Source organism: Cinclus cinclus, chromosome 2 (assembly GCF_963662255.1).
Source record: "Cinclus cinclus chromosome 2, bCinCin1.1, whole genome shotgun sequence".
Lineage (NCBI taxonomy): Eukaryota > Metazoa > Chordata > Aves > Passeriformes > Cinclidae > Cinclus > Cinclus cinclus.
In genome coordinates, this window is record NC_085047.1 from 102098919 (window position 1) to 102243097 (window position 144179).

The window sequence follows — 144179 nt, forward strand, 5'->3', positions numbered from 1 at the left end:
GTTCAAAATTTCTCTCATTTTACTCATTTGGCAATAGGAAGGAAAATCTCCCCCTTTGTACTTCTGGCAAGATGCTCTTCAAGGAGAGATCTCTTGCCTCAAGAAGCCTCTGCATTGAATAACTCTCAGTAGTATGGCCTTGTTTTTCAGTATTTACCTAAAACTGTAGTATTTAGGTAATTACATCAAAATTGTCAAAATCTTGGTTGCCTTGATTTAGCTCCTTAGATTTTTCTAGCATGCAGGAGAGCTGGATGCCACATTCCAGCTGGGGAAAGACCATATTTTATAGGAGCATGGAAAAATCTAAAGCTGTAGAAGTGTTGCAAGGAGGAAATGCTGTACCATGTTTTAGATCTTTTAGAATTGATTTCAATTGGTGTTGGACCTGCCATTGAACGCAATTATCTTTGAAAATACACACGTAAAAAATATTTGCATTACACTTGTTTTTAAAGTTTAACCAAATGTGGATAGTTTTAGTGAATCTGATATATAATCCATGGTTAGTTTATGTTAAAGTTTTTTTTTTTAACATTTTAGATTGGAATTTTATGGAAGCTGAAACTGGGTATTGTTTCAATACCTTTCATCTGACTTTTAAATGAAAATTACAATAAGCCTGTTAATGTTGTAGCTGATGTGCCCTGGCTTAGTTTTCAAAACTTGGTGTTGAAACAAAGAAATTCCAGATCCTTTTTAATGTTCTCATAGATCTTATCAGTTTAGTTGAATAATAATGGGGAAAAGGATAGACTTGGAGATTTTAGTACTGAAATGCATACTCTAGCTGTATGTTCCTAACAAAACTGTTGAGATTATACATTTCATAAGCCTTCTGTACCAGTGAAGCAGCTCCAGGGAAATGTAAAAAACTGTATGATCAGTATAGAGCCTCTTTATAAAACAGAGATTTGGGTTAGTTTGGTAGAAACTGTTATTGGAGCACTGATCTAAATTAACATTCCAGTATTTAAAGGGTGGCTACAAAGAAGATGGGGAATCCCTTTTGCAAGGAGTCCCATGGAAAAGATGGTGATGGGTACCAGTCATTCCTGGGGTTATTCCAATGGGACATGAGAGGAAAATTTTTCACAATGGGAGCAATCAGCTGAAGGAATAAATAATCTTCCCGGGAAACAGTTGGATTCCCCAACACTGGATACTTGTAAGACACAGCTGGAGAGGGTCCTGGGCTGTCTTGTCTAGATTTTGCTTTTTCCAGGAAAGGTTGGGCTAAATGATCCTCGAGGTCCCTTCCAACCTGGTATTCTATGAACTGTAGTCGCAGGGTGGCCTGACACTTGCAGTGGATACTTCTGTTTTTGTATGGAGCAAGACCATGTGAGAGTGGGAGGAGAGCTGAGACTGGAAGTACAAGGCAGAATAACAGAATAATTTCTGTAAGCAGAAAACACCCTCTCTATATATATTGAAAAATCAGTTCAGTGCTGCTATAAAAATAACTATTTATAATCCTGACTATATATGGAAACTCTTGAAAACTGTTCACACGTAAGCACTCGCTTTCACTCTCAAATGTATAAACAGCAGTAGAAATCTGGGCAGAAAAGATCCAACCAATAGTTTTTCCTAGGTGCTATTTAAGTTCTGACTAGGATATGAGTTCATATTCATAAAATCTTGTTTTGGTTATATGCTTATTGTGTACGAACTATGAACATAGCTCATGAAACAGTAACGAGAGAGAACTACCCTGGATGTGTGTTGAGATGGAGCATAAATGAAGTCATTGTGAGCTATGTGCTCATCATGTGAAAGGAACAAGAGTGCCCTATATTTGTCATAATTTCTATTTGAGAATTTTAAAGAATTTTAGTATTGTCCATGAGTTAAACCTATAAACTGCATTATTATCTTGATTTTTAATTCAGAACATCATCATTCTGATGTTATTTCTAACATGAGAATGATGAGTATTTGTAATATAATAAATAATAAAATTAATGTCCTGCTTCCAAATTCTATATTTTAACTGATACTTTAGTGTCTAGATTAAGATTTGTTTGTGAATGGTTATACCAGCTTTCTGCATCACATTAATTTTATAATATAAATTAAAACAGCCATTATAACAATACGTAAATTGAGGAAAACACTGTAACAAGATCAGCCCTGTTGCTGAGTCTGTGCTGTTTCATATTATTAAATGTGTATGAAGGAAAAATGTTACAGTTCTGAATGTTCACAGTATTAATGTATACAGCTTTTAACAATATTTTTAAAATTTGGAGCATGATAATATATTTCTTTGTCACTGTTAATGAAGATATTTTAGCATGGCAGAAATAGTTGTGTTAATATCTTGACTAAGTCACAATGAAAGAACAAAAGAGATGTAAAAGGTGCCAAATATCTTAAACTGTGTTGCTGTAGAAATATTGCATATATTTTTTTTCTCCCTTCTTTGCAGCAGCTGCGAGATGTTCATTGGAAATAGGTTAGTTTTCAGAGAAATTCCATGCATGTTATCTTTGGGCAAAGTAACTTTCAGAAATGAATGTATGGGCTCTCAAGTTAGTTGTGTTCCTTTTCTCAGTAGTGTGACATTTGAGATGTAAGTTAGGTTTAGCTGATGTGTAGTAAAAATAATCTATTGCTGTGTTTTAAAATGAGGAAAATGCATATGCATTACTTATAGTTATTATATGATGACTTTCTATAAAACTGAACTGTTAGATTCCCCAGAAGCTTTTAATTCTAGCTTTTGTGTAATTAAATTTATTTTTCTAATGTTACTTCAGCAGAGATGTTTGTGTATTCCAGCTTGGCTTTAAATTTGAATTCCTAATACAGCCTTTTATTGGTGGAATTGCCTAGTAGTAGTGTCTTGAAATTTAATCCTTCAGTTATTAATTTATAATAATAGCATAACTTAATTTAACACTGACACTTACTTGGAGAAAATAATATAACATGGTGATGTAGTTGGTGTTTACAAGAAATACTTGCCTGGCAATATTATTTAAAAAAAAAGGGGGGGAAGGGAGAAAAACCCCAAAATGTGAATCAATTTTTAACTGAATCTTCATCATGGCAGCCACATAGAGCTCCATTATGTTGGTAAACTGTATCACTGTCTCTGTTAATGTGTTCTTACAGATCACCTTAGTAGTACAGATGTTCATGGTAACACACTGCTGTGTTCAGAAGGAAGGAGAGGATGTGGCTGCAAGGTTCAGTAGAATAAAATATTTATTCAAATATTAAGTATGAAAAAGAATATTTCTTGGAGCTCAAATTTGAAATCAAAACTTTTTTCATTCTTTTCTCCTCTTCGTAATTAGGTGTCAGCGTTCAAAAGTCTTGTATTGTAGGAACTATACATTTCTTAGTGAGTTTGGAAAAACAGTTTGCACTCATTATAATTTCTGTGTAGAAGTATTTTTTGGCTGACTTCATAATCAAATTCATAGAAGTTGGGATCCTGAAATGGATTTCTTTAAAGTACTTACTCAGTTCATGGTTCTCTGGGATTGCTTTCTGGTGTAAAAACACCTGGAGTTTTTCATTTTAGTGTTTACTGTGTTTAGTTTACTTTGAGCTAGTGCTTATGAGGTGAGCAGCTCCTCAGCTGTAAAGTTCCACTTTTTATGCAAAGTAAGTGAATGTACATCACTGCGGGTTTTCAGTCTCATCACTTCTTGACTTTGAGAGGCTAGATCCTTCTCTTTGGCCTGCATGTGATATTCTGGGTGATATTTTAACTTGTTAAACCAATCTGATTTCATGGCTGCAAAATAACTGACAGCTTTTTAAGCTTTGTACGAGCAAGTGGGACTTTGTACTTCTATATATTTATCTTTAAAGCACAGAAACTTTTGAATTAAACTTGATAGAATAGTAAAGTTGTGTTTATAATCTTTATACTTGCTGCCATATTTTCTAATCTTAAGAAGGCCATATTTATGTGTTTTGGAGTTTTTTTAATTTTATTTTTCATGTAATTCACATCTCAAAAGCTCTCCATGTTTGCCATAGCATATATCAGCACTGTGCTGGTGTAGAGCAGAAGGTCCGGTGTGCCCTGAGTGTTGGGGGCTCATGATGCTTGGTGGTATATGCTGCTCTTTGAGCTGGTGAGAGTGGGTTTTTTTGTTTGTTTTGTTTCTGGGGTTGGTTGGTTTTGTGTTTGTTTTTGTTTGGTTTTGTTGGCTGTATTTTTGGCTGTTTCTTACCTGAAATACTAATAGCAAAACTGAGGTGCACGGAAGGTGGGGGCACATTGTAGTCAGCTGCTCCTAAAACTCTTCTTGCAGTTGTTCTGAATTTCTGTTAACCTGCTGTGTTCAATAAAACTTTCCAGTAGCTAAAAACAAATTGCAGGAAAAGTTTCTCTTTCTGTTTTTTTTATTTTGAACACTTGGCAGCATTTTGTTTATTCCCTGGAGTCACTTAAACCCTCTCTACAAATATTTGTGCACATGGTGAGTTCAGGATGTGTTTAACTTCAGTTGCATTGCTTATACAGAAGTGTATGCAGGATTAAGGCCCGTCTGACATTGTGATCCTTTTCCGTGGTGAAGAAATCTTTAAGTTGTCAAAACGTATAGCAGCTTTTGTAGTATATGTAACAGTTTGTAACACATCTTAATTGATATTTCATATTGGTGTTCAAAGTAGTTGGTAGGCCTGCTGGAAGCTCTTCAGTATTTTCTATGTTGTGTAAATATAAATGTAATCATGATGGACAGGAGATGGGCAAAGGTTTATAGTTCATTAAGACAAGTTTGCTTTTAATGTTACGTACCATTTGAGATGAAAAATGGCTTATTGTGCTTATGGGCTGGGCTATTTATATATTGCATTATTCATCCAAAAGTTAAAGTTGTTTGTAAGTCAAAAACTAGACAATTGTCATAGCAATGACAGTAGCTGTTACTAATTTTCAGTTGTGGACCTCAGAGCATACACTACTTTTAATCATAACCTTTTTATTGCAAGATGGGTGTTTACTGAAATGAGTCTGAATCTATTAATAAATATAGAATACTCCCTCTCCAACTTTTCTACTGTTGTTTTTACTAGGATTGCATAGGGTATTTTGAAGTGATAATTAACATCACTGGTGGAAAAGGGCCCTCAGGAGGTTTTCTAGGTAGATCTTCTGCTCTAAAGCAGTATTTTCCTAAAAGTATTTTTATTCCTAAAATGTCAGTAGGAAGAAGTTGTGTAAAATTAAATTATTCTTCTTTTTCCAGGGAACACACACTTGCCTGCTCAGCTGCTTTTAATGACACTGTTGCATTTTTTACTTTTGAGCACTTAAAAAGAGAATTCTAAGTAAAATGAAGCAGATGTCTTTGGTGCAATCAGGCTTATCCCCCCGCCTTTTCTCTTGGCTCTGATCTGCCTCTTTTTTTGATTCTACTCTTGATCTGCCACATTCACAATGTTGCCATCCAGTTGTTTGCTTAACCTTTGCAAAAATGCTTCCTTTTTTCCTTGCCTTGCATGTTCAACAAGGGTGGAGTATTCCCAAATCCACCACTCCAGACATGTACACACAGTATGTATGCTGTTAGGTACCTACATCTATAAGTTTTTCAAAAAAACCAAAGAAACCCCCAATTCCCTTCACCTTAACTAATCCTTTTATGAAAACACCTACAATGAATCTGTGCTGGCTTCATAAGTTTCATGCTTTAAAAACTTGAGTCTACCTTATGGACCTCTTCACACTTTCCTGATCCATCTGTTCATCTAGCACAGCTTCTTCTCAATCCCTTCACACAATCTTAGGCTGTTGAGATGCAAGACGCCTTTGCAGATCCTTTAATTGGTAGTAGTCTTTATTTTTACTTCTCTACTTCTTTTTGTATTTCTTGAAAAACAAAACAGATCCCCCCCAAAAGAAAAAAAAAAGAAAAAAAATTAACAACCTGGAAAAAAATCCCACCCCAAAAGCCCGTGCTTTCTTTCTCCTTTCCTTGCTGGCACTATTATTTCAAAGGATGTTTCAAATGACATGCCATTATAATGTTTTTATGCAACCATTCTTTTCCTCCTTAACTGTGAAATCTTGTTTGGTACAGCTTGTGTTTGAAGGCAGTTATTTATGGAGTGCAGTGGCTGCACATCGTGATGTACAGTCAGTAATGTGTTGATCCACTAAGTCTGCAGGCTAAAGCTACTACTTTATGCAGTACAGCCTAGTAGAAAACAGAAAACCTTGAAGTGGGGAGTGGCTAGTGCTGATGAAATGCTTTGTGGAACAGGTGGGACTTCAAAGTTTTATTTTAGTTTGAGGGAAGGTTGCTTATGCAACTGTTCCATCTGTCCATCCATCTGTCCATTAGCCTGTCCTCCCACCCTGCCAGTAACTTCTGAACTGCTTGCCCAATTCCTAGTCGACTTTGGCAGAGGGGCCTGTGCTCTCCAGCCCTGTTGCATGCATGTACAGGTCTGACAGAAACAGGCAGATGGTTAGAGAAGAGATTGGGCAAGAAACAGGGAACCCCAGTCTGTGTGACTGTGGCTGGTCTGTAGTAATAACCACCATGGCATTTGCTGCCTTTTGCCAGGCCAGCATGGATAGGGAAGGTCAGATGGAATGTGGGAGAGTCATGATGCTGCTGCAGTAGGTTACTGCATGTGCACCATGGGAGGGAAGTCACAGGGGTGATAATTTGGGGGTGTTATTCTAGGTAGGAAGCAAAGGTGTTCTCATGGATGGTCATGGGACCCAGAGTTACTGTGTGAGACCTGTTTGATGGTCTAACTTGTGTTTTTAAAGAATTTCTGGTCTTTAAGGGAGTTAGGGAAAGAGCTGCTCAGCTTAGATCCATCATCAAGAGCAAGAAGGAATAGGTGGCATAGAAAACATCATCTGATGTACGTGGGTAACAGGTTGTGCATATCCTATAAAGTCAGTGACAGAAATATGAACTTGATGAAGGAAGGAGGCTGTCAGCCAGCCAGGAGGAACTTCAAACACAGAACCTCATATATAGAAACAGAGGAGGATTAGAGAGAAAAGAGGTGCTGTAGCACATCAGATCGAGTTGAAAGAATTGAAATATTTCTCAAAAAAAATTGGAGGGCTCAAATGTTTTCTCATCTTAGGATTTAAAGAAATCTGCAGCTTCAGCACAACAAATGTGTTGCTTGACTCTCTTTAAAAACTTTACTACTCGTATAAATAAAAACAGATTTCAGTACGAAGGTGACAGTATGGGATGCCCACAATAATAGTAACAAAACAGTATTTTCAGAAGGTGAACCATGACTCTGCTTTTCCCAAGCAAATAGCTATTCCTGTCATTTGGAGATCATTAAATCTGTTTCAGTAAATTCCATACATATTGACGTTTTAGTTGCCTAAAGCTCTGTGAGTGAACAGCATATCTGAGAAAAAAAAAGGCCTGGCATTCCATTTATTAGCCTAGTTGTTTTTCATTGCTTCTGCTGACTCAATAATATTATGTGATGTAACTCACAGAAAAAAATCCATGTATATTTGTAATTAATGTATTTGAAACTTAAGATTGTTTAAACAGTAAGTTTGGATGCTTGGAGTTGTTTGGGTTTTTTTCCCTTCTGAGATAAGTCACTTTTGTTTATATAAATCACTGTGAAATACAGTGACTAAAATTGAATTGTAAATAATACGTATGGATGAGGGGAGATAGGAAGATACTTGTATTAAGGTCAGAGTCTGCTCGCCTTTGATCATACAAACTAGTGAACAGCCCTGGGAGGCTTGGAGGCCTATCCTGTATTTTTCCATACCAGTAAAATGGGTGACCTTTTGTTTGACTGTTCCAGTTATAGTCACTTAAAATAACGTTTGAGCTATTGTTGGCTATTTCACTGAGAATGGAAGGCAGATCAAGCTTGTTATCTTGCTGCTCTTCAAAGAAATTAACCAAGAGGAGGTATGCTGTCCTTAAAGAATTAGTCTACATAAAGCTTCAGTGCTAGTGAGAAGAGTTTGTTCACTTACTGAAAAAAATAAATGAACATTTTACACTAGGAAATTTGCTTTCCCACTTCAAAATCAGTGGGTATTTTAAAAAAACCCCTAGTTCTTACACCTTTTTAATAGCTCAGATTGCAAAATAACTTATTAGTAACAGTTGTAACTTTTACTTTGAGACTATCAAAGTATTTTGGATTTTTTCTTGCTTACTTTCTGATATTATGATGTTTTTTATCTCTTTGTAACTTTTGAGGTGCAGAAATAGTTACAACATATCAATTCCTGCCAAACTGCCAAATTCCCAAGTCCCATGTACTTCTAGCAATCCCAAAACCATTCAGATCCCCAGATTTGCAGAGTAACTTTCAGTATTGAATATACAAGGTTGATGGTGTAGGGCATGAAAGTAATATAATGCATGCATGAATGTAATGCATCAAAATAAGAATGTTTTTTTACACTGTTGAATCTCAAAGGTAAGGGCTGTACGGTGGGACACCCCCAGCTTCATTTGTGCTTCTGGAAGTTGTTGTATAAATGAATGACCTGACCACTTGCACTTCACCTGCTGTGAATATTACCTGTTGTAATATATAGCTACATATATATTTATATTTCCTACCCTTAAAGCTGGTTTTGCATACAATGCTGAGAATGAAATAGTGGAAACTGGATTGCAGTAGTGAAATGGAAGCAGGGATGAAAATTAGACCATTCTGTTAAGCATATTTACAGATTTTTCATGTGCTGTGGAGCCCTGACACTGAGAGAGCCATGTGTTGGGTGATCTGGAGGACTGTGTGCATCATTCTGGGCCATGTGGTCCAGAAGGGTCTGGTGCAAGACTGTGGTGAGAAGTTGCCCCTGTGGATAAAGCTCCCACTGGCCTGGGGTGTTTCTGCTTGAGGTGGAGCACCAGGTGAACATTATTCCACAGTACCATGCCACACTGCCCAAGTATGGCATTATACTGTGGATAGCAGTCCTTGTGCTATGTTGCTAACATTTGAGAGGATATATTATGCTAAAGATTTAAACTGGGGAGCTGCAGATTCAGTTTGATGTTTGAAGTGTGGGATTTGACAGCTCCATATGTAACATATATATTTGTGTAATGTTAATTTACATTTTTAAAATCATTTCGTGGCTCATTCATATCTCTTGGGATGAAAAGTCAGTCCATTTGTGAAGCTGAAATAATTGGATCTTACTTGAGGTGCAATGACAAATAAAGATTAAAATGGACCTTTAGGATCAATTATATTTGTGTAATGGATGGTAATTTTTTTTCCTAGCTTCCTTTTCCTTCTCTAATAGACTTTGCCATTTTATTGAGGAACTGCAGGACAGATTAAATTACATATGGCTGGTTGTGGTGGTGAAGTTCTCTGCTCTAAATCAGAAATAATTTTGAACGTGATGTGAATTGCTTAATGTCTGCAAATGCCTGGTAGTTACATGGAACAGATTTTTGGCATGGTACCACAGCAGAAGTGCCATCATAGTATGCTTTAACCTGAAGTTTGAATCTGGAAGGAAAATAATGAAAGCTGAGATAGTTTTCAACATTTGATAATCCTGCTTTTGTTGCAAGCAAAAGCACAAGGATGTTGCTGCAATGTAGTGTGTGCTCACATTTAGGTTCTGTAGGGCTACTGGTAGAACAGTAAATGGTGCTGGGAACCTAAGTATCTGTAAACTAGATAATTTCCTGTGATATGTGCTTTAATATTGACTTTATGAGTACAAAGAGCACCATTAATGCTCTACAGTTTTATTAGAAATCAAGCTATTAAATTGTTTGTTTCAAAAAATCAGATTATTTTAAATTACAGAATGCCTTAATGGAATAGTTGAGTAACAAATAACCATGCTAAAAGCTTACTTTCTCCTGATTGTTTTTGTTTGTTTGCTCGGTGGTGGTTGTTGTTTTTTAAATATCCTTTCAAAATACATGAGCTGAAGGGAAATTGTCCAAAATACTGGAACATGAAGTGTTTTTAAATAGTGTTCAAGAAAGTCATCTGGAATATGTACATACTGAAATACTTCAATTTGATAAGTCTTTTTGCATTTTCTCTGATTCAATGAAGACAACTAGACATTCTTTTCTAAATATTGTTCCCTAACAACAGAGAACAAAGTAAGGGATGTTGTGTTTATCACTTTAACTAAGATGCTTTCTAGTAATTCCATCTGAGGAAAACAATACTGCCATTTAATTGGAAGCAAAACCAAAAGAAGAGGAGAAACAGCTCAAACTAATCTTAAAAAAAAAATAAAAAAAGAAAAATATGAAAGCAGGGGTTGATCAAGTGCACTGCAGTACCTAAGAGAAATGTAATGCTTCTGAAGGAGAAACATATAAAATAAGTTTCCAAATTGATTTCTAGTTAAGATGTCAGTTGTGGGGGGGGGCAGAAAACTGTGCATGTGCCAATGCTAGGTATTTATGGTGCAGCTGTGACTGGAGTGCTAAAAATTGGTGGAATATAAGTCAAGGTAGCAACCCAACTAAATTCCAGGTGAGTAAATTCTGGGGTGCAGCCTTTGACTAAAGCTTTCTTTGGTTCATTACTATGCTCCTAAAATACTGTGAACCCAGCATACCTGAATTAAACTCTATAAACACTGTTAAACATACATCCTTATGACCCTTCTCTTTCCCATCAGAAGAATTACATGGAAATGTGAATTGGTCCTTTGGAAGTGAGAAACCGATTTAGTTAGTGTTGGGTAATTAAGAGTTATTTATCTGCATTTGTTCTGTGATGAAATCTGTGTATTTGATATCAGCACTTTTGAGAGTCCATGTTTCCAAACTAGTAGTCTGAGTTTTTTGTTTAAAAGTCTACTGGAATTGTTGGAATACACTGCCCCTGTGCCTTCAAGGAATAATAAAGGATAATACAGCATTGTCTACCATGGTATAAATGACTGACCAATTGTTCAAAGTTATTAAATGGAGTAAATAAAATATATTAAATTTGTAAAGAGTGGAAAAAAAATAAAAATCTGTGCTTTATAAGGAGCTGTGCTGAGCATGACTTGGAAATATTCTTTCCATGAATGAGCTTATTTAATTGCCTTGTTTTGCATGTTTTCCTTTAAGAGAATTGTGAAACAAGATGGAGAAATACAAACTGGAGTAAACCTTGAGAAAACAGTAATCTGTAGCATACTTATGCTTCTTGGTATAAACTGTGAACATTCTGGGTTGTTTTTGAAGTTGCTAAGTGGTTTTCACCTTTGTTGCTTGGCTCTGATCAGGGTGGCACCTTTATTCTTTTATTCCCCACTGTTCATATGCTGTTGCTTATACAATTTTAAGATAAAAAAAGTGGTCAGTATTTTCTTTGGCACTTATTTGTAATGATTCTTTTAGTGAAACAGTATAATAATCAAGTAGTCCTTTTGCAAAATAAACAACATAATTTTCTCCAATTATCTGGTAATGCTTTTAACTATCCCTCTATTGTAAGTATTTCTTGCAGCAGAAGCACAGCTTAATGGAATCAGAGCTGAAGGCTGTGAACAGCAATAGTTTTCATCTATTCTACTTGTACCAGAAGGTAGAGGTTAAGTGGAAATGAGTTGTGCTGGTGCTGAGAAGCACAGCAAAATTATACTGAGAAGACGTTTTAGATAGATTTTGCAGCTTTGTCAGTGACATGAGATGGGATGTTCTGAGCACTCCTCAGTGTCCCTGCTCCTATCTCTGTACACAGGAAGTTGTTTGGCGCTCCTTAATTTTCTCCTTTTTGATAGTGGAGTTCTTGGTTCAGCATTTAAGAATACTGAATAAAAACCAAACCTGAAAGATCTCCATAGGTTGTAGACTGCTTTTAAGATAGAATATTGAAGTATGATGAGCTCTTTTATTCAGTGATAATTGTCATTTCTCCCTAAAGTTCCAGTAATGTCCTTCACTGTTTTGTCCATTTGTATTAAAGAAATTAAAGCTGTTCAACTGCATAATGCATTTGTTCTTCTCATTGGGACACAAAACCCCACTATGATTTCAATAATATTTTTCTCTTGAAGACTAAAGGCCTCATATTAATTAAGCAATAATTACATAAACTTTACATTTGTAGCTTTGCAGTTCAGTTGTACTTACGTAAAAATAAAAGGCAAAGCAATAATTGATGAATGAGGTGATAGGATGTGGAAGTACCAAGAGAAGCATTGAAGCATTGCTTGTGAGACTGAGGGAGGAGGAGGAAGTGTGTTGCTGGAGTGCATCTATAAACACATTTTAAAATACTGTAATGCAGAAACAGGAGGCTAACTCCCTTTTTCAGCAGTGGGAAATACACCTTTAATGAGATCTGCTCTTCCTTTCTGTTTTGCAGACAGCCTAATCTCTGTAGTTCTTGGTTTTTCCAGAGTGGGTTATTCTGTTGGGTAGGCTTCTACAGTTCTGAAATTTTTGGAGGGAACTTCTGCAAATGTTGCAGGAGATTAGAGAGAGGAAGGAAAAAAAAAATGTGTTTAGGAAAAATACTGGTGAAATATCAAAATCTTCACTTCTATGTTTTTTTTTTTTTTACCACTTAAGAACTTCATGTGTATATGCCAGTTGTGTGCTGTATCAAATAGAAATAGAAAAAAGTCTCAGTCTGCACTTCATTTACATTCATTTTCACTAGAGGAAAAAAAGCGTAAACTCAATTCAGTCCATTTCTGTTCCTCTGAAGTTTCAAGCCCTGTGTAACCCTGAAGTGAAGCCTACCTCTTCTAATTTTTTTTCTTAAACAGCATTAGATTATTTTAAATAGTCTACTTGTATGATAGAGAAATACTGTGCGTATGGTTTATAAACATAATATGATCTTAAGAAAAATCTTTAGAATGTTACGTGGGGTTTTAAATTTTTGGTTTTTTTTTCTTTCTCTTCCTACTTCTGTTCCTCAAATAGGGTTTTGAAGCTCTTCAGTTGAAGTATTAAGAAAAAATCCTTTAAAAATTATACTGAACTATGTCTTATCAATTTAACGAAAGAAAAAAAGAAACTAATTAACTAATTGTCTTCTATTCCAGCTGATGTTCTAACAGTTACCTTTAGATACTTGCAATACACAGTCACGGTCAAAAGAATAAAAAAACTCTAGCCTTGATATTTTTGAAAGGTGTGTTTGTGATAGCTTATCCATAATGGTGACAATAATAAAATGAAATGCTGAACTAGAACTATTCCCTGAAGTCTTATGAAAGATGTCTATCCCAAATTAACTGATTTGAAGCTGATGCTCAAATTCTTGTTTCAGATAAGACAATAATGCATTGATCAGGTAATCTGAAAGAAGGGAACATGCAAGAAATCATTCATCTCCAGAAGACTGGTACCCGTATGTAAAATTGACACTATTTGCTATGCTCTGCTGGTGGGTAGGAGGTGTAGGAAGTTCTACTTCATTAGTCATCTTCTACAAATGGAAGCTCTGCTGTTATTCTGCTGCACTTCCCGGTGGCTAAAATCTTAATATATGGTGGAATTAATGAGGTTAGCATCAGCAGGTTTTTTAAAATTGATTTTTGTAAAGGTATATGTCATAGGCAGAAATCATACACATATGAACTCGTGCTTTCTATTTCTTGCCTGAGAATGAAAATGCATTTTTACTGCCTGTAGGGTTTATTTTACAGCGGATCATCATGGGACCATGTCTTCAATATTAGTCTTTTATCTATGTTTTCTACAACTGGGCCTGCATAATACTTTTTTCGTGCTGCATATTTATGGCAGATACAAGATGTAGTAAAGAAAATATATTATTTAGGATCAGTTCTTTTCATGAAGCATTGTGTTTGGTGATGAGTGTAGAATTCTGTTGTTAATCATGTTTGTATGCTAATCAATGGAAATAAATGGAAGGAGATCAGAAAATACTGAGAGTGGTAATTCCATATTGTTCTATGCTTTTGTATCAGGTAAAGGAATGCTTTCAAACCAGAAATAAATGTCTTTTCCTTCTCAGGAAGATATCCCTATTAAAACAATTTAATTGTAACCCTTAATGAGTGTTGAGATTAATGAATCAAGTAATCTGCACTTCTTAAACTACTGAAAACACCCTATTCAGTTTCCATTCTAGTTCGATTTAAGCTGATAAAATTACACTTAATAGCTATCAGATCAGTTTTACAGTAGTGTATTTCAAAAGACTAATGTCAAACAGTAGGATTTTTCCGATGCTGCAAATCTGAAAAAAAAAGAGAAAAAGGCAAATTAGTTATTTGAAGGCATAAGCAGATAGTGGATGTTCTGTTTCTGCTAGTAAACCTAAATGAGAATTTCACAGCATTAAAAGCTGCTCATTTTTGAAGCGATTGAAAGGAAGTGAGGGAATTATTAGAATCATAAGATGTCCTGAATTGGAAGGCGCCCACAATGATCAGAGTCCAGCTCCTGGCCCTGCACAGGACACCTCGAGAATCCCACCGTGTACCTGAGAGCATTGTCCAAACACTTCCCAGGCTCTGTCAGGCTTGATGCTGTGGCCACTTCCCTGGGGAGCTGTTCCAGTGCCCACCCACCCTCTGGGGTGAAGAACCTTTTCCTGATCTTTGATCTAAATGTCCCCAACGCAGCATTGCCCCATGCCAGGTGCAGCACCTGGCCCTTGCCCGTGTTGAACTTCATAGGGTTGGTGGCTGCCCAGCCCTCTGATTTGTGCAGATCTCTCTGCAGGGCCCCTCTGCCTTCAGAAGTCAACAGCTCCTCCCAGCTTTGTATGATGGGCAAACTCACTTTGTAGAAATATACAAGTGAATATAAACGAATATGAATGAGTATAAATGATATTGAATGTAAATGCACTAAGCAGTCTATTTTCCCTTCTCTCCCTGCCCTCCTCAGCTCCGACAGTTCAAGTTTGTCCTTATAGCTGCATTGTTACACTTTAACAGCACTCGGATAAAATGAGAACAATCACTCCTGACAAGATGAAGTCATAAGAACGCTGACAAGTTGCAACTACAGCTATTGCTTAATAATTGTTGAAATTTCTGGGTTTCTGTGTTCTTTCACATGGGTACCACTCAGCAGTGTTTTCAGTATTCAGTGAAAGCAGTCTGAAGACATGGAAGAATGGAATGCTGTAATTGTTCTGTGCTTCATGTGAACCATTGTGGGTGAAAAATGCTTTAGCCTTGTACTAGTTTCTCTGGCATCCTAACCTTTTCTGTTGACAAGTACCCACTTTAGGTTCTTCAAATAAGGTACATGATTTGTGGCCTTTCAGTAATGAATGTGACATTTTTAGTAAAAAATATTTTGAACATATGGCTGATTTATTGCTCAGTCATTTTCAATTAACTGTTGTGACTTTTGATTAGCTAAGGCAGTTTGCTTTTTAGCTTGTTCTGTTCTGTGGAGTGATATGCTTTTTACTGCTAGGTAAGGCTAATAGGTTTTAAGACCTTGAGTAGCTACTCAATGAACTGCCTTAGTCTGCCACAAATCAGTTTATGATTCATCCAGAAATTTGTGTATAAGAATGGTAACATCAAGTTTGAGCTAAACTAGGTTTTACTTGCAAATCTGTATTTGGTAAATTATTCTTGTATTAAATTACTCTTTTTGTTGCAACTGTCTTGTCAACATGGCACGATATTATGCTTCTTTTAGTTTCTGGGGTATTTTGTTTAATAAATATGGTTTTGTCAAAATGAACAAAATAGGGCTGCACTGAAATCTAGATCTGAGAAAGCAATTATCTCACTTGAAAACAGTGAAAACAATGCAATTTTTGGGGGCTGTGTCTGTATTGGGAGAGTCTTTGTAGAATATTAAGGGTTGTCCTTTCCTGCTTGTAGTGATATTATATTATACTTGTTATTACGTCCCGGCTGTTGATAGAAACCACATGCTAGATTTGGTAAACTTGTGGCCAGTGAAGTGCAACTTTTGTACTGTTCTTGAAAGATTGGATCTTAGTAAAGCTCAATTTTTTAGGCAGATGAAATACTTGATATAGACTATGTCAGTAGAGCCACAAATATTTGAAATACATATGCTCTGCAAGTCTTACTAGTGCTAATGATTTACTTTTGTCTTAAAGAAATAAGGAACATCTAAAGATATGTAGCCTCCACCCCTTTTTTTAAAGAAACAGATATTTTTATTTGATGTAATATTTGATGAAAAAGCTTTATTTGATGTAATGTTAAATGTTACAATAGGCACATGATACCTACAAATGGACATGTTTGTACTAGGGCTTTTTCCTCCCCTAGTGTCTATCTGTGAGGAAAAGCTGTTGAGCAGTTCTTTGATATGTAGACGTAATTAGGTAGCCTTTGAATTGTGCCTTGTCAGTCTAATTGTAAAAGGTAAGTAGTGCAGGCATCAGTTTTGAAACAGAGTTGAAAATCTTAAAATTAATTTTCTTAGGGCTGTGTTTGTTGCTGTGCCAAGGCTGACTGTCCCTGTATGCTGAAATGGGAGAGAGATATTAGAAGTAACCTTGTAAGCAAAGAGTTTTCCCTGGAGTCTCCTCTTACCCAGTGTGGTGAGTGGGAGAGATAACAGAATCCAGTTTTTCTTCCTTGATTACAAGAAACCATCCCTTCTAATTTGAACAACTGTTGTTTAGTATACTTGTATACTCCAGAAAAATCATAAGTATGGCTAGAGTTAAGCAAGCAATGAAAAGGCTAAAACCTGTTGTTCCTGTGGGAGTGGAAATACATAGTCTAGTTCTTTTCAGTAACTTCCCACTGAAACCTTTTCTTTGGTGTTCTAAGTGGTAAACTTTTCCCCATCCATTCTGCCTCTCCACAGCACATTAAGACTAAAATCCTATGCAGAACCTGAATCAGTGATGCATTTTTATGTTCAATTCTAAATGTGATGGTTTTCCTGTAGGTCTGAAATTTTGTTACGTTATATCACTGTATTCTCCTAGTTACACAGTGTTCTTTCTTGGCTTTTTAGACCTGACAGGGTATTTTTGTAATACGAAGTAGAGGATAAGCAGCTAATAAATAATTTGCTATACAAATGAAACGACAAAATGAGGAGTAATCCATTGGTGAGGCAAACACAGGTAACCTGGAATGTCCTGAGGAGTAATTTCAGGCTGTATACAATTTCTTCAAGGCAAGTTAAAGGTCATCTTGTATCTCTGTTCGTTTCACTGTCTCAAAGGAAGATGGCACAGCTCATATTGCTTTTTCCAATAAAGAAAGCTAACCTGGTAAAATAATTTAATTCCTGGGCCCTCTGATAGGGATTTTAAGTGAATAGCCTATTGCTTTAGTATTATTAGCATTTTGGTGATGGAAAGAAAAGTTGAAAAAATCAGTTGCTGAACTATCCCTTAAATTCTCAGACATTTTAAAATTTCTATTTGCTGAAGTAACTGGTACATGACATAAAAAATTAGTTAATTTAAGGTAGCAAGTGTGGGGAATAAAGAAGCAAAATTTTTTTCTTTATAATTTTTTTAATTAGAAAGCTATAAAGACATCTGAAAATTCAGGAAATGCTTCATGTTGCATTGAAAGAGGGAACACACAATTGACCTTTTGCAAAACAGGCATCTGAGCCAAGATTAGCAATACAAAGTTTAATAACTGTCTTAATTTAGGCATATTTGAAGGGATTATGTATGGGTAACATAATGTTTAGAAAACTGCTAGCTGCCTTGAAGTGTGGGCAGGAGCAAAGGCATATCTCAGGGCTAAAGAGGATTGTGGCAAATTAAAATGTAGGCATTAAACATGGACATTGTAGAACGAGCAAGGAATAATAAGATTTTGCACTCTTCTTTTGAATTTGGGCAGTTCTTGTTGTTGTGTAATACCCTCAGACACATCATCACTATAGTTTGAGATAACTCCAAAGGTGTCAAAGAATCACAGAGCAGTTGAGGCTGGAAGGCACCTCTGGAAAGCAGAACCCCCTCTCCAGCAGGGCCACACTGAGTGGATTGCCTGAGGACCGTGTTCTAATCATGTTTTGACTATTTCTGACATGAGACTGCAGCCTGCTGCAGTTCAGAGCCCTCCTCATCCCCCCAGTGTTTCCTTAGACAGACCTTCCTTTGTGCAGTTCATACCCTCTTCTGCTTGTCCTTTCAGGGACCCCTCCAAGAAGAATCTGGTTTATTTTTCACAGCCTGTGTCAGACACTTAAACAGTGAGAAGATTCCCTTCTGGTCGCCTGTCTGAAGTCCTTGACACCCTAGTGTAGGGTATTGGAAAGTGGCAGTACCTGCTGACTCATGAGACCACCCTGAACACTCGAGCATTCCTGGAGCTGCTGTTGCACCATCTCAAGCTGAGGCCTTGTGCAGTTGCAATTTGTACTGCCTCTCAGGTTTTTGATTCAAAAACTTTGACTATTTTGATTCTTAGAGCAATTTAAAAAAATCTTATTATTATGTTTTGGATCTTTACTAAGTAAAGGTATTTCTAAAAGTGAAAATTGAAGGTATTTGTGTATATGAATACTTCCCAAAATCCCATAACACTCTTCAAATAACCTTGAAAAGTAATCTGCATCTGTACATCACTGAACTGGTTGCTACACTTCATTTGGTTTTCAAATTTGAAGGAAAAGAAAATTTCTGTCTTACAACTTTAGATGAACCCTGCTAATTTTGCTTGGATTCTGCTAGTGTTTTGGATAACTGAGGGGAATTTAGAGTATTTTTTTTGCCCTCCAGCCTTGAGTGAAGTTCACAGATGTTGCTGGTGCAGTTACAAGCAATGTTGCTCAGCAGTTCCTGATCTGATCAAACACAGTACTTTATCCTGTTCAGTCTCATGAATGCATTGTTCAGCTTGCAGTTGGTTAATTATCTCTTAAGCAGTACCTCTCTAATTAATTGGTAATCTTCTGCTTGTTTTCCATTTCCGTGGGTTAATCTTCTGAATTAACAAAATGAAAAGAAGAGTATCAGAATCTTACTGATTTGGTCATGATGGTGAGAGTGAATGAGAATCCATCACAGCAAACTCTTTGTGCTGGCTTTTCATCTCAGACGCGTGAGTTGGTAAGGATTCTAGTCATGAACAAGCCATGTTATTTTTTTGGGAGATTGCCATGGTGATCAGGTGGGTTGTGAAGCCCACTGAAGAAATAAATACCTTTTCCCAGTTTAGGAGCTTAGAAGAAAAGGGAAATTTGGGAACTCCCATTATCTGATGCTATCAGGATTTGGCCTGTCTTGCCAGTACCATTCTGCTGTTGGTAAAACTGCAAGTAGCCCCAGTGTTATCCTTAGAGTGTGAAATTGGCTAACTCTTGGTTGCTCCTGTTTGAGCTTATGGAGTGTCCTTAGTTTGCAGATGCTGATAGAGCTTGTCTGAGTAACTAGGAAACCTCTGTAGCCTTCTGCCAGTGCCTTGATTTTTACCCAGGACTTTATAGCCATTGCTGGAGTTGTGGGGTTTCTCAATGACCATTTTTTTACCACTTGACCTTCTTGGGCATTTCTCCCGTACCTCTGAAGTGCACACAAACCAAGTAGCATGAAGGGAACGTGAGAAAAATTCTTTAGACCCCATTGAGCAACTTTTTATTATCTTCTATTGCTATAGCAATTGGTCCAAGATTTCTTGGATTATGCAAATTGAAATTTGCTTGTAATTACTGAGGCTGACATGCAAGGCGTAGTGTCTGTTTCTACCAAACTATGGTGTATTTAGGGTGATCATAATTAGTGTGGGATAGTATGATGATCTGCTGATCAGTTGTTGCTATTGGTACAGAAAGAAGTAATTCATATTATTCTGACTGCAGCATTAGTTTAATCTCCTTAGATGTCCATTTATTCATGCAATACTCTGCTGTTTAATCCCTAAACTAGAGTTTAGAGGTATGTGGAACTGCATCATATGGAAGGGGATTTAATACAGTAAAAATACTTACTATATATAGAATCAATGAATTAGACTTGAGAGGCTGTGCTAGAGTTGCTGTGGGAATAATATTACATCTATCATAAAGTAAATTGTTACTGCTGTGTGTAGAGAAGCTCAGCATATGTGGTAGAATTGTAAGCCTTTTAACTTTGATTTGCTTTCTTAAAGTAAATGCTATCCAAATTAACAAGACCTTACTGTCTTCCCTCTGAAGTTTATAGTTTGACCTATAGATTTAATAGTTACAGTACTGAAGTCATTGAGGTGATTGATTATTATTATTATTATGTGCTGGGTTTTAAAGGTATACGTCATGCCAGAAAGGGACAATTTGTAGTCAGTTTGAAGACAATAGGTGATTATTTGGATCCCTCAATTTTATTTTTTTTTCAGGATAAAGGTATGTAGAGAAAAATATGAATGCTGAAGAATCTTCTATAAAAACTAATACCAGGATGGAATGCAGCCTTAGTGGCAGTTTCCTTGTGTGCTCTGACACAAACTGATTTGCCTATCAAGTTGTAATAGCCCAGTGGGATAGGAACTCAAGAGAGTTCCAACCAAGAGAGATATCAGTGCAGTTCAGATTGAGATACAAATATAACTCAGGATTTTGCTGAAATCTGGATTAATGAAAAACAGCATTGCCAGTATTTAACTGGTGTAGATGATCTAATATCTTTTTCTTTTTTCCAAGGCTTTCATTTCAAGTTTAAATTTAACTAAGCTGCTAAACAGGTTCCATGACCTATATTTAAGCAATATTTAACAGCTGAAGATGCTGGTCGCAAATACCACTCTTTAAGTGGTTGCATAGCATTTCCCTTTTCACAGGAACACAAAGGTAATTCCAAAATTGAATCTGGTAACTTCAAATTACATAATTACAAGCAGAATTTCTGAATTTTGTTAGGAAAATGTGCAGTCACAAGTATTTCTTTTGGTTCCTTCATTTTCTATGGAGAGATACTCTTAAGTGATCCCTACTGATCATGATGATACAGAGAGTGATGCTAAACCTTAAGAGAAATAAGTACGGTGGATGAACACTGAATCACTTCTTCTTGGCAGATATACAAATCCAATTTTCAGTATTAATCTTCAGGGTTAATCCATGATGTGGTATTGGTTAGTGCTTTTCAGGGTCATGAAAGGCAACATAGCATCACCCAGAAATGAGTTTTGAAGGCTCTGGTGGGAGAACGTGCTGAGTTTCTACTTAGTACAAAACAATATTAAGTGTTTCTTCTCGAGCTGTAGTTTTATTTTTCTTGTGACAGAAACAAACCCCATTACTGTAAAACATTTTAGAAAGCCCAAGAATCTGTGATAAAAGTGGATATTACAGGCTCAGGTTTCTGGGGGTTTATCCGAACAACAATTTTACTAATGAAACTTCTGCTCCCTTCAGGTAATCCTGAAAATGCCTTGCCAAGTAAACAACTGGCAGTCTTCAAGTTAAATTACATTCACATCTGTTTTAAGTCTGTATCAGTTTGCTGATCTAAGTTTTGTGGTAAAGAAATTAAACCCATGAAATACCTAATGAATTGCAGTACTTCAGAAGGGAGTGGATCAATCCCTCCTGCCCCTTATGTAGGATTTGAAGGACTTTCCTTGGGTAATTACCTTTCATTTTACAGCTCATTATCTTTCCCTCTTTTTTTTCTGTTGCTGGGCTTTTGTTTGGTTGCAGTTCTCCTTTATTTCAGTCTTTCCTGTTGCACTAGAAACAACCAATCAGTTCTTGATTGCAGATCTCTCTTCTTTATTAAAACAAGCAGAAGTCTAGTATATCCATGATATTGCATGAACTGATCTTTTGATTTAATCTGCTGTCTTTTATTTCACTAAGTGAAACTTCTGAAGAAGCAGTATTTTGCAGGAAAGAAATGTTTGGATAACTGAAATGGGCTTGTTGATATGGCCTTAAACTTATGGGCAGACAACAGTTTAAGGAATTAAAAAAAAACCAACAAAACACCAGACCCCACAAACAAAGAAATCCAAACAGAAAGCCTAGATCCTGGTTCAGTGTTTGTGCAAGATGTGAGGTTTTATGGTTTTTTGGTTTTTTTCAAGACCACTGCCTATGATCCTTGGGCTCATTTTCAGTCTTTTTAAAAGACTAATTTAAAGATCAAGGTATATACATTTTAAGCAGTCTTTTGTTTATCTTGCAGTGCCAGGTTTTTTTGTTGCTGAAAGAAAGAGCAATACCAGTTCCACATTATATATATATATATCATACTGAATCCATCCCTTTCTGTCTTTCTCAGATCTCTGCTCTAAAAGGAATGAAGCCTTCATGAATATCACGGTTGTCAGCTTGAAATTTGTAAATTTGAGAACTGAGTACTGTAACAGTACTCATATTCTGTGATATATACAGATCTGGAGATAAAAAGTGAGATTTATTGGTTTAGAATAGATGTTGATATATATATGGGAGTTTCTAAGCTTATTTTTAAAAAGCAATGTCTATTTAACAAAGGCACAAAAAGAATAAATTGAAACATCTGGTCCTGCTAGCTCTTCGGATGTTTTTGGATTTCTTGGGATGGGTTTTTTTTTTTTAGTACACAGGTCGGGTGCTCTCTATAATTAAGGTTTCCAAAGCTTCCGCTTTGTAGCCTACTTTTAAATTGCTTATAACTTTTGCCAAATGCATCTGGGCTATTTTTTTTTCTTCCCTCTATCCTCCCTATACTGGATGACTGCCTCTGACCTAATTATTTTATGGATTTTCATGTGGTTTGGTTCTGACTTATTTAATTCAAACCAAAACAGTTAATTGTTTAGAATGAAGCTACTTCAGAAGTAAAAAAAATCAAAGTTTTCTTTTAAAGTGCTGTTAGAATATCTAATAAGGAATGGAAGAGTCACCTTTCCATGGTTTCACTCAAGATTTCACAAATAAGTAAAAACTTGTCCAGGTTTCATACACTTAAAAAAAAAAAAATCCTGTTTGAATTGTTGTTTGGAGTTTAGTAGTTACCAGGATCCAAAAATGAAAAGACTGAGGACAGTAGGAAATTGAAATTTTACAGTAGAGTGACTGTGCTTGAGATATAGGATAATGGTGTGGGAAGGAGAAGAAGAGATGGGATTTGGGGACAAGGTAAACATCAGTTATTAAGAAGGGGATATAAGAGACCAAAGCTGTGAGCAAAGGGAGTCTGTTCTAATGCCAGATTTCTGAAAGGGAGTTTCTTCTTCCTTTGCTGTGAGGCTTGGTGGCAAGCGATGTGTCTCTATCCCTTTCTAGGAATCTGATCACAGAATTACTGAGTGGCTGAGGTTGGAAGGGGATTCTTCGGGTGATCCAGTCCACCCCCATGATCCAGCAGGGACACCTAGAGCCAGTTGCTCAGATCCATGTCCAGGTGACTTTTGGACACAAGGGTGGACACTGTGCAACCTCCAGCCAGGTGGAGAAGCCTGTGCTAGGGCTCAGTCACCTTCACAGCAGTTTCCTGGTGTTCAGAGGGAACCTTGTGTTTCTCAGTTTGAGGCCATTGCCTTTGGTTTCTGCTGCTGGGCACTATGAAAAACTTCTTGTGGAAGCTGAGATTGCAGTGGGAGCAATGTTTGAATGACAGTGATAGGTCTGGGGCAGTCAGGGGTTCTGACTGGCTTTTGAACTATCTATATTCATTGTGCAGAATGAGTTAATCTGCTCCTCCAGTCTGCACACACCATCTGGAGAACCTACACAGAGGTGTATGAATGTGTCCACATAGGCAAATTGTTAAAAATACTCCTGTGTTGAAATAGAATAAAAGAAAAAAAAAATTAGGGTGCCTCAGTATTCTTAATTTGTAGCTTGCATTTGGCTCGTATGATTTAAAAAGTCATGTGATTGCATAACCACAATAAACAGGAGTTAAAAAATGAGATATGGATTATCTGATTATTAAATGAGCATTATACGTTTTGCAGGGTGAACAAAATAAAAAAAAGAAAACAGTATTTGCAGTGTTTAAGCACAGATGGGAAAGTTGTTTGCTTTCTCATAGGCTCTGAGTGTCCTGATCACTGTAGGGTACAAGCTCTCTGATTTTGTGTTCTGTTTGGAAAGGTGAGTGACTTGAGAGCATTTAATGTTTAAAATGTATTTTAGTCTTTAGTATCTTATTTTAGGTAGTTTGGGTTTTAGCAATTCATTTTGTGCTTCAGCTTTTTACTCTTCTTGAAACTGGTTGTGGTCATGAGTGTTGTACATGGTTGGAAAATCCTGTTTAAGCTATCAAGATGGGAACCCAGAGTAGGATGACAGAAGAATCTTTCCATGCTGTACAGGCTTTTGTGCTACCATATGTTTTATGGGGTTTCAGTGTATTTCCATTTGGAAATAATTAAATTTATTGACTTATTTCTCATCTGCTAGAACTTCTTGAACTTAATTCCAGAAACTTCCTGGCCATGCAACTGGCTTATTTGTACTGACTTCCTTTGTTTATTAGAGGGTATAGTTAATTAGTTGGAGAACAGAGAATTTAACTTTTCTTGGATGATTTTCAGGAAATTTGCCTGCACCTTAATATGATTGGTTTAATTTTTTCTTTTTATCTGAATGAATATGTGTCCCAATACAGATATTTCATACGGTTAACTGGAGAAAAGATAATTGTTTACTTTTTGGAATGCTACAGGGTTTTTAAGAAAATAAAATGTTATATTTATTTTCTCAGGATGATTCATAATGCTTCAGTGTATTTATGTCATCCTACAAGTCTTAAATATTGAACTTAATATAGGAATATTTTACCCCAAGTATTAGAATACTGTTATCCTTTGCATTAGGAAGGGAGGGAAGGATAATGACATTGTAGACATATATTCATATATATTTTTGTGGGGATGCTGATCAATTGTTATGCTTTCTTTTTGCTTGTTCCAGTTCTCTCATCACTGTAACTTAATGATGTATATTTAGTATCTGTAGGCATTGAATTAAACAGTGCAGAGTAATGATATACCCAGATTTAAGTCCGTGACATGGCAAACACATTTGCAGCTGTTAAAAAAACTAAGTGCATTTACTGCTTTTTAGAAGAGTTTGTGTCTTTCTCAATCTTTGTGCAAGCTAATCACTCTTGTATTGGAACACAAGCAGTGATTTTTTTTCTTTTTGTTTACACAACAGGTAAAACTTTTATCATTGTGATTGTTGTGCTATTAAAAAAAATTGATGCTGCTAATCTGTTTGTGGTACAGGATAGACTTAGTCACCTCTGTTAGATACAGAGTTGGAAGACAATCTTGAGTTTGTAGTGTAAAATCTTAAAATGTTAACCTAGGCTAGGGTAAGAGGAGGTGTGTGAGAATCCATATACTCTAGGTGGCTTGATCTGTGAATTGTCTTTTCTGTTGTGAGGCTGGAATTGTCATCTAGCAAGAGAAACAGTGGCAGGGTTCTGTGAAAGGTTCGTTGTCTTTGCTTGGGGCCATTGTTTGAAAGAGCATTAGTAATTTGGCAACCTGGAATCCAGATGGCAGAGCTACTCTGGAGAGTCCCCTTGAGCCTGCCGTGATGGTGGCCTAAAGGGAGAGCGGAGAGTTTTATGGAAAAAACAAATCTGCCCTTTATCCTCGTTGTGTAAAATCTTCTGGACTGAAAAAAGAATATAGTAGGTTTATTGCAAAGGTTTTTGGAAACTGTATCTAATTTCAAAGAAGAAAGCTAAATAAGTGTGTGGGGATTTCTTCTTTAAAAATAGTTATATGCAAACAAATAAAATAGATTTGTGTAAAAACTTTTAAACTAGAACTAGTTTTTGACCCTGGACTAGTAGAGGTGGTAGAAATAGGCATTTGTGATCAGCTGTGGATACTTGAATTAGCAGACAACTTTATCTGGATCAAGAGCAGCTAGAATTGAGCATCTTGTTGTATCCTGAAAGATTTAAATATTGTCTCACAAATATTTGTGGACACTTTCTTTTTTCAGTTTTGGTTTTCTAGTCAATGAAGTTCTGTGAATGCAAAGCCTGTGGTGTACTTCACAGGCTTCTGTAACAGTAAGGATAGCAACAAATCTATGCTTAAAACACCATAAAATAATATTGGGGTGTTTTATGCTTCAAACACATGCTGAGCCTAGAGACCATTTCTTAATGGTGAGCCTTCAGTCAAGTTCTGCTGTCTTCTCTGTCAGTGGGCTGACCCCTGCAAGAGCTCCTTTCACAAACCATCAAACTCTGTTTTCTGTGTCTGCAAGATTCATAAAGTTTTATTAGATTTTTTTTTTTTTGTCTTGATTTGGGATAAGGGCTTTTTAGGATGGCATTTTTTCTTATTTTTCCTTTAAGAAATAGATAATCTTTTCCCATCATTACTTTTGATGCTTCATGGAAGTTTTCGTATAGCAGAGTCCTGAAGACCTTTAACTGGAAAATATGTTGGAGAAAGAGGAGGGCAATTAACAAATGTAAAGACATGAAAAAACTTAGAGAAAATTTACATAGATAATACTGAAACACCCTCACCCAAAGAACGTGTTGAATTGACTTGAGAGTTAATATTCATTTTAATAAATAAGTAAATGTCCTTTAAATTACTGCAAGAATTTCAATCAAAACCTGCATAAATTGAGGAAGGGGATATGTTCTATCATATTTTCTCATATTAAAAATGAAATATTAAAAATGGTAGGGTTTTGGAACACTTTTCACTTAGCTGAAGTCAACAAGGGTATTTTACGGTTCAGATGGAATCTGTTGCTGATATTATTGAGTGCCTTTTTGCCCACTCTGTACTGACCTGACAGCCATTGCAGCAATCCAAAGTCAGTTATTTGTTGCTGTTTCATGTATAACGAGGTTTTTAAGAGATTTTATTGAAAAGATGATATACTCAAAAATTGGCATGCGTTTGCATTTGGCTTTTTTTCCTTCTCTGAATTCAGCAGTAGTTTCTGTTAAGACTTGTTCTTTTTTAAAAGGTGATCTACACGCCTATATATATACTGAATGCTCCTTTCCATGTATAGTATGTTCATTATTTGAAAACTGCAGTCAGAAATTTTGCAACTAAAAAAAGGTAAACTGTACAAAATTAATATTAGCAGTACACCTCAACATAAAATACTGTGCTATTTTAAAGAAAAAATAGGCCCGTAGTATTCTTGTATGACTAATGTATAAAAATAAATACCATATGTCTTGCAAAATATCATCTGTTCTCTTGAAATGAAACTTTGCTGTTGCCTTTTGCTTATTGTACCTATGAGTTGAGTTGACTGTAGTCCCTCAGTACAGTTGTGCTGGCTATTGATGAAGTTATTTTAGAGCATAATTCTTTTTTCTTCTTCTTCTTTTTGCTAGAACAAGAAAATACCGAGGGCAGATTATTTTTCTTGTGCCTGTAGAAAGCACAGGCTTTATAACATCTGAGATGCAGATTTTCCAGTCATATATTTCTGTTGAGGCTTTTTCAGATGGATTGAGCTGCAAATTCTTTGAAGTCTTGCAAACAAGGGGGGAACACCTGAGACAGCATCACACTATCTCTATTGTCTTTTTGGATTTTTCAACTCATCTAGACCCTCGCTTCTCCTCCTAGAACATATTTTTTGTGTACTGACCTCATTTAAACAGAAGAAAGTAAGAAAGCACAGGATTTTTAGAATGGTCATCTCTGCATGTTGATTTGCAGATTTCAGGAGGTTCCCAGTTGATTACTGAGGTCTTCTTACCTGAGTGCAAAAAAAGAAGCTAATCAGCCAGCATGACACTGAAGAAAATAGATGACACTCCAGCTCACTGCAGGGAAGAAAACCTTAATTTTCCTTTAGAGATTTTTCAAAACTAATTGTGTGCCATTAGACGAGCAGTTAGAGGATGAAAGGGAATGAAACTTAGAAGCACTTTTGTAGACTTCAGTTTTGTTAGTACAGACATATTATAGTAGGTTGGTTTGATATTGGGAGGCAGTGCCAGCACTTAAAAAATCCAACCAGCAAAAAGTAACAAATTTTGGACAGTTGAATATGCTTTGTGTTAAATGTGAGTGAGTGAATAGTGTTCAGTACAAGCTCCCTTGAGACAGCTGAATTTTTATCTGCTCATCCTTGTGCTCTTAAATTTGTTGATTTGGATTTTGTGTAAATTGTTTTCTTGTCATTGCTGGTTTGTGGTGTAAACGTGATACTGTGATACAGTTTTTTTTGTTGGGGTGGGTTTTTTTGGTTTTTTTTTGTTTGTTTTTGTTTTGTTTTTATTTTTGTTCTAGATACTGCAGTCAAAGCACATCTGTCATCATATCGTTTTAGTTTGTCTTGTTTGAAATGTTCCACAAACATAATAAGGATTATGGCTTGAGTCCTGAGCAGTCTGATTGAATGACTTTGTCCCATTTTGAACTAGAGCAGAGCAGGCTCTGCTCTTCTACTTACTCCCTTCCAGCCATATCTTCTGTAGTTATAACCTAGTGCACCTCCTTCTTCTGCTCTGCTGCCCACTTCTGGAAACCAGGTTTTTTTCACAGTCTGGGTGTGGTTATAGGTCTGCCATCAGGACATTTTGAAAGACAAATGCTTCTTTACATTTTCTCTCATATTATGTTTTCTTACTACTGCGTATACTATATAGTATGTATATGTTTTTATAAATATATATGTGTGTGTGTTTAAAAATATACACTGTATATATACAAAATGGTGTGTTCCTGGCTTCTTACACTTGGTTGATGTATTTGGAGTTTCTTACATCTTTGCTTGTACTACCTTATAGGTTATATGGTGTCAAGAGTTTATGAAAGCTGATACTTGCGCTTTAATGTAGGAGTGTTTTTTAGAAGCTGGTAAATAAATTAGATAGTGCTTTTCTGTGAATCAAATGATGTATTATAAAGGTGAGGGGTTTTAGTTAAGCTAATACATTTGATTGTAACTGGATGCCAAATAACCCATGAGTGTTGCAAAGCGTGCTGATCCAAGTTACTTGTTGAAAGAGCAGCTCAGTGGAGGTGTACCTTTGCTGGAAGCTGAGCCCTTAGCAAATGTTGGTTCCTTTCTTTCTTTTAGCTGTAAAAACTCTTATCTGCGTTTTCTACTCTTTTCAGTTCAGGTGAGCTGTTGAAGCTCAGTGTTGTGTTTACAAGTGTGAGTGTAGGTACTTGGTTTACTCCTAGTGAAGGTGCTCTTGGCACATTGACATTTCTCTGGTGTGGTCTCACTGCCAGATCTAGAAGGAATTTCCTGGTTTGCCATGGGGAAAATGTGCATTGCTGTTTTACTGAAATGATGGATTGTTATCTGTTGTGTGGAGGTGACATGAAATTAGATTTGACAGTATCTCCAAAGCTACTGTAAGGTTACCACTGTTGTACTCCCACTACCCAAAACTTCTGTTGATATTTGCCTTTTAATATAACTGTCTGGAGGGAATATTAAGATTGTATGGCTCCTCTGAGCCACATTTTGGAAGCTGTTTTTCTTTGCTGCAGGAAAAAAAAAGGGTTTATATCCCTTCATAGGACATGGGACTGAGACCCTGGGAAGGCAGTGCAGAGGACTAGAGCCTTGTGCTCTTATTTCCTGTTGTCTTGAGTTGCTATGTGAAAGTTTATTGGTTGTTGTTAACTGAAGACTTGTCAAGGTTTTGGCTTCATTTGTGTGTGGAATTTAATAAACATTAGAGCTTCAAGTGATACAGCAGTCCTTTGCTCCTCCTTTGCTCCACAGTGGCCTTTTGCTGGCAATCCTCCGTGGTGTCTTGCTGATTTTATGTGCAGAGTGTGTGAAACTCATTGTGTGAAGATTTTTTTGAAGGTGAAAAGTTTTTTATCACCTCAAAAACTGATTTGGATTATATCCAGAAGAAAAACTGAAGTAGTCTTGGAGGCTTTTGTTTGTTTGGTTGTGTGTTTTTGTTGTGGTGGTGGGTTTTTTGTTTTGTTTTCCTTCTGTTGTCAAAGTTCTGTAAGAACAGCATGGTAATGTACTGTGGTAGGGAGTAGATGCTGGGATCCTTACTGTACTGAGTAATTCTGTAGTTGCAGGTCTGTGAATTGAATGGAACACACCACCAGTGGCTGATGCTTTGTATTGTGATGGCTTTGATTTGTACACTTTCTAAGTAGTTTGCATAATCTTACTATAAAGCATAATGTATTTACTATAATAATTTCAATACTAGACAGATTTGACTTCTCATGGCAGTAGACTTTTAAAAAATATTCCCAATTCTTTTAAATATGGTATAAATGTTACTGGTGAAGGTCTTGGTTTTTGGTTTAGTGTAAATCTCCCATCACAACACTTATTTTTAACTAATTAGATAGAAATGAAAATAAATCAGGCTCTACATAGTAAAAGCATGTTTTCCTCACCCAATTCAAGCTGGCACATTCAGTGTCCCAACAGTTTACATAAACTAAGCAGGATAAATTTAAATTGGGCAAACAACTGCTGAAAAGACACTGACTAAATTAGCCCATGGTTTTTTTTTTTTTTTGTATGAATTACATTTGCTTAGTGGGCACTTGACAGTGCCTGTGTAACAAGAAAATTAGTGTTTATTATGCTTAAACCTCTAGTCACCTATATTCTTGAACTCTGAAAGTTTTAATGTTTTCCCACTTTAATTGGATACTTCAGATGAGGTTAAATAGTATTTCTTCTTTTTACTAAATATTCATTTCAGTATTTTCCTCAAGTAGACACAAGTTTTCAAACCTCTTTGAGGAGAGCTTGCTTGTGTACTCTGTCCTGGGGGGCGATTTCCCTTTTCTTATGAAAGAAGAGGATGCAAACTATTTTTGATGGCATACTGCATTTAAAAACTGTGTGGAGATAAGAAATCTTTTACTTCTGCATTTGCAATCAAGTGTTGCAAGATCTCATTGATTGAGGTTTTTGGTGCAAATGTATTTGTCTTCCTAATAATGGCATTTGACATTACAGTTTTAAATTATTAGTAAAACTGTACACTGAACATAAATGAACATAATCTTACTTGGTGAAAGTCCACTTTGATCAGGTTAAAACAGTTGCTTTTGTTTACAGTATGAATATCTGTGCATATTTCATTAACCTTTATCTCGTTTGGTATGTTAATGTGTGCTGAGGAGACTTCCAAAATGCCTGAAGTTAACTGCATTCCATGTTCTATTTCTGGTGTTACTTAGCTCCTACTGCTGCTTAGAGGCTGAACTAGAAGTAGGATCATTGCATTTCACTGCCACTGGAGTTAAGGGTACAAAATGATTTAAGTTCTTAGTTGGCCAAGTTCTCAGCTTGCCAAGAAACAAGTTTCTAATAGTTGGAAAATGTGCTGATGGATTCCTCCCCCCCCCATCCCCCCAATTAATTGAACTTCTTGAGCTAAAATATATTTCTGAGATGAATTGAGAGCTTGTTATTGGAGCAGATTCAAGTACTATATGGAGAAGTTCTTCTAAGAGAAAAAAAAAAAAGGCTTGCTTTTACATAAGTAAAAGAAAAGGGCTGATACCTCCTCCTCACACCCCCAATCAAGATCAGAATGGTATTAGATTTTGCCTCTCTGTTTTTACTTGCAAATTAATAAAAATGGCAGTATAATTTGTGTTCACTTCTCATGGCAATAATGACAGACCTTCTATTTTGAGACATTTACTCTTTTAGTGCTGGAGACAGTTGACATTTTCCTTACAGTTGTTTCATAAAAGTGAATATTGTTCTCCAATATGCTGGGCAAAGTGTGATCCATGTATCTGTTTTACCCTCATGTGGGCGACGGTCCTTTGTTAATTCATGAGCTGCTGTCTCCACAGGTTTGTGAAGTGTATAATTTCTTCAGTCCAAAGAGTTGCTTTATTTTACAAGTGTTTTCTATATAGAGCTTTCAGAAAGTGGTGGTCTGTTTCAGTCTTCTAGTCCACTGGTATATGGGAAATCAGGTTTTCTTGGTGCTTTTTCTGCACTGCAAAAATGTAATTTATTACTGTAAAAGCATAGCCTTGTATAGAAGATTTTCCACCCATGGAGGAAGATGGCCATCAGTCTTTTTCTTCATTTTTGTAGAGTTGTGAACTCAGACTAAAAATGGGAAGTAAATTACCTTTTTCTTGCTTGGGAATCTAGGATCTGTTCAAAAGTGCTAAAAAGATAGTAAGTTATGATTTCAGTGAAGCTTTTGACTTATGTATGATTCATTTCTAGAAAGTAGAAAGAGTGGAAGAGGTAGTCCATTAAATTCACAATTACTTTCAATAAAGACAAGGAAGGTGTTCATTTAGTTGAACCTCTAAGAATTGAATTTGCTGGAAGGACTTTGTTCCCTGCCATTAGAAGTAGGTGCACTCATATGTACTTTTTTCTCTGTGTTTGTGTATATAATCTGCAGAGATAAGAAAAAAAATATTTGACCTTGTATGTCTGTGTAGCAAGGGTGTTTGTGAGGAATTTTGGACATTAGTTTGCATGAGAACCAGTTAAAAATTTGCCAGTCTTATCTCTGGCAAAAGCCATATCTTGGCCAAAGCCTCATTTTGTTGAGCTGAGTGAAGTGTAATCTTGTTTGAAAAACCCAAAAGAACAAAAACTTCCCCAAAATACTCCAACATAAGTATGAGGTACTGTGCTGGGGCAGGGGTGAGGAGTTGGGGAATTTCAAATGAGAGGACAAAGCAAATTACAGAAAAGCATAATTAAACTGGGCCGTTGTCTGGACTAAAACACTCATAGTGGAAAGAGATGTTATGTTACAACTTTTTCTTGTTGAATTTCTTGAAGAAGACAAAGGTATTGCACACTCCCAGCCTAATGATAGCAGTCTTTTTGCTCTTTCATTTTCCCTCTCTTGAATTAGCATTTTAGACTGTTTTGTTCTTCTTCTGAAGTTAACTGTTAGTTTTCATGCAGAAAAAGTAGTTTAAAGTTCTGAAATTTTACTATATAATAAAACTCTTGCTCTTTTTTTCTGTATTCTGGAAAAAGTCCCAAACAACAGCTATGATAACACCCCTGCCCCCTATATTAGTAGAGTGACAATTAAAAAATTGATGTCCATTTTGCATTACAGTCAGATAACTAGATTTATTCTTTTAAAACAATGAGAAAGCAGGCAGAGAATATAGCCCTTTTTTACCTTTATTCAGTATTAACAAAGGAGAAGAGAAGGTGGCTTCTAAAGTTGGGTACTTAATGCAAATTCATTCTCTTGCATAAGCTACAGAGCAATAGAACATAACACTGTCATTAAAACTGACTCATGGCATTCAACAGAAGGTGTGTTTCAAGCTTTAAAGGTGTTAAGAGAATTACTGCAGTCTAGTAAATACCTTGCAGTGGGGAAAAGTACTTGAGCTGCATTTTGTTGCAAAATGCTGTGCAAAGTATTTTGAAAGCATTTTGTTTTTTAAAAATAACTTACCATGCAAGCAAAGAAATAGAGTTATTCTAAACTATGAACTATTTTGTTTAGTAGAAAAATGGATGTAAATAGACTGTGAAATTCGTTTAACGTCTATATTTGAAATTTAAGCTCAGGATGGAGACTTTTAACATTACTTGACTGTCTTTTAGCTCTCTTCATTGTGGCTGTGAGGGGATGACTCCTATATATTAGAAAAATCTCTCTCCAGCAGTAGGTGTTCAGCTCTGTAAATTGGTGCTTTGCTGGGTTGTGTTTAGTTGGGCTTTTTGACATATTAATGGAGGGGAACATGAAATGTATATCTAGCACTACAAAAAGGCCTAAATGTTATACTGGCATTTAAACTGGTTTAGTATGTAGCTTCAACAACAAAGGAAGTGGTATAATCCAAAAAGAGATTACCAGAATTATTTCTGACTTTTTGTCTGAGCAAATAGTGTATCACCCATTCTGTCTGGATTCCAAAGGAAGGTGGGGATTATTCTTCTAATGCTAGAAAGGCACAAAGAGAACATTAGTGGTAAGAAATAATCTGGTGCAGTTAACACTCTAGTCCTGCCTGTTTTCTCCCTGTGTGCTGAGCAGTGTCTGCTTTGGTTGGACGTGCTGGGTTAGGTCTGGGGTCAGTGTGCTGCTGCTCTGTGATTGCTGCCAGGGGTGGGTGAGGAAATGTTTTGATATGCATCCATCCAGTTCCTTGATGACCAATATGTAAGCCTGTCAATATGTATATATGGTTCTGGACAGCTTACTTGCAAGCTAAAGACAGCTGTTTCCTCTTTGATTTAGAGCCTTTCACCTCAGCATCTCCCTTTGTCAGTAGGTATAACTGAACTTTGGGAAATTCTATTTAAGCTTCTGACACATGGTATGCCCTATATTGTTGCCAGCCCTTATTTTCTTAGTCGTTTTTACTTTTCTTTTGCAGGAAATAAATGACAGTGTTTTTCTGTGTGTATGATTCTGCATTCGTATCTCCCAAGTTACTTTTATTTCCCTGAATATTGAAAGCCTGTTTGTACAAGAAGTAACTAGATACATAAGAAACAAGAAAGTCAGTTATGCAAATATTGACTTTTGATTGCTGCAAGTCTGTATTTTTTTATAAACTGAAATAAATCTCAGATATCATTATGAAGTCATTGCTCATGCCTGAAGCGTCTTGTCCTTAGAATTATTTTTTCTTCTTTCATTTCAGTTCTTCTCCATATGCCAGCCTTTTACTGTCTTCTCCCATGACTCCCTGGAGTAGTTTCCCTTCTCTTCCTCCCTCACCCACTCTTCTTGCCCTTTGCCAGGAGCATTGCCTTCCCTCTTTTTTCCCTTCTCCTCCTCCTACCCTCCACATTCCATGATTAAACTTGGAAGACTCAAAGGATAGAAGAACACACGAAGGATGAAAATCAGGATGATGAGGGTTTTTTTATTACCTTTCTTCTTGTAGGTCTGCCAACATTATTTACTGTTTAGATGCACCTCCTTTTTCTCAGGACCTGTTTTTCAGGTCCTCTTTTGGGTCACTTACATATCCAGACACGCTTTTGCTGTCATGAGAATTTCTCATGCAAGAAGCTGTCAGCATAGCAGGAGATGCTGTGCTTGACTTGCCTTTCTCTGTGGGAGAAAGGCCATGTATCTGCCATTTCCTATTTTTAAAATATTTTTAATATTTAAATATTTTAAATAGTTTAAATATTTTTTCATTGATACCTAAACTTCTAATCTGGATGATTCTTCTCTTTAGATTATAGTGACTAAATTGTAAATAATATTATATTACCTATTTTACTCCTTTTTTTAAGAGGTAGCTCATGTCTTCAGTAGTAAACTCCTCTATTTACTTTAGAGACGTTTCTGTCAGATTAATAGTGTAGGAAAAAATACTAGTTAAGTGAAGTTCATTATCACTGTATTGATGGTGGGTGATGAAGGCATAGAGCAAGTACAGACTGCATTTATATTAAGAAGGTTAGTCTGAATGTTTGTGCTTTTAATTATGAGGATAGTTTTTGTGTTATGTGAGATTTAAAATATTTTCCTTTTTTTTTTCTTTTAACTATGAAATGGAAACCGCTAGGCTGAAATCAGAAGAGGAGTTATCATTTATTATTTAATAGGGATTATGGAAGCTGGTATTGAAATAACATTGTCGATTACTAAAAAATAAAATTATTACTACATCCTGTTTCCAGAAATGAGTCAAATTGCCTCCTAGTTTTTTTGAAGATTTTTCCAGAGTTTTCTGGTAAGACTTTCACTTACCTTAAGACTCATACTTTACCAATGCAATGCTGTTCATGCAAAGAACCATTACCATGCATGGAACCATTGACCACAACTCTCTGGCTGCATCCAGCCAGCCAATTCCTTATTTGTGTCCTTGGCTGGCCAGGGGAGAGAGAGTATAATGAATATTTATTTTTCTGCTGCTTTTCAATGAGATCACGAAATTAAATTTGTGCTATTGTTTCTCCACCTTTTATTTTCCTCTATTGGAAAATTGCTTACACGAATTGCAAATTGAGTTGGTCACCTTAATAAATCTTCCAAAAATGTTTGCAGTGATTTAGCAAACTGAAGTTGCCCTACCTGAAGGTGGCTCAGCACAAGGACATCTGTCATCATGGCACAAGTCAACACTCTGTTGCTGTACTTCCTCTGCAGTGGATATCCACTGAACACAAACTTCAGAGTTTTCAGCTTAATGTTCAGAGTCCCCCCTCAAATTCTTTGGTACATGGTACATTGCTGCTACTGTTTCTGTGGTGAGGAATTCCAGAGCACTCTAAGCTTTTATCCTCTGCTTCAAGGAAGCTTATGTTAATAAGTTGTTACATTAATAACAGTTAACAATTAACAAATAATGTTAATTTAGGGGAATTGTTATTTGGTTGAGATTTTTTTCTCTTCTTCATCTGGAATGTAAGTCTATTTTATTGAACTTCATCTTATTGTGATGGTCATAACCTCTTAATGCAGTCTGAGCCACTTTGGAGATTAGTCTTCTTGACTTGGGTTTTACTTAATTGATTTATTTACCTGTGTAAGTTTAATGGTTTCTTTTTTTTTCAACTAGAATGCCTAGCAAAACTTGCCTTGAATTTAAACATGTTCAGTTCATGTTAGTGTTCAGCTACTCTGATAATAGATATCTTCAAAAATCCCCAACTATGAAGTGTAAAATAAGCACATTGATACACTTTTAGTTCTAATCATACTCAGTTGAATTCCTAGCTAGTAAAATTGGAGCAAATGCCTTGTAATAGTTTCACACATTGAAACAGTTGCAGTATCCTCAAATTCAGATGAAACTTCATATGGAGAGATATTTCTATAGGTTTTCATTTCTTTGGGTTTTTTTAACCAATGAACATTGAGATTGATGGAATTAGAGAGTGTCTTTCTAATTAAAAAATAAGTCAGACCTTAACAAAATTATTACAAAATCCTCCAGCACTCTCCCACAAAACCTCACTGTACATGATTTGTCCACCTCGTGTTTTAATCACTTGTAATGACTTTAGTGACAGAAGACCCTATGATAAATCTTTGAGTTGTTTCTTTAAACGTGCTCCTGTGCATATGCTTGCATACTAATGTGAATTTATTCTTGAAATGACCTGTCTTTGGATATTAGGACCATTAGTTGTTGAGTGTCTTCTGTTTGTCCTTTTTTAAAAAAACTTTTGATGGCATTCTTTTCAGTGTTAGCTTTGTATAAGGTGGATCAGTATTGTTTAAATAAAATGTTTCTAATTATTTGCTTGGAAATTGCATGAAGAAGCAATAATAAGTAATTTTATAGTATAATTAGAATGTAGTTCAGTTCATTTGGATGTATTGTATTTTATTATTAATTTAGTACTATGTTTTGGGGGGCTCCCCCCTCATACTTTTACTTTTTCTATGTATTTGGTATGCCCTTTTCAAGGAAGAAGGGATTTCTTGTTTTGTTTTGTTTTTTGTTTTTTTTTCCTATTTGGTTCAGATAGTGAGCCAATAATCTGTATTTAATTATATGCTTGAAGATTAGAAGGAGAGTAGTCATTGCAGTTGTTTTGGTCTGCATTAGAATGCCCACAGATTTTAGTTTCAGCATTGGTTTGCTATTTATAAATACTTATTATTCACCTTTGCTTTTCTGTACTCTTATGAGAAAGATCCATCTCAGCCAAATACAGTGCAGAGAGGAACATCTGACTTTTACAATGTGAATCGGAGTTATTTTTAGAACAATGAAGACAAAACTGGGTTGGAAGGAGGGGGAAACTTTGCCAGATTAGAAGAATTTCAGTCTCACTAAATCACCAGTATGTTTTGTGTGTGCACATATGAAAGATTCAGTGGCTGATCCAGTCAAGAATGCATCAGAGGACTTTTCCTGAGGTGGCCAGGTCTTGTGCATCTGTTGTTTTGTCTGCTGGCAGTGCAGCACTGCAGGGCTCTGCCCTTGTGCAAAGGAGCCTCGTGGTGCCAGGGGATGCCAGGGACCCTATTCTTTTCACAGCTACCCTGCTGAGATCTGACTTCAGAGCAGACCTTCAGCTGACTGGTTGCTTCTAACATGTCCCCTTCAACAGAATGTATTGTACTTTTCTTGGCCAGGAGCACCTTCTGCCCTTGTGCCTTTCTTTTTTTAATTTTATTTTTCTTTTTTTTTAATTTTTTTTTTATTTTCTCGCTTCTTATTCCTAAGTATGTATCTTTAAACATTGGAATTGAGCCATAAAGTGAGTCCTGATGTGTAACTGAAAATAGCAGCTTTTTTTGGGTACTTCTAAAGATGAAAAAATATCTGTAATATTATATTTTGTAATATTATATTGAGGATTTAAAGTCCATGGCAGATAGTCAAAAATAATATGGACTAAATCATAAGCAACATGACAAATGAATATAGGATATTACTAGAGAATAGTGTTCTGACAAGAGAGAAGGAAAGATTAAAATCAAGAACCAACTTCCAAGAAGACTACTACAAATACTGTGTCAGATAAAAAAATATTAGCTTCTTCCAGAGCAAGCCATTCTGTTATCAAATAAAACCTTCTATTATCTAAAAAAAAAACCAAACCAAAACAAAAAACAACTCCCCCTCTTTGCCTAAGGATGTATCAGTAAGCCAAAGTTTGCTTTTACTTCAACTACAAACTTTGGGCACTTGTATTGGATAGAAATGAAAGCGTAAAGTGTCAGGCACCTTGTGCCAGAAGAAACGGAAAGACTTTGGATTTCACAGGTTGCTGCTGAGAGTTATCCTCTGCACACTGATGATTTTTCTTCAGAGCTGCCACAGGTACAGTGGAGCCCACCCAGCATGTGCAAAGACTGGAGCTGTCACACCCACAATAGACTTACTTGTTAAGGTTCTTACTGGAGAGCAAGACTAAAATGGAAGCAAAATTGTCTTTCCTGTCCTCCTGTTATGACTCATGGGAGCTGCTTTTGTGCTCGGTGCTTTCATAATCAGTCTGCTTATTTGTCAGTATGGTCTTAGAAGCATCCTGCTAAGCACCCACTCTTTTTGAGTTGGCCACAGCTGTTAGGGAAGATCGTGAATCCTGCGTTTTAACTCAGAGAAGTGAATTTAGTTCATATATCCGGGATGAGCTGAATTTATTTTTGAATCTGCACTTGGATACAAAAGTAAGAGCACTCATAGAGCAAGATAAACCAAATCATTATTGCTGCCCTGGCCTTCAAGCTCAGTTTTCCTGCAGGAATTTTAACCAAACAGGTATCTAATAGTTGGGAACTGGTTCACCCTTTTCCTAGTTGCTTGCTTGCTGTGGGATGGGAACTTTGTTCAGGTTCTTCCCCCATGCATTCCTGACCCTGTGGCCATGGAGATCTGCTGCCTTTAGGCCAGTTATGTGATGATGCCTTCCCTTGATGTATAATCATTCAGATGCATTTGCAGGTTTTAGTATATCAACAGCTATTAAAAAACCAAAAAACCCCAAGCAAGTTCTCCAAAAACCAGCAATGGTGAAGTCCAAGTCCAATGTTGATATTAGCAATGTCAAGAAAAGCTTTCCTGAGCTGAATTTTAAAACCCATGAGTCTGTGCAAGGAACCTTTTGCTTTTACATAATTTGTTCAAGTTTGACAGTTTTCTAAATTCTGTGTTTATTTTCACTAGCTGTTCTTTTAATTCCTGATTTTTTTCTTACAAGCATAGAAGGATAGATTGAAGCTTAGAGTATGAAAAATGGCTTGCTATAATTGTTAGGTTTTTGTTGCTTTTTATCACTTTAGTTTTTTCTTTTTTTTCAATTTCCTCATTGTGGATTTCTTTGTATTGTGAAATCTTGATGGCTCTTTCTGCAGACTCTTGTCTCATTTAGAAGTTCTACTATCCCTCTGTAAAATGGAAAAATAAAGTGGTAGCTTTCTTTCCAAGTTAAGGAGTGAGACTGGTACAATCTCAGTAGCAGTATGATTGTATTATTTTTCTCTCCAGTCCTTAAGTCAGAATGTTACTACTTGCTTCCTCCTTGCACCTTTTCCTATACTGATTTTTTTTTTTCCTCCTCATCAGTAATTCTTCATAATAATCCTGACACATTCCTCTGGGTCAATTAATCTCACCCATTTTCTTTACCCTGTCAGTTGTATATACTGCTGCAACACTGAATTTGGGTACTTGTAACTCTAACTGGAGTTTTCCTGGAAAAACTCAAATAATAGAGCTACATGTATATGGGGCAGGAAACGTCAAGGTGCTGAATGATGCATCATTGCTAACAGAAGTGGTTAATGCTTCTTTCATCCATGTACCTTGTTTGACAGAAGACATGCCAGGTGTGGATTAATGCATAACCATCAAAGACAGGTGGAATGGTATAAATTCTTTACATTTGTGTATGGACCCAGTGGTTTGTTAGTGCACAGAGGAAAATGTAAACCAGCCTCTAGAAGTTCTTAGTTGTGTCCTCTTGGTGAGTAAACATAATAAATAAATAGATTAATTACTTACTTCTTGTTTTAGGAGAGTAAGAGGGGTGTATTATCTACTGGCAAGAAGCTTGTTTAAAAGCTCATGGATGAGTTTGAAGTCAGAAGTTTGTAACTAAGTTCAGCAGGATGCAGGTTGTGGTTTTTTTGTCCTTATAAATGAAATTAACTGAATATTTGACTTACAAGATATAGATATACAAAATTAACTGTATTTCTAGAACGTTTTGCTTCTCTGCATTTTGTGAAGGCAAACATCTACGTCACGTGTTTTGTAATTCTCACTAAGTGTCTCTACTATAATTGAACTATGTAAAAGTGCTTCCCCTCTCCACACAGTACTGAAGATTATGAGATCAAGAATAGCATGTCTGCTTATGATTGAGGCTTTGGATTGAGCAGTTAAGTTTAATGCTTTTGGGTGATGCACTAGAATTCTTAATAGTCCTGAAGAGAAAAGGAGTTGTGGAAAAGCTAGGGATTTTCCCCACTGCTTTAATTTAAATTCAAATGATCAGGTACCATAATGCTGTAGTATTCTGTACGCACATTTCAAAAACGTTTGTATGTTTTCTGGGATTTACATATAAGCTTTACATGCTACTGCAGAACAGTTACTTTTGTATTAAAGTCTCACACTGTTATGCTTCTGGTTTAAATAAAACTAGTTTTTTTTTCTTGTTCATCTTGTGACATTTCATTTTGCTGAGTTGGTACTGTGTTTTGTAGCACATCATGGTAGTGTTGAGAGCATCTCAGAGGTATGTTGGTTTAATTAATAAATTGTTGATGTGCTATGAATCTGGCTGCCTTAGAAAAGGATATTAGGGGAATGGCTGGTATTTCCCTACTGAGAGCCTTTGAGAGGTAAATGATGGCCTTATTTCCATTTCTGCAAGGGTTATTCTAGCCAACAAGCAACTTAGGGAAACGCAGTGCAAAGAATGAAATTGTAGCAGCTATTAGGTTTTCCTTGCTATTTCCAGTGTTCAGCTTGAAAGAATCCAGCCTGTCCTCACTAAGTTATAGAATAAAGTAATTCTTACAATGGGTAACTTCCTGGAAATTGCTTTCTTGTTTAAAACTTCTAGGTGTTTTTCCTTGTTTTTGTTACTCACTCTGACATTCGTAAGACTCTGTGTCATTCATGGAGTTTTGAGTTCATGTTACCAGATTCCCTGCAAGAAACAGTGATTTTCATTCTGCCTTTCAAAAAGCAGAATCCCAAATAGTGGACACTGCCACTGAACAAATATTTTTAACATGTTAGCTTGCTTTTAATCTTTCAGCAGCTTTTGTAGGCAAAGATCTCAAGCATATAAATTTTGTCTAGAGATTAAATGGGTCTAGCTAATCTGACTTCACTAATATTTTAATTATGGCCCAGTTTGAAGCCAAAGAATTGGGGCAAAAAGTGGGTATGAATCCTTACTACTACTATGTGCCATTAGTCATCTTGCACTAGAGTTCCTTTTCAAGATTAAGTTCTCAGAAAGTGCCCTCAGCCAAATTGGGCAGAAAGCTGCCTGGAGCTAGTGTAAAAGAGATGGGTCACTCGAGTGCAGTTTTCTTTTGGGAGTCCCCCTGGGCTACCCATGATGTCACTCAGTCATTATGCACTTTGGGGAGAATTAGGGAAGTTGGTTTGTGTGTTTCTTTGGGCCAGCTGAATTGTGTCCCTAATGGAGAGTGAACATCAGTAAGTTAGTTGTCAGAGTTTTACCTTGAAGGAATTACATGCAGGTGCTTCTCTGGGTGCCATGAATCCAGGGGTGGCAGGGGATCAGCTTTCTGTGGCTCTTCTAATGAACTGAAAAGGGAGGATAGGTCATCAGAGGGGACAAGATGTATAGTATTGAATTTCATACAACCACAGACTGTTAGGAGTTAGAAAGGACCTTAAAGATTATCTTCTCCCACCCCTCCCTGCCATGTGCAGGAACACCTTCCACTAGACAGGATGCTCAAGGCTTTATCCAACCTGGCCTTTAACACTGCTGGGGTTGGGGATCCACAACCTCCCTAGTCGGGTGATTTCAGAAAGGAAGATCAGCTGCTTGCAAGTCTAATCTTTATTCCCAATAAAAAGCTAGAATTCATGCTGAATAAACTTGCAGAACTGAAAATAACAAATAAAAATAGTGGATCACAAGTTGCAGGCTTATATAGCTTTAAGTAGTTTATGAGAAATTTAGAAATTATGAATGAGGGACAAAGGAAACTGCATCTAAATTTCTTCTTGAGTTTTTGGTACATTATCTCATAAGTTTCTTCACCGTTTCATCATGTATCTAGGAATTGTTGTGTGCACTGTAAGGCAAAATGAGTGTACAGTGATACAGAAGATAAGTAATCAATTTATCACAAGCTAATTTCTGGACGGACTTGTCAGTGAATAATGTTGAGAACTGAAGTAACAGATTTGGTGATATTACTGAATAGTGCTAACAGAAAACAATATATGTTTTCTGACTTTTCCTTTCTTTCTGGGAAGTAATTTTGCTGTTCTGAATTTGGCTGACCAGTTTTGTTACATCTTGCTTCCATCATGGTGGCATTAATGGTTGCTTCAAGGTCTCTGTAGCAGTGTTTTTGTCCCTCAGCTGCAGCATGGGGACAGTCAGCTGCACCCTGTGCCTGGCACCAGCCTGTTTCAATAGAAAGCTGAAGCAGCTCAGTGCAGGCTCTGTTCTCTTGTTGATGGGTGCAACTCAACAGATGCTCCTGTTTTTCCAGGACCTCAGTTTTTTCAGTTCATTACTGTAACCAGAAAGTCTGGACAAACAGCAAAAAGGCTTTTGTGAGAAGGAGATGCCAAATGAAATAGGGGGAGAGCATATGGAAGGGAAAGGAAAGAGTATTTTGTACAATTACCAAGTGAAGAAAAAATCGATTAATTAAAACAGTAAATTAAACCACTGAAATAATTAATAAAGGACGGGGCAGCTTTTTTTAAAAAAAAAAAAAAAAACAGCAAAAGCAGACCAGAAAACCTTAACTATCCCTTTAATTTGGAGCTCACTGCTTTATTTTAGAATTACTGTGGTTGATTAACTCTGGAGTTGCTTCTAAAATAACAAGCCCTCCCCACATGATCTGCCTGTGTCTTGCTGAAGCAAATGTCATTGTGATTCCCCTCCACCCTTGAGTTATCCTTTTGTTGTTTGTGACCTGGTCAGCACTGGGCTTTTGGCCAGCACCCCTGGTTTATAGTGAGATCCCATTTGTGTGAGCTGAACCCAGCTTTATTGGGTCACGCTCACACATAACTTAATTAAATATATTCACTTCCATCCTGCCATCTTGTTCTTCATGAGTAGTTCTGTCCTTGAATCACTGAATTGTAAAGATGACATACTTCCAATTCATGCTGTAATCATTTCAGGGTTTTTTAATTCCCCATTTTTGAATGTGGGATATATGCCTTAGGGGAGCAAATGCAGTCTGAATTAGTAAAACCAAATTTTGATGGGTTTTGTTTATCAAACTTCTGATAGTATAACAGAGAAGTGGTGAGCCTAAAACAGGCCAGAAATTTTGTTCTTTTCTCTGAAAAAATATATGTAATTGCTTAATTTGAAAAATTACTTCAGTGTTTGGGGAGCATGGAAAAAACCCTTTGAAAACATTTTTTTTTGTTTTGTTTATGACATTTCTTAAATAGGCTTAAATGGAAATAATGTTAAAATCTCATTCCTAATCAGTCTAGCAAATTAATTTTTTTTAAAATAATCACAGAAGATGGTAGTAGAAAGCTATTTTTCCCTGTAGAGTGTTTTTTCTGCCATATCCTTTTCATCATTACAGTGGACAAATATGAAATTAACTAAACAAAATTTATTTTTATACCTAGCTGTCAACATACACCAAGCAGACCGTAAATAATTATAAGCTTATTTTTGCTTACTGAGGTAGTTCCTGTCAGCATTTTTGTTTGCTTCTGTTCTGTAGAAAATTGCTTTTTGCCACTTAGTTATTGTTCTAATGGACATCCTGTGTATGGGATTACAAGGCCAGCTGTTGAGTCAGATGTGTGGTCTCAATGGGTTCTGTCCATTTTACCTGCTGCTAAACTCTCCTGGTAATAAAATGTGGAGGTAAATTCATTGTCTCCTAAAATTATTAGACTGTATTGGTGTGATGTCTGTATACCATTGCTTTCTCTTCCTGAAATAAATCAAAGTACTAACTATGTAATTTTCTGTTCTTTCCCCAGGAATCTATTGATTGCCTAGAAATTAAAAGAGGGTGTGAGAACTCTGATCAAGGTGGAAAGTTTTTTTCCAAGAGCCTTTTCCCAACTGCCTTTTGCAGAATCTGCAGACAGTCCCATTTGTGCCATGTTTTGTGGCTCTCACCGTAAGAGGAATTTGTCTTGATGAAGATTCCTAACATTGGTAATGTGATGAATAAATTTGAGATCCTTGGGGTTGTAGGTGAAGGTAAGTAGTATCTTAATAAAAGATTAATTAGAATTTTATATAGATTTGACTTAGTCCTCTTGTTGATAATAAGTTACCAACTGCAAAACGTTTATTGTATGTGTTTATTACCTATAGCTTCTGCTAATTTCTTTGTCAGATGGATGGAGAAGTTTGGAAGCTTAAAGGAAGGGAGTAATAGAACAGTTTTGTGAGGGCTTGGGGTTTTTTTGTGTTGTTGTTGTTTTTTTCCTTTTAAAAGTTTAATATATTGATTTCTCATTAGTGGTACTAGGGAAATGCAAGTTATCAAACTTACCTGCAAGAGTATTTTTTTAAAAAAATACTTTCTGTGTTTTAAAATCCATTTACTTTTGAGCAATATTTATGAAATTGTTTCATTGTACAGAGATTTAGTTCCTGTACATGCAAGTTCTGGATAATAATACTGGGAACAATGTTACTTCTATACTTAAGAGGTTTCTGAGCACTCTTTTACCTTGCCACTTTATTTTTTTTTTCTGCTTTGGGATGGTTTATCTCTTATCTTCTTTGTTTCAGGAGCCTATGGCGTTGTACTTAAATGCAGACACAAGGTAAGTGAATTGCTTTTAAGTCAGAGGGAAATGGTGCTTAAGTGAAACAGTGACTTTTGATGAGAAATAGCATCTTAATATGTATTAGGTGTGGCATCTGGGGTGTACATTTTCTTGCAGTCAGTTACTTAATAGCAATCTTAATTGCAAGTTTCAGGGAAAATGGCTATATCTAGTACCAAATCTCAATTTTTTGTGTTTAATATTTGTCTGAAATATTACTAATGTTTCATTAATTTCAACTAAGAGAATTTTTAAGAAAAGAGACCAAAAAATTATTTTGGAACACAGTTTATGCTCAGGCAGTCTTAATTAGAATGTGAAACTATTTGCCAAATACTGCTGTAGATGCACTTAGTTGTCTTGGAAGCAGCAGGGGAGAGAAAGGGGAGCCCATGAGGGATTTCAACATCTGCAGGATGATCAAATGGCAGTAAGAAAGCAGTGACTTTTTTGGTTGTTGATTTTAATTTGGAAAAGGAAGAAGTTAAAAAGGAGAGAAAAAACACTGTTTGATGCAAAAATGAAGTCTGGCAACCTGTCTGTGCTGTTTTAACTAGTGTGTAAGTTGGATGTATCTTAACCTGAGGCTCATCAACACAGAACTGACACAAACTACTTTGCTGTCTTCAGAGCTGCTGTGTAGTCCTTTAACAAAACAACTTCTCTGAAGCAAAGCATTTCAGAACCATAGAATTGTAGCGATCCAAGAATATATAAACACCTTTTTATGTCGTTCATACCTTTTTTATAGAAAAATATAAGGACTGTGCAGAGGGTTTGTGTTCCTATAGTGACTTTTAGCATGTACACAGAAGGGCTTTTGCACATGCCATGTGGTTCTCTCTGGTATGTCTTACACTGTTGTGCTGACTTAAAGAAGGTTAAAAAAATTAAGAATTTAAGATCCTATCTCAGGGTGAAGCCTTGTTGGGCTTGGGGATGTATAACAGTCAATAGAGTGACTTAGTTAAATTAGGTCTTTTTAGGTAATTATGGTGTGAAAATTCAGGGCAAGTAGTTTGAGAACACCAGGGTAGTGATGGTACAGTTTGTACTAGGTAGCTCAATTCTTTGTGGAAAGTAACCTCACCCAGACACAAGAAGTTTCTAGAATTCCTTGCATTGCTGAGTGAAATTTAAGCTGTGCATGTCTGTTCATGCTCATGCAAAAGAGTTCATTACTTTAAAAGTATGATATATTGGCTGGGTAATCTGTTGTCCAGGTTCCTATGGGAATACTTTGCAGCACACCAGATGACTAGAAAGAAAAGGCTTTTCTTCAGCAAAGTGTTCTAACAGCCTGTTTAAGCCTGTAAAAGACTGCTACCTTCCTTGAGAGCATTTAAATCTTTTGGTAGTTGCACCATTTTTTTCCTACAGCTTCATCTTGATAGAAACAGCTGTGCTAAAGGTTGAAAACAAAGTGGTATTTCTTTAATCTTCTAGCAAGTGGGTTTACTAAGACCTAGGGTTTCCAGTTTTTGGAGATCTACAGAAAAGGTGAGGTATGTTGCTGTGTTCATCTAACTGATTTATGATTCTCACTTAAAACAAGCTGCACCAAGCCTTTGAGAGCAGATGAGTTTAGGAGCTATCTATTTTACAAAAAAAAAAAAAAACAAGAAAAAAAAACAGAGCAACTATCTAAAAGTTAAGTGTTGGCCTTTTCTTCTTGTATAGGAAAACAAAGATTAAATACACTTTCATACAGTCTTAACAGACTTATCTGGAAATGCAAGGATGGATGGTTTGGGGTTTTTTGTTTGCATGTTTGGGTTTCTGGTATTTTTTTTGGTTTTGTGTGTGTGGTTTGTTTTTTTGTTTTGTTTTGTTTTGTTTTTGGTTTTTTTGGGTTTTTTTGTTTTTTTGTTTTTTGTTTTTTTACTGTTTGGCTACTGGTGGGCATACTTTTGAACGTCGAAGTATTTGTATTAATGTTTATAAATAGTGGTAATATGCCAGGGTCAAATTCCCAGCTGTTTTAAATCAATGTATCTCCACTGTATTTTTGAGAGGGTAAATAAATTTTGTGTGAAATGAGGAGACAACCCTAATTGCAACAATTTTCCAACATATAATCCACTAGTGCTTCAGTAAATATGTAGCTTTTTATGTCAGTGCATTTCATTGGCATGTGTATATAGATTTAAGTAGGAGAAAATGGCATAAGGAACAAATACCTTGTCATTATTATGTTTTCTTCCTTTGCTAAGGGAACATTACCAGAAAAGCTAAAGTAGCTCCTCTAGAATGACTGTGTTTACATTATTATACAGCCTGGTTTTATCCCAAATCCTTCATTTCTAACTGTGGCTTGTGCATAAAGATTACTTGTTTATCTGAGGGTATTTTTCTGATGCTAGGCTAATACAAATAATGTTGAAAAAAAGCAGAGATGACGTTCTGAATAGGCTTTTTTCCTATTTCTTCATTTAGTCAGAGGATATTTCCTAAGGAAATACACTGAAGTACGTTGTGTTCAAAAAGACTGGAAATACATTTGATAGTTACAAACTATTTAGAAAGGTTGTCTTGGCTTATTTGGATTTTAGCTGTTTTCTGAAAAGAAAAGCAACTTGAGCAGTTCAGCAGTGTCAGAGATCGTGGCTGAGGAAAAGAATCTTTGCTAATGTTTAAGACTTGTCAAATGTTTGCACTTTAAATAAAACCAGTATACCTTTTACTTTAGAAAGTGGTCTTGCTGCTTCATGCAGAGTTGTTGGGCAATAACATAATAGGAAGATGCTGTGGTAAAGCCACAGGTCTCCAAAGATGGGCACATGGAGAAGGAAACCTAAATAAAATAATTAAGCCAAAAGCCAGTGGGAAAAGGAAATGTTACACTGTAAGGTAATAAACTGTTTATAGGAGGAACACTGACAATTGCAGCTGCAAGTAGTGTTTGTAGAAATGAGGTGAGTACATCCTTAGATGCCTGAGATCAGTGGAGACTGTCTAGGTGGAGAAGATGATGACACTGGAACAGGGATTGTTTCTTAGGTTGAGGCAGAGCTCACCACTCAGCCAGGCTGGAGAGGAAGACTGGTTCATACGAGCAGGCAGCCAAACCATGAGAAGCATTTGGACAATGCTCTCAGACAAGTGCTCTGTTTCTTGGGATGTCATGTGCAGAGCCAGGAGTTGGACTTTGGCGATTCTTGTGGGTCCCTTCCAACTCAGGACATTCTGTGATGCTATGCCTATATACATATATTTGTATGTATAAATCTATGGTAGTTTTTTAGGTTAGCCAGCTGTGCTGGAAGGTGTGTGGTGATGCAGTTCTCTAAAAGCATAGTTGAAATGGATGAAATCTCCTTGACTTCTCCTTCTCTTACAGTGTGCATGTTACCAAAGGCCTTGAACCAGTGGGAATACAGTTTAACTATTTGGAAGTTTGGTGCCAGTTGTTCTTATATATTCAACATCTGCCTAATGAGATTTTTGTTTTTCTTTTATTTTAGAAACATGTCTTGTTTTGGTGGTTCTCAATAGTATGAAGCATTTTTAGACCTTTGAGATAAGCACCACTCAATTCTTATATTAAAAACAAGCAAAAAGAAATGTTCGTTAGAATTATTTGGCACTTCGGTGCATTGAAGAATAATGAAGACTAACCTCTGGAATAGGTTTAATACTTCCAGGAAATGTCTTCTTAGCCTGATACTTAATTTTGTCTTGTTTGAGCCTTCTGTAATACTCTTGCACTGTGTTCTGCTAAGTTGTTTATCTGCCTCAGAATACATGAAAAATATTTGCTGACCTCTTAAAGAAAGGTGTAGTTTACTCATTAGAAAATATAATGGTTATGCATATGTAGCAGAATCGTTAAATTTCTTTTGAGTATCTCAGCCTTTTTCATGTCTTTTATTACTAGAACACCTACAGACCAGCAGGGTCATAGTTTTCTTAGTTTTCCCGTTGAGACTAATTTTTTTTTGTTGTTGTTGTTTCTACAGGTAACTCACTGCTTCACACTTCACACTGTTTGTGTTAGAGCAGAGTCAGGAATTCCCCTTTTACCAATGCTGGCCAACTTGAGAAAATTTTCCCATGACATTGCTGTGCTTTGAGGAAGTAATTCTTGTAGAACAACCAGCCCTCATAAACTCCTTTGCCCTTCAGGGCTGTCTCTAAGCAGATCCTAGAACAAGCTGACATCTGTTCTTTTGGAAGTCCAGGGTTGTATTTCTATTGTCCCTCTCTCTTAATTTGTTCAGAATCTTAAATTCCACTGTCATGGTGGAGATGCTTGTCTGTTGTAATACCCATAAGAAAGGCACGCAGGCTCTGTCACTTGTGATACAAAGTGCTGCTTCTTTATTGAGTGTTAACTTCTCTATAATAAAGTCAAAATGGAACAGGTGGTCTTACATCCCTTTTAGATGCTAGAATCTTCAGTTGTGCAGCATCAAAATGGCCTCTGATCAGAATGCAGCACACTGTGTAGATCAGTCTGTAAAAAGGTTTTTTTCACTATTTTCATTATTTAGACTGTTACAGGATTATTTTAAAAGAAAACTCCTAGTCACTTCTATTGTGAAACAGAAAGATGTTCTTGGGACAGCTTCTTGCTACATCCCTAGATAAAGGCACAACCACTCAGGTTATGTAGCTTCAGATGCTGGTACCATGGTACATAGGAGATGCTGCTCCTCTGATACAATGACCTGGCTGAGTCCAGGCAGTTGAACCTGGGCCACCTCAGATGAACTCGGGTATGCATTACTAATTTCTCTATGTACAGTGGTCTTCTGTCAGGGATGCACATTGCCCATTGCATCTGGGGTTATCATCAGCCTTCACATTCCTGTTGGCTCGTTGATCGGTGTCAAGCAATTGCCTTCTCTGTTTTCCAAAAACCTGATTGTCTCCATCACGCTGTATTACCTTTGCAGCAACTTTGGAGTGCACCAAGTCCTCTGTGAAGACTGGACTTCGTTGGAAGACTTCCCTTAAAAAGGCTTTATCTATTTTGCTCTCTTCATAAGGTGCTTTGAAGCAGATGTTTTTTCTAATGTAGTCTGTGGTTTTCTGTCTCCTAACCCTCGTGAAAAATCTTTAGACTTCTGTCTTTGCTATTTGAAAGCAAATGTACTGCATTCAGGCACCCCTCTGCTCTGCAAGGATCTACTCACATTCTTAGGATATTTAACAGAAGATGAGCTGTGTCTGTTGTGGCAGAGCTCTGGTCATACAAGTTATTCCACTACATTTTCTGTAACCCTAAAGAGTGGTTTCATCATCCAGGATGACAGGTAGTTCAGATAATTCATATTTCTAGAACTGTGCACTGATTCGTCGTTCCTCCTGGTCTTTTCTCAGAAATTTTATGTGCAGGCACCAGGACCCTGGTTATGCTGCTTTCACAGACCAAATGAGAACTTCACAATCGTAGAAAATTTGGGTTTTCTCTAATATTGTCATAAAAGCAGAGTGTTCTGAATTTCCCTGGTGGACATTATAATCTCTTTTGTAGCTCTCTTCTGCTGGTATTATTAACACCTTTGCACTTTAAATCTGCTAACCATTTTTTTTGTTGAGTTCCTCTTTAGTGTAAAAATAAAAAGGTCAATGTGCTTGTTTGTAAAAACTGCAGTCTTTTTCAGTGTGTTGTATTCTTTTCATGCACTTTCTTTAGATTTGGCTCTCAAGGCTCCTTAGCTCCCCAGCATGTGTTAAGTCAAGTACTTAGATTGAAGAACAGAGTCATTGCAGTTTATCTTTAATGTTTATGGTATTATCTTTTGTACTGAAATGGGTACAGCTCTTTTTTGTTTTACTTTACATGTGACTAATTTGACAGTAGTTCCTGTTTGGTTGATTGAGAAACTAAAATGATGAGTAAATGAAAAATCTCAAAATGAGGCCAGATTGCTGCCTGTGTTTTTTCCCCTTGTCTTCAAATTTTTTGCTATTTTTTAAAAAATGTAATTAAAAACAATATGCTCATTTTCTCAATTGATCAAATTTGGTTTGATTTTGTGGCAAGATTTTTGGTTTTAATCATTACCAGGATAAAATCTCTGTGCAGCATACTGTTTTCTTTCAGTAATGGCAGTTTACCTATGGAAGATTATTCCATTAATGCTGTTGTTCCCTGGGCTAAAGCATCGTATCACTGGTGGGTTTTTGTGCTAAAACTTGTGTGAAACACATAAAATGAATATGAGACATTTTGGACTTTCTGGATAAATAGTTTGCCAGTCGTAAATGTTTGCAGTAGTCAAAGTTGAGATCTGTCCTAAGTATTATGTGAAGAAAATAGAGCTATTACTTAAGTAGTAGTGCTGAAAGTCATAGTAACTCTTTAATAACCACTTGCTTCAACTTCACTGTGAGGCAGTGGATAACCTTTTGAATTCCTTACAGAATTCTGGTGTGAAATGCTTGATATAGTGTATTTATTTTGTGGACTTCCAAACTCTATTTCTGTGGCATTCCCTTGAGTGCAGCTGTGAGAGGCAACCTTGATTTGTGCTGATTCACTTCAGGTATTGCTTTCTATACGTGTAAGAGACATACAATGAATGTCTATGACTGCTTCCCCTTCAGGGTAGATGTGAGTGTGGTATTAACAGTTTATAAAGCTTTCATTTTTCACTGATGTATCGTGACATTTGTCTTAACCTGAACCTTGTCCATAGTCCTCTCAGTCCCTTGTGGCAGGTGGAAACAGATAAATAGATAGCATTATATTAATGTGTTTTAAATATGATTGATGTTAATAAAGTGCTGAGTTGCATTCCACTAAGTGGAAGATTCCTATGTGTATTGTTAGTGCTTCCAAGATCAGATAGTTGTGCAAAATGGAACATAGAAACTGAACTTGCTGAGCTCCCACAGCTTGAGCAGACCACCACTAATTCAGTCTCACCTCTCACCCCCAAAGTGGGCTGTAATATTCTCCGTATCAAAATACTTCTGCCTTTTATTTCTTTTCCTCAAAATCTTATTCCCAAGTCTCTCTTGTTCTTCAGTTATTTTTAAACAATGTTTTTCATAATACATTTCTTAATAAAACCTGTTAAAGCACTAATTTTTAGGAAACTATCAGATTCTAAAATTACTTACCCACACTACTGGAAAAAAAAATTAGATCTCTGTTTGGTGTTTTCCTAATTTCCTCAAAGTCTGAGTCCTGGGATTTACTGAAGTAAACATTTGGGTTTGCATTTGTAAGGCTATGTAGGATGAGGGGATGAAGTACTGTAGTCCCAGATCTTTTTTTCATTGCTTTTATTGTTTTCTGTCTGTTATTTCTGTTATGTGTTGCTAAGATATGCTCTGTTTCAAGGTTTTACTTAATTTGATCTTACATAAACCCTTGCTGTCTTTATTAGTTGCATACAATGATTTCTTTAGGAGGGCCTGGCCAGAGTTCAACAAAGTGGACATGAATGCATTTTTAAATGCATTAAGTTACAAGAGGTAATGGTAAGAGTGGTTTAAGTTGGATATTAGGAAAAGATTCTTCACCCAGAGGGTGGTTGGGCACTGGAACAGCTCCACAGGGAGGTGGTCACAGCACCAAGCCTGACAGAGTTCCAGAGATATTTGGACAATGCTCCCAGGAACATGGTGTGATTCCTGGGGTGTCCTGTGCATGGCCAGGAGTTGGACTCAGGGATCCTTGTGGGTCCTTTCCAGCTAAGAATATTCTATGATTTTATGAAAGTTAATGTTTTTTTTTTTTAATAACATAAGTCACTTTGTAGCCATATCAGTGGAGTGATTCTGCTTTGGTGTCTGCAGTTGTACTGTGTTGTTTCCCTTTGAGTCTTTTTTGACAATCCAGACTTGTGTTTGAAAGTTCCCTTGTAGAATATCCATTCCCTTACCTCCTCCTTTTGTGCTTGTCATGTTATGTACCCTGCTCAGATATGGATGGTATTCAGTATTAAAAATTCTCATTCCGTCCCTCCTTTGCTCCTGACAGCTAATATTTAGAAATGGAAGGTGTAGGGGAAAGATAAGAGACAGAACTTTCAGAATGGAGAAATTAACTTGCTGTGGAGGGGGATAGTAAGAATTACTTTTTTTCAGATGTGTTCAGTTTAAAGCAGTACAGTGTGAGGGTGTTTGCTCTCAGTGCCTTGAATTAGGATGGCTTAAGTTGGCTTGTCCATTTTAACATTTCATGCAGTACAAAGCTGGGGTGCAGGGATACCTGATGCTGCAGAAGATCTTCAAAACAAGAATGATGAGGGAGACAAACAGGGGATCACCCTTGTACTTCAGTAAGGAAGGTAGCTGAAAGAAGCATAGAAACCTGAGTTAAAAATAACAAGAGTGATTCATCTTGCTTTATAAAGATATGTAAAATGTATTACCGATGGTTCTCAATTTAAATTAAGTCAAAGATAAGCAATTTGTTGCAATCACAGTATCTCAGATCAGTATTTCTTTTAGTCACACAGTTTTTTAGTTGGTCACACTAATGGCTTTGAATAAACCAGACATATTTTGCCCTTTTTCTTTTGTTTCTTAAAGAAACTGTATGTATTTTTGATAGTATTTTACATAATCTTTTTTATGAATTCTTGCTGTGAGTAATGGTGTTGCTAAGTGAAAGGTTACTGCTTATGCCACAAATAAGAGCTTTGCTAGGAATATTGCCAGTAAATAAACAAGCCCCCTAGTAGTTGCTGCAAACTCCATCTGCAAAGGGATTATATATCATTACACTTGTAATAATACAGGAATCATACTCAGACCTGCAGCAGTGTGTTCTGTGGCTGCCCTTAATGGCTCTTAATTGCAAACAGCTTGTAAAGCTGTATCTCATTTTAAGGTCCTTGTAAGTGAAATCTTGTTTTTAAGTGTGGATGTGATAAGCACCCAAAGCAGGACCATCCATACAAATTATTTTTTTATTACAAAAAGTTGAAAATGTTATGCTGAAAATTAAAGTTTAGGAACAGGACTACAGTATTTCTTAGAAGCAGTAGTGGAAGAAATTGAAATAGATGAGATTTAGAGACCTGATGTAGGGTCTTGGATCATTAGGAAAGTAGCGGTGCAAGTGAGGGAATTTATAGTTAATGCAAATTAATAGATGGGTGAGGGAACAGCATATGGCTAATTATAGGACTACATCTGTAGTAGTATGAACTTGGTTGAATATTGGATTACAATTTGGTCTTGTCATCAAATTGAAAATTACTGTGTAGCATAATTGATGCAAACAAAATGGTATTTCTAAATTTTAGGCTAATTGTTTTCTTGCGAGGATTCTTGTAGAGTTTTTAAACTTTTCTAGGACACATGAGAAGCTCTAAGAGTGCTAAGATAATCATTGATTCCTGAACACTGTGTATTTAAACAAAGGCCACTAAGAGCACAACTCTGTGTTTCAGAAGATCATTTATGTCGATTATTAAATGTAGCATGGCAAAAATGGGTCTGGATCATCTGTTTGTCCCTCAAAATTATTTGTAGCAACCAAGATGATCTAAAGTTTAAATGCACTAAAGTGTTTTGAATATGCCATTCACATTACCTTATTTTCTTAATTTTTTTTGTGTGCAAATTTGAAGTAATTTTTCTAAAAAAAATTAGGAGTCCTAGAAAATGAGCATTTGTAAATAGGTAAAACATTGACAGTAACAGTAAATGCTTTTATATAATTTAATTTTTTTTCTGAAAACTATAGGCACTATATTTTTTCATCAGTATAAGATTACAGTGTGGTTTAAAATAGTAAGTTGTCCCTCTGAATATCCTTGTTAAAGCAATTTATATTTCCTTGATTACTCACTTCTTTGTAATTCTGAACTCATGGAATATCCTCCTAAAATATAAAAAACTTTCTATACTTTTTGAATAAAAACTCTTGGAATTTTTAACTTCTTTTGCAGTATAGTGGTATTTACTTCTCATTCAAAGCCTGGAGAGCAATAAATGAGGAAAAAAGGAACATAGTTTTCTTTTATACCATTACAGCTGTTAACATTTGTACAAATTTTTAAATTCTTGTGCAAAGGACAATTCTTGTGCAAATTTAAATTCTTGTGCAAATTGCACTTATGTGTGGTTTGAACACAGCTAAAAGCCTAAGTAAGGGACTAGACAAACCTGGCATCGGAGTGTGGTGATCAAGAAATTTTGGATACAGTGGGAAGGCAGGCTGAGCTCTTGTATAGGGGTCACTTTTGCTAAGACTGTTTTGTGCCCTTTTTTCAACCAATAGCAGTTGTTAAATGGTTGCACAGAACTGGAGTAATTCTTTATGATGTCTATGCCTTATGCATGCATTGCAGTTCTGAAGCTCTTCAGAACATATACTTCTTTTTGCTGTATGTAGCTGCACTTGGACAATAAAACTTGATGAGTCTGCTGCTTGCTTTTTTCCAAGAATAGTCCAATTGCATGCTAGCTTCTCCTTTTCTAAAGTATATCTATTTAATCTGCTTTCGATTTAAGATAAAAGCTAAAACATTGTCTGGATTTATAAAGTATTTGTATTTTCACTACCCCGATTCATTTTAGTTTAAATTGCTAAATTTGACCAGTCTTTGAGCAAGTTCCTTTTAAGCCCTAACACTGTAGAACATAATGGCTTTGCCCATTATGAAAAATCACACATTTTATGCAATTGTATTTTCACTTTTTCAGATGCGTAGCAAAGTGAGGATTTGTTTATGAACAGAACAGGTAACTCTTTTTTGGAAACAGGTACCAGCACTGCTCTCCAATTTTGCAGTTGCTTGCACCTTAAAACCTTTGATAAGGCATCTTCTCTTTCTTCTTCCACATGAAGACTAAGTTTCTGTACAGTGCTGGGTTTAGAAAAATTAGTATAGTGAAGTTCAGTGTCAGTCTTGCATAAAGGGAGGGTAAATATTTGCAGGTCTTGAAGTGAAATGTCTGTATTCATGAATGCCCATTTCATGGTTTCATTCACTTGTACCATTGTATCCACATGCTTAGAAGTAGAAAGGGATGAGTGTGTGCTCATGAGAGGTGTCTGATTTGGGCAGTGTCTCCAGGGTGCAGGATGGAGGATGAAGGTTAAGAACTTTTGAGTCCCTACTTCACCGCTGAAGTTTCTCTGGGTGGTGATGACAAACTAATTCTTACATCTTTTGTGTATATATTAGGTTTAGATGTTGTCTGTTGTTATGGGATGGTCCTTCGGTTCAATATTGCTTTCTTGACTTCCATAGGCATGTTTTCTGCTTTTTCTTGTTTGGAGTTTGTGTTTGAAAAGTATATTTATAATCTGTTTCCTTGGTGGGCTAACAGAAGATTGGCTCACATATAGTAAGCTGCAAGGTTGTGGCCATCCTCATGTTGGGGGACACATGGTCTGCTTGTGACTCAGCTTTGCTGCAACCTTCTGGGCTTGGCACAATGTTTTACTCAATTTTACTTTTGAAGCACTGTCCCATGAACAATATTCTTGATTATCAACACTGTTTTTTCTTGAAACCTTGTGCAGTTTCTTCTCATGCTCACGCATGCTTGTATGTGCACTCTCCCAGGGCTTCTCCCAATATTCTATCAATACTAACCCTGATCTGTTACACGCTCCTGCTGCAGAAACGAGATGCATGTGTTCTCTGAAAGGGTGGTTGTTCTGTTTCCAGTTCTTGGCATAGAAGTGTGCTGCCTTATTAAACAGCTCTCTGAATCGTTCAGTTCAGAAAGAATCCTTGTAGCATTGAGAACTCCTTCCTAAATGCATATTATGAAACATATTTTTCATAGAGTTCTAGGAACAGAAGATTAGCACAGATTCCAGTGTGCTGAAAATTATTTGCAAAACAGTTTTCTTAGACTTAACTTTGGCTGAACAGGATTATCATCATTATTGATTTTCCTTTATAGATTATAGATGTGCTTTAAAATAAAATGTGGTTTTGAGGTATGACAGAGGTAGGTGAAATTTGTAAGTGTTATAATGTGCTGAAATGTGGAAAGATGAAATTCTGTTAAGACCTAAAAAACTTGACTGATTACACTTACACCTACCTGTTCTTTTGACAGTATGTGTCTTGACCAGGAGGCAAGCTATCATCTTGAAATCAATTAACATTTCCAACAGAGATAGAGTAATGCCATGTTTATGCACAGAAATATGTTTCAGGCAATGCCATCTGCAGAGCAGAGCTGACTAGCTGCTGCTTCTACAGAATCAAGTTTTCTGTGACTGTGTGAAAAACTCACCCGAGTGATGCCTACCATTTTTTTCTCCTCAAAGCATCAGTCAGTGAAGAATGGTGTGAAGAAACATATGCAAGATAATATCTGATGGACTTGCGCCCTGGACTCTGAACCTGTTCTAATTTTGCAAGTCCTTCCTGCTTCCACTGCTATAAATGTTGTTGTAGTGCTAAGGAGCTATTTGGGGAGCAAAAGAGAATCAGTAGGAGCTTCCCCAGTGACTTTTAGAAAGGCTGAACACAGGCCAAACAACATCCATCCCATGGACTCTAGCAGGTTAAAAAAAAAATAAATTGCAGGAGTGGCATTTCTCCTCAGAAACTCTGGGGTGTAGTGCCCCCTTCATCCATATTCCTCTGGTAATATAAAAGGGAATGCAGAGTAGATATCTAGATGATGTCAGGATCAGAGGAGTAAATCAAGGGCAATCAGCCTGTCTATAGCATTTCTTGGTTTCTGTTTAGTAGGGTTCTCAATGAAATGGATAGTTTTTAATTTACAGTGCTAAAGATGAACTTCTATTCCTTTACCAGCATCCTTCCAATTACACATGTGCTCATGTACAGAGCTGTGCACCAGTGTGTATACATCTACTCACACGTATTTGTTTAATTAATGAGTTAAAGCATACTGGTCTCTTCTGGTCAGTTTTAGAAAATGCTACTAGCCCGTTCCTTCTGTTGCTTCTACAAAGATTTTTGTATGTACTAGTTAGCACACTGTTACACTTTTCATTTTGATGGATGTAAGGAGAATTGAACACTTGTGACTCAGTATAAAATATGAATGGCATTAAATCTGTTGTTTTATCAAATTATTTAGCAGGCTTGTACAAGGCTTTAACAAAAATATGAATAAAAATTTCACAGCTTAAGTCTTGTGATTGTATTTTCTCAGCTTTCACTTGTCTCTCCATCTGAAGATGGTGTTTCAGGAACTTCTTCTGAAAATGTATCCTTATTGCTAAAGTGTCTTGTGTTTTTTCCTAAATATGTTTATGTGAAGGAAAACTATCTTTTACCACTTCTGAGCTGTTAAAAGAAAAATGAAAATGAAAGGTCTGTTTAGTTTTATAGCTCTGCATCTACAGTAAACAATAAGACCCAGAATTTTTCAATGGAAGAACATGCCCTTCCTGAACAGATCTGGCTAGGAATCAAATTATGAGGGCATAGTTTATTCTTGCAAAGAACAAATATGTGGAAAGAAAAGTAAATGAAAAATTAGGTACAGGGGTCTCTTATCTGTGGATTTATTTGAGGTTTTTCTCTTGGTTTTTAGACTGGGATAGGTTAATAATTAATGTTGTTCAAGGCCACCTATTTATTTTTTGAAGAGGTGGTGGTAATTGGCTATTCAAACAGTACTACCTGAATGAAACCTGTGTGTGGAGGCTAATTCTTTTTTTTTTTTTCCATGAGGATTGATACTGCATTTAGAGTAACCAGTTTATTAATTTGCTAGCTCTTGTATTTATTACTATGTGTCCAGGGCTATTGCAATATAATTTTATACTGCAATGTTGTGGAATTTTTTAAAAATAATAAATCACAGCCAGAATCAGGGTATGATGAAACCAAGTCAGATTTAGCACATTCAGGCACAAATGCTAGTCAACAAACTGCTGTTAAAACTATTGTTTACTCTCTTTACCACCAGAAGGTTTGCTACTATATCAGTTTACAAAGGACAGAAGGCACCCTTCCTCTGAGGAAGCTTTGTTTTCTATATTGCATCTAGTTTAGACCAAGTACTGCAATGAAGCTCCAAGCTTACTTGTACAGGTTTAGCTTTTGGACTTTTGTAGTAATCTTAAATCAAATCTGATGTAGGAATCCTGTTATTAAACATTAATGAGAAATTTTGCTAAGTTCAAGTCCTTTACTCCAAAAAGAATCATAAAGCTTTTCCAAACTCTTACTTTCTTTCACCTCTGTTTAAATGAATCTTTACAGTGCATTGGAAGAGAGAGAAATATGGCTCTAGGAGGTCAATATATAAGATAGATTCTAAATCCATAATTTTCTAATGAAAACCTCTCATGTTAAATATTTGAGTTCTTGCTCAAGGCTCTGATCTGAAGCATTCTTCTGGAAGGTTAACATAAGGAGAAAAACTACTTCTAATGGGGCCTTATTTGCAGGTTATTCTAAGTTTTATTGCTCTCATATAATACCTTTAATTATACCAGAGAAAGGAAATGCAAAGCTCATAGCAGGGATATTTATAGCTTCATGAAGATACTCACCAGTGAACATATACTTTATTCTCTAATATGCAGGTGGAAGAAGAAGGATGAGCTTCAGAAATTCTGGTCTTGCTGCTAGCTATGCCAGATTGGTTTGTGGGATGTGAGAATTGATGCTGCAGTTACGTTGGCAATGGAGAAGTTCTTACTTCAGTAGCACAGTTTGGAATACTTTATTTGTGTTTCTAGCATGTTAATTACAAATACAATCCAGTGGACTGTGATGATCTTAATGTAGCAATGCAACTCAAAGAATAATGATCCAGAGAAAGTCATATCCCTGAGGTAACTAATCTTGATAAGATTTCGAAATGTACCTTAAAAACATGTTCATGCATGTAAGTTTGTGCATGCAAAAATAAAACATACAGACAGAAGGGCTGCAGAGTTAAGTAACTTGGGTGGAATTAATCTCACCCACTGTTTCAGTGCTTAGGTCTTGCATAACCAATCTCCCTCATTTATATAAGTTGAGAGAGTCCAAAATCTGAAAAGCAACTCTTACCATCTGGAAATCATTAAAATCAGTTAAATCATTTAAACCTTCTGGCCAGATCTCCTCTGCCTTCCCTGCTTTTACTAACTGTGGCGAGAGCCCTGATAATTCACACTGAGTATCTAACTCCTAGCTGGCTAAAGCTAAAAGAGAGACTCTACCTTAGGAGGTACTTGGCATTTTATGTAGATTCATTGAATCTTTTAAAACACAGAATATAATTGTTCTCAGTTTAAATTTAGCCTTGGAGGTTGCTGTTTCTATATTATGCATGGAGAAGGGCTTCAGTTTCTTTTGCATATGCCAGTATTTCTAATGAAAGGATTCTACCTTTTCCCCTCAAATACTGCCTTGCTTATACACACCGTGATAAACTTACTCCCCCCCCCCTAATTTTCTAGACTTCTGAAATACAAAATTCATCATGAAGCACCATATGGATGCCCACACAGTTGTCACACAGCTGTCAGCTACTAGTATTTGAGGTGGCATAGCTAGTAACCTGTTGCCTTCATCCCCCATGCATACCAGAACGCTGTGGAATGAGACTCATCTGTGGTTTTAGTGGGTTTGCAGCTATTTCTGAATTCTCACTGCTCCTCTGCTTTCAGTTAAATTGGGTTCCACTAAAATTTTGATGTTCACTGATTCATTTATTTGTTATGCTGGTTTTAACACTACCTTCGGAGTCAAGGTGCCTTACCCGAGTTATCTTTTCCAATCTGTTTTCAGGCTGCATTTGTCTGCCTTCTTTTCCCAGTTTCTTTAGCCTATATATTCCCTGGCCCTTTGCTCTTCACTCTGCACTTTATCCTCTCTCCCCACATAGTGTTTCCAGTGTTTGTGATAATAAACTCAGTGAGATCACACTTTTCCTTCTCCATTTTCCAATAAGTATTTGTTTGTCATGCTTGGGCAAACTTTCTTAGTGAACGTGAATTCTGTGTGGATATCTTTTTTTTTTTTTTTTTTTTTTTTTTTTTTTTTTTTTTTTTTTTTGGTCCTGGCTCAAAAGTACATGTGTTGTGTGTAAGATCTAAAAGTGCAATATGTTAGTCTTATTTGCAGGGGCAGTTTTTGCTAGAAGAGCTTTTTTGAGTCTTCCCAGAACTTCTGTGATGTTTAGACTTTTTTCTCCTTACTGAAATGTAGGGGAAAATACAGTGATCTAGCTATGACTTTTCAAATGCTGAAGAAACTGTCTGAAATAAGTCCAGAAACTCTCTATCTTGATTTAGCTCCAAAGTTGAAATTTCATCTGCAGAAAATGTTAATTTTATGAATACTTAGCTACCATTTCTTATCTGTTAGTAGTAGCAGGAATCTTCCTTGGATGCAGATTCCTTTATTTCCACATTTATGTTTGGCTTCTCAAGTTAGCTAGATTACCATGCAACTTGTGTAGAGACAGCCCTCCTGTTCCTCTGTCCTCTGCAGCAGTGATCAAGAGGTGTTTGAGGTATGAATTTTGCCTGCTGTCTTTCTTTTAAGCAGTTTGGAATTAATTTTAATCTTCATGCTATTCTGTGAAGAAGAGAAAATCTCTAAAAGAAATGCACTTTAAAGTGCTTCACAGAGAAAAACAGCAGTTTTTATTAGGAGGCAAGAATTTCTCTCTTATTTTCCAGAGAGTGCACTGTCTGTATAATCTCAGACAAGAAAAGTCTTCTTTTTCTCTGCAATCCTGAATGTAGAAACTTTGAGGAGAAATGAAGGTCTCCACTGAAATGCACATCAATATACAGATAGGAAAAAACTTCTAAAATTTAATTCTCTTTGGGAAGAACATAATGTCAGCAAAACTATTTCTTGATGAAGACCTAGAGAGCGAAAAGATGTCTTGTAAATGCCGCAAAATCATTAGGGGCAGAGGAGGGTAATGTTTTCTTTCTGTAATATTGTTGTCTAATGTGAACTGAGGCTTGGAAATACAAGTGGCATTTCCTGTTCAGATTTATCCTTCCCTGGAGGACAATGCAAAAAAATACTCTCATTAAAGATCTAGGATATGTGAAAAGGAATGACAGATTCCTAGGGTTAATGCAGACATCTCTGAAATGTTCCATAGCCAAACCTAGCAATGAGCTGACCCCAGAATACTGAAGGTGATGGTTACCTTAGGTAACACCTTTTATGTACCACCTTGCACCAAGAAGACACTGTTACAGTGTTGCACTATTTTGTTATTTTTTCTGCCCAAAATGTGAGGAGGAAAAGTTTTCAGTTTAAAACTTTTTTTTTTTTTTTTTTTTTGTTTAGTTGGGGGCACTAAACATAGAAGTTCTCATCTTTGGGATTCTAGATGGGAAGACCGTTGTATCTTAGGCTTTCCCCCAGATGTGGAGAGCTTACCTTTGTGCTGCCATTTGCTCATGAGAGGTGTTAAAGTAAGGGCAAACCTTGTCTCTACTTCTGCAGCATGGAAATGACAATAAGTGCTGCTATGTTTAGGTGTTTTTCTTTCAGCACTGAGACAGTCTTTTTTTCTAAGATTCTAGTGTTCAGCCAAGTAAACTAAATTGGAGAAATTCCTGTTATAGCTTGCACATTAAAACAAAAATTTAGTTGGTATACAAAAATTGTTAACATAGAATTAATAGTGGTACTTTATGATGGATGGATGGATGGATGGATGGATGGATGGATGGATGGATGGATGGATGGATGGATACAGAGATTTCAGAAAAGATGGGCTCAAAAGAAAGAGGAGTGAAGTTTCCCTTTTGTGAGAGAGTGTCTCAGGCATATGGTGGTATTTTCTGGGATGGTGTGATGGCCTACTTTTAAAGGAAAAATGGGTCATAGCAGATGGTTGACAGTGTGGTTGAGACCCTGTGGTTCAGAGTTAGAGGTGAGACCAGAAACTGTGGCATACTGGATTTAGATCCAGTATCCAGTTGTAGACCAACTGATCAAAATGAAAAAAATGGGTGAAGACTTCTTTACGCAGCTGATAATGTTTCTTAAAGAGTTGTTTTTCAGAGGGGGAACTCTCACCCTTGTCTCCAGGGGGGACCTTAACTTCCCTGGCATTTTCTGCACAGGCAGTGTGGTAGGATGTAAACAGTCCCAGGGATTTCTGGAGGGTATCTGGGAAAATGTTTTGAAGCAGGTGATGGAAAGACCAGCCAGATTATTAGAATAATTGGCTAACATATTTGCAAAATAGTGGAGTTCAAGGTCATGAGTATATTGAGGAGAAGATATTAGAAGGAACAGACCTTGTATTTAAACTGATAGGTGGAGTTTTCAGGGGAGGCAGCTCTAAAAGGCCTCTCTGACAATCCCATGTGAGTGTTGTAGATACCTCAGCAATCTTAAATGCTACTAGATGCCAATGTTTAGGCTACTGAATCATGACTGGAATGGCTGATCAATGTAGAGCTCTTAGAAGTTTGAACACACAACTCACAGGGATCTGAAATATGGATGTCTTAATCTGAAACTCAATTCCATCTGAAGAGTTTCAGCCTCAGGAACCTGCTTGACAAGTTTGCCTTTGGTTCACAGTAGATCTTGTTTTACAGTTTAAAGAAAATGCATGTCAAATTTTTGATGAGGAGAAAGAGAAGCCCCCCCAAATTTAAAATGTGAAAGTACCAGACAAAAATTACATCATATCCACTGCAGAAATAAAAATTTCAGAACTAAATCTTGAGATGTAATAAACTTCAGAATTTCAGCCAGTCATGCTGAAACTATTTTGACTCTGAGACTAAGGATAACAACACTGAGGACTTTGGCACTGATAATTTTTTTTAAAAAACAACCAACCAATCAAGCAAAGTAACTATTTTCTATTAAGTTCTACCTACTCTTGAGTTACAAGGTGCCCAAGAAAGGAGCATTGCATTATAATAAACACAAAAATTAGAAATTACACTGTAATTATAAATGTCTTGTTGACTTTTGAATTTATGGAGTCAGTGTTATCTTAAAGGAAGCCATGAAAGTAGTACAGTTTGCCTTTCTACATTTTCTGCTTTGTTATCACTTGTATTACAAGTGTCAAGATTATGCCATTAAAAAGTAATTAAATAATGCTGGTATCTGCCAGTGCAATATTATGCTATTTATAAGTAGCATAATTCATTTTCACAATTTCCAGTGTTAACAGACAAAAAAAAAAAAAACAAAAAACAAACCCAGTCAAATAGAACTGGAAGAAGACTGAAGTTTGAAACTGAAATTACTATTGCTGACATTTCAGCATCGGAAAAATTTTATAGACTTATGGTTTGGATTAAACAATACTGTCAAATTGTAAAATTATATGGATTACTGCTACAACAGAATGGAACACAGATTATTTTAAAATTTACTACAAAGTACTAGTTTATAATTAAAAGCTAGAATAGCTAAATTTATAATGTTTAAAGCTGCTTTTTATTCCAGATCCTTTTCATTATGTTACTGTACACATTCTTTGGAGATGCATATTTACTTTCTTGCTTGGAGAAAATTGTGAATAAATATGAAAAATCCACTAGGAACAATGGAAGTTCTGATGCTAACCATTATCATCATCCCAATAGTTAGTAGAAAATACTGAGTGGGTTCACTTCCTTTTAAGTGTTCTTTTCAGGGTATTTACACCCTGAATGAGTAGACTGCACGTTCTTGAAGAATGTAAAATGCCTGCTCCAAATCTCATCCTGATGGATTTTGAATGCCTTGAAGAATATTCAGAATATCCCTAAAAACGGGGACATTCAAAATTGGCAGGACTGTGAGCCTGTGACCTTCCTGCAGTCTGGAGTCTCCCTGGCATCTGCAGCATTGTCACTTGAGCCTGCCACTGGGACTAGAGCCCCAGTCTGGGAGTCCATGGACACAGGTGGAACACTCGTTTGGCTTATGGATTCATCTGATAATTGGATGAGAAATGCCTGCTGTTTATGACTCCCTTGTACTACACTTGATTTAAAACAATTGAGCAAGATTGGTAATGCAAGCATTTGCTCATGACATCTGAACAAACAGTAAAGTTGTTGGAAGTGTTTCTGAAGGACATAGATGAAGAAATCAAAGAAGCTGTTTCAATCTTCCTGCATTTTTATTGAAAAGTCTCTTTGCATCATTACCTGCACTTACTGGTAATTTCCTGTCAAACTTGTAGCTCAAGGTTTCGGCCTTTTCTTGTGCTTCTTTCCTCAGTGGAATGGCTGAGCATATGTGGCTCTTCCCCTTGAAAATCTCTGAGCGGTTCAAGCTTTCCCTAGTCCTCTTGTTCTTTCTCAGGAGACAGTGTGACCATTGTCCCTAAAATGGCACATCAAATATAGAAGTCTTTGTTCTGTTAGGAGTCTTCCCCTTGCACTTAGATGGTTAGTAAATAACATTCTGCTTTCAAGAGATAAAAAATTGATTTGTGGTGATTCACTCTAGGTGCTGCTTCTCAAGTAAACTCTAACATATATGTGTTGGAAAAATTCTAGGCAATTTATCAGTAAGTAAAGGCTTTGTGATAATTCAGACATACTGTTCTGTCATTATTTACCAAAGACTCACTCTCTTCCTAAAAAAATAGGAGTTTTATGTTAGTTAACTTAGTAATTTCCTGGAAGTTCTCCTATTCTAAGGGTTATATTGCTTAGGTAAAGCAAGTGTAGGGGTTTTAGCTGATAAACAGAATTACAGTTTTCTTAAGGGAGAAATATAAGGTTGAAACAGTGAAGCATCTCTTGAGGGAAATTCTCCAAATTTTTTTAGGTGTAGAAGAAGACACAGTATGCTGTGACTTATACTTCATATTGTCAAACTGTTTGAAAAAAGAAATTACATCATCTTGCATGTCTCTTTCTCTATAGAGAATATTTTAAGGTACTCCTCTAGATTTTGAAAGTAATTGCCAGCAAAATTGCCAGCCTGTAGTGTCAGAATTGTTGAGACAACAGGAAGCTGTGATCTAGTCTTAGTACTGTCTAAAGGCAGTAGTGACTTAAGGCAGAATGGAAATGGAGTCAAGGCAATGTCTGAGCAAGGAATTAAGGACCTGACATAAGTGCAGGTAATGACCCCTATGACCTCTCAGAACATTCATTGCTTGGTTTAGTTTAAAAACTTTTGTAATTAAAAATGTCACATTTATGATACTCTGATCTGACTAAAATGCTATGTTCTTGTTTTGAGAGTAAATTTGAAAAATTATTTGGTTGGGTTTTGATTTTTCTTAAGCTTCATTTTTAAACAACTCATGAAAAATACTTTACTATCTTGTAAGGGTTTTCTGGGCTTTTGTTGCCTTGCATCTGACTGCTTAATGTTCTGTGATTTTGCTAGAATCAAGATTATTGAAAAATCTGTTCTAAATACTTTAATGTTGTAGAAAATATTAATGTTTATGCCTGTCAAAGTTAAACTGTACTACTTTGTTCTGAAAAGACATTAGCCATTGGATAAGTTTGGCCAAACTTTGTTGATTTTTTTTTAAATGTGTGTCTTTGTTGTGGCAAATTAAATTGTATAAATGTAATAATGGATCAGTGAGGATCAAACCAGGTTATTGCTCGCTTCTAAGTAATTTTTATGACATGCAAATGTTTCTCTGCCAGTAGAGAATGCAATTAATTGAACTTTTTCTAACAGAAGTTGAGTTTGGGCCTGAGCAGCCTCACACTTGTACAGATGGAAATGATGAGCCAACCACAGAACATGCCATATCATATTTTATTGTTTCACTTAATGTATCGGTGTGAAACCCTGATGGGATGTACTAAATAGTGCTTGAGCAGCACCACCTGAGTAGAGGCAGCAATATGCTGCTTGTGCATGGGATGTGCTCCGTGTTGACTGCTGCTATTTCTTCTCACATCTATTGATATTTATAAGCATACAATCTTTCAGTTGCTTAAAAATTCCATGTTTGAGAAATTCTTGTACCCATACAGGGTGAGGCAGTAAAATTAGAGGTGAACGATGTAACTTTCAGAAGGTTGGAATCTTATCTGTTTTTCAATAATCTTGTGCACCTGTGCTTTGTGTCAGATTTTCCATGGCATGCAAAAGAAAAAGGAAGACAAGTCTTAACAGAAATCATTGAAATAAAATAGGGACAAACATTTAAAGAGATTTTTTTTTTTTTTGCAATGTGACATTTTCAAGAATAGGATATGCTTTCTCTTTCCAGACAATAATGGTTGTAGTTCTGAGATCTTGATTTATGCTGAGCAGCATCTTTTTCCTTGAGTATTCCCATCAAGGATCTTTCAAGAAAACAACGGAGATACATTACTCTGGTGTTCTAACACCTGTGTCTTCTGCCATACATAATTACATATAATAGAAGTGACTTCTGTTATATAGATTTTGTAGAGATGGTGGGAAAATAGGGACCTCTGTCCTTTAAATGAGATAAAATTAAATGCTTTTGACTTAGGAACTCTCCTAGTTTGGTAGTGGTAGCAGGAAACACCAGCTATGACAGTCTTGTGAGGAAATCTCAGAGAGAAGCTCGTGGGTGGCAAGGAGCACAGCAGTGAAAATGTTCAGCTCTCATAGCCATACTCTCATCTGTGGTTAAATGGGCAGACAGTAAAGCATGTGTTTTCTCCAGAGGCAATTCCCACACATATTTTGAGGTATAGGAAAGGGTGAGCCCTAATATGAAGTAATTCCTCTCTCCAGGGCTGGAGGTACCCTTTTCCCATGAACAGGTATCTCCTTCCTCCTCTCTATCACTATATTGATATGTGAAGGAAGTAGAACAGAAATTTTTGTCATAGCCTTATTAAAAGATATTTTCAGGTTTGTACATGATGAGATATATTTTGCCCCATTTTAAACACATGTAATCATGTAGTCTGAATAACCAGTTTCCATCACCATCCTTAACTTTTACACGAAGTCTTTTCAGTAATACTCATCTCTTGATGTATGTTTAATAGTAAATCTATGTTCTTCCTATAGTTTTATAGCATAGAATGTTTGTAATATATATGCCCAATTATCAGAGGTAATGCCAATGTTAAGAGAGATTTGACTTCTGTGTTTGCAAATTTGCTGTTGTAAAGTCAAATATTGAGGCCATATTTTTTTTATTAGAACAGGGTAATGAAGTGCTTAGTAATAAATGTAGCTGAGTGAGGCAAAATTACAGCTATGCAAACTCAAATTTTCCTACTTTGTAATATAAGGTGGTAGTAGTAAGTAGTAGAGATCAAAAGAAAAAACTCACATAATCCTTTCTTTGACATTCACTGAAGTCAAACACTGAATCAACTAGTACCATCTTATCTACCTCGGTGATATATTTAATGGTCAATGACAATTTCCATGCTAAGAGTTGGATGCTCAACTACTGTATAAGTAGGTTTCCATAATCAGGCTGAACATTGTTTTAAGTACTCTTCTGTTGCATAGTACAATTTTGAAAATACACCCCTTGAAATGCAAAAAAATACAATTTAGTGAATAAAAGTTCTGTTTTGGAGAATTCTAATTTAGCCTGGTTTTAAAGAGCAGAAAACCAGATCCACGAAAGAACTCAGCTCTCCAAATTGACTTTTAAGTGGATGTTTAAGTAACAAAGTCTGCATTCAATTTGCAAAGAACCTTTCAGATTTGCCCAGAAGTCTGAGTTATCACTATTGAATTTCTTCATTCCTCAAAGTTCTGCTTTTCTTTTTCTTCTCTGTTCTGTCCATCTTCTCAGGGCTCATCAATGTGGTGTCTGTTTGCTTTGCACCAAGTCCCTGTCAATACTTGTTTGAAACTTCAGGTTTGGCCTGTGTCTGACCAGCATGGCTCTCCTGGTTCAGGAAGTGTATTTTCACCACCTCTATTATACGCCTGCTGCATTTGTCCATATACAAAATTAATTTCATGTTTTCAGTTCTGTATTAGTTTATGTCAATGAAAATTATGTACAATGGCTGATTGTCTTGCACAGTCTTCATGTGCTGCTGACCTGCATCATCAGAGGGTACAGGAGACAGAGTTCTTGCTGCTTCCTTTCCCCAAAGGAGGATATTCTGTATGCAGATGACAAATCTGAGATTTTTTTGGAAAATTCCTCTTCTTATAACTTGCATTTCTTTTTAAAATTTGGTGGAAACTGGACATCTAGTTCAACATTAGTAGGAGTAATGGAAATAGAGGAACAGGGCATTTCAGATGGGTTCTTTCATTTGAAACTAGTTTAAAATTATGAGTGACTATTTTTTACATCATTTTCTATAAACCATGTAGTTGTTTTAGAGCATGTTAGCAAGAACTGAGAAATGTGCACTTGGCTGCAATTTTCTCTTCTGTCAGATGGACACCCCAGATCTTTTGGAGGTGTTCTGCATCATGGGCAAATTACAGACTTTTTGTCAAGCAGGTGCAGTGTATTTAAAAATCTCTGGGTAGTAATTTTCAGTGTCCTTGTATCCATTTTAGCCTTGGTTTGACTGCTTCACGAGTAGCACATTCCTAGGGAATATCATTTACAGAGGATGAGATTCTCTAAGAAACCTAGACAAGAATGTTCCTTGCTGAGATGGAACATAATGTTACTAGGGCAGCTACTTAAAGCACCTATTGTCAAGTCTCATTCTGCTGTGGTTTCACTTCAGCTTATTTATATATTATTTGTTGGGTTTTTTCAAAAGTGTCATGTATAACTTCTTAATTGCTTATGACACCATTAATAATTTCATTGGTTTAATGAAATAATACAAGTGCCAAAGCTTTTTAAATAAAAATTTCTTAAATGTTATATTTTTTTAACTGTCCAGGTAACTTCTTCATCCCTAAGTGGATTCCTCAGGTCTTTCTCTTCCTGTTATTCCCAGAACCTCTCATGCTTTAAGTACTGTAAATAGTAAGAATCCTCTAGGATGTTTGATAGCATATCTTACCCAAGTCTTTGAAAGACCTTGACGCAAGAGCTTTTAAAACTTAATTTCCAAAGTAATCACATTCACTGTAAATGTCAGAATATGGCAGAGAAGCCACATGAATGAATCAGAAATGCTGTCTGAAGATACATGTTTCAACTCCTCTATTTCTTTCAGTGTACTTAGCTATTACTTTGAGAATAAAAACACTGCTTTTTTTGTAAGAGTTGAAACATCTAGAAATTTTTCTTTTACCTCATGTGAAATGGGCATATAATACTAATGGATAAATTTGGTTCATCTTCAAAATTGTGTATGCATGCTGTCTAAACATATGCATATTAGTCAGCAGAGGTTTTTGAGGGCATTCACAGTGTTCCTTTTCTGAAAAATCTTTCAGTGGCTTAAATAGGCAGAGCACTTACCAGTAGATACCAGAAGTCAAATAAACTAAATTTACTCTCCCTTTTAATGTCTCTTATAGTCCTAGTAACTATTATTATCATTGCTAGAATTAAAATTAATAAATATAATAATACTGTAATTCAGTAGTAGAGATATAATTAGTAAAATAGTTTCTTCAGTTTATTTCTGACCTTTATTTCCAGGTGCTTTTATTTTAATTGGGATCAGGTATTTTACAGATTCATGTGTTACAATAATTTGAAAAAATTATTGTAATGAAATGAAAAAATGAGTAAATTTTTGTGTTACTCAATAATTGGTTCTGCACATGTCTTCAGGTATTCCAGAATGGCTTCATTTTTATTGCTGTCCTCCAATCTAGCCTTTGTATGCTATTAATAGCGGGATATTGCTGTTTGTGGTTTTTTAAAACTGTGATGTTTGGTAAATGTGTGTAAGGTAGATCTAGCTCATCAAGTACTCGGGTGCTCCTCCTGCCTGTGTGCTCATAAGCCCTTGCCCTGGGACCTGAAGGCTTCCTCCACCTCCTGTTGCTAAAGTTCAGTTGCTGCATCATGGTGTGAACAGACCTGAACTAGGCTACGTTTGTTGGCTGCATTTTGTCCATGTGCTAAATGCATCCCTGCTCATACAACAAGAGAGAAACTTAGAAAAATCTGGCCTGTGATTTGGTGAGTAAAGGCTGCTAGAGGAATGCAAAAGTGGACACTAGAAAGTTATTACTTATGTATAGTAAGCATAGTTGAACACTGCCAAATGCAATTACTGATTCCCATTCTAGATAGGTTTCCTTTAAGGTGACAGGTTTTAAAGGGAGACATAGAGAAGCTACTTTTTAATACTGTATTCTTTGTGGATGTGTGAGCTTTGAAGCCCAAAAAATTCTGGCAGCCAAAATCACAGGTCTTACTATAAGCCTTGGCCACATACTGGCACAGTGTTTTCAGTTCATCTCATAGATAAGCACCCATATTCATGCTGTGGTTAGGTAAAAGATTCCTAGAGCTTCAGAATAGCTAAGAAACAAGAATCAGAGGAAAAACACTTCCGAAAATGTCACTGGTATATATTACAAGGTGTTTAAATATGAACTTTCGGCATTTAACTCTATTACTTTTTTACTGGGGATCCTAATTGTGACATATCTGCTGTGTGGGGGTTTGTATGGTACTTGGCCTGATCACTGAGGTATTTACCAGATTTTCAATTAATTTTTTGCATTGTGAAATTCCTTTCGGATGCTTCTTTTGTTCTTCCTCTCATGCTCAGGGGAAAAAAAGGCAAGAGAAAATTCACAACAAATCTTGCTTATTTCCAATTCTTTGCTTTTATTTTACAGGAGACACATGAAATTGTGGCTATCAAGAAATTCAAAGACAGTGAAGGTAATCTTTTCTGCTGCATGATCTTTAATGCTAATAATATATATCCAGTTAAAATGAGAAGTCTCATATAGCAAGATGTGATTTTTAAAAGATAATGATTTATTAGCTCTGTAAATATTCAAGGCACTTGATCTTTCATACCTTCCTAGAGACTGCATTACACACTCTAATTAGATAACTGCCTTTCTTTCTTGATGCATCTGTCTTAATATGGATGAGATTGCAGTGCTGTACATGGTGGTGAGATCTACTATTTGGAGACTGGATGTGACCAGAAAATATAGAAAAGTCCTCTTGTAATAGTGGCTTGCAGAGTCCTTGGGCTTTAACACCTTTTATCTGTGAGAGGGGATCTAAATGTCGGGGCAACTTGAAGTTGTAAATGGAGGAGACCGAACGAAGTTTTTGAGAAATTCAATCACAGGAAGATAAATGTGGGAGCTCTCAAGAATCTGTGGAGGGAGCTGGGTGGTGAGGCAGCAGCTCTATCCTCACTTCAGTGGGCTTCAGTCTCCTCAGGAAACTTGGTCTTTGCCCCTTCACAGCACACCCTGTGTGCTCTGCAGCATTGCTGAGCTTGCTGAGAGGGAGGAAGAGCCAATTTCTGCAATGATTAGTGTTTCTGGCAAAGAGGGTGGCAGAAGGCAGGAGACATAGAAATTATTCTGAGCGCTCCACACACATTCCTCACCCAACAGTAACAAACCCAAAGAACTGTACGAGACAGGGCTGGCTCTCCGACCCACGCTTCCTGGGGGCCAGGGAATTGCCATATCCTATCACAGGCAGCACTGGCAATCAACCTTGAGAGCAGCTGTGTACCTTGTGTGCATCGTAAGTCACCCTGAGCCCCAAAGGTCTGCACAAACAGAAGTATTTAGTGTCAGAGGAGTCATCCTGGTGTGATGTGGTGCTGCTGTGGTTTGCCGTGTACCGAGGCTTTAGCCAAAAGTTAGCAATGTTGTTTAAAGAAACAGCTGTCACTTTTTTTAGCAAACTTTCTTTTTTGCTATCCTACAGGATTGCTGGTGGTCGTGAAGGTGGTGTTGGTTACAAGGGCTGTATTTTTCAGTCAGTCAGACACAGAAAAGTCTGATTTGCATCTTGTTTTGCACAGTGCAATCTCTGCTTGGCACACCATTTTCCCAGACACTTGAAGACTATATTTGATAAACGTTTTAGCTCTGCTGTTCAGAATTCTGTTTTAAATTCCTGTAAAGTATGTAGAAGATCATCTTGACCAGATCATGAGAGTATCTCAGAATTCTTTTTGGAACTTGCTGTGGTTATTCAGTAAAGATCCTAGGAAGTAAATCTCAGTATTAAGCCCTAAACAGGATTATTGTATTAGCTTGTCTACCAAAAAATGAGAACAAAAAATACAACATTGTCATTCGGTCTGGCTTTCCAAGGGTATTACATAATATCAGTTTACATGACTGATGGCTGCTTTTCAGATTTGTAGCTAGTTGTTTACGAGTTTCTGGAAATATGACAGAAGTTCTTTTCATGGATTTGATTCAGCCCATTTCACATCTGTCTTGTTAATGTGGTAGTTCATTAGAAGTTTGAATATACTGTAATTGTTTCTATTGACATTTTTGTTTCACTGAATTTTTGCCGTTGTTTGACATATGAATACTAAATGTGCTGGAAAGTGACTGTCTTGTTATAGATGAGATTATGCAATCAGGCTCATGCAAGCCAACATCAAGCACTCCGTTTTAAAATGAAAAGATTTAGATTGCTCTAAATTATATATTTTTTAATCAAAACATTTGTGATTATAGTATTTTGTTTTCCTTTTCCCTCCTGCTGCACTTCAATTTTTTATTTTCCCCCTCTCTTTTCTGATGATGATTAGTGCATTTGCATGACCAGTATTATTCACTCTCCCCTGCAAACACCTTCTTGCCTTTTGCCTTGGAAAATCAATTCCTCTTCCTTGATTTTTCTTCCTATCTCTAACTGTCTTTGTGGTACATGACCCACAAATGGGATTTAGCTTTGAATTTATGTGAGCATTTCCCACTTAGTAACTCTCTGTTGGGGATAAAAAAGTTCTAAGAGGTTGAGTACACTGTTTCTATATGTGCATGAGCCAATTTACTGAATTAATGCATTTCATTTTGCTAAATGAAAATTAAAATGTAATATAGTCAGGTTTACTTCACATATCATTGCTAGTATCCTTTAGAACCTTTAGCTAGTTCACAGCCCCTTAATGAAGAGCAGTGTATGAAGCGTTAGTGAAGCGCTCCTCCTTTCTTGAACACTTTTCAGACAATTACATTGTCAAATCAGTTAAATTGAAATTAAATTTAACTGATGAAACAGTTAAATTTCTTGACTTCTCTGAATTAGATTCAAGCCTTTGTTGCATCTTACTCTTACTCAGTACTTACTCTACTGCCTTCTGTGGCTGCTGCACTGGCATTGCTGAATGTCTTTTGAAAGCCATGTGGGGAATGTACAGGACTTAAAAATTTGTGCTTTGGTCTTAAAATCTGTCATGGCTTTTGGAAAAGAAAATTCTTTTAGAATCAAATACATTTGTTTGGTATTGTTCCAAGATGAGCTTTGCATTCCAGTGTTTCTGCTGAGGATAACCTTCCCAGTGGTTTATATGTGTGATGTGTATTTGTGGGGTAGAGCATGTACATACATATGAATTATTTGGAAGCATATTATTCCCTTAATAATAAAAAAAAAAATAGACATGCAAACAGTTTGTTTCCTATTTCTTTCTCTGCCACTGAAAACCTTTATGGTAGTGATGGGAAATCTGTGAGGGTTGCATAATAAGGACAGCCATCATTTACCTCTCTTCCAATGCAGAAGTATGCAGACAACAGAGAGTCCACACTGGAAAATAAGTTGTTTGGTTTTTTTGTTTTTTTTTCTGTAATGTCTAAAGCCAGAAAATTTAATCAGGGGTTCAAAAGAAATCTTTGTAATACTTTTTACTGGAAGGGTTTTAATTTGTTTTTTAATCAGCTTACTCTGTCACTTTTGCTTTATGCTCTAGAAAATGAAGAAGTCAAAGAAACCACTTTACGAGAGCTTAAAATGCTTCGCACTTTGAAACAGGAGAACATTGTGGAGCTGAAGGAGGCCTTCAGAAGAAGAGGAAAATTATACTTAGTTTTTGAATATGTGGAAAAAGTGAGTTGAGTTTGTAGTATCTTTGCCACAGTTAAATCATTAGCTTACTGAAAATGTCGTTAAAATTAAAATTTTATTTTTTAAAATTATGCTATCCTAATCTCTAAAGAGAAGCAGCAGAAACTTTAATACGAATTGTAATTAGACATCTGTTGTTAGATGGCAACATAGATTACTGTTGTTTTTTATGGCACGTGTTGATATTTAAAAAAAAATTCTTCCGTTTGTGAATGCCAGCATGTTAAAAATTATGCAGACTGGAATACATATGATTTGAAGAAAAATTTCCATCCGAACTCTTTAATCCAGTTGAATTGCAAAGTTGGATAACTGTCCTGTGTTATGTTGTGTAATGAGTCTTGATGTAGTCTTTCAAAACAAGATCGTAGACTTTTGACCTTGGAATCTCTTAACTTTCTCCACCCTTCCCTGTTAAAAATAGGATTTGTTTGTGTATTTCTGTAACAAGGCCACTATCAATAGTTGCTTAGAGGGATTTGGCAAAGATCACTGTCATTAACTCCAATCCTGACCTCATTTTGAAACTATTCCAAAATTTCCTTAGATTTGCCTACTACTGCCAAGCATCCTGATCTATTTCCAGGGAGAAACAACCTAGAACAGATTGGTCTTTTTTAATTTTTGTAACCTTCCTGATGAAGTTGGACCTTCCCTCTGAATTCTAACCATTTAGCATTTTTTCATGGAAACATTTATATGGTATTCAGATACAGAGTAAAAGAAAATGCAGGTTTAAATATATCTATGGCCTTCACAAGATACTGTTCTTCTGGTTGAAATTTTCATTTAATTTCCTGCCAGAGTGGTGTTGCAATCTAGCTGAGTGCTAGTCCTCTGCAGTCAATTTTCTGTCATCTAAAAATTCCTCACTCTAAATGCTGTCTCCTTTACGTCAAGTCGACGACTTATTTTGTCATATAACTTGACTACATAATGTGAGGTGACCTGTATTAGCCCACAGTTTGGCAGAAATCAATTTTGGTTTTCACTAGCAGATCAGCAACTTCTAATGTGGTAGATGTTACTTGGATCTAACATTCAGAGCTTGACTTGTTTCACCCATGTTCCTTGTAATTGTTCCAGGCACATGAAATGTGTTTGATCACACACCGACTTAGAACATGCATTTAATTTTCTGTTGTAGACTTGGCTAAACTGACTGGAGAAGTGGGTTGAAAGAGTAACATAAGTAAAAGATATTTGATTTATCTTATAGGGGGTATATATAGGAACTGGTTAACATTGGTAAAAACACGAGGCTGCAATATCTAACGTTATTTGCATCAGAATAAAAAAATTTTGTGATAAAGGTTGTAGTATAGTTTGTACATAATATCATTTCTGTATTAATGTTCACCTTTCTTTTCAGTTAAACTTTGAATTAAATGTACATTTCTTATTTTCAGGTATCTTAAGTAGTGTCACCCACAGTTTCTTTGGAGACCAGGATGTTTCTGTATTCTTTGGATAAGGGGAGAGTCGAATTAAATAAAATGTGGTGTAATAGACTAATTTTTTGTTTAACTGGTAATGAGCATTTTGTGTCCTTTGGGCAATGTTAACTGCAATACTGAAATCCAGATTACTTAAATTCACATTTAGTCTAATCTGCTTTATTCATCATCCCCTTAGTTAAAGTCTTCATATAGGATTATGTCTTCCTGTGTGGATGCTATTATTTTGTTTTGTATTTGTAACACTAACAGAAAATTCCTTTCCTCAGATCTGAAGTGTGTTTTTAAGAAAACTTACACTCAAGCACATAAGTTCCAGTATGTACTACCATACTGCAAAATTTAAAAATGTTTTCAAATACCACCAAAATCTCTACTGTTCATTAAAACATCTTTCAAGTGGAACCTGAAAAATTTCACTGTACAGCTAAAGAAAATGTTTGTCAAAGACAAGGTAAATTTACATTTAATAAAAAAATCTACGAATGCTCAAATCCATAATTAAATGAGTTGTGTAAGGCAGTATAGCCAAAATACTCCTATTTCAATGTTCAGTAAATAAGACTTTTTTTTTCTCTCTGCAAGTGGGTTGCTGCTGCCCATTATTATTTCAGAAATCAGCATATGGACTTCATTGTACTTCTAATTGTGCAAAATTAGAGACATTTGCTAACATAATGGGATTCTAAATGCTCTTTTTCAAAGAGGAAATGTACTAGTATAAACAGTAAGTTTATTTTCTTTCCCATTTATATCCACAAAATAGTTGATATGGCCGTAGTTGCTGTAGTGCCAAGATGTCCAAGATCACTATAGCTGATCTGTAGCTATAGGATACTCTCTAGGTTTTTATTTATGCCTCAGTGAAGCATTTTTATATCTGTTACTTCATTTGCACTAAGAGGCTTCTGTTGTTTTATACCCATCCATATACAGATACAGATGGCCTGCAGTGTCAAAGTGGCAGAACTAACTTAATGAAGAGAACAGTATGTTAAAGCATTGTTGAATATTTACAAAATGCTTTGATTTGCTAAACTTTTTCTACTGCCACACAGCTCACCTGATGTTTCTGTTTAAGCAACGTTTTGTAACTGAATGACTTTTTGGGTATTTTAAGGGAAGTGGTTTGATGACAGTCTTTTAAGGACTTGTGGTATATTTGTGGTTCACCTTTTAGGGTTATTGTCTTCACAAGTGCTTTCTCCAGAATGAAAGCAGCTAGGAGAATGCTTATGATGAAAACTCACTCCCCAAATGTTAAACTACTGATTTTCAGTAGCTGAGCTCTGTAGCCCAAATATGTTGCTTCAGAAGGCTGAAAGCATGTTATCTTCCAGCAGCTAGAGTGTAGCTCTTTTAAATAATGTGTCTTTTAAACCTTTAGAATATGCTTGAATTGCTAGAAGAAATGCCAAATGGAGTTCCACCAGAAAAAGTGAAAAGCTACATCTACCAGCTAATTAAAGCAATTCATTGGTGCCATAAGAATGATATTGTTCATAGAGGTAAGTGTGTACTTCTCCATATGGAAGAGGTCCTTTCTAAAGGGAGACATGTTACAGCTTGAAGTAATTTGCATTTAACATAAATATAAGCAATTTCTTTATATCAACTGAAAAAAAAAATGCAAATCTGGCTGGTTCTTAAGTCTGCCACATGGCTTCCAGATAATTTTAAAATAAAATTCATTTACATAAAAACTTTGCTGTCCACTGTCTTTGGAAAATGATAAGCACAGCAAACTGTAGCTGTAGGAACAGAGGTCTAACAAAAAGGATTTTTTTTTCTTAACATTTCATGGTGCTCAGTCATTTCACTTTTGAATCTGATAATAGAATATTAGAAAAAAATAGCCTAAAACTTAAAACTTGGTCCCCCATGTTTTGCTTCTTAAGGCTGTTCCTCCCAGCTCCCTTGAGTTTCAGCTCTGTATATTTACTTTCTCACTAAACTTCAATCACTTAGAGTACATATCTTGATGTATGACTTTATCTAGTTTTATGTAATTTATCCTGAGTCAATAAAATTGTATTTTGCTTTGTTACTTTGCAAGACTAACATTTTTAATTAATATTTCAATAAGATCAAGTTCTCAGTGTGTTTTTATATTTAAGACCGGCATGATTCTGATAATATTTTCAAAATGTAATTTGAAAAATGTACTGCGTGTATAATATAGGAATTAAAAAGGGCTTAAAACTGGCAAGACATTTTTTTCTAAACAAATTACAAGAGGTGATCAAATGGTCATTATAACTGAAAATGTTGAGCACAACATACTCAATATTTTATTGATTAACTGGATAATTGAAAATCAGTCCTTTCTTTTATTTTGCAATATGAAATATGGATATTGTTTTTCTGCCTAAGAATATCTGTAAGCACATTTTATCTTTCCATATTTTGTTGGGAAACACTTTAAAAGACTTCAAAAGGCAGAAAATAAATTCTGCCTATTCACAAACTGAATTGCTGGAAGCTGTTTCAGCAGTTGCTCTTGTAATGCTTCATTTATGATTTCATGAATATCTCTGAATAAGTTATAATGAAATAATATTTGTTGACAAAGTCCAAAATTAAGATAAATTAACTGTTTTGGTTTTGTTTTTTTTTCACCTGCTCCGATACTTCAGATATCAAGCCAGAGAATCTCTTAATAAGCCACAATGATGTTCTGAAGCTGTGTGACTTCGGTAAGTTTGGAAGATACCTGCTGCTTATCTTCTTAAAGAAAATCTCTTGCAGTACAGTTTTTGCCTTATTTTGTAAGAGTTCCACAGTACATACTGTTTAAAAGTTCTAACAATCAGAATTGATTACTGCTTCAGGTTGGGGGCTACTATTTTAATTTGAAAGATTTCTGGTCTTAATTTGCATGCCCTGTGGAATACCTGTGTTAACATGTCCTTAGAGACTGCATTTCTCTCTTCCTGTATTAGACAAGGTTTCTGCTTTTGATGTTGCTGAGACTCAGCTGAGAAGAGCACATGATGAGCTGATTAGGAGACTGGCAAAACTATAGGTTTATCTGGTCTCTGTATTAAAAGAAAAGATACTTACTGCTTGTTTAGTAAAGACACAGTGAACTTGTACTTTTTATGTATTCTTGAACCATTGGCTTTGGTGGAGTGTTATATGTGTAGTTAAAGGTCAAGGGTTTTTTTTTTTTGTTACCTTAATTAAGAAATCACATGTCCACCTGTGATTGATGACTGAATGACTAGAGGTGGGAGTCAGAGCTGTATATGTTAGGTTAACTCTGATGTTTCCTGACCTACCAGTGCCTGTTTAATGTCAGCTTTAAAGCTTTGAAGAACATCACCCAAGTACAAGGCGAACTTTGCCCGTGTGAGTAATCCAAGAAGACAACAGGGCAGAATGTTCCAACAATCTGTATTTTTATTCTAAATGCTGCATAAACACAGAATAAAATATTGTTCCCTCTGAAAAGCTTACAGTTTGGCTTGGTAAATAAAAGCCAATTCCAGTGTTACCCCAAGGGCACTTTTCAGTAAGAACAGTTTGAAAGCTGTCATTTCAAACCTCTGCAATTTTGAATGAAAAGAGCTGCTAACAAAATAAATCAAAATAGTTTTTAAGGAAGACAAGAAAGGTGTTTGTCATTTGCAGTGCTGCTTATTTCTTTTAATCCTAAAGGCATTTTTGCTTAAATGTTCAGAAACAATAACCGTTCTAGGAAAAACCTTGGAATATTTGGTCCATATAAGTTATTTGAATTCAGTGCCATTTATTCTGCAGTGTAAGGTACTGCACAGCTCTGACAGAACATCAATGTGGTGCCCTTGGTGCCTTTGTCTTTCTGGCAACCACAGGCCTCCTGTTTGCACTGCTGTGGTTTCCCTCCCTTGGCTTACAGTGATTATCAGGGTCTTGCCCCTGCCAAGCAAGCCCCACTGAGGGACCAACCCACTGTCCTGTGCAGAGCTGAACAGCCAGCACAGGCAGTGCCTGTCCCTGCACAGGGCATGCCCCAATCTGGGCTAAAGCCATCCCAAGCAGGAGCAGCCAGTGGGAGCATGGACCATGAGTGGATCTTCATGGGAGCTGTGCACCCCACATGTGCTTCCCTGGCCCTTCCTCCCTCTCTCCCTCTGTTATTTTGCATGGGGAATTTCCCTGTTTGAAGGTCATACTGTGAGAGTTGTCACATTATATCAGCTGACAAATGTGAACTTGTGTCAGCATTCTCTGTATAGTAGAATTGCAGGAAAATAAAAAGCTGGACAAATGGTGTGGTGGTGTTTTGGACATCAGTTTTCACACCAGATAGAGATGATGTGAATTCTGCCAGCAGCGGTGTTCTCTGTGGTCTGTTGGCTTGCTCAGGCTGTGTGCTCCAGCCACGTTCTCTTCCTGCTGTTGGAAAAGATGTGCAATCACAGTGTACTCAGTGATCAGCATAATATCAAGGAAGGCAAACTGTTCTGGGTATTTCTGTGGTTCTTAATGTTCATGTGGGTTAGTTTTAATTTTAATTGGCCTTTCAGTTTTAGTTGAATTTAAAATTATGAGCAGCTGTTGTAAGATGGAATCAATTTTAATTTTTTAGTGTTACTGCTAATTGACATAATTGCTAGTAGCTTAAGCTATTACTGTAAAATACATGCCAGAATGGTGTTAAGCACAAGTGCTTCCTGAACTTGTAGAGATTAGGATGAAAGAATTTGCCTTGTACCATGATTTAACATGTGCTGACTACCTTACTTAATTCATGTTTTGGAACACGGATACTTGCCACATACAATGTCACATTCCTCATGTGATTGCAAATACAAAGAAAAGGATAATGCAATAGCCCAGTGGACAAAACCAGCTTGAACAGAAAAGTTCATAAATTTTTAACAAGATAATTCTCCAAATCCTTGTGCCATGTGTTCTGTACATACCGTGCTAAATAAAATTGAGATTGGTTGTTGTGCTTGTGTGGACACATGTTGTGTGGGTGTCATTTCTGCCAATAGAGGTGGTAAAAGAGAACAGGACAAAGTGCCAATTGCAGCAGTGCATCTGACTTGGAAATAATTCAGGTTTTGACTAGTGTGTTTGCTGTTTCAACACCAGGGCTTCAAAATTTCTTGTTTTAGCAACCCCTTAATTTCTGTATAGTGTGTACTCATAGAAATCGTGAAACATGGGACTGGAAAAGACCTCAAGAAATCCTCCAGTTTTTCCACCTACTCAAATAAAGGATTAAGAATGTCTCTGTCATTCTTGACAGGTGTTTGCTTAGTATATTCTTAAAATTCTGATTAATAGAAGTTCCCTAGTGTTACATGTCATTAAGATTAGAATGCTGTACCTTATATATAGTTAAATGCGCCATGTTTCTCTGTAAGAAACTGACAACCTCCTCCTTTTTTTCTTACATCTTTTTCTTTGACATCTCTCCTACCATGTTGAGTTGTTTTAAGTTATTTCTTGAAATTTCTGATTTTGCTTATTTCTTTCTGCAGCATGATGCCTTTAGAAATGCTCTTGTTTTCATAGTTGCTCTCACCCAAATATCCTAGCTTCATTTTCCTATCTGTTCCTTCTCAGTTTGGAGTTTGTCTAATCTTCTCCCTAGTTTCCTTCTCTTATTTCCATATTCCTGATACCTCAGCACAATTTGGATGAAGGAACAAAAAGCAAACTCTATCATAATCAAAACTAATTGCTCTATTAGAAAGATATGCTTTCCCAAGCTATTCCATCTGTCTATCATCTTTCTGCATGGTGTCATAGTGTCAGAGCAATACTGGATCTGTAAAATTCATCACCCAACAGTATGAAGTACACAGAAACCCATGATGATAACTTTGCTTTCTGTCTTGCCACATCAAATCCATGCTGCACCTGGCCTGTAAAGTTAGGGGTTGATTTTTCAGGCTACATTAACCAGTTTCTGGACATAATAGCTCCCGTCTGTGACCAAGTTCTAATGGACTGGCCTGGAGAGAGTAGGGTGAAACTTTGACTTCTTGATTCTTCTGATGCACAGGAGCTCGTGTGCTGCCAGGCTCGTGTTACATCAGCATCTGTTTGTTTCTATTATGTGACAATTTTTTTTCCTTTCTTCCTCTCCTCCTTTCAGTCTGGGGTTTCCCACATTTTGACTGTCCCATTTCTTCAGTGTAGCTCCTGATTATCTTCCCTCTGTTCTTTAAACACATGAATGAAAGATTTTCCACTGCCAAGATTAATCAGATAGCTCATAATTTGAAACAGAAATGGGGCTGCCTAAGCACTTCTAAATATAGTAATATTTCAAAATTCACTCAATTCCCATGTTAGAAGTAAAAAGAAGGAATTCCTTTCCAGCTTTTCTGCAGCATCACCAGTAATGTTCATTAGACCTTATGGAAACAGATATGAATTCTTATGTTTGGACAGCTTTGAAATATCCATTCCTCATCATACAAATCCTGTCTTTGAGTCTATTACCACTTGAAGTTAGAGATGTCTTGCAAAAAGTAACAGCTGTAACCTATGTCATTAACAAATTTATAATTATTTTATATGATCACTAATAATGATAATAATCTGCATCCAGATTTTTATTTCAGCTTGTAGTAAATTAGTATTCCAAAGGGGTGAGTGGAACTGGGCTTCTTCATGCTAAGCTTTACACTTTCAGAATACTAAAAAAGATTTTTAAAATTTTTTGATTTACAACTTTATGAAACATAGTTGAATAGGAAAAGCAAGCTTGGCAACTTCTGCAAAGGAACTCAGATATAAAGAAAAACATCTATTGCATTTAAGTAGCACTTATTGTTTCAGTAAATAAAGTTATGCCTTATTCTTCTCCAACCCTTTGGAATTTTTTTACTATTTCTTCATTGTTCATGCAAAAATGGAAAGTCTTACAGTGATTTCACTGTTGGGAATTTTGAACTGTGTTTTAATGCCACACCCCAATAAGAAAGCATTTTGGAAATGCTGTTTCTGCATTTCAGTCCCAAAGGTTTGTCTCAGTTTGAGCTTTACTGAGGATCTGACACATGCAGAGTTTTGCTGCTGAGATCTGTCTGTCCTGTCTCACCTGATTGTTAATTATTTATTTGAAAACAGTAAGACTTGATAATTTTTGAAAATAGTGCCAACATCTCTCCTAGAGTATTTCTACATGAAAAATCCATTAACATTGTGTTGTGGTGCTTGGCTGACTTTTAGTGAATAGGGAGAATGAAAATAAAAGTTAAAATTTTTCCTACAAATGGATTTTGCAGTATATGAACTTGTCTCTCAGCTAGTGGTCATAATTGTTATGCCTTAGGACTGTAGGGAGGTTTTGGTACAATTGCAAGCAAGTATATATTTTAAAATTTTTAGTTTTATTCTTAACAAAATGATGCAGATAATGAAGTTAATTTGGACATGATTTCTGATCCTAATTCATGAATAACCTTGTTGGGAATGTGATGCTAAAGCAGTTGGGAAGCCAAAATGTGGAGCGAGCCAAGGGCAGCCACAAACAGTTTTGTTGATTTTCCTGGACTTTTGCATTTTATAGTTTTGAGGAGATGACAATTTTCCTTGCCAAGCCCAGGAGGGAGTGTCCTTACACGAGAATAATACCTAATTTTTTGACCAGTTTGTAAAACAAAGACTGTAGGAGTCAGAATCAATGACCACAGGAGTCTAGTACATGTGCATGTGTAATGTTTCTAAAGTTATGAATCTTCTGCAAACAGCACCTTAGTGAAATTTAGTGTAATATTTCAGTAGGTGACATGGCATACTGACAGTTAACTTTTATCAGTCTGGTTTGATTACATAATAGTACACGGAGTAATAGCAAAACCCCACTGATGTGTAAGGATAGTACACAAGTAAGGGCATCAATAAAGCAGACATGCTTGACTTACACTGTTGTATCAATAAAAGCTTTCATTTCAGTGGACAAGCAGTTGTTGGAGACATTGTGCAGCAGGGGTTGTAAACAATTTGCTTCTATATTAATAGACCTGACCTGTTACTGTCAAAATTAGTGATGATGCACATACTGTTTTTAAAATGGGGTATAATCTTTCACACTGTTTCTCTGACAGGCTTTGCTCGTAATCTCTCTGAAGGAAGCAATGCCAACTATACAGAGTACGTGGCTACCAGGTGGTACCGCTCACCTGAACTCTTGCTTGGGTAAGTGCAGTTTGAGAACTGCATAATAAATCTTTACTGATTCTATATGGGTTTTCAGCACCTTTTGTCAGCTTTGCCTTTGGACAACTATGTTTGATTTACAGGCAAGATTTCAAGAGGCTTCCAGATATTCATTAATTTTTGTTCATTTCCAGTAAGTGAGTATGAATCGTTGACATATTGACCTGTCTTGAGCTGAGCGGTGTTTAACTAATTAAAATATTAGTTTGAATTATAACAGATGTACTTCCAGCTTCTGCACCCCCATTCCTAGTTCTTTCAGAAGAGGTTTCCATGGTAGTCCTCTAGCCTGGAATGTTCCATCAGCCCTCTTTTGACATCACATAGCAATTGCAGTACAGCTTTCACAATGTAACATTCCTAATTATCTTCATCCTTTGAGTCAGAACTATATTAGGAAGAAATTTTTTGCTCAGAGGTGGTGAGGCTCTGGAGCACGTTGCCCAAAGAATCTGTGGGTGGCCTATCCCTGACAGTGTCAAGACCAGCTTGGATGGGGCTCTGAGCATCCTGATCTAGTGGAAGGTGTCCCTGCCCATGTGAGAAGAATTGGAACGAGATGATCTTCAAAGATCCCTTCCAACCCAAAACTTTCTATGATTCTGTGATTTGATTTTCATTTGTAGTTACCCTTTGCCAGCACTGTTAAAGTCACTCAAAAGGATGATGCTAGTTTTTTACTAGTTAGGAAGAATTTATTGAAGGAGGCTGTATAAATCATTTTAATAAAGCGCTGAGAGGTTAGCATTGCATTGGCTGCAAAAGCATTAGTTACGTGAGTAGCCTCAGCCAGAAAATTTTGGTTTACTCCTTTATTCATCTGTGAAACAAGCATTTTACTACCTCATAAGGTAAGAGAGATTTTGAGATACATAGGACCCAAAAGGGCAAAGGAAGAGGGGAAAAAAGGTGAGGATGTATGATAAGTGAACTTCCCAATACAGTCAAGTTAAACAGAGCATTAATCTAAACTGCATAAATACTCTAATTGAATATAATTCCAATATATAGTGCATGTGTATTTATATATACATACTCTTTAAAAAATGAACTATTGGCCACAGGATGAATCAAAACATTTCTGTTCACTCCTAAGAGTCTTTAAGCATCACATTAAGTGCTCCTGGGAAACAAGTCTTGGTTGGAACCTTTGATTAACACTGAACTAGATTTTTTTTTTAACAAGTTAATAATTAAGTAATAATTATTTTGTCAATAAAGTCATCCCAGTATTCCCAGAGCTGTGCTAATCTTAATCAGATTTGTTAGCAGTTGTTTTCTTATATGCATAATTCTATCTTAAAGTTGCCATTTAAAAACTCAAAGCTCAATTGTTCATGTTTTGGAGAAAACAGTGAAGCTTACAGTGAAGTATGTATGTGCATATACAAGTATTAAAAAAAGACTTGGAAAAATAGCATCAATTGTGACCTTTTCCTGTCTGTAGTAGTAATGAGGATTTAGGATGAAAGACATGAGAAACTTGACAGACATAGTATTAGTCTGACCTGCAGTTTTTGAAACTGTTTTGTTGGCAGAGGAAATTTAACAGGAATTATGACTGTTTGTAGTTGACTAAATCTGTTTGGTTAGCTAGTAGAGAAAGGGAGGGGATTTGTGTATTTAATGTTTCAGTTGTACTGGTGTATGTTTTTAAAGCCAAGTTTTTCTGGCAAAGTGATGCCTGTTTCTTGGCAATGCTGTTCTATTTCCCATGGCATTCATCTTTTCCATCCCCCCTTTCCTTACATTTACTGAATTTTTATAAACATCTAATATTAAAAAGTCTTCACATGTTTATTAAATACATTCAATTTAACAAATATAGTTTTACATTTTCAATTTTTAAAATGTGTCCCAGAGAGGTTTTTGTTTAGTGATAACATTCAAGACTTAAATTTCAGGAGAGGAAAGAAATTGCTCCCTAATTATTCACAGAACATCTAAAATCCACTCACTTTGGAGAGCCTCAGGTAACTACTGTTAGTGGAGTACTCTGTACCCTTTGATGACAAAATATTGCTAAAAGCCAGTAGGTTTTAAAGCATGCTAAATTGCTAGATGAAAACATGTTTTGGAGAATCTAATATGTGCAGGCATAGACTGTAGTGCTTCTGAGGTATGGCCTATCTGTCTTATAGGACTTACTTCATTTGTCCAGCCATGTCACTCTTGCATTTTTTTGTCTGCTGTGATCTGACAAGACTGATTCTGACAGTCAGCAGAAAAGAAGTCTCAAGTTTGCCTTTTCAAACAACAACATTGCAGTTTCTGCTGCCTTAAGAAATGGGTGTTTTCTGATTTGTTTCTGTTTGACTACAGAGTAAATAGTGAAAAGTTCTTAACTGTAGTTCAGCTTCCTTTATTCTTGAGAGCAAGGAAAGGTAATGGTCCGTGCCTCAAAGGCGTTTTAGCCCATCCCTCAGTTGTAACCCTAGCTTGTTCTACAGTACCCCAGTCTACAGCAGCCTTTTCTCCGTTTCACATTTTAGTGGAGAAAACGGTGTATTAAAGGAGTTGTAAGCAAAGATATATTTGGGTTTTTGTCATAATAAAAGGGTATGATTTTTACCTGCACTCTTTTGCCTACGGAGCCTCAGTTAGAAGCACAGAATATTTTAAGAGCAGATCCTTGGCTTTGGAGTCCATTCTTGCTTGTGTTATCTTGTGCAGAGAAAAAAGGCTACTTGTCATTCTGACCTAATGGGTGGGTTGGACTAGCAGCATCATAGAAAGGTCAAACATTGAGTCTCTCAGCAAATCCACTGGGAGCCACTGTGCAGGATTAGTAAGCAAATTATGAGCCCCACTGAGTAGCAGTAGTACTTGAGGAACTGTGACATGGTCTGCTTTGCATTGGGTGATTCCTTATCAGCAGTCTCTTCCAGTGGAGCAAACTTTTGATTTTGGGATGGTCATTGTGAAAGGACTACAGTGTCTCATGGCACATTCTCTAAGGCAAGTGGTTCTTGAAGTTTTGGTGCCCTACTTCAGCTTTCCCAGCTACCATAGAGTCCTGCAGCAGTCAGCCCAGTGAGCCTGTGGTTTCACTTGAGCTAATGTCCAGCTAAAAATGTTTTATCACCTTCACCAAGCCAATTCACCATAAGGGTTTACTGTTCCTCTGGCCAAGTATCCTCCCCACAACTAAAGTAAATAATCATGAGTAATCAATAGGGAAGAGTCAAATATTTTTATTTTTTTTTTTAGTTTGGGGATGTTCTTTCTCTAAACATCATTAATCAGCAGCATAAGGAAGGAGAGAAGGAGACACATTTAGGATAGGATTTGTCACCTGCTACTCTTGGTGCTGTCCCATTCCAGAAAAAGGCAAGCCAGCTGTAACTCAAATCTCTTGAAACAGAGTTTTAGTTACTGGATTACAAGTTTGAGAAAGAAGAGACTCAGTGAAATATGTTTTCAGCTCAGTCTTTGTTCCTGTCTTTATTATTTTTATATGCCTTTTTTTTACGAGAACAGAATTCTCTGATCATTCTGTTCAAAATTTAAACAGAGGAAAGACATTGCTGTAGTAATACGGGTGTTTACAATTTTTTTTTTCTTTGCAAATTCAACAAGCAAGAAGTTGGATGTATAAAAAAGAGTTGTCCCCAAACCCCAACCTGTGGCTTTGCTCCCAACCAGGAATTCATTTATGATGCTTTCATTGCTTCCTTACTCATTTTTTTTCCTAAGGAATAGTTTTAAGGAGCACCCTGTTTTCTTGCTAATTAAAATTTTTGTGTATAAGTGCTGAAATAAAGATTTCTTAAAATTTCTGTTCTCCCATTGGCCAGACTCAATATGTCCATCCACCTATTAAGCACAAGAAATGCAGTGCAGGTACAGAGTGCAGGCATGAGCTCTTGAGAGGAGGGAAGGTAGTGGTAGTTTAACTGTGAGTGGAGAATGCTTTGCAGTCAAAAAGATTATTCTTGTATGTAAGATTTTTCAAAAAGAGCAAGATCCCTTGGGGCACTTGAAAATTCCTCTCCTGCCTTTTCAAGCGGTAATAGATACATCAGGAAATCTAGGCCAGAAACAGAGAGCTTGGTTTTTGAGGTAGTTTGCTTAATAAGAAAGTTTATTTTTCTGCGTTGCGAGGAAGTGTGCCACGGGAAATATGGCCAATAAATTGAAGCAGCTCAGTAAGAAGGCAGTGGCAGTGGGTGACAAACATTTTATTTTGGCTTCCCAGAGCCCCTTATGGCAAGGCTGTGGATATGTGGTCTGTAGGCTGTATCCTGGGGGAGCTGAGCGACGGGCAGCCCTTGTTCCCTGGCGAGAGTGAGATTGACCAGCTCTTCACCATTCAGAAGGTGCTAGGCCCTCTGCCAGCTGAGCAGATGAAGCTCTTCTACAGCAACCCACGCTTCCATGGCTTGCGGGTAAGAGAAAGCTTTTGTTCTTTTTTCTTATTTTTCTTATTTACTTGCGTAAAGTGCTGCAAAGGTTCTTTTCCTTTACGTTGTGCATTATCCACTGCCTATGTTTCTATGTAAGTATTGGATATATATATATAGATTACAAGGCATTCGTAAGTCAAAGTACAATTCTGATAGCACCAGAAGTGAGCATTATAAATACTTTTTTTTTTTTTGTTAAAAGTTGTTTAAAAGTATTCTTTCATTTCTTTGTTATTTTTGAAATGTAATTTACCTCTTGTACCTAATCTGACATTACCCTGCCACGTTTGCACTGTAAAGTTCGGTGGCAAATCTCTGTAAGGCCAGGTTGTGTAAAATTCAGGATGTCTTCAAGCTGGTTTGTTGGGAAAATCTGAGCTATAGATGCTCAGATCATGGCAGAAGAGTTTTCTGCCTTTGGACTTACATTCCTGGGGAGTTTATGTAAATCTCATGAGTAAAAAAGCTCTTCCTACTGACAACAGTGTTCTTTTCAAGGGTTTGCCAGTATAATTTAATGACAGAGACTCACTGGTGTGAAGATCTACGCAGGCTGGGATATGCAATATGACAAAACACCAGAATTAGTAAATAAGTCATAGCTCTGTTACTTTAAACAATACCTGGTCAGTGATTGTACTCATGTCTCCTTGTAATTCAGTTTTGGTTGTCCTTTATTGATGAATGTTGCTTAGAAAGGTGAGTTTATGATCTTGATAATACTCTGAAGTCATTAGTGTAAATCATATAAAGAGACATATGAAGATTTTGGGAGACTGGATGTGGGCTAAAGACTGAAGATTTGAGTTTTACTCTGAGAAAGAGAAAATGTGAGAATGTGAAGGGGAAGGAGTGAGGACCTAGTACTGTTAAAATATGTTCAAAGATGCCATAAATTTGGTTTAGCTCATAAGAAAATAGAAGAGTTGGCTCAAGGTGTTAAGGTAATTATTTTAGGTGTAAGGATAACAAATTTTCAAGAGTTTTTGTTGAAGTTTGTAGACCCTTCAGTAGTGGAGGGTTTTAAAAAACTTATTAGACAAGCATTTCTTGCAAGGTCCTCTTTGTATTTCACCCTGTTTGGAGCAGTGGATTGGATGGGATTTTTGTATGAGAAATTTGTAACCTGTTATCAGGAAAGCAATACTTTAAAAATTGTAAGCAAAGTAAATTACTGCCTCTTCAACACTATTTTACAGCTTTTCTGGTTGCACAGTGGAATCTTGTTTGGATAAATGCTCTGTGATGTCTTAAGATGAAGATGGAGTATCTTTGTTTTGTAGCTTGAAAATACAGCAATTCAAGAAGACAGCACAGACCTAATGTGATTAGCACAAGGTTCAGAGTTGTGGGTCTCTGTTCTCATCCCAGATCAGTGGGTTCTTTCCTGGCCTCAGATGTGTTCCTGCCTTCTTAGCCCTTCCTGTAAAGTCAGGATACTGCTGATGTGGACAGGGCCATATGGCTCCTCAGAGAGAGTATTTTTTAGAACTGAAGTCTGAATAATGGCTTAAATATCAAAAATACTACAAAAATTATTTGTTTGAAGAATGATATTCTTTAGTTAATTCATGGGAAGAAATTATCCTGTGCTATAAGACAACCTTAAAAGTCGATTTTTACTGAATTTAGCATTGCACTTAATAGTAAAATATTTTCTGTTGCAGAGCAGATAGTAGGTATGCTGTGATCAAGCCAATTATTACTTACAGCCTGGATTTGCTGATGGATATTCTGAAGATAGAAACTAGTTCATGATGTGGAATTTTTTGTCCATATTCTTAGACTTTGTGAATTTCTACATTACGTTACATACAATACATTAGTATTCAGTAAGTGAATACTACCATATTGTAAAACAGGATTTAAAAAAGTCTCTTCAAACACTCCAACATATCCAACTGCACATTTGTGAACTTGGTCTTTTCTTCCTGCTCATATCCTCCATATATATATATATGTATGTATATAACACAGTTTTCTTCACTTCTAAGATTTAGGGAGTATTTAGTGATCTCTCCTCAATTCTTTTGAGGAGGAAAATATCCTGGGTATGTTGAAGACATAAAGAAGTGAAATAATATGGGGATCAGAAATTACCAGTAAGCTCATGACTTTACAGAAAATGTGAGTGGCAACGCAGGGGTATAAATATTTGTTCTACCAATTAGTTACATGAAGAATCTGAACAATTACAGTGGAAAGCCACTGGTGCTTTGGACAGTTTTAGCACATTTGCACATCTAGCACACTAGATATGAAAGCTCCTTTATGATTGTCTCTCTACAGGAAGACATGAACATTTTACAATTTGGTTTATGTCAAAATTGGAGGAAGCATGAAAGCCTTGGTTAACAGACTTGGACTTTAAAAAATTCTCAGTTATTAGCAAACCACTTGAAAATAAAACAAAGTCAAAAGAAAAATACAGAGACTGTTTAGGAATAAAAGCATTCAAACTAAAGTTCTTCCATTTTTCTTCAAAGTTCACATAATGTAATTTATGAAAAGTAATACTGGTACAAGGAAGGGATGCCCCCAACATCCCAGTGTGCACTGCTTCTCATGGTGCTGCCAGCAGAATGACCACAGCAGTAACCATGAAACTTAAACCTTTGAGCTTTTGCATTTTTTCACTAAAAACACTTTGGAATTGTTTGTTAATGTTTTGCGTTTAATTAGTACTGTATTTGCACTCTCAAATTTTCTCTGAGCTATTTTTAACCATTTTTTTAAAATAAATGTTACTTATGTTAGTTCTGAATCTATTTTAAACCTCCTCTCAATCATAATACCCCCCAAAAAATTTCAGTTGATTATTTCTCACTTGAGAAATTTGGTTTCTTGGCTGCCCTAATAAGAATACTTTCTTTGTTTGATTAGATGCTTACCACACATGAAGTGTTATTTGTTTAACTGTAATATTTCATAGTTTTCATAAACCACTAACTTTTTCAGTGCTTGTGATTCCTATTAATTGTGTGCCTTGATTCACTAGTTTCTCTTTTTTGAAACATTGTATTCATGTATTACCTTGTTTATGTGATCAGGGTATTTACAGTGTATTTTTTTACAGTTTCCAGCAGTCAACCATCCACAGTCTTTAGAGAGAAGATACTTGGGAATTTTAAGCGGTGTATTGCTTGACCTTATGAAGGTAGGAAAATGTGTTTTATTTTCTGTCTGAAATATGTAGGAAAATATATAAGTGACTTTAAACTTTTTTTTCTTAATATAATTTGTCTTAGAAAGACTTGGGAACTCCCTTTTGAGGTATTTTGATTCCACCATTGTTTGAAATAAGGCTTGGTATTTCCTTGGAATCAGGAAAATATCCCTTGCAAATGCCAGAAGAGTCTGCTCAATTTTAACTGATTTGATAAAGAATATGTAGCCCAGAAAAACATCATCACCATCCTTTGCAGGGCTGTGCATTCACACTGGCATCCATGCAGAGACACTGACTGCTGGAGTGTGAGCTCTCAACCCATCATATTTAGATACAACCACAGAGTATTGGGCTAACCTGAGTTGTTTTTCATTTGTTGTTGGGTTAGAGTGAGGATGTGGACAGCTGTCAGTTGACACATGGGAGTTTTGGTTTTTTTGTCCAAACTCTTAATCTGCTTGCTGTCACCTCTCCACAGTGTGTATGTTAGGTTGCTCTTCAGTCCTGTTTTGGAACAAGTCAGCTAGTTGGCCAATCTAGGTATGCTCCTGAGAGTTCTTATGAGGAATCAGGAGAAGCTCAAAGCTCATTCCCCACAAAAACATTGTGCTATGCATTTGTGCCATGCTCCTTGGTATGGAACATGCATTGTTGTCCTTACTACTGTACTATAAAAACATTCCCATGGTAAGCTGCAGTACAACCCTCACATCATTTCATTCCCAGTAAGCTGAAGAAAGAAGTCATAGTATCCAACATTAGGTTTAGAATCACAGAACCACCTAAGAACTAAAGGCAGTATGGGACACATACGAAGAGTGGATATGGCTGATCAGCTGTGAATGAATTGTATGATCCCAAACCCCTCTGCACCAGTTGTCTTGAAAAGCAAAGATGCTTTGGGATATACTTGGGTGTTTACTTGCTTTTAGTAGTAATGTTGTAGCCAGCAGAAATCCACCAAATTTGCTGTGCTCTTCTTCAACACAAGCAGTTCAAATCCCTTTGATCTCCTTGCCTTATGAAGAGAGTCAGCATGGCTTTTATCTTGGTTTCAAGGAATCTGTAACATGATATACTCCAGTGCATATAATTACTTGTTTTGGTATTTTACTTTCTCCTCTGTTTTCTAATCCACATAGACTTTTTTTCATAGATGTAACTCAAGATCTGGTAGCATATACTGCAGAATGGAAATTTCAAGATCAGTCTTAAGACCATTGTTACATGTACTGGGGGGTTATTTTAATTTTATCCTAGATTTTATGTTATATCTCAGTGTCTTTTGATATGATTTAAAAGTTGCAAAGTTGTGAAAGGAAGCACTTGAGTTTTAGGGAAACGCAGGTTTCCAAATAATTTCATTCTTTACATCTTTTTTGTCAATGTTTCTGACTACAAGGTGAGAAAGGTCAGGAATTCTGTAGAGGGGATATTTTGTTTTTGACCTCCATTTCTTAGTTCAGGCATTGGAACTTCGTTATGCAATGGGCAGAAGCCTACAAGGAGAGAACAGAAAAGACTTGTGGTTAAGTTGCGTGTTGCCAATGCTGCACATACTTTGTTGCGTGCCTGTCTTCTGCTGACAGTGGACAGTCTGACACATGTCCACACTTGTGCTCCTCATTATCTGCATTCCCAGGGATCTCAGGTTGGATTACTACATTACTAAATAACCCACACTTCAATTTATGCCAGCTGAAGTAGGGAGTTATTAATATGTATCTATTTAGAGAGCATTTCTGGATTAATGAAGAGGCACCAGTTTGACTTTGTTGCTTTGTTGTTGCTCCAGTCCTCCACTCTCCTTCACAAGTCCTGCTGGTTTGCAAGCATTGGGAACTGTTTTAGCATGTTATGACTTGGGAACAAAAGACATTGAGACTCTCTTTTTATTATAATTTGTAATTCAATCGTCTCTGCCATTCAGCACCAGACATGCATTTCCTCTGAGCTTCTGTTTGCTAAAGAGAATTCTTGTACAACCCTTTCTTTTTACTCTTGGTTTTCTTACTTGCCTTAGCTGGACTTTGGCCTTCTGAAGTGACCTAACCTTTGTGCTAATACACTGCTTTTATATTCCACCTTTTTATCCTGTCCTTCACTCTGGTTCTCACACACTCCTGTTTTGCACTTTTTTTTTCATTAGGAAACTCCCTGTTTAGCCAACCTGAATCTGTGAAAAAAAGTTTAGTCTTCTGTACAGTAAGATGCTTTGTTCCTGAACTCTCAATACATTTTCTGTAAAAATCAATGGTTGTCCTGAACACCTTTCCTCTTATGGCAGTTTTTCAGGAGATTCTGCCCAGTAATTCCTTCTAGAAAATGGAATTTACTCTCCTGAAGTCCTGGGTCTTATCTCATCTCATCTCATCTCATCTCATCTCATCTCTGATGTTTATCTTTCCACCTCTTCTTTCAGTCCTAGCTGTAATCATCTCATGGTTGCTACATCTCAGCTCAGATTTCTCACCATACCTTACTGTTGTTGAGCAGCAGCTCAAGTAAACTAAAACCTCTTGGCTAATATGCCTCTCCAGCAGCTGCACTAGGAAATTTCCACTAACAGAGTCTAGAAATCTGGAACATGTACACAGACTGGATGTCAGGACAGCTGAAGTCTCCTGGGAGGATGAGGATCTGGGGCCAAGAGACATTTCTTTGTTGTTGTAGAGTTTTCCTCTTCATCACCTCCATGCTTTTCAATGCACTGTTGGTAACAAACTCCCACCATAACATACCAAATGTTGCTTTCTTTTCTAATCCTAATCTGGAGGCTGTCAGTGGATAAACCTTTTGTTCCATGCTGATGTCGGATATGATCTAGGAAGTCAATTATATGGAGGGTTACTCTTCTCCCTCTCCATCCCCTTCCTTCTGAGACCAGTTGTACCCATCAGTGACCATGCCTCAGCCATGAGCCCTGTCCCACTACTTCTCTGTGATTCCAGGCAGATTCCCAGCATTGTGATAACCTATGGACTTCCAGTTCTTCTTGCTTGTCATCCAGCCTGTGTAAGGTAGTGTACAGGCACTTTGTGAGAGGCCTCTGGACATCCTCTCTTATGAGGGGGAATGTAGGAGTACATGTGGCCTTCCCATGTTTGTTTTGAGCCACTCTAGTGATGAGCACCAGAAAAAAACAGGGGCAATAAATTGTCAATCATTCAGTACAGTTTGTCACTTGAGAAAGAAAGATACTGCACACTGTATGACTAAACTGCATAGGAGTTTGGTTTGCCACTTACTTTGTTTCCTGAGCATTTTCCATTTTGAAGTGCAGGGATCCTGTGAAGGGAAAACTAGTTGTAGTAAGAGGCTGAATATGGTGTTAATGTAGTGTGTGTGTGTGTGTGTGTGTGTGCATAGACACACATAAATTTCTTCTCTCTTAAACGTATACAACCCTTAAGAAATAGCTGGGTTTTTTTACTTAATGGCCATTAAAACTTTTAATCTTACTAATAGTCATGCATCTTTGAATATTCCAGTGTAAGCTTTATATTGCTCTTTTCCTGCAAGAAACCTTTCAAACTTCCCAAAATACCCAAGCTCCTGTTTTCAGTTTTGTGATTAAATATTTTCTACATGTCAGGAGGTGTCTTTGTTTAGAATCACAACTAATCTAACAGAATTATAAGGCAAGTGTTATTCTGAATGCATTGTTAACAGTTTAGAAAATTCTTTGAAAATATGGGTGGACTTTAACCTTATAATATATATGGTGAACTATAACCGTATAAGCTAAAACCAGAACTCTTACCTTTGTGTATTTTTAAAAATACTAACTATGAAATAATGTTTGGTTTTGCATAAAAATGTTCCCATATAGTTTTGTGTGTTTGTAAAGCCTGTTTCATTGTAGCATTTTATTACTGGTAAATTTAATATTTTTGATTCAAAACAATGTTGTAAGTTGTATTCTGAAAAAAATGTTTAAAATACATATATTTAAAACATGCATAGATATATGTTTATAACATATTTTAGAAGTTTTAGATATCTTTCATTTTAAACATACTATTGTATATGTGTACGTAACATTATATACATATAACACATATATATGTGTTTATTTTGTATCATATGTAGTTTAATGCACCATGACATTATTCTAGCAGTGACATCTAATCTCAGAAACTCTGGAGATTAAAAATTATCCCAGTAATGTTCTTTTTGTTTGTTTGTTTGTTTGCTTGTTTTTTTGTTTGTCTTTTTCTTGGTGGTTTTTGGGTTTTTTTTGTTTGTTGTTTTTGGTTTTGTTTCTCTTTTGGGTTTTTTTTGTTTTTCTGTGGGGTTGGTTTTTTTTTGCTAATGTAAATACAAATACTAACATTTAAAATCTGGGATTTGTTTTTCAAAGAACTTACTGAAGTTAGATCCAGCAGATAGATATTTGACAGAGCAATGTTTGAACCACCCTTCATTTCAAACCCAAAGACTCTTGGATCGCTGTGGAAGTTCACCTTCACGGTCAGCTAAGAGAAAACCTTACCATGCAGACAGCAACACTTTATCTAACAGGTAAATGTAGTCTTGTCACTGTTATCATTGACATTTGTTCTGCCACTGAGTGAGTTGTTGTGCTCACATGCAACATCACCCACAAGAAAAGCGGTTCTTTGACAGCTTAGGCACACTGAGACACGTTGCATGCTGTTCTGTGTTGCCTCACTGAACAAAGGAAGCAGACATAGTATTTGCAGCTACACAGGCTGAAATTTTTGCTAACTTTCAGCATCAGGCTGAATGCATCTTAAAAAAAACAAGACAATGCTGAACACTTCTTCACATGACGAAGAAAAATAATTGGCTGATCCACCTTAAAAAAATGTTAAGCGTTTTCTTGAACAATAGGAATTTTGTGGCTTGGAAGATGCCCAAGGTTCCAAAGGAATGCTCTTTTCTTTGGAATGCTACCATTGCTGTATATGTCCAAGATTTTTATATTTAAAAGCTTAAAAGTTCATACAGATTTGTAGCAGCTAAATGTCCTGAAAATTATGTGCATTGATCACATTCCCAATTGAAGATGAACAGAATTTTATCTGCAGTTGAAGTTGTGGATCAGGTCTAGTCTGTTTGACCTCAAACTCAAAGCAGACTATGCTTGCTCAGTGATTCCCTTGCTGGACCCACATAGCTTGAGAGAAACCACTTAATTTTAATACCTCAGTGAACCAGGTTTACTGGTGGATGAAATACTTCAGTAGAAAAAGCTTCACGTTATTGCTATGATAAATGCATTCATAAAGGTTGCCCTATGAAGTATGCAGAATATTTTAGTATTCTATATGTAGGCTTTTAATCCTGGCCATGTTTTTCTTTTGCTTATCCTGTGAGATTAAAAAAATTGCTCCTCTATTTTAAGACTTGGGATGATGACATTCACAATCTATACTTTTTTGAAGACAGACACCAAAAAGTTCTATCTGCCTTTACAGATGCTTGGAGTAGAAGTTTTACTATTAGACATGTGGCATCAGAAAGAAAAACCTGCCTCCACTGGACACTTGTCCAAAAGGCTTGCCTAATAAATATACTATGTTATTCACAACTCTAAGTTTTAAAAAATGTATACTTTCTGTTAACTGAAAAAATACTTTTAACTGGCATTAAAATTGCTAAAGTTTTAGAAACTGTAATAAAGTAGATTGTGAGATCACTGGACATGGCTAATACAAATACCCTAGGTATAAAAATGGCTAGCATTATCCAATTATAATTAACAAAAAGATCAACAAAGGTAAAGTGAGCTCTCACTTCAACCCTCAGTAATATATCTGAGTTGCATCATAGATTTGTTACAGAAATAAGTTAATAGTTCACAGCCTGCCTAGGTCCATCAAGGCAAACAAGCACAGCTCAGCACTGCTCAGTCTTGACTAGTTTGCAGTGACAGCCTAAGTCCAGAAGCAAAACTGGTTTAATGCCAGATAGCCTGAGATAATAAATCCTGCTCCGAAAAAATCAGGCTCAGGGTTTGCAGAACCAACTCGTATCTCAGTCCTGGAATCCCAAAATGAGAAGAGCTAGGAAGTAGAGTAGAGGCTAATACAACCAAGTAGCTCTGCATCAAGTCAGTCTGTTTGCAGAGCCTTTCAGGTGCAGCTTTGGAATGAGTTAATGTACCAGGCCTGGGAAAGTGCCAAGTTCCACAAAAACTGTCTTCCTGTGGTAGACCTGATTTTGGGTTTGGTCTTACAGGGCTTGCTCAGGCTCACTCCATCTGAACAATAACCTCTTTTCCCCTTCTTTCCTCTCCCCTCCTCCTCCAAACCAGGAATACACTGGGTAGCCTGGAGCATTGATTGTATCAGGGATTTTTGACAGTGCTGACATGTTTGATTGTTCTATTTTCCTTTGATATGCCAGGTGTATTTAAGATTTTTTCAACTGATACGCAGCTAATTTTCATAATGTAATGCTTCACTTAGTGATGTGCTTACATAGTACACACATGCATGCATAAATGTGCAAATATATGTTGGAATTTCTATTATTAGATTTGATATCTTCAGGGGTTTTGTCAGCAAAATCATTAACCAAAGCAGAGTTTGCCATCAGATTATAACCAGTAACAACAATGTACGACCGCTTGCAAATCTGTTATTTTAGTGAAGCTTCTGGTGCCTCAGTTGGCAATATTTGATCTTACTGCAGTTAAATTTTGTGGTTTTAAATGGCAATTGAAATGGGTGTACTTTTTTGAAGTCATTAATACATGAATAAGTAATCTGGTATATTAATGCTTCTTTATGCATTTTAATATAGAAATCAAGCCAGCAAAAGTTCTGCTTTGCAGTCACACCACAGATCAAACAGCAAGGATATGCAGACACTAGGGGCTGGTGGGCCAAGAGAAGAAGGGCTTCCAGCAAATGAAAGCTTTTTAAATGGGAACCTCCCTGGACCTGCACCTAGTCCAATGCATGCAAAAAAACCAAGCAACACGCCTGGATCTGGCAACAAGGATATAGCCAATAATAACATGCCACATCTCCTCAGCCCAAAGGAACCAAAGGGAAAAACGGAGTTTGATTTTAATGTGGACACCAAAAGCTCTGATGGTTCAGGCACAAAGTACCTGAAGTCTAACACCAGATCTCAGCAGAACCGACACTCCTTTATGGAAACTTCTCAAAGCAAAACCGGGACGCTGCAGCCCGGCGACAAGCACAGTCGCCACAGCTACATCGATACCATCCCACAGTCCTCCAAGAGTCCCTCCTATCGGACAAAGTCCAAGAGCCATGGGGTTCTGACAGACTCTAAATCCGTGGGCAACCTTTCTGAGGCCAGGGCCCAAGCTGCAGAACCGAACACCAGTAGGTATTTTCCATCCAGCTGTATGGACTTGAACTCCCCTACCAGTCCAAGTGCTCCCCGGCACAGTGATAACAGAACTATGCTCAGTCCATCCGCGAGGAACAACCGCAGCGAGGGTACCCTGGACGCCCGAAGACCACCAACAAGACACTCCAAAACAATGGAGGAGTTAAAACTGCCAGACCACATGGACGGAAGCCATTCCCACTCTCTGTCTGCTCCACATGAATCTTTTTCCTATGGTCTAGGTTATACCAGTCCTTTTTCTTCACAGCAGCGCCCTCATAGACACTCTATGTATGTGAGCCGGGACAGAGTGAGGTCAAAGGGCTCAGAGGGTGGCTTAAGCGTAGGGCAAGGGATGGCAGCCAGAGCAAACAGCCTGCAACTGTTATCTCCACAGGTGCAGCATAAGTCACTCACAAGGTCTGTTGGCTCATCACGAGAAGACTGTACGGAAGATTCTAATAGGGTTAGTCCAAAATATTGCCTCTTATTTAAGGTTTACTTTCCTCTTTTTAACTCACGTGGGGGCAGTGGCCTGCTTTCTGTCTTCCATTTGTTTCTTTGCAGTTATTCATTTATTTGTCTATTTGTAAGGCATGGGGATGTTGTTGGGGGCTTGTTTTTAGAAGGGCTGAATATTTCAAGGTACTTTTAAAAAATTGGCTATGAATACCATTATCTTAAAGTAGTGAAATGTGAGAACAGAAAAATTGTCTCTGAAGTTAGAATTTCACTTGTTGTTTATAGTCCTTGGTTACGTGGTCTGATGTCATTTTTGCTGTATCATTTTGCTTAATTATCTTTCTCTTTTGTGTTTTTATTTAGCTTTTCCTATATGTATTTCTGTTATGAATTCTAATGTTAATTTTTGAAGCCAGTGTTTCATTTAGGTGTAGCAGGACATTATTGCTGAAATACCCTAATTTACTAGAGAAATATCAAAGCTTGCAATATTTCTTGAGATTGGTATGATAAGTAAATGGGGTAGTCTAGAGATTGCATGTTGTAGTGGCCACTGGTAAATTGACACCTCACAATGGTTACTGTCAGGGGATACCTGAACATTAATTAAAGAGTAGAGGACGGGCTGCATCTGGTGTTGATTTACATTTGTTGCACAACACTTCTGAATTATCTCGTGTTTTACACATCAGATATGTACAGATGACTGTATTTGTCCTCAGAGCTCTAAACTTCTCTATTAACTAAATGGTGCAGAGACAAATACGAAAATAAATGTTTATTTCTCTATGCCTACACGTGTGATAAACTGACTTCTAAGGAGAGAACATCTAGTTCAGATTTGTTGACAAATTGAAGAAAGTCAAAAGCTGAAAATAATATTTAAGATCCAAAGATTATGGTTTACTCGGAGAAACTAAAACACTCTGCCTACTAAGTAGTTCATCTCAGAAATATGTGTAGCTGACTTAATAGGAGTCTACAAGTACCATAAGAAGAAGAATTTCAGGTAGTGGTTGTGTCCTCAGTCCAGTAGAGAAAAAAAAGACATATTTCTTTATTCGTAGCACATCTCCTGCACTCATGATTATGTGTAGTTAAACATGAGAAAATATCACAATAGAAGTGCAAGGGAATAATGATTTTTAAAAAGCTACCTAGAAGGGATTACAGCAGCTCCATTTCAAAACCATTTTTTTTCTGTGTACTTATTTTATGTTTGTCTCATTTCACTCAAATTAAATGTTACTTCTTCTTCGGGATATTATTTGGAAGGGCAGTAATATCAGCATTTCAGTTTTTGATAATAAAAGGTCACACTACCTTGTATTCTTCAGTTCATTTTCTGCCTTATGCAGCAGATAGTAATTTGAAGTAATTTTATTTCCTACTATTTAGAGGCCAGTTGTTTTTATTGGATCATTCTTTGTCCTTGAAAATTGGTTGACGGTTTTTTATTTTAACTAGAAAAATCGATGGGTATTGCAATGCTTATGTTTTTGTTCATTTTCATTTGCTTTGGAATGTCTGTTCATTCAAGATAAAGAACTTGCCTTTATCTTTATTATGGTCAGTATTTTTAAAACTTCAGCCTTCACTTAGTGCTTTTAAATCTGTATTTTAGCCATTAGAAGTGTGAAAGGAAGATGACTTTTCTGAAATGGATGCTAAGTCTGTGAATTCACAAAGCTGTTTTTTATTTGTTCATACTGCTTTCAGTAACAAATCAAAATCAAATTGTCAATTTTTTTATGCCTCATAAAGGCATTTTCACAAAGAAGTCATTCTTTGGCTCCCTCTATTCTCATTTTTCCCCCTTTTCTACATTATGCATTAGGAATCAGAGAAATTCACTCCCCTCAGGAGTAGTGAACTAAAAACTCATTAATAATAAGTGTTCTCATAGATTTTTTACTGTTTTCATACTTATTTTTTCTGATCAGTTCTCCTGGGTTTTTTTCCTCAGCTCATATTTTGTGAAGTTTCCTGACTTCTGTGTTTCTAGCTTCTCATTGATTTTCTTTATAGCTCTACCAAGTCTTTTTAAAGAAAAACATTCTTTGTTTGCCAAGCTTTAAATCTTATTTTAAATAAATTCAGGTCTTAGTTTTAGGACTTTTCAAGTCTCAACACAACAGTTTTGTTTTAAGAGTTGTTTTTTTTTAAACATTTAAATTAAATTTACACGAAAAATGTAAAGCAGAAGAAAATCAATTACAAGTTGCTATTACTGTCTCATGTTTGAAATTTAACTGCTGATGAATAAGTGTCTTAATACAAGTAGTAATTTAATCAAATGCTTCAGCCTTTGGTAAATTTTAGAAGAATCCAGCTGGGATTTGACGCATTGTTTAAGCTGCAGTTCTGGTCTGGGTTTCAAGGTTTGTTTTCCCTGTGACAGTGAGACCAGATCTTCATCTGCAAAAAGCAAAGTATATTTTGAAAATCACTTGTGCAGTGAATTGAAATCCCAGATTTTAATTTTGGTTAGGTTTTTCTTGTGGCTATGGTTTTTAACTTTTGTCCTTGGACATTCTAGATTTCAATTCATACAGGGGTTTCAGTAATTTCCTGTGGGGTCTTGGGGAGAGCATTACATTTCATGTGCTCAGTCCATCCTGAGGGAAAAGCTGTAGCTTCTGATTCATCAAAGAGTGGGGTTAAGTCATATTTGATGGCAATTTATGTGCATAAGGATATTTCTAAGGCCTCACCTAAACTTTTTCTTGAAGTGCTTCCAAGAAGTACTGTTTTCAGGAAAATAGAGTAAGTTAGAGGTAATTATATACTTTTTGCTATCCTGGCTGGCTGAAGTAGTTTATCTATAGATTGCTTAGTTCAGAGACTTCGTATACAGTAGATTTTTGTGACTGTTGGTACCTCTAGGTAATGATATTAAGGAATATGAGATAATAAGATGTGATAGTGCCTTGGTGTTGCAATTATCATAAATTAGATACATTCCTGTCTGCTTTTGAAAGTTTGCCAGTAGCAGAGTGACCAGATTCCATCAGAAATTAATTTAACAAGCCTCCAGTAAAAGATACCTCCAGAGATGATATTACAGTTGCATTTCATTCAGGTTAAAAATGTGAGGGACTGAATCAGATTCATTCTTTAAAGTTACAACTTAGAGGCAAAATTTTGTTCATGCCATTTTTGTCATTTTGGCAATAAGCAAGCAAGCAGGAAAACCAGGTAATTGTTGATTACACAGACTGTGATTTGATATTTGCTGTTATTGATAATATGAAAGGAAAATTGTATGGTGACTTTTTGAGCTTTCTTGCTTACGTATGTTGATTAAAAACTGCACATCAGTTTACAGTCTTTCATTTTAAATAGTTTATTGTTCTTTTGCATAGGGTGGAGCATATCATGATCCACACACAGAAGATGGAGCATCTACTAAGGAGAATAGAATTCTGTATAATGACCCTGTTCCGAGAAGAGTTGGCAGCTTTTACAGAGGTAATTTCATGGTGGATCTTTCAAATTTAATCAAGGATTTTAGTATGGTATGTAAATTAAGTAGTAGAAATTGATACAGAGAATTAACATGAACAACTACAAAAGTTTATTGGAAAAAGAATGGTTACTCATCTTTCAGAGGTTGAGTTTACCTGCTAGGTTGTTTGCAGGAACTGCATTGGTACAATATTGTTTATTTGTAAATGATAGCTCACTTCAGTTGGAATATATATCCACTGCAATACCTTGCAAAGCAGAATATAATTTAGCAGAGCGAAGTGAACAAAATGAGCTAATATAACCAAAGCAGTTAATTTTTATTTTTAATTTTTATTTTCAGTTCTTATAGAGACTCTATTTACACCTGTGCACTTGTAGCACATAGACATACTTACTGATCTGTTTCAGATACTGTGTTGCATGGAAGTGTAATGCTAGCTTTTCATGGCTTGAATCCTGTGGCATTTCTTTTGTTAAGGCTTACTACAGATCAGGTTTTCCTACAAGCAAGAGCCCACTTATACAATTCCAGTTCAGAATAAATAATAAAACCAGGTGTGTGTATGGACACACACAAATAGATACTGTTCTACTATGGCACACAAAAGAGGGTGATTTCTGAGCAGCTGCCTCATGGCTAAACCTGGGTAATTGTTTTGAAAAAGATGATAAGAGGCTAATTACTGTCCTGCAAGTGTTAGGAGGCCTGTGGGGCTCCCCTGAACCTTAAGAAGTCCCAATCAGCTGAAATTCGATTATGAGTCACCTAATAAGCCTAAGTAGAGTCACAAATCTCCCTCTGATCCTCTTCAGGTTGATCAGTTGGCTGATGACCTGATTTAGACACGTTAAAATCTGACAATCCTTGTGAGTGTCCCACTGCAACATTAAAACCTGTGAGCAGAACTAAAGCTTGTACTGTTTTGAGTGATGCTTTTGAGTGCTTTTGTTGCAAATGCAATGGAGGATCCTTAAGGATTCTCAATCCTTAATTGCTTTCATTAACCCCTAAAAAGCTCCTAATATTGGATATGGATTATCCTTCTTTTTTATACATAGTGAAGCAAAAGTTCCAAAGAAGAATGGCTTTCCATAAGGCATATGCTAAAGAAACTGTAGGTCTGGGATTTATTCGATTCCTTAACATAAGCAAGAGGGTTTGTCCTCTCCAACTTTATCTATAGAACAAATATATTTTAGATGGACTTAATTATTGCTTTGTGAAGATTTTATTATATTTAAAATAATACATTGATAATAGTATATGCCAAACTAGTAATAATAGTATATGCAAGTTACTGTGATAAAGTTAAATCCTTATTTATATAATGTTTAGCCCTTGTATTAGAACAGTATTTCCTAGCATGTACTTTTGTACTACAGCTTGAAAAAAAAAACTTACAGATGCTGTTTTGATAGATTGTGTAATGTGATGCTGCATTAATGTTCCAACTAGTGTCTGGTCAATTTTTAGTCCAGTGCGGGTATTTCTAGTGATGTTCATAATTCTAATAAACTTATGTTCTAGCTCCATATACAGTTGTGTATTTTCAAAAGCAAAGTATGTCTGTTTGAAAAATACATATCTGATTTTGATGTTTTAAATTTTAGTGTGTTATCTCTTAGTTACATTAAAAATTAAAAAAAAAATTCCAAGATGGGTACTACTTTTTTTAAGGTGTGAAGTGAAGTGTAAACTATAGTATTTCATGTCTTTAGTAGAAGTATTCCAACCTCTTATTCGCTTTCTGTTTTTAAAAATCAATCACACTTAGACCTCCCTACAAATAGAAGTATTCTCAAATCTAGTAACAATTCACCCAAGTTCTTATGATGGTCCCATTTTACAACCAGTATTACCTAAAAGGATCACAAAAGTCAGCTTTTTTTTCACTCCTCCACAACACACAACCGTGTCTTTGCTCTCTTGTTATGGTAAGAGGCAGAGAGGAGGCAGAGTAGTGGGAGCTGGGGTTTTTTGGCAGAGCTCTGTGTACACTGTTTGCTGTTTCTCTGTTCAGTTCCATCTCCACGTCCGGAGAGTACCTACATAGAAAACAATGTGTCAAACAGAGCCTCGGTGTTACCAGCAGACAGCACCACGGTGACAAACCACCCCAAGAGACAAACCACCTTTGATACCTGGTGAGTTGTAATTTGCACACACGTGTAGAGAATGGCAGGGAAAAAATGTGGTTTTAGAAGAAGGGAAAAAAATCCTCACACTTTTCTCGAGATTTACAATTGTCCATGTGCTTAGTTGCTTCCTCCAGCTATACTGGCATAGCATGGCATGTTTTCTGTCCCCTTCTGAGCAGCAAGAAATCCTTCATTGCACCCATAACATGAATGCATTAAAGTTTATATACTTTTGTCCAGTCCTTCACAATTTTTTTCCTGCTATTAGTCTTCAGTTAAAGATAGTACAAAGTGCTTGTGCGTGTAGTATTTATAGAAATTAGAGGATTCCAGAAGCATGAATTGTTAGACAAGTGGAAAAAATGTCAAAATGCATGTTTCCATGTATCAAGTAGTACTATATTAATGAAGAATGTTTTCACCCTACAATGGGGACCGCTGCTGTCTTTGTTCACACACAGAAGGAATTGAATACATTCTATGGGAAAATGGACTAAGCAACACCTTAACAGTGTATATTGATTTTAAAAGATTACAAGCATCACATGGCTCCATTATATAACACACAACACCTTAATTATGCTAATAAAATGACAGCATTTACATAGCTTTGCAGGACTTAAGGGGAAATACTTTGTGTCTCTGAGAGCTGTTTGGCTCTAAAATACTCTTAATCTTATACTTTGTTAAATCACAATAAGATATTTGAATAAAAATAAGCAGATGGAGCTTCACAGGATTGGTGGGAGGAATGGACTGCGCACATTTGCATGGTTCAACTATGCTTTATACCACTCTGAAACACTTCTCTCTGAAAGGGCCATTAAGTCATACTATCTAAACTGTTTCAGTGGTTTGTCGACTTAATGTGTTTTCACAAATAACCAGTGAATTATGTGCTTAAAAGAGAAAGGGGGGTGGTGGTTGGTGGACAGTTGGTATTTCAGCTTGTGTTCAGGTTTTATACCTATGTCAGTAAGAGAAGATGTTTACTCCAGAACCCTTCTCACCTGCTCTGATTCACTAGAGTCTGCTTCCTGTCCTTCAGTAGCTCCACCTACATCCATTTTCTGGAAGTTAGCTGAGGAAACCGGTCATTTATGTAACAAGGTGGTACTTATGTTGTGACTTAAGTGGCTAAAGAAGGTATTTACTCCTACTGTTGAACCCTTTTACCATTTTACATTGTCCTTCCTGTCTGGATCTTTCTATCTTGCAGAGTAACATAAGACAACTGGAATCTTGTTTTGCTTTATATATCATTCAGCAATATATTGTCTTGACTGCAAAGAAACATGTAATGTTATTCTAACTCTGAACTGAAAAAAATAGCATATGTTATTAGAGCTGGTTGGGAATTTTTCAAATGAAGTTGGTTCTTTTTGTTTGTTTATAATGCCAAATTACCAAAACCATAGACTTTTCAAAGGAACTGGCTGATACCCACTAACTTTTTATTGTGAAGATTCTTCAGCTCCAGGAAGGAATTGCCAGTCAAAACCAGAGATACTCTCAAAATACCAAACATCTGTGAGGCAGCATTATTTTTAGAATGCAAGGAACTTGAGTGCAGGGTCTTTGTTATTTAAACCAGAGGTGTGAACCAAGATCTTAGATTTAGCAAGTGGATGCCCTAAACCAGAAGTTAGAGGTTTTTCTGAAGGACATTGTCTGGTCCCCTCAATTTATTCTCTTGAAGCTGTTTCATCTTGTTAAAACAGTGAAAGGACCGCAGCACACTTCACAGGTGCTGAATATGGCCTTGTGAAAACAGACCTTCATTAACTTAAAGACTGTTAGATTCAAGTCCTTGCTCCAAATTGCTCAAATATTTTCACAAAGTGGAACAGCTCCTCTGAGAGAAGAATCCACAGAGGAATAAGTATTTCTTTTTATGAAATGGTAGAAATAGCAGTACCTGCGACACCAAGTTACTGCTGTTTTGGCATATGCTTATCTTTCTCTTTTCTTTTCCTACTCCCTATTTTCCCAAAATGTTTCCTGCCCAGCTCTACATGCTAACTCTGTTTAAGTTGTCCTGGCAATGGTCTAATGTTGTTGCAAAATTGTTCTGTGCCGCAAATGCAGCTGAATCAGATTCCTGAGTGGTAAAGGGTCTGTGTTCCTCTACTTAATTTTCTGTATAGAAGTTGTGTAAATGCTTATGAAAATATTGAAAGCTATAATGGAATGTGATTCTGCTTACATCAATTTTATGATGAAGTAAATATTTGATGTTTGACTGACATACCTAACTGGTACATGACAATTCATCTCGAATTATGAGTGACATGTATTCCACCTGGACTTGCCACTACTGTAAAATATTGCTTCTCATACTATTGCTCTGTGTTGCCTTTCTTCTGTCGAAGATTCTGTGAATGTTTGCTAGACTGAATTGTCACAGATGTTCCCTTGTCTTTGTGTGCATTTTTTCGCTCTGTCCCCACTGTCCTGCCTTTCAAAATAAAGATATTATAAACTTGACTTTTGTCATCAGATTTTACTCTTAAAATACTAGATCATTTCTGAACTTCAGACAACTTGATTTGAAAAAAGGCAATTTTTTTATCCTTTTAGAAAATATTTTCTTTGCTAAGAGTTTAATTTCCTGCAAATTACCTTGAACTTGCTCAATTTTTTTCTTACTGATACAGAAATAGATGTTTTATTCTCTTTTATTCATACAAGCTTTGTCCTGAGCTGGGCAAAATCAGAAGGTATAGGCAAGGTACTTAATTGTGTTCTGTCAGTGTGTCAGAACACTGGCCTGAGTTATCTTTACCACTGTCGTAGTTCCAAATATCTCTTTGGAATCAATTCCCACATGCAGTACTGTACCTCACATCATATTGGAAGTGTTTGCATTGACTGCTTACAAGATATTTGGGGGCTTCTGGAAAGCATTTTTGTTTAGACCTTTTATGTCCATACAAATGTAATTGTGCAATGACAAGCAGCTTGTAATATCTTTTCTAGCATATGTCATACATTTTTGCAAAAACAATAAAAAAGAGGAACTATACATATAGTATTACTATTTTATATGTATATAATATATATAAACACACACAAAATCTCTGTCATTCAAGAAAAGAACAAAAAATACCTCACTCTTGCAACAGTAAAAGGCTTAAATCTTTATCCACTATTAAATTTCAAGGTTCCAGAACAATAAGGTATTTTGTAAACAGGACGTGACTGACTTTTATAGTGCTGTGTCAGTATCAGTGTAACATTATAGTCACACTTACTATTTCTAAAAGGAAAAGGTTACCAACATCTGACCAAGTTAGTTTAGAGCATGTTCAGCTGAGTGTGCAGCCTGACTGCTGCTGCATTATAAATACTTTCCAGTTCTTTAATGAAATTTGTAAAAAAAAAAAAAAAAAAAAAAAAACCAGGAAATTGCAGATTCTGAATGGTATTCTGTATATGAGATAATAGATCTGGGGTTTATTCCAATTAATAAATCCTTTTCCACATGAAAAATTAAAAAGTTGCAGCTCCAAACAGAGTTCAGATTTGATCTTTTGATTTTTTTTAAGCTTTCAATGCCAGATTTTAGACCATGAAGTTTTACTGTGAGCTTCAGTTTGTGGGATTGAGATTCTTATCTTGAACTATCTATTTGAATTATTTCATCAATTTCTGACATTTTCTTGCCTTTGCTGAATGGTAACTGTGTAACTGCCCCTTAAGGGTCTTACTTGAGTAAAACCAAAAGCTACCTTGGAGAATTAGTGTTTGTCATTAATCTTCCAAAGAAAAGTATAGCTATTTCAGTAATTCCTTCATTGGACAAAAACCTTACTCATGTAATTGTGACTGGATCAGTAAAGGGAGTAGTACATGAGGGTTTGCAAGCCAGGCTGCCTGCTGACGTTAGGGCTGCTGCAGAATAACTAAAACAAGCACGAGGAATTGCCTCCCAAAAGGAGCTGTCTGCAGTATCAATCTCTCTATGGCAGCATGAATGCAACATGCTTCCTATTTTTTTCTTTTTAGTGAATGTAAATCAGCTTGCTTGCCACATGCATGTTTGCTGCTACACCTCATTGCACCTGCATGAAGCTGGGGACCTTTCCTACTAGGGGCAACAAATAAGAGTGATAATCACAGAATTTCTGTTTGCACTTAGGCTTTTTCCAAGTGTTTCAGACCAGAATAACCAATGTGTTCTACATTGTATGTCCTAAGCAAAAGGTACACAAAGATAAAATAACAGAACACAGCACATTTTGCCTTTGGTTTCTACTTGAGAATGAGCTCTCTGAGTGGGGGCTCTTCTCTAGGGCTACTCTTATTTGCTAGTAAAACTAGACAGCACATGAAAGTTTTCTGGTGGAGCTGTTTACTTTCAAGAGCTGAAGCTTTATGCAAAATACCAAGATACTTGCACAGCATGTTGTAAGGGTTTAGTGTTGTGTGACCCTACCATACAGATTTTTTTGATAATCCTAATTTTTTCCTGTACTGTACTATTATCTGAAAATCATCTTTTGGGATGCCAAAAATATCCCAGTGTTTCATCATCGATCAAAATGTTCTGCTCTATTTTTACTCAGTACAAAATCCTAGTGTTGAGGCTTCCTGCTACAATGCTATATATGTTCACTCTCTTCACATAATGAGTATGTGTTTTGAAGCAGTTGCTTTTCAAGGTCAGTGCTTTTTCAGACAACTGTACTGCAATATGAGTCATAGGAGTTAATGACATAAACCATTCAGTATAAAACCACTGGCTTTTGGGTAAGCAGCAATTGAAAATGAGCAGTTCTCAGCCCCTTATTTTCCAATTCTCTCTGATCACTGAAGCCATAAAGAGGAAATGATGGTGCAGAATTTAATTTCTCTGCTCAGCTGCTGTGGAGACCAGTTTTCTCATCCAGATTCACTGGGCCAAAGAAAAGAATCACATTTGAATGACTCTCTGTCTAAAAGTATGGCAAAAATTGTTCCAAGCTTCACTCTGAAGATTAAATTCACCTTTTAAAACACAGCCTTTCCCTTTTGGAACAGATTTTGCAATAGAAAAGCTATAGCAAGACATTGAGAAATTTTACAGGATAGTGTAAAGTAACCTCCTGGGGTCTTGCTTATGATCTGACAGTGGTTCCTCAGTGGACAACAATCATCAGGTTGGTAATTTGCATTGGGGGTATGGTTTGGGATATCCTTGCAGATGTGGATGCGCAGGACCTCCTTTGGGGAAAGGCTCAGAAGATTCTTAGCCTCATTTACATGACTTTCTGAGTACAGGCAGGGTACTTGGGGTGTATGCTTTCCTCCAACTTTTCTAACAAATCAAGTAAACATAATTTAGTAAATAATTCAGCAAGTGTTCTGTCTGTGTTAAGTCAGATCCTGAGTTCACTGAATCTAAAGCTATCAGTAGTCTGTACTCTGGCTTTCTCCTCAGTGCTTTAAGAATGCCTTACACCTGTCACACTACTTAGAGTAGTACCAAATACAGGCATGTGACAGCAACAGGAATCTTTAGCAGTCCAGTATATTTAAAATATGTGCTATAAATATAATAATTACATAAAACTAGAGTTTTTTTCCCATGTCCACATTAAATATATATTGTCATGCACCTGAATATATTTTCTGCATCTAGATATAACTTCCCAAAAATCTAAATTAGGAAAATTTCTACCATACTTCCTGACTATGAATCTTTCTGCTGAGACCATTTTCTTAATGGACAGTTTATTACAGGATTTAAATGCATGCATTTATACTTAGAGCCAGGTAACATTTCAAGCTCGAGGTGGTTTCATGTAGAAATTGAGGAACCTATACCACCTACCAGAGTGAAGATAGTTTCATCAATAAGGAGAGTGACTCCAGTGATTTCTACCCCAATTATGTTTTTCATTTATTTGGGGAAAAAAAAGTCAGCCTGGCATGTAGTAGCAGCTGAATCACCAGCTGATAGCATAGGATTTAAAGCCAGAATTAGTAACCAGGGACAACTATCTTAGAGAGTTAAATTTTGCTACATTCCTGTTGCTCAGAGAAAAGCTGCTCCTGTTTGTCATACTTAAAGCAGTGCCTTTGCTTTAGTTTTCCACCAAGACAATAGAATAATTTACTTTTTGTTTTCATGCAATTCAAGTGTGAAACAGGACTGTTAAATGACCTGGTATGACTTTCTGTGTGTTAGTTGCTGTTAAATATTGTCCATCGTCTGGGATCCAGCCCAGAGGCAGACCTTTTGGCTATGTTTCTCCCAGATGAGTATTAGGTCCTGATTTGAAATGTCAAGGATGGGAAATCCACTTCACTAAGAGTTTGTTCTGGCAGTTAATGATGTTATCGTGAAAACCAGTGCTTTATTTCTAATATGACTTCTTAGGGTTCATCATCCACCTATTTGTTCTTGTTATATCTTTGCCTGATAGTTTAAAGATTTTTCTAGTATTCTGTGATTTCTTTCTGGATAAGTAGTTGTGCATCATGATCAAGGAAACTAAATATTTGGGCTGGTTTGGCTGTGTTTTTAAACACACTAAAGAGATTGAAATCTCTGAAAGTATTTCTGTGATGCTTTCCTGCACCATTTTCAATTTTCAAGCTATTTTAAAGGGCACTAGAACTGCATTCAATTATGTCTCACCACTGTCCTTGTAAAAATCCTTTTTACCCCATGTAAGTACTTTACATACATGATTTACTGTGTATATTGAAAGTAACATACTCTTTATCAGCTGTAGTTGCTTCAGACATGTAAGTTAAGAGTTAAAAGGCAGAAATTCAGTCTTCAGGCAAGTCACCTGTTCCATCTTTGGGTCACCTCCTTTTGCCAGAGCTGTCTCAATTACGCATAACAAACTAATTGAAGGATTTAAGTTGAAATGGACAACAGTAGATCCCCAGCTTCCCTGATGGTAAATTTGGAGCCATGTCGGCAAGGATCAGGAAGTGCAATTGAAAGTGGTTCTCTCTGGCCAGCTTTGCAACTCCTGGTTCTCTGGCAAGCAATGGATAAACTGAACCTGTGCTTTTATAGCTCATCACCATTTGTATGTTCTCTCAGATATGTTTTTCATTTTTCTAAAATACTTTGTGTGTGATAATTTGGTTTGAGTATTAAATTCTGGCTTAAAAGAACACATGCATGCTTTCCTTTTCCCTAAATAACTATTCATTGGTTTGAACTAATAATTTTACCCTAACACTGTGTACCTCCTGTCCCTTGTAATAAGTCTATATGGTATTTGTGTAGTAACCCTGGAACCAATGAATGCTAAAACATTAAGTATCTTTTTACTTTAATCAGTAGTTGGCATTCTTTGGCATCAGATCTCAGTACTACACAGAATTTACAAAGTCATACCATAATAAAATTTCTCTTACAATACCTTATTTCATATTTAGGAAAAGTCCTGAAAACCTTAACAGTCACACAGAACAGCTCAAGGAGAAAGAAAAGCAAGGTTTTTTCAGGGCAATAAAAAAGAAAAAGAAGAAATCTCAAAATGTAAGTATGCTGCATTTCTAATAGAAGATTTATTTTATTCATTTTGAATTGTAGCATTTCAATATGCTAGATTAGTACAATACCTTTGTATTATTTATGATTGTGTGTATGTATACACTTGTTCTTTTATTTTCTCTCTTCACTGTACGAAAGTCAAATTCTTCTCCTGTTCAGGGTTGATTTTTCTGCCTTTTCAAATATTTCTTCACTTACTTACACTCCTGTGTACCTTTGTTTTCATTCAGACCCTTTGAGAGCCACTTTTGATGCAAGTTTTGAGATGATGTTGCAACAAATTCTTTTTCAGAATATGGTGATACCATTCCAACAATAGTAAATTAATTCTTTTGTGTTCCCAAAGCTTGAATAGTTTTAGGTACCCGTACAGAGAAAATGAGACTGTTACAAATGAGAATACTTTCCAGTCCTTTTCATGGAACTATCTTGGTAACAGCCTCTGTCTTCTTGCTGCATTCCATGACTGGAATAAGGATGATGTGTCTTAACCATTTTTAAGTGTTTTATGTTTTGTTGAGGGAATGGATTGTGGCTTTTGTTATTCAGTATAAGTCTTTGGTGCCTTTGTCATACATTTTTACATTTTCATATAGTTTTTTGGGAGAGAGAAAGGACTTCCTTTTATTGGAAAGTAGTGGTATACTAACATTTCACAAAGTTTTATGAACTGAACTGAAATAACCTAAACATCTAGTAATCTCATTCTTAAATGACAGCTCTGGAAAGAGTAGAACATTTAAAACTGTAATGTTCCTGTAAGTGTAAATGCAGGTATAGTTTTGAAGATTGTCAGAATTGTGTAAATCATGTAAAGGGTGGTGACTTAATGAAGATATTTACTGTCAAAGAGTGAGGTGATATGACTCTGAGTGTTGGTGGAAGGCTGATCGGTTGAAAATTGGGAGAGATTATCAGGTTTTTTGTTGTTTTGGGTTTTTTTTAAATTTCTGTGTGGAACATGTGCATATGTTTATTAACTAGGGCTCAGAAATGCACCTCACCTTCCTGCTGGGTGGGATTTGCAGCAATGGCATTTACCTCTCCTTCTGAACTTGTTCACCCTCGTATCTGTATGCAGCTCAAACATGATCATTTGTATTAAACAGCTGAATTAAATGTCTAGTTTATAGCTCTGGGTCTGTTTGATACCAAAATGTGCATGTAAGGATAACACACCTAAGGCCATTGGTTCCAGTGATGCACATTCAAGGGGGGAAAAAAAGGTGTTAAATTTGCATTGCTGTACTGTACTATACTGTACTCTGATTTCAGCCATCCAGACGTGGTGGTGGACAACACTCCAATAGCTCAGCTGATAGATGGTGTATTAGTTACCTCCACATTAAATTGTGTGAAAGAAATATGTACTGGATTGTGTTGCCTCTCAAAATCTGGCATTTTACAAAACACCTAAATCAAAAGCTCCTTGATCTACAGCTACCAAAACCATCGCTGATTACAAGCTAAGGCAGATTTATGTGTAATCCTTACTCCTGTTTCTTCTCACTCTTGGGAAGAGGGATAGAGGGGAACGGAGAGAGAGAGAAGGGAAAAAACTGGGTTTGCTTCTTAGAGCTGGTATCTCTCAGAAAGATAAATAGTGAAATAATATAGTGATACAACACTTTCATCCTCAGCTAGAAACTTGCTGAGATCAGCTTGAGTTTTGGATCAAACCAGAGCTGGAAAAACCTCCTTTCATGTATATTTACAGCTGATCACCAGGACAGTGTCCAAGCATAGACTGTGCCACTGATGTGTGTACAAGTGTCTGGCTCAGACACTGTTCTTTTTTCTTCTTCATCTGTTAGTTGAAGACATCTACCTAATGAACGCTGAGACAGTCTTAAGGATCTTCCAGCACAAAATAAAATTGCTGCCTTCGATTCAGCACCAGATTTGGCATTAGTAGTAAAAGCTGTTCACAGCACTGTAATACTAGCTCTGCAACTACACATATAATATTTTCTATGAATTCCTATTAGAAGTCTTAATAGACAGCTTGTGACTACCCAAGTCTTCTTTCTGAGACCTATAATTCATATAGAGTCCTACAAGTATGAAATTCCAGTTATTTGCTCAAACACAGACTTTCAGCAAGAAATAACAAACTGGACCTGAGGACTATCACAGAGCTAGGAAGCATATAATAGCTAGCCATGATTTCCTTCTGATATCCTTTGGCAAGTCTCATTTTGCTTGGTGATCATCATCATAGGAGTCATAAAAGATACCTGAAATTGGATTGTAGGCATCTCAGTAATGTCATTCTCAAAGTATCTACCAGCCCAGAATTGATCCCAGTTCCTGACGCTTCTTCCTGCAGGTTGTTCCCATGAATCATTCTCCCTAGAGTTCTCCAGGTGCATTAGCTCATGGGATAGCAGTTGTACTGCCTGTTATGGGAATTCTTTGCAATATTGTTTTTGCAGAGCTGTTCTTATCCATTCTCCTTTTCATCGTTTGAAGTGTTTTAGTAATGTAGCAAAAGGTTTTGAAGATTGTTAGAATCACAGTTTTATGTCATCTGCTGCCAAAAAATCTGATACCCATGAGGGTTATGCACAGTGTCAGTAAGCACTACCTTCAGAGGAGCCTGAGTTTTGCAGATTTTGGCACTTATTTCAAGCTAGGGGTCAGAAGAATTTATCTGCTTTGGAAAAAACAGGTGCAGGTGTGCATTTCTCTTAGCAATACTTTCATTTGTTTTTAATTTACCAAATTTGAAACAGAAAATTCTTCTGACCATAAAGTTCCTAAACATAAGCTGTGCTAATTACTGATTTTCATTAACTTGGATGGAATCTAGAAGCTGAGAAAGCTGTTTGAAAGCCCTTGCTTTTGGTACTGCACTTATAATTGTATTTAGTCATACAATTATTCGATTGCAGAATAAAAATTTCTTCTGATAGACAGGAAAATGCAAGGCACAATATGTGCCCTGTGTCCTATGCTTGTTTGCACCTGAGCAGGAGAGAAATAGACCCATTTATAATCCTAGTACTTTATAATTCTGTTTGTTGTTCATGATTCCACTGGTAAGCTCTTTGGTTGTGCTTCAAAAATTAAAATAAAATAGCCAGTGTACTTGCAGATATATGAGAAGTTACTAATGGCATATTTATGTTAGAACTGAAGTAATTCATCTTGGACCTTAGCTCTTACTGCAAGTTAAAAATAGAATGGTTTCTTTTTTTTCCTAGAGTAGCCATCAGCTGCTCATTCTGAAACCAACTCCTATTATTGTTAGTGTGTCTTTAATATTTTCTTTATGTAAAAATAAGAAATGCCATACTGCTTTAGGTCATTATGAGAAATATAAATGAGTGCTAGAGTTGCAGGATTTAATTCAAAGCTCAGTAAAGTCAACAAGAACTACCAGTTATTTCCAAAAGCCTTTGAAATAAACACGTTCTGTATTCCTAATGAACATGGATACAAGAATAGGTGTGCTAATCTTTTCTTTTTTTACATGCTTTCTATGCATTAAGTTCCTTGAATTTGTTCCGTTGGCTTTTTTCAATCTTTTTTTTTTTTCCAAAAGCAAATTGTAGGCTTGATAACATGTATTGTCAAAAAAAAAATAGAAAGAAAAAGTGTTAACATAGTAAGGGGGAGATCTCTTGAATTGAAATACTGTGCATTTAGTTTTTGTGTCTTATATTGCAGACAGACTCAACCAACGGCGAGAATCCAAGCATCAAGAAATCCCTCTTTCCTCTTTTTAATTCAAAGAATAATTTAAAGCATAGTTCTTCTTTGAAAAAACTTCCTGTAGTCACTCTACCAATGGTATTAATTTTTAAGTACAGTAACACTGTAAAATGCACCAGTAAATTTGTTTTACTGACTACAGCAGCATGTGGTTTATTTTCATGGTATCACTTCCTCTTCATGCCAGTTAAGTATCTTGGGCCAGTTCAATAAATTTAAGTAAAATTGGCAGTTTTGTTGAAACAGTTTGTGCCTAAAATTTTTTTTTTTAGTATTTGATATAGTGAAAATGTACTGTTCCAGAGATAATGAACCTTGGGAGTAAGACTGAGGAAGGGAGATAGTTGTGAAATTGTGTATGTTTAAAATTAAACTGTCTCATTATGTTTCATTCAAGAAAAAAATCGACCTGGCTTGGTTTATAACTATATTGTACATACATAATTTTATACAAACTACTCCTTTATATATAAATTTAAATAAATCAAATACTAACAATGGATTATCTGGAAAGAACTTTAGTTCATGTGTCTGTTGTATTTTTGTTTGTCCTGATTGTTCATGATAAAAGACAGCTTGCATGAAAAATAGATTCTATTTTGACTGTTCTCTTTCTACTTAGAATTCTTGAAATGAGATTAAAAGCTACATGTAAGTTTTAAATTATCTTTCTGTCATAAAGTTTCAGCTGTTTCTTAATTTTTGCTTTATTTTGGGATATTTGTGGAGGAGAAGAAAGATGGGAATAGAGAAAGCTCTTGGTTTTATGATGTCAGTCAAGATATCAGTTTAGAGGAATTTTGGTCTGCTTCACTCTGGAGCAAATTTATAGAACTGATCCATGGTCTTAACTGCAGTATGGAATGCTTTTCAAATGAAGATGAGGGTCAACAATATTTTGGTTTTAATTTTATTTTTGAAGCTTTAACTGCTCTTTCTTACAGCAAATAACACTAACAGCATGTGAATGCTTTAAGGGCTAAGGGTAGAGCAAATCTGCATGATGTTCACAGTCACTTGCTCTTACTATGGGGAGGATTATTGAGAGGTCATTGCAATTCTGCTGCAGTAATGGGCTTCACTTGTGTTCTCTAATTAACTGTGGGAAATTATTTACAGCTATTCTTAAGAAAATATTAGGAGACCAGTATTTAATATTTTGTTATAGATGCCTAACACTGAAGGTCAGGATCTCTTGGCACTGCAGAAAGCCATTCATTCTTCCAATCACCAGAGCAGCAGGCAGAAGGATTGGCATCCTGAGAAGATGACAGAAATCCAGCCTCATGTAAGTGGCATTATCAATTCCCTATATAATAATACACTGATGTATCTTGACAGCTTTTTCTCTGGTGAAGAGAAGAATTGCATTTGACATTGCTTCTCAACTTTCTAATTCCTTGTTCACTGGATGTAAAAAATTGTGTACCTGCAGACCTACAAAATTTTTTAAAAATGTGAACATGAATGACAGGGAAAAGAGAGACTAAATGTCTTGTGTTCTTGTGTCAGTCTTTGAGCCTTTTGAAATATTGGTTGCGCTTTTGTATTATAGGCAAGCAGTGTTTCAGTGCACATATGTGGTAGTACAGCTGCAGTGCTGTACAAAAGCCCTCAAGTCAGCTCTGTAAGGAATGGGGAATCCTGAGGGTTAGCTGCTGCTCAGCAGAGTTTGGTACTTGATGTGGTCACCAAAGCATTGAGACCATGCTACAGTGTGGCTGGCACAGACTGCAGTTTCAGCAGGCTACACTTCTGGGGCTTAGCACTGCACTAGTGCAACTCGATTTTCTCCAGTTCTAGAACCAGTTCAGTGGGCAGTGTTTGGGAGGGAGCATCAGTGCCATGCTCCATTGTTGTCACATTGGAAACTGGAAAAGAGGGTTTGTTGCAGCTGCAGTGTTTGAAGAAACAAGTTTCCAAGCTCTATGAGCTGTGGAATTTAATGAGACTGCTTTCATACCGTTTTGTGTACTCAGGCTTTCACAGACTCTTGCTGCCCATTTTCAGTAGCCCCATATCACCATTACCTTCAACCTGCTCACCAGTGAAAGAAGCTGCAGGACACTAGAGCTGCCTATCACCCAGCTGCCAGCAAACAAAATATATAACTTCTGAGTTCTGCCAGACCTTGTTTCAGTGCAGATGGTTACTCAAGACTCACTCTAACCCCTAATTTATGCTTACAACATTTTTAAGAACTTGTATTTCTGAAATCTGTTCCTCAAAAAATGTGGCTGACGTTCTAAAGTTAATAGCAGGAGAAATGACAGATGGACAGCTAATGTAGTTGTCTATACCTGCATTTTCGAAGGAAAAAAGGATAAAATAATTGATGGGAGCAATTCTTTTCTGAGGGAGAAAAGGTTCTGTCTTTTCAGGTAGCTAATAGACTGGACTGTGATGAGAAGACATTTTCTCAGGTCCGTAGTCATAGCTTGGAATGAAATATATGAAACAAATAAGAACTAAAAGCGAAGAAGTCCTGTAAAGTTCAAGGCGTTCAGTTTAGGATAGGACAGCTTTTTTTATGGGAGGTCTGATATGATGGAGCTTTTCTGCGCGTCTTTCAGAGCCAGCCGTTAAAATCTCTTCGGAAGCTCTTGCACCTCTCTTCAAACCATCCTGTCACCGCTGAGCCCCGCTTCCAGCCCTTACCCAGCCAGCCAGCCAAAGCTTCTTTTCCTGAAGTGCGAATCCATCCCATGGGTCAGAGCTCCAGCAGCGGCGGCAGCAACGTGCGGCCGGAGGCGCAGCCGAAGAGCCGGCCAGCGCTGCAGATCCCGAGCCAGCTGGAGCCCACCTGGCACGTGTCCCCCGTGAACAGGAGCGTGAGCGATGGGCCCCCCTACTCGGACCAGCTGCCTTCCAAGAGCGGACAGAACGGGCACACCTACGGCCGGACAAACCGGTCGCGAATGCCAAACCTGAACGATCTCAAAGAGACAGCCTTGTAATGGCACTCCAGCAAACACACTGTGGGTGGAGATCAGCGTAGGGAGCGGTGGTGGTTCTGGTGATGGTAAGACTGCATTTCCAGCTTTATAAAGGTGTGCAATATGCGCAGGTGGAGCTATGGTGTTCGGCACCACCAGAGAGTCAGGGAATATACAGGAACGCAAGTGGAACTATGGATTACGAGTCATCAGAAATGTCACTGGATGCCAGGCAGAGTGTGCCGGTCAGGGAGTAAAATGCATTGTCGTTTTCTCTCATTTGCATTCCAGCTTAGTGCATATCTCTGTCTGAAAGCTGGGAGACTTCTGGTATGTATTGGCACTTATAAGGGTGAAAATATTGTCTAGACCTATGCCCTTACTACATTTTTTGCTGCCTAGTTAAAACAGTGGGGTTTATGTGATAAAAGTGTATCCCTGTTAAGGGTTTAAAGTTAAATTGTATGTCTTAAATTTGTTTTTTAAACTTCCATATTTGATAGGATTTGTAATATTTATTTATGATGACCTAATATCGTACTGTTATTATCATATCTTTTATGTTATAATGTAAAGTTATTTTGAGCTGTTTGAAACATTGTGAAGCAGTGCAACAGCTACAGTAGTTTCTATAAAAAAATAACAGTAACATTTATATATGGCATCAGGAGTATTTTATTCTATATATAAATATATATATAAATGGAAAATAACTGTCTGTTTTTTAAATATACTCATTTAAAAGAAAAGTATTGTTATGACACTATCTGCCATATTTTTTATACATTTGTGATATAAAGTGCAGTATTATACTTCTAATAAAAGGAAGTTGAATGTGGATAAAAACGTGACTGTAACAGTATGAATCTTGCTTGGCTATGAGAGCCCAGTATTATAGGCATTATAGGTTTCAAACAGAAGACTACATTTGATTCCAAGCTTTATTATGGGATATTTTGTTGAAAGTATTGGCTAAATGTAAGAGACTGTGGAACTGTACAGTAATCTAAATGTGGTATGTTCTCCCCTGTGTCCTTAGCTTTCCTAGTAATATTAATGGGATTTCTGCATCAAGAGCACAGAGCCCCAGTACCAAATTTTTTCTTCCAGAGAGATAAAGTGCCCCATGACTACAAGCGAAAGCAGGTGCTCTTCCACTTAATAGCAGGGGTGAAAACCAAAGAAACACAGCATGAATTGCAAGTGAAATGCAGAACTTTGACACTTAAGCATAGCATGGCACTGCAGATCATGATGTAAGCTTTTATGCATATGTGTATTTTACATCTCTAGCAATCTATTACCTAATAAGATAAACACTGTATTAGAATTTAAACTACTCTTGCACTTTTTATTATATTTCAGGATGTATTTAAAGCTACAATTCTGATATTTGGATATTGAGGGAGAAGGTTGCCATGCAACTTGATTTCCCCTTAGGTCTTACTGTCCAAATATTCCCATACCCAGTTCACCTACCAGTCTCAGCAAAATACTAGATCTTGGGTTCCAGTCTCCTGTACAACATAGTTAAAACTGCCTTTATCTTGGTGAATGTCAAGTGTAGCAATTACACACCCTGATTCCTCTGTTGCTACCAGTAAAGTAAATCAAAGGTGAGCCAGTAGGAGTCAAAAGAGTTATGCCAGTCTAAACTTCGTGCAATAAGAGGAGAGCCAGGCCTGTAGTGTCAGAACAATACAATCTTTCCTTTAAAAAGACATTAGTTCTATTCCCTCATTACTCTGCAGCATAGTTCGTTTTCTAGATGCTGTCCTCATAAGAGACCTGTAGTTACAAATACACTGTCTTTTCCAAAAAGAGTTTAACCGGAATGTAAATCGGATGATTTAGCCATAGATTTAGTTAACAGAAGCAGCCAGGCAGTAAAAGCTGAACTTTTGACTTGGATAACAATGCAAACTGGACATGTTGTTCAGTACCTCTTGAGTCATACCAAAGGTTTAACAACAGCAAATTCGGCACCACTACTGTAAAAATTGTTTTCAGAAAGAACAGTATGGAAGGATGTTATATCAGTTTTGTCCAGGGCTAAAAATAAGTCTATTAAATTTGAAAAATTACAAAATAGAAATTCTTCCTTTGTCAATTGCCTGCAAGAAATGTGCATGTGATTTTTCTATAGATAGATATGATATATAATATCTCTCTATATATGATATATACTGTATTGGTATATCATATATATAGCATATATAAATAGACATGAAAGGGTATTCAGTTTTTTCTAAGTGGGCATCCAGGAAAGATATTGTGATATTTATTTGTTGTCACTGTCAGAGTTTAGCAGCTTATTTTAGCAGTCTCTGTTAGATTCATTGCTTGGTCTCAGCTACATGAGCCCTGTTAGCCCTGCTTTGAAATGGGCTGATGCCACTGATGAAAGAGTGGGGCTCAAGCAGTGCAGTTTGAATGTCTCTTTTCGGGCAACAGAGCTGGTGAAGGGCCTGGAGCACAAGTCTTGTGAGAGTGTCTGAGGGAGCTGGGGTTGTTTAGTCTGGAAAAAGGGATCTCAGGAGGGACCTCATTGCTCTCTGCAACCACTTGAAAGGAGGGTGCAGCCAGGTGGGGGGTCAGCCTTTTCTGCCATATCTTAAGTGGAAAGATGAGAGGAAACTACCTTCTATTGTGCCAGGAGAGGTTCAGATTAAATATTAGGGGGGAAAAAAGATCACTGAAAGAGTGTTCAGACATTTGAATAAGTTGTCCAAGAACATAGTGCAGTCACCGGCTCTGGAAGTCTTTGAGTGGCATCTGGATGTGGCACTTGGGAATATGTTGTAGGGGTGACTGTGGGGTGTTTGGTTTCTTCCAACTTTGATGATTCTGCATTCAATCTCTGTGCTTCTGTGGATATGTATCCTTTGGCCTCTGTAAGGTTTTTACCTTACTGCGAAGATCTTCATGCGGGGGATGATGATGCTGGGCTATATGTGGTTGTTATGATTTCTAGCAAGGTAAAATGTTTCTAAAGGATTTTTTTTTCTCTGTATCCATTAAGTTAAATCAGGGTAATCCCTGACTGTACATATAGCTGTTTAAAGTACTTAGCAAATTTTCAAAGGTGACCCAAGGAATGTTTGAGTATTTGGTGGCCCGTATTTACAGAAACTTGTTTCTACTTCATACTGCATTTTCCTCTTGAATTCAACAAACTGTAGTAGCTTTCAGTTGAATACTAAATTGTGTTGAATGTATTTAGTATTTTCTTTCTCCTGTTGGAAAAAAATTCCAGCAGCTCAGCCAGCTGATGCTGGGATGAATTGTGTATTTTTAACTTGGTCTAGCTTCCCAATATTTAGAATATGGCTAATGTGATTTTGTTGAGGTTTACAAAGGAGTCTTATTACAGTGACTGAGATTTTCTAACTTAATAAAGAGGAAGAGAATTACAGAGCAAACTATTTTGTAAGTGTGGGCTTTCCTTTTCACTGGTCTGTGAGTCCTGTACTACATGCTCTATAGATTTATTTTGTATAAAGGGTCCTATTTAAACTGCATTTTATTCTTTGGCAATCCTTTGCCTTATGGCATCACTGATGATGTGAATAAAAAAGAAACTAAGTTTCAGAAATTAATTGTACTCATTTTGCAGAACTCAAGCTGCCTAAACTTGTCTATATGTTTTTGTTATAGCTCTTGAGCTTTTTTAGCTAAAAAAAAACCAAAAAGCACCTTTAGGTCATCCTAACGGAAATTGTGTGTCTAAGCTGTCATTTTAAACTGTCATGTAAATGTATTAAGCTAGAACAACATCTATTATCAACAGACCTGGCCACAGAGAGCAGTCCCTTTGACCTATTTAACGCTTCTTGCTCCATTTATTGCAGTCCAAGCTTCGTTGCCCCTCTGAGAGGTTGCTGGGAGAGCACTGGGCAGAGTTCTTGGCAGGAGGTCAATGATCCCAGATTTGTCTCTTAAAACATTCCCCAAACACCACTTTTAGATCAATTTTAAAGCAGGCTTCAAACTTCCAAGTGCACGAGGCATCCTCAGGTTGTTATTTGGCTTCTCACCCTCCTCTCTACCACACCAGCTTGTTCCTGGGACCAAGGCTGGAGTGACTCTTCAGGAAGCAGTGACCTGTGGTAGGCTCTTCACCTTCCTTGTCGTTGCAGTTGGTTCTCTTAGGAGATTAATCTCACTTGTCTAAAAGGCTACATACAGACCTGTTCTTTTTTTCTTCAAAAGCTGATGAGGTATAAGCTGAGTAAACTCCTGGGTTCACCCAGAAAAAGCTATGTATTCTCAACAGTTCTGTAGACCTCCCTGTAAGAGCACAGGGAACTTACTGAAATACAGATTATACAGCTCTGAAAGCACAGTTGTGATCTAGGTAGCTAAGACAAAACCTAGCCACTTTAAAGAGAAGTTCTAAAAGTATTAGGGGTTTTATTATTTTTTTTCTTTGTCTTGTAATGATTTGATAGTGAAACATGCTTCAAAATACTTGCATGCAATTAATTCTGTATATGTTGTTCACTGTCAGAGCTGGGAGAATATTTGCATCCCAGTCACACAAAGAGTATGAAAAGAATAGCCATATATGATATACTGCAAATTGTGGGGTGGCAATGAATGTTTATTTCTTCCATTCCAGCTACCATACATACTACATCTATTAATGGGATAATATCACAAACCATGCATCTAGGCTGTTGCTCATGTTAGTAGGCCCACCATTTGAAATAGGAGTGCCACAGAAGATGGTTGGAAAGGTCATGTGCCCCATGTAACCATTTTTGAATAATCTTCGAATCAGGACACTATTTAAGAACAGTGCCTTTCCCTACACAACTCTTTCTAATGATATGATATTAACCATTCATTAACTGGGTTTCTAGTGAATGAGGAGAAAAGCCATTTAACTTCTGGTCTTTTTTTAAAAGGGGGTGATTTGAGTGAACCCTTTTAATATAACAAAGCTTGGAAATTCTAGATGTTGGCACCTTTTTCAAATGGTCAAGCAGCAGCAATGCATCAATGCTCAGTCTTATCAGGCAAGTGAAGGCTTGTGCTCTATGGAATGTTTTACTGAAACAGAAGATTCCTCATTTTGCAATCACAAAGCAAATTTCATTAAAATTAAATTAAAATTTGCAAAGCAAATTTTATAGGATATCCTCTTTCAGTTGTGAGAAAAAAAGCTGTTAGGTCATCTGTTCTGTCAATGGACTTCTTACCAACTACCACATGAGACAGCATAGGTAAATCTGGTGGATTAGGTCTGAATTTTACTTGTTCTGAGTTCTGCTTGGATACAGATTTGTGACCTTGTGTGTAGCCAATTATTAGATGCAAAATCTGGGGTTTGACCTACTCGGTGGAAGATGCATGTGAAATGTGAGAGGACTGGGCCCACTGTGTTTGGATGCTTTCATTCCACTGAATCAGATTGCTTCTCAGGCTCTTTTAAAACATAACAAAATATGCAGCTGGGCAAAAGTGACTCTTGAAACATGGCCCAAGAGCCTGAACATGGAGTTTGTGTCTTAGCCTAAGAATGACTACACATCTCTTGTCTTTTCTGCAAGTCAATCTACCTCCTCTCTCTTGCAGAATGTGGTTGAGGTTGGGTTTCTTTATTCTGAGCTTATTTTTGACTCCAAATTTTGAAGAGATATCTAAAAAGATTGTTCCTCCAAGTACTGTTAGGAACCATGTAATAAAATATTGTTGGGCCTTCATCTGAAATACTTCTGAAACCTCCAAGCCATCTGAGCTCTCCCTCTAGAATCTCAATGCCATCCTTTGCACTGCTTTGCAGTCTTCCCTTGGCCTTCCCCTTGTGGTTCTCAAATATTGCAGTTGCCTTGTTCTTTGTTGTTTCTCTAGTGCAGATTTTCAGGGAGTTAGAGGCCTTATCTACTACTCCACCCTATTTGCTGTTTTACTCGAACAGCTATCCTTAGACCTGCTCAGGATTTCCTTCATTTTAATTTTCCATTTCATCTGGGTTGAGATACCTTACCTCATTGTGCCCCCACCAAAACACACTGCCTACCAGGCTTTTTGTTCCACCAGGTCTCTGTTTTCACAGGGCATTGTTTCTCTGGATCCGTTCTGAGAAATGCAAGGTGGCATCTTAATTGTACAGGCGTAGAAATGTGAAGTAGCTGCTGTCGTAGAGCTTTCCATTAGCATAAAGATAAAGCATGTTCATAGCACAAGGTAGAAGCCGCTGTTCAATTTTCCTATAGGATATGAACCTCTTGGTATAAACTCCTGACGTGTAAATCCAGTGGCAGAGCTTTTAACTCTTTAGTTACAAGTCAAAACTTTAAGCGTAGGGAACTCGCTTGACTTTTCTTTTCTTCCTTTTATTTTTTGGTAGTGCACATCTTGGACTCATACTACTGAAGGATATGACTAACTGAAAGAAGTAGCTTTATATTTCGGTTATATGGAACAATAAAACCTAAAATCCTCCCAGAAACCATAATTTTGTTGGAAATTCCATGCAGGCATTTTAAAATCTGGTTAATCTGATAAGGAATTCTGGGACTGCTTAGGTCTCCACTGTGGAATGGTTAATTTTAAATTTGTGTCATTTGGAAGAAAGAAGGAAAAAATGAAGTTTAGGAAATTTCTTTTTTTTTCACTATCTGCCAGTACAGATTAACAGGCTGGGGAGGCAGCTTTCAAAACTTCCATATTTATGGATAAGATTCCCTGATGTTTTTTAACAGCTGCTAGAAATCTAAAGCGCACAAACTTTTAAATCTACCATGCTTTCTGTTGTGGAAGGGATATGTTGTGGTGTTAACCTTTTTAATCCTGGAATACAAATTGATTTTAAAATGTGTTGAATATGTAGGGATGACTTCATGCAAGTTAAGAAACCATTTGTAATGTGTTTGTATACAACCCTTTGTATCATGTTGTTGGTACACCTTACCAATTTTTTTTTGAGCATGTATTCCATTCTTCTGTACAATTTCTATTGTTGCTGTAAATATTCTAAAAGAGAAAAAAAAAATCCTGTGGTAACCTTAATTATTAGCATGGAAATGGTTAATTTTTACTGAGCACAATGTATTTTTGAATGGGCCTTCCAAAATATGTCTTTAATAAAAATGCAAATTTTGCACTAGAAGACTGGCATTGTTCAACAGCTGATCTTATTCCTGACATGTCTCTTCCAGATCACCTCTCCATACATTAGCTTGGCTCAGATGAGTGAAATGGACCAGAACCAGGACTCCTGTGCCCAGAGGGTCACTGCCAGGTCCTGGCTGACTCCCCCATCTGAGAGCCCGCTTGTACCTGTCCACAAGTCTGATGTTACCATGGCATGTTTCCACAGGGCAACATCTCGGAAGCACTTCGTTGCCCACCATTCCTCTAGTCTCATTGCAGGATGGATTCTTCCTTTTGGTACAAGAATCTCTGCTGTTCTCTCTTTTCAAAAGTACCAACTCACCAAGCCCCTCAGTAGGCACTACCAGAAATTAAAAGGCCCTGAAAGCTTCCAGCCCACAGTCTTCACCACAGGAAAAGTGTCATGATGGCATTCCATCGTTGTCACATGTAAACTAGGCAAGTGCTGAGGTGTCAGCAATAAGAGTTTTTGATTGCTTCCTCTTTAACGTATCCTGACTATGAGCTTTTTTGTTACTGTGTGCAGCTTTAAAAAAACTTGAAATATTTCCCAGTTAGTCTCTCATTCTTTGGAGTAACTGGAAACAAACTGAGGAGTACAGACCACTTTTCCTGGGCCTCCTATCTTTCCCTCTGAGCTCCAGCAAGGCTTGCTGAAAGCCAGGACTTGCAGTCTGTTAGATTCCTCTGAAACAGTTGCCTGATGGGTTGTGCAGCATCCCACAGCCTTGATGAGACCAGGCTGCTGCCAGTGCCTGCACTGAGCTATGCCCACCACCACCCCAAGAGGGCAACTTCCAGCCTGAGCTAATGGCTTCAACTTCCACCAGGACAACCAGTTCAGCATTTTAACGTTTCCAGCCAGAAATGGGGTTGAAATTCATTTCCTTGAGGTGTCCAGTGCTCTAGGGGACTTGGCTTTACTCTTAAAACCTTACTTGGCTTTTACTCTTCCAACAATCTCATTTAGTAACCCCTTTTCTGTACCCCCTGCAGAGCCCCAGAAACTGGAGTGGCCATCTCCTTGAAGAAGTTGAGCACTTCGATGTGGTATCCCCAGTGTAGTCAGGATTAGACCCTCATGGGATGGAGCACAGAGTGGGCATTTTTCTCTGGATGGAAGTGAAGGGATAATTCCTGCATGTATCCATTAAGATAAAGGGGCTATTGACTTACAAATGAAGTGGCTGGTCTGGAGGCCTGAGGCAGTCTCTGATCAGGTCACTTAGGCTGGGTACAAACTTCTCAGTACCAATTGTTCCCTCACTTCTCTCTATGCATCCCATCCAAAATATCCAGGTCATAAAGCTGAAAGCAGTTCTTGGTCCTACTTCTTATTTCAAAACCCTTGTGTTTTATGCAGTTGCAAAGCCATACGTTGGTCTCCCTATCTCTGCAGGTAAAGACCTGCAGGATTGTTTAACATCTTTGTCAGCAGCACTGGACAGTGGGATTGAGTGTGCTCTCACCAAGCCCTGTTGTGCAGCTGACACATTGGAGGGAAGGGAACCCATGCACAGGGAGCTGGGCAGGCTTGAGAGCTAGTCCTGTGCAAACCTCACAAAGTTCAGCAAAGCCAAGTGCAAGATCCTGCATGTGGTCGAGAAAGACATAAGCAGAAATACAGATTGGAGGAGGAACAGCACCCCTGAGGAGAAGGACTTGGGGCTGTTGAAGGATGAAAAGTTCAGCATGAGACGACAAAGTGCACCTCCAGCCAGAAGGCCAGCTGTATCCTGGAATGTATCAAAAGCAGTGTGGGCAGCAGGGTGAGGGAGGGGATTTTCTCCCTCTGCTCTGCCCTGGTGCGACTGCAGCTGGAGTGCTGTGTCCAGGTCTGGGGCCCCAAACACAAGAAAGATGGGAACCTATTAGAGCATGTCCAGAGGAGGGTCACTAATTTATTCACAGGACTGGCACACCTCTCGCACGAAAACAGGCTGAGAGATTTGGGCATGGAAGAGAAGGCTCTGGTGAGACCTTATAGCACCTTCCAGTACCTAAAGGAGGCTACAGTAGAGGTGGAGAAGGACTTTCACAAGCACATATAGTTATAGGACAAGGGGAATTGGCTCTAAGCTAAAGGAGGGCAGGTTTAGATTAGATATCAGGAAGAAATTTTTTATTGTGAGGGTGGTGAGGTGCTGGGACAGAGTGCCTAGAGAAGCTGTGGATTCCCCATCCCTGGAGGTGTTCAAGGCCGGGTTGGATGGGGCTCTGAGAAACCCGGTCTAGTGGAAGATGGCCCTGCCCATGGCAGGGAGATAGGAGCTAAATGATCTTTAAGGTTCCCTCCAACACAAACCATTCTGTTATTCTATGATTGTGAGGAAAAGCTTTTGTATTTATGTAATTACACTTCAGCTGGTAGTGTCTCACTTTCATGATGGCCTCAATCAACACTGTTACTCCAACATGCTGAATTTATGCAGAAGTGGAAGTCAAATGCAATTCTAAAAGCATTTTAGGACCACTCAATTAATTAAGCCTCTCAGCGCTCTTTATATAAGAGGCAGAGGTTAAGTGAATTTCTAGAGGTCAATTTGCAAGTGAGCTGCATAGCAAGGATCAGAACAGAAACTCCTGCTTTAGCAGGAACCATTTAGTAAGTCAGAAGTAAGTCCCTTCCCCATGCAAGCTGGAGAGGTGAACTGCAGACAAAGGACAGGGCAAGGCAAGAGGCAAATGTACTATGAAATGCACTGTGTTCCATCTTATGTATTGCCATACATTTCAACCTAGAAAAAGATCTAGTGATTTCTTTGAAGATGGGAGGCTGGAAGAGTGATTGTACAGGTCCTTTCTACCTAGAAAATATTTTTTTCCTCCAAGGTTTTTTTATATCCTCTGTGTAGGATCAGTCATGTGAAAATACCTAATTCAATGTGGTACCTTGGTGTGTAATGGTGTGTAGTCCATCCATCCAGGCTGTGCAGTAAGCCTGCCAGCTCTTCCAAACCTCACAGGAGCTTCTGGCCTTTGCCACTGTCTGGTTTGTCCAAAACCAGACAACTGAAAAACCCTGGACTGTGCCTACAAACTTGCCAGAGGCCAGTCACAGACAAGGCTTTGACTAGCTACAGTCAAGTTTAACTGCTTTGGGGTGATACAAATATTCACCAGGTTATGCCCAGTTCATCTTTCTGTCCCTCATGCCTGCCCCCCACCTTCCCCCATACTCCTCAGTTGTGCAGGAAAACATCAGCACCAAGGCTCCTTCCCCCATTACCATCCATCAGGTCATGGAGCAGAGTTGCCTATGCTGCTTTTAGGGCAGGGAGAGCTGTGTGTTAACGGGTTGGCAGCTGCATCCAGGGCCTGGAAATGCTTCAGTTTTCAGCATTAGCAAGGCAAGAGCTGTGCTGGCTGCTGGGGAGCCCTTGTCTCCCTTGTGCTGGAAGCTCAGTACCTCCAGGGAGGCTGCTGTACCATGCTGGTCCCACAGCTGGACTGCTGAGGAAGTGCCTTGAGCTCAGTGAATCTTCTTAGTTGGGCTTGCCTTGACTGTTCAGCATTGAGAGAACCACACAGTGATTGCTTACTAAGAAAATGTGTTCCTAGACCAATTTGTGGATAGGCAAAAGTCCTACCCATGGATGTGGAGGTGGGAGGGAGGCAGGCAAGGGAGTGCTGGTGTATAGCACTCATCTCAGCAGATGGGAATAGGTCTTTTCTACATCTCTATAGACTTCATACTGTTGGTTAGCAGAGCAGCTTTCAGACTTGACAGAAGAGCTTATTTCCCTGGCAGCTATTATTTGTCTCTATATACAGGAATAAAACAAGGCAGAAACATCTGCTCTCACAAATGAATGTGATGAATTGCACAGCCATCCAAAGGCTTTCCTCATGTTTTTGGTCACATCCCATTTGTTTTTAGTCATATCTGTACTCCTGCTCTGCACAGAGAGCATTCACCTCTCTGCTCATAGGGATGAGGAGAGGACAGGAGAGGCAGACAGGCTGCCTCAGTGCCACTGTCTTCATGCCTCTCCTCTCTTCCTGGATACAGTTCAGGTTCTGATTCTGTGACTCTTTGGGATGGATGCACAGATTGTTAGAAAATAGGGAAAAGGCCTCTAGTGCCTGCCACGTTTGTGCTGTGGTTGTGTGGAAGGCAAACCAAAGCCATCACTCCAGAGCTCCCCACAACCCTCCCTCATGGGAGCTGCGGGGGATGCAGTTCCCACCTAGGCTGTGTTGGGCATCAGCTCCTGGGCTGAGGCAGGGACAGGAACCTTAGTAATTGGGTTGTCAGCCCAGGAATCCATCATCATGGCTGATGTCCATCATCCACATGCCCCAAATTCCTTGGGCGCTAAACACCCACTAGAGATCAGGCCATGGAGATCAAACGGTTAAGAAGAGTGAGTCCCTGTACCTGTGCTCAAACATCCACAGGGAGCAAAGTGCTGGGGTCCCCAGGATGTGTCAGTGCAAAAACAGAGAGGATACAGAGAGGGCTTGTCCACCTGGTGCTCCAGGCACCGATATCTGTCCCAAAACCAGCCCCAGCAGCTCAGGCCAGAGGGTTCCTGATACAAGTAAACATGAGGTGATTTGGGAGTGTGAGATTTAGATGGGGGCCCTTGTACCAGGGACAGGCCAGATCTGGCCCCAGCCCTTTCTCAGGCCATGAGATGTCTGTCCTGGCATACACCTGCCCTCCCAAAGAGGATGCGAGCCCTGCCCTACCCCACCCCATCTGAGCATATTTCAGTGCTCACAGCGCATCGTGACTATCATTTCCCCAACCCAACAACCAACGCCAGAAGCACCACACCTCAGAGGGTCCAAGCCATGGCTCTGAACCTCCCTCTTCCCCAGCGTGTGCCCCAGTCACCAGCCATAGTGTGAAGTGACATTTTATTCAAGACAGCCCTTCCTTTGCAGGCTGGGCGTTCGGGCAGACCCAGGGAGCCCCTCGGGACACAGCGTTCAGCCGCACTTGCCCAGGCACTCGAGGAGCTCCATGCGGATGGCGATGCGCACGTGCCAGCCCAGCGGGATCAGGCGGATGTAGCGGGCCACGATGGGCGGCCGCAGCAGGTTCTGCACCGAGGACGAGCGGTCAGAGTTGCCATAGAAAACCTGTGAAGGGAGAGGTTGTTAAGGGGCTGGAAATCCTGTCCCATGAGTTTGGGATGCTGTACAGAGCAGAGGAGAAGGAGGCTCCTTCCCCTTCACCCTCAAAACAAAATATTTTAAAAATAGCCATACGTAGACAATTTTTGTCACACTGATTCAGTTTTCTCAGTAGGATATTTCCCCCCATCAGTCCTGCACCTTTTATGGTTCGGCCAGAAAATCTGACCCCATTCTCTCTCATTTGCCTTCCTGTACCAAGGCACTACTTTTTTGGAGTGACCATGGTTTGACTTTGGCTCTTTGAAGTTCATGAGCCAGACTCCAACACAAGCCAGTATAGACAAAAAATATATTTGAGGGCCCTTTCCCTATTCCTTGGCGTTGATGTCACATCTGCTGCCATGAGCTGTTTTTTTGGGAAAACTGAGCATCTCCCCAGGGCTGCAGGCAGTTCAGCAAAGCCAGCAGAGCCTCCTATGCTAAGACAGGTCCATTCCCACAGATGAGCACTGAGAACACCTGGGAGGCAGCAGCTGTGGCATCCCCCAGCTCACCTGGACTGCACAGGGATCAGAGGCAACTCTGTAATACCTCCCCAAAGCAATTTTTTGTTTCAAGTCAACCAGTAAGAAGTGCAGCATGAGAATGGTTTGGTGGGTTATTACTTAACTAGTGGCAGATTTTGTCTGAGTGGTTTTTCTGCAAAAGGATTATGCACTATCCCTGGACATGGCAATAAAAGAAATCCCTGTGAAGTGCCAAAGCATGGCTGGGGCTCTGTGACCACAGCTGAGAAACGGGTTTTATCATGGAGGTGTTGTCTTCTCTGGAATGCCAGCTAATGCCTCTGAGCTTAATCTGGACTGCAGTATGATCATTAGAAAACACAAATAATGTATTTTGTCCATCTGCACTGGTCAGCATGATACACTCTCACCTCAGGGGGGAATGGCCCCTCTCTATACTGCTCCCTATTGCAGAGTGAGCACTGAGACCCATCCACTGCTCCCACAGGATCCCCCTTTTGATGCACCTTCCTCTGAGACCTGTTGTCACCAAACATGCCACCCTCCCAGCCCAAGAGCAGAGGTCACTGACCCGGTTGTTCCCAGTCTGGTCCTTGTAGTACACCCAGTTGAGGTTTTCGTCGGTGCGGTACTGTACACTATACTTGGTCATCCACTCGTCAGCATCACAGCGCCCTTGTGTGAGGATCCCCGAAATCACCTTCACCTCCTTCAGGTCGATCTGCAGCCACTGTGCAGTGTCCTGGTATTTGGAGAGCCACGCACACCTGGGGGCACAGCACCAGCCCCATTCTGTCTTCCACTGTGCCCTCCCAGGCAGACCCTCCTGCCCCCCCATGGCCAGGGCTCCCCAGCCCCCACACCCACAGCCCCCAGGACATCTCAGGGAGGCATTTTTGAACTCACCCGAAGCCTTGGCCATTGAGGCGGGCCTTGTTGGCTGTCCAGGAGGAGTACCAGCCCGTGTACTGCTCAGGGTTGGAGCAGCTGATCTGGTCTGGGGTGACAGCACCAGACTCAAACCCCAGGGGCTTGTGGTAGGGACACTCTGCAGAACAAAGGAAAAACACTGAGGGACAGAAATGTCTCTGTTTTCTGTGTGTGTTTGCATATATATTGTGAATACCTCCTGGGATTTCATTGCTCTCTCTTCTCCCTGATTAGGATGCTGGGAATGCTCTCATCCCAGACCAAAACCTGCCCTGGGGCCATAGGGTTTTAATTTCTAACCTTCGCTTGTGTTAATTTCTAACTCTTCTTTTTCTCTCAAACTTACTGGACTTGTTCTGACTGCAACATTTTGGGGGAAAGGCTTTCTTCAGATGTTGCAGTCTGAATCCCCCTCTTCTAAGCATGTGGAAGAAGAGCCTGACTGGATACATCAGCCTGGATCCAGCCTCCAGGCTGTCAGCTTTTGCCTGGTCCTTGAGCAATGCTGGGCACTTCTTTTCTTGCTGGACTTTACCTCCTTCTGCCCCTCCAATGACTGTCTTGATTTACAGCTCTACTTGCATGGCAAAATTGCTGAGCCAGCTCTGGTCACCCCTCCACAACTACCCTCAGACCTTCATTTTCTGCTATGGGGAGCTTCTGTGTATCTGGAGGTGGCCTTGCCTTGTGGAACTTTTGCAGGTGCTCTGGTGCCAGTGAGGTGTCATGCTCAGCCCTGCTGAGAGCTCAGGGATTTCCATCTCAGTTTTTGACTGCAGATCTTCAGGGTAACAATCCTGCCCCCACAACTGTCTTCTTCAGCAGTGAGAAATTCAACACAACTACCACTGGCTGCAAAATTACTGGAGAAAGAAATACTCATTTGTCATTAAAACTTTCTGTGGTGGGTCACCACACTGTGCTCTGGAAGGCAAGACTTTAGTGATACTGAACACCTGCATGCTACCTGGACCTAGTTGTGGTTTTTTTTGTTATGATCTTTTATTGTTTTCTTATGTGATCAGGTTATCATTGTGTATCAAGACACACGGAAGGCACTCAAGTGTCACATAGGGATTGCCTAGGAAAACATCTATATCATGGGCAGCACTTTCTGATTCTGCAGCCTGTGGAGCCTCTGGAGTCCCCAAAGGTAATTCTGTCCCTCAGTTTAGCATAGCCTGTTTCACAGGTCTCAGCAACAGAGGAACAAGCAAAGCTCTGCACAGCTTCACTTGTACGTAAGAGGTTTCCTTGCCTTATCCATGCCTGAACAACCACCATTGTGCCTCATGTTAAAAACAATCAACATATGGGGAGCATTAGTGGATGCCCAGAACCTGGAATGACTGTGGCTTCCCCACTGCAACTCCCCAGCACTGCAGCCATGCGGTCGATGTCTCATTAGCAAGCTCTACTAGGTCAATATTGCATGCATCAATATCTCATTAACATATCTTGCTCAGTCGGAACCTTATTAACTTGTTTGTCCCCATGAAAACATACAGCCACTGTCCCGCCTTCCTCCAGGCATGGAAACATCATGCTTTTCCACCACGTTAAAAGCCTTGCTCACCTTGTGCAAGAGAGTGGCTGTGTGTGTTTACTATTCATCAGGCTTATCTCAAACACCACCCAACTTCACTTTTAGCAACACTAATCCACAGACCACACAAACATAATGCAATTAGCAGGTCACCTTCTGGTGAGTCCATTTGTACCATGCACAGGGACCTGCCAAAACAGATGCCTGGTGCCTGCCCAGCCAAAGCAGCTAAACCACTGAACACTGTTACTGCCAAGCCAGAGAAAAGTCATGCAGCATTTGTGAGGCCAGCTGCTCCCTTCAGCCATGCCAGAGCAGCTCTGCATGGCTGCTCTGCAAACTGTCCCCAGGCAGCAGGGAATGCCAGGCCACACAACGTGGGTTGGACTGGGCTGGGCTGGGTTGGGCAAGGGGAATGCAAAGCCCCTCTCTGGGGACAGTGACAGCTGAGAGTTACAGTGGAAATGTTCCTCATTCAGGAGAACAAGGGAAATGCCTTCATTACTTCAGCTACATAATGCTAATGGGAGGAACCACCCCTAACACCTGGCCTGGCCAGGAAACCCAGCACCACTCCTTGCCCACATGCTCCTTGGCCATGGACAGATCAACCAAACCTGCCACCTTCCCTTCCCTTCCCTTCCCTTCCCATATAAAAATATGCTGCAAAGAAGGAATAACTCTTTTTCTTGATCCCTGGAGAGTCTAGAAGATGTCACAGGTAAAACTGCAGTAAGGGAGAATGAGCCTACATGGTACAAAAGGTTTCCTACAGCAAATCCTACACATGGCAGTAGCTGCCCCAGCCAGTTTCTGGAAGCACCAGCACCAAGGGCTCCAGGAGGAGAAAGACAAATGCCCACTGTCACTGGCCAGCATGGGCCACCCTAGGTGACCTCTCAAGACCCAGACATGGGGACTGCCTCTGCCTGATGGCGCAGGGTCATCCCCTCACCTCACCAGAGGTGAACTGGTTCAGCTCCACCAGCCCCATCAGCAGCTGGATCTGGAATGTGCCAGCTCTGCAATGCCAGGTGCAAAGGGGAAGCTGCTGAAGGCTCTCTCTGTTACCTGGCATGCACTCCAAGCCATTATTCTCGCTGGACCACACTGAGTTAGGGCCTCCTTGGCAATCACATTTGCAAGCCTTGCTGTGCCACAGCTCCAGTCTCTCGTCCTAAAGGAAAGGTAAAAAATTAGTAATAAATGAACATAGTCATCAACATTAGTGTCACGAGGCCAAAACTGAATTCTGAATCTTAGACAAATTCTTCTGCCTGTCTGGACTGCTGCACCTTGTCTGAGACACTTTCTTATCACCAGTTCAGCATGAAGCACAGAACTACTCGGATCCCCTTAGATTCAATGGTCAGAACATGTGCCTGAGCTTTAAGACACACGTGCCATCCCTGCTTTGTCCTAAGGCACCAGGGTTGGGCAGTGTCAGACCCCCCCAGCTTACCTGGCAGCTGAACTATCCAGAGACTTACCTCTCCTGGGGAGAGGGCCATCACAGCTGGGCAGTGCGCATGGAGGGAAGAAGAGGGAGAAAGAGATCAGAAACAGATGCTGTAAGCAAACATCAGGAAATCAACACTTACTCCTGAGACAAATAAATAGAGGAAGGACTGACAAATCTACCATATCTCCCCAGGCTGACTTCCCCAGGAGAAGGCAAGAGAACATGGGCAGGAGCAGGTCACTGCATGTGCTCATGTCTGTGCTACTTCTCCATTGGATTTTCCTTCAGATGCCTTTGGCATCTCCTCTTCCTGATCAGATACACCTGAATCATCCTGAGGTAAAACACCTGCTGGACCCCTCAGTCTCTGCTTTACATATATTTGCTTTAATCTTGCAAATATCCATTTTTTATGTCTTCTTGCTCCACACTTTCCCTGTCACATTTTCCCCCTCAAATGTTTAAGCTGATGAACTTCAAGGGTGAAATCCTAGCCTGGTGGCACTGCAGATCCCAAGCATCTTTGGAGGAGACAGGGCACCTCACAAGGTGCTTGGCCTGAGATCACCCCCTCTGGATGTGATGGAGAAAAAAAGAAACTTAAATAGGCCTTCCTAATCTGTCTTACAGACAAGATTCCTTTTTTTTCCTTCTTGGGGAAAACCAGTAATCATGGCTGTGGAGGATGAGATACTATTTTTCCAACATCTGACCTGTTTTATCTCCTGCCTCTTACTGAGCAGTGGTTTTTTTACAAGGCTTTTTCCTTACTGAAAAGGCTCTTCTTGCTTCATAGTGAAGTCCAAAGCAGAGTATGTTAATAGCTTATAGACTGGTAGAGTATTTCCCAAACAGCTATGAAAATAAAATAATAATAAATAATCTCATAACTGCTGATAACTCATCAACACAAGTCAAATGTCAAATATCAGGTTTTCCTTACAAGCCAGTAAGGAAAAAGTGATTGAGCAGGTAAAAGCTTGCATACAGGACCCATGAGAAACCTGCCATCTCCAGAGGCAGGTTTCATATTTTGTGAATATGAAAAGACGATTTTTTCACCAAAAGAATTTGATTATGAATTATTCACTGAAATCTAGTTATGATTTATTCATTCATACACTGTCACTTTGCTGAGCCTAGGAAGCTCCAGCTAATGCTGGGAATTTACATCTTACATTACTATAGCAAGTCTCATCTCAAAAGACTCACAAACACAGAGCAATTGTAATCAGCTGAAATATAAACTATACACAAAGCTCTGTTTATTGCTGAAATGCTACTGCTCCTTGGATGTGAAAATGAGTCTAAATGTATTAAGAGTCTAAAAAAAAAGGACCTCCAAAAGCAAAATTATAAAGAAATTTTTAAAAATTCCTTTCTTTAACAGAGGGATGGTCTCCTGTGCTCCAGTGTCCCAGAGCAGCATTTCTGGCATCAGAATTCTGGAACTTACCACATTAACCCGTAGCATTGGCCCTTGCATAAACAGTAAATACCAGTCTACAATAAAACGTTGTGGCTTCCCAAAAGGGAGGCAGGGGTCACCCAGAGCCCAGCATGCTCAGGAGGAAAACATGCTTGTACATCTCTAAACACCATGGAAAGCATAGGCTGGAGGCCCCACACAGCAGTCCACTTCAGCTTTCCCAGCACAAATGTTACCAAGCCAACCCCTGGGACTCCACTGTGCAATCCGAAAACCAAGACAGAGGGTCAAACTCAAAGCCATTCCAGTGCTGTGCTACACGGGGCAAAGAAGTTTGACTTAAACCTGTATGAAAGTGATTTAAGTTAATGCTGTCTGTCAATACAAGAGAAAGCAGGATTTTATCACTTACCAAAACTGGACCATCTGTGCCATTAAAAGTAATGCTGTGCCTGCTTCTCCTGCCTGCCCTGTGCTGTTTGATGCCAGTGCTGGAGAAGCATTGGTTCCTGGGGCGTGAGATGCAGGCTGGCAGGTGTCTCTTCTGACGCCCTGGCCCATAGAGGGGTGTCCTTTCCCAGCAGGACAGGTGCCCTGCTCCAGGAGCACCAGCTGCAAGGGAAGGGCTCCCTTGCCCTGACATCTGGAATGGTTCCCCAGCCATCACAGCCTGCTGTGTGTTCCCATTGCCCATCAATCCCAGGCTCACAGGGCTGCAGGCTCAGCTCCTTCCATCTGCTTTACCACTTTGTTTTCTTCTTTAGAAGACTGATTTTTGTGGAGAAAATTTTTGAGGGTTTTTTTGATATTTGTTACAGTGGTTAACACACTTTAGCCTGGAAAAGGGGTTTTAAAAGGCTTCTTCTGGATCATCAAGTCTGGCCATTAACCTAAGGAAGTTATGTTCCACAACTGTAGAATGGTGAGGCCTGTTCTAGAGCACTCCATGCCTGGGGTGGGGAAAGGGGATGTAAGTTACCAGGATGGTGTAGGATATTGCTTTGTGACCATACTGAGCCCTTCAATAGACCTCATGAGTCCCTCCCTTTGAGACCCAAGATCAAAATTTAATATGCCATTGACACATGCTGCTGGAAACTCAACAGCTGTGAGTGAAACAACAACAAAAGGAATAGATTTCAGGTGGGTGAGTGTATGGGAGCATCAATTTGACCACCAGGAATAAATCTTCCTCTACAGGTGACCCAGCATTTTGTGGGTGGCTGCACTCAGCCAGTGATACCTGCTCCTGAGCTAGGAGAATGGCTTTGAGCTTCATCTGCCAGGGGACACACCTGCTAATCAAGCTAGGGTGTGAAGTTTAGGCCTTTTGCACCCTTTTTTCAATGCAATGTTTTATTGGGTCAGTCCCACAACACACAGTGGTGCAAAGGCAGTGCCAGGGTGCCAGGCAGTGCTGGCATGCTGCCCCTCTGGCTGTCTGAGCTGGGCTGGGCACCTCCACTCTTCACCACGTAACTTTCTGATTCAAACACCTCAAGCAGGAGTTCAGCTTCCCCTCTCTCAGCTAGGAGAGGTGAACTGCAAAGGGCTCACTCCCACAAGGGGCTCAGCCACCCAGCCACGGTACAGGGGAGCAGCAGGCTTGGCATGGGATAAGCATAGCACTGGATGGCCAAATGTCCTGCCTGGGCAGGGCAGCCTGATAACCCCTGGCCTTGGGAGAGGAAAGCAAATGAAAGATGCCCTTGCCTGCAGTTGGCCACAAAACAGTAATTGATATATTGGTGTGTTTACAGCTCTGACAGGCCCTGTCCTACAAAGGAAATGAGGAGGAAAGCTGGCTGCCAATAGCCTAAAAATGTGATGGGCAGCATGCTTTTATAGCGAGCATGTTTGCCTTCAAGGAAGGTTACAAAGATAATTGGTAATTGTAGGTCAGACAGAACGAATTGCTGCAATTCAAGGGAGAGTCATAAGGCCTGTACGGCCACCAGAGGCTGCTTTAAAAGCATAGGACTGACAAAAACTTCAAAACATTAAAAAGGAAAGACCTCTATTTACAGCCCTCCAGGACCTTCAGCAAACCATGAATCCAGTAAAATAAATTATTATCTGTGTTTGTTGGAGGCAGGGAGATAAGGCATGCACCTTTCCTGCTCATTCATCCCAACCTGCAGTGTGGTGTGACCAGAGCACTGCCACGTACAGATGTTATTCCATAGCACAGGACTTAGGGACCAGGTCTTGGGACGAGGTCCAGGGGGTGATTTTGAGCCAGGGAGCCTGTGCCTGTGAGGCTGGGTTGGAGCCCAGGTCCTGAGATGTCTCCACTTGGCACCTGCCGCTGAACAGGATTAATGGGAATGATACTCCAGGAACAGGTCCAGTTTTGGGGCAGAAAGAAGAGAGCTGGCAGAGGTAACCCTGGGGTGCCAGGATGGGGTTTCCTGAGGTGGAAGTTGGATAAACCAGAAGGCACAGCTTAGGGCTACTTGGGGAAAGGGGCAATCAATGGCAAAGAAACTCAGTTGCTGGCATTTTAATAACAGGAACAGGTGATGGTGTTTCTCAGAAAATTTGTAATTATTAGGAATGTGGTTAAAAAAGAAGAAAAAAAGAAGGAAGATAAATGTGGGCAGAAATAACACTGCCAAAGGCTGTGTTCAATACAGTAACTCTGAAGAATCATATTCACTATGCTGACCATAAAATCACAGCAGCAAGTCATCTTTTTGTGCAGGAATTAATGACAGATATACAAGCATGCGAAAGCACATTATAAATATAAAAAGAAAGAAATAAAATATAACACAGAATAAATGCCAGTCACTCAATTTACTGGAATAAGTTCATGTAAACTTGATAATTGCCAGGAAAGTATGTGGAAAATGTTAATCTCTTAATTTATTTACTTTATTATACAGGTATCCTAGAAATTTCAGCTGGAAAATAGTTGATTTTTTCTTTTTGTCTCATCTCTGTAGGCAACATCTCAGTTTAACAGCGCTCAGAGAGGTAGAAATATTTTTTCTCCCCCAATGGAGAGCAATGCCCCCATGATGCAGCAGTGCTTTCTGGCCACAATGACTCCTTTTGCACACCTGCTTGCCTTCTGCACCTGTGGGTTATGGGGTAGGGGAAAGGAGAACATCTTCAACCCCAGAAAAATAAGACTGGAACCCCAGAAAAACACCAAAAAGTCACAATAATGGCTGGAATGGGTGGCACTGGTTTTATCATGCTTTCTGAAACACCCTCTTTTCCCTGAACACCGCATTAGAGAGCATCAGGAAGCAGAGTTAGGTAACGGCCTGTAAGCAATACAGAGGGTCGAGACACTGAAGAAAGCATTGCAGTGCCTCTGTGCCCACTGGGTGCTAGTTTGTATCTTGCTATATTATTAACTCGGACTATTTTTACATCCCAGCCCTGAAAATCGTGCCAGGCGACTGAGGTGACTCACATCAGGTTGCACCAGCCCCCGCAAGAAGGTGCATTTCGGGAAGCTGGCACATTCGTGGCATTCTCCCCATCTCTCCTTGCCCCTGTGCCAGAGGCAATGGTCCCAAGGGCCCCTGCTGCAGCTGTGGCCAGTCCCCAGGTCCCCTTGGCAAGAACAGCTCCCCTGTCCACACGCTTCGTGATTGCTTTTGTCGATTTTCCCCCGGGGCTTTTTCCGTGGCCACGCTAGGCAGGCTCCGTGGGACAATGTGTTGTGCAAACAGCACCTTCATTTCTAAAAGGCGTGAGCTTTAAATGGTCCGTGGGAGCCATGCCGGCAGGCAGAGACCTCCAGGACACGTACAAGTCTGTGTCCACCCAAAAAACATCGGAACCAGGCTGGGCTGGTGAAAGCAGGGTGCCCATCCAGGGGTTCTTGCACCTAAAGCCAGGCTGGCCAAGTGCCCAGCCTGTTTCTCCTGCAGGTGACTTTGTGACCCCAGCAGCAGCCAGCAGAGCACCAACACCCAGATGTGACATCAGCCTGCGAGCACTGACCTCTGCTGAACACTGCCAGGCTCGGCCAGAGCAGAAACTGGGGGCAAGAGGACACTGGCCTGCAAAGGGGAGGTCTCATCTTTTGTGTTGATTCTCGCTCAGGCTTTAAATAGGCTGTTCCTTTCCTCCTTCATTTTATGGGGATTCTTCACAGTTGTATTATTCAATTTCAATGTAATTTTCTTTATTTGAATGACTTTCATTAGATTTTCCTTTTCATTCCTTTGTATTGTGTTTCACTTAATATTTACTGGTATTTATTTGAAAGCAATAAAGAACATATTTATGTAATCACAATTACATCTATTTAATTAATAATTTCTCATTTTCCATAATGTTTCCACTATTTTTTAATGTCATGACAATATTTGAAAAACGCTAAATTAATTCGTAAAAAAAAAATCTACCTTTCCTCCCTTTTTTCTTAAAAGATGCATAATTAATTATTTTTTCCCCCAAAGTGTTCCTTAGAAATTTTCAGCATTTTCTAACCTTATTGACATGTTTGTTCCTTCCTGCTTGGAACTACGCAGAACATTGCCTGCATAGTAATTTCATTAGATGCATTGATTATGCCAAAGGGCAGCACTACTCAAGATGTTATTTACCGTGATTTAAAAGGCATGTTTGAGCCTCTTTTTTTTTTTTTTTTGGGGGGGGGGGGGGGGGGGAAGGGGAATTGGCTCTTTTTTTTTTTTTTTAGCTATGAAAAAAGAGAAATCTCGAGTGTGGAATTGCTGCGGTGTGCCGGCTCCCGGTGCGCGGCTCTGTGAGCGCGCTCCTGTCGCTCCGGGGCTCGGGCGCTCACCTCGCCGTGCGCACGGAGCCGGCACTCGCCCCTCGCAGGAACCCTCCTGCTGCTCCATACGCGGCTGCTGCCGCTGCTGGGCTGTGTCCCCAGCGAACACAAGCCCGGCCAGGGCGAGGGTGCTCCTCTAAGCCACTTGCTCTGCCAGGGAAAATAAGATAAGTAGCTTATCGCGGCATCAGTGCACGTAGCTCCGAGGGCTGACCTAGCGGCGCCTTGGTGCTGGGAGAGGCAGGAGCGTGAGGGGCACCTGGGCTGTTCTCTTTTCATCCACAAGGGGACACTTAGACAGCGAAACAGAAAAACAGTAAATTAAAAAATACAATAAATTAAGAAAATAAATTAAATACCAAAGGAGTGATGCCTGGAAAGTGATCTTGCAACTTATTTTTCACTGCAGGCTCTCCAAAAATATCCTGATGTGTGGGTGTCTCTTAAAAGCAAGCTGTCTGGAATTCAGAGCAAGGTATATGAACTTATTCCAAGGACTAATTGCAGTTATGCCACCAATAGGGAAAAAAATGTTGGAGTCGGTATAAAAACACTCTTCCTAGAAGCTCAGGCGTCAGTCACCTTCCCAAGTGCAACAAAGGAGAGTGAAGAGATAAGGTTCAAGGAGAACGTACAAATATTTGCTGGGAGATTAAAAGAAAGATCTATTAATTAGGCAGAGCTGGGTGCAGCCAAACATAAGGTGAAATGAAGGCATGGCTAGTTGAGGAGCACCCATGAAATTTGGAAGAGCAAAATATCTAGTGGAAACAGAGAAAAAAACACATAGAAAAAACCAGACATACAAAAACACTGGGAATTCAACACCCACAGGAGAAAAGTTGGACTGTTTGATTAATCTGTTCCTCACTGTGACAGATCATACTTGATTCACACATTCATGTTGGTAGAGACTGCCCACCGCTTACCAAGAGCAACCCTCGGTCTCATTTAAGAAAAAAGTAGTTTTGCCATTGGCTTTGAGGAAGCCAGAAATTTAAATATGAACCAGAAAATCATCTCCTTGTTCTCCACAACTAGGTGAATTAAAATGGAAGGAGATTGTGACCCTAAATTTTCTGGATTATTCTAGCTCCTGCTTACCTACTTTTTTTACTTTTCTGAAAAATGATAAATACCCTTCCCATTTCCTAGATTTATGAATTGCTTTTTGTTCTAAAAGTATCTTTGGAAGTCTTTTCCAGGGCAAAATACCTTGAAAGGTCTTTAAAAAAGGGCAATCTTCATCAGCAATGTCCTGCTGCTAGAGAAAATGATCATTTTTTGATTAATCAAGAGTTTTGATTAATGGAGGACCAGTCTTTCATGTTATACTGCACCTCATTTTTCAGAGTTATTATTTACACACTGGCTCAGCTGCACTACAATTTTCTTTGCAAATTCATATTTTGACAAATTATATGGCAATTTTTTACACTGCAATTATTTTTTTGAAAGAGAGTTTTACTACTGAATATTCATAGAGCTGTAAGAATGCCGCTCACTCATGTACATAAATTACACTTCTCCTCCACATTTTGCCTTTCCCCAAATTATTATGTTTCCATGAGAATGTAGAGAAGAGCTTGCTCTGTACCCCACAGCCCCTGGCAAAAGAAAGTGTGGCTGAAACAGGAAAGACAAAGAGGGGCATCCAAAAG

At 37.9% G+C, this 144179-nt stretch overlaps 2 protein-coding genes across 2 annotated transcripts in view; one reads left to right on the forward strand and one right to left on the reverse strand.

Annotated features, from left to right (window-relative positions):
* The first annotated feature begins 44518 nt into the window (after window positions 1-44518).
* Window positions 44519-119673, forward strand: CDKL5 (cyclin dependent kinase like 5). Its single transcript, XM_062514966.1, has 16 exons — window positions 44519-44582; window positions 45123-45157; window positions 71659-71704; window positions 74733-74869; window positions 77732-77852; window positions 78981-79040; window positions 84402-84492; window positions 88712-88901; window positions 91996-92076; window positions 96452-96612; window positions 98863-99889; window positions 103251-103356; window positions 105378-105501; window positions 112882-112984; window positions 117885-118004; window positions 119290-119673. The coding sequence occupies exons 1-16, from the start codon at window positions 44519-44521 to the stop codon at window positions 119671-119673; spliced, it is 2850 nt and encodes a 949-aa protein (XP_062370950.1).
* A 12039-nt stretch (window positions 119674-131712) lies between these two features.
* Window positions 131713-144179, reverse strand: part of RS1 (retinoschisin 1) — a 12610-nt gene continuing 143 nt past the window's right edge. The window contains exons 2-6 of the mRNA XM_062515138.1: window positions 136356-136381; window positions 135937-136042; window positions 133296-133437; window positions 132961-133156; window positions 131713-131865 (exon numbers count right to left, since the gene is read on the reverse strand). Of these exons, the coding sequence (XP_062371122.1) occupies window positions 131713-131865; window positions 132961-133156; window positions 133296-133437; window positions 135937-136042; window positions 136356-136381 (623 nt within the window). The remainder of the gene's footprint in view (window positions 131866-132960; window positions 133157-133295; window positions 133438-135936; window positions 136043-136355; window positions 136382-144179) is intronic.

Coding starts and splice junctions, on each gene's coding strand:
- CDKL5 (XM_062514966.1), top strand. CDS start 44,519: ATGAAGATTCCTAACATTGGTAATGTGATGAATAAATTTGAGATCCTT. Junction 44,583..45,122: donor CCTTGGGGTTGTAGGTGAAG/GTAAGTAGTATC, acceptor TCTTTGTTTCAG/GAGCCTATGGCGTTGTACTT. Junction 105,502..112,881: donor CAAACCACCTTTGATACCTG/GTGAGTTGTAAT, acceptor TTTCATATTTAG/GAAAAGTCCTGAAAACCTTA.